Consider the following 144,179-nt stretch of genomic DNA (forward strand, 5'->3'; position numbering starts at 1 on the left):
TAAAGGTCTTTTTCTCTCTGAAGTACATGAAGAGGTCTCTGAGACTTAAGAATTTGTGATATATACGTATAATTTGTGTGTATGTGGCCAGAGACCAAGCTTTAAGTGGAATCTATTAGCTGGAGAGCTGAAGTAACAATAACCTGGAGAATCCCTATCATCAAATGTGGCAGTGCAAACACCTGTTTATATAAATTTACTTATGTACATCTCTTTATATAGATACCAAGTTAAACAAGCTTTTCTCAATTGATTTGATAATGTACACAAGGATAATTTAGGGAATTTTCTGACAAATTAATAGTCCTGTGCTTGAAATGGAATAGGAAATAATGTACTAATATACAGAGATGTATTAAGTTGGACAGACATAAGGAGCTGTCTCTAGTTCCTAGCTGTGTGATTTGTAGTGAATTGCAAGCACTGTACTAGATGTGGCTACCTACTTAAAGTGATTTTTCTATTTTGTGGATATCACTAGAAGTGTCTCAGCGAATGAGTGTTCAGATGTTGACATTTGAAATGAGAAAAATATGTTTGACTTAGTCTACATATTTCCATGCTGAATTATTCTGCTTCTACATGTCTGCATGTAGTCTAACTTAACACATCTCCATCAATAAAGTTTTTGCCACCTCTGCTTTGAAGACTATTCCATGCAGTACATAGTCAGGAAATATTTACTTTAATCATCTTCTCATTTCTCTGGTTTTGTGCCTTTAGTAACTGATATGACTGCAGTACATTACCTCTTGACCTTCTCCAGGTCCCCCTGAAAACAATGTACATCATAACCCTTTGCATTTTAAATGTAGGATTTTCCATTACTTATAAACATGAGAGGTTTTAACCTATGGTGATGAAATGTTTCAGGGGGTTGTGTATGGTTTAGGTTGCACAGTTTCCAAGTTTAATTACACAGGGGTGAAACTTTTTTATGATTCAAGCAAGGGGAAAAAAACCAAAAACAAAACCAGAAGTTGTCCCATTTTGCCTGGAGTCTTCATTTACAGAAGGGGCACAAGTAAGTGTCACGTGGCTCCACTGGTGGCAGCTGCTTTGTGGTCTTACATGGTCATCTTACTACTCCTGGTTTCATTCTGTTAATGTGTCATGAGTGACATATGTAGGTTTTCTCTGTCACCCTGACATTCATAACTCAGGCTATGACTGAACAAGGCACTTCAGCATTAACTTGAAATCCTGTGGGAGTTAACCCTGGCCTACAGACAGCAGAGGTGTAGATTTACATCATGCAGGTGGGCCAATATTACCACGCCCACGACCCTAAGGGAAAGATGGGCAACCTCTTACTCCATGTTAATGGTTTTGCAGGGGTTGTCTGGCTTCAGTGAAACTAGTGAAACTTTGTTATTCAAACAAAAAATTAACCCAGTTTTAAGACTGGACATAGCCTTACACTCTCAGTGATGAGACAGCTGTCCTTCAAAATCGAGCACAGGTTGAAGTGTAGTACTGAGCTGGAACTCAGTAGTAAAGGTAGTCATGCCCAACTATATGTTTTTTTTCTGGGATTATTCCTTAAGACATCCCAAAACAAATTGGATTGGGGAAGGTTTTGGTTTTTTAAATCTGTGAAAAATGACACACTGAAAACTTGGCCTCAGTCACACAGTTTACTGCAAACCTTCACAGAAACATGATGCAACATCATAAGCAATTTTGTTGTATTCAAGCAGTTGATCAAAATATAAGCTTAATCTTTGCTCACTGCCTGTTATGTTTTATCTTTAACCAGAATATATGAATTGGTATTTGAAGATATTATTGTCCCTGAAGGAAAAAAAACCAACAACAGCCATGACTGATAATGACATATTTAATGTCAATATAAATGTAAGGATACTCACATCTTTAAAATTAGGTTAGATTAAGCATTTCAAGAAGCACATTTAGACCTGTATTCCATTTTTTGTGATGTTGTATAGGTGATACAAAGGAGCTAACTATAAGGAGAACTTTAGTTCAGAATTCTTATTAATCTCTTAATTTAACACAAAAGATTTAGAGAATATGGTGAGATTTCACATATGGAAAAAACAGCACATCACAATGTAATCTGATTGGCCAGGAATAGTATCTGTTTGTAACACAATTTAGAAACACTGGCTAAGATTGAGCATAGAACATCTTTTATTATTTGATATATTTTTGAGATGCTGTGAGACACAAAGCTGACCACCCAAGGGGCTAACAATTATCCCTTGCTCTTCCTCAAACTCAGCAGAGTTTCATTTATTGAATGTTGCAACAATTCAGTTTTGCTTTAAATCCTGACCTTGACTGACTCTGGAAAGTGTAACAGTCAGCAGAAGCAACCCCTTTTTGACAGGCCAACCCAAATTACCCAGAATCAAAGACCTAACATCAAAAAATATACCCTGAAGAATAAAAAGGCTGGGCCATGGAAGGGTGCAATTAATTTCCATGGCTATTGTGGTTACAAAAATAGTGCTTGAGGAGAGCATTTATGTTCCCTGGGTGAGGAAGACACTGAGCCCAAAACCGCGACAGCCTTTTGCAGTCACTCCAGTGCCGTTCCTCTATTTAATGATCTCTGCAGCAGACCTCAGACCATAAACCCAAGAAATATAATTTTATTTTGGCCCACACAGAAGCTGTTTTTCTCATCCTTTCTACTAAGCCAAAATTTAACAACACTAGGAAGCAAAGTAAACTCCTGTAATGATAAGATATTCTAATTTTTCTATATTATCCCCAGGGACATTTGTCAATACTATTTGAAGGATCCATAGTGAACACCAAAATGCATTTGTCAAAATAAATCAATAATTTGGGAATGCCTAAGCCTGTTCTGCCTTTTCTTTATGTTTATTTGTTTCCTCAGTGGGAGCTTAATTTAAGACTTTGAATCACAGGAAGCCTTTTTCTTGACCAAAACTCATTAACCCTCCCTATTCATAAATTTGGAGTACCAAAGAGACCATTAGATCATCCTGTCTGACCTTCTGAACAGCAAAAGCCAAGAGATCATGCACAGCTACTGCTGCACTGAGCCCACAAAAAGTATCTTGAGGCTAACACTTATCCTTCAGAAAACTACAGCAGGTTTGTGGGTAGAAGTAAGGTCTTCAGTTGGATCAACTCTTTCTTAGAGTAAAGAATAAAAAGTTAAACTTTTGCTAAAGGTGAAGAGAGAATCCGTCACTTTCATGTCTGCCTCTTTGAATTTTTAACAACTTAAATGTTAACATTACTGCTTGTATTAACTGATGTATGGACAATGTTTTCCTTGAACGGATGTGGGTTTTCTTCTTAGGTTGTAGTATGGCTTGATGGTCAAAGCATATTCCCTCTGTTTTTAACCAATGTGCTGGTTTTGGCTGGAGTAGAGTTAGTTTTCTTCATAGTAGCTAGCATAGGGCTATGTTTCAGATTTGTGCTGGAATCAGTGTTGATAATTCAGGGATGTTTTGGTTATTGCTGAGCAGTGCTTATACAGAGTAAAAGCTTTTTCTGCTCCTCATACCACTGTGCCAACAAGTAGGCTGGGGGTGCACAAAATGTTGGTAGGAGACATAGTCAGGACAGCTGACCCCCCCCTGACCAAAGGGATATACCATACCACATGATATCATGCTCAGCAATAAACTAGGAGGAAGGTCGGTCAGGGGACCACTGCTCAAGGACTGGCTGGGCATTGCTCATTTGGTGGTGAAAAACTGTTTTCATGTGTATCACCTGTCTTTTTTGGGTTTAATTTATCTCTCTCTGTTATTTTCCTTTTCATCACAATATTATTATTATTATCAATACTACACAATTTAATTTCAATTATTAAACTGTTCTTTTCTCAGTCCATGAGTTTTCTTAACTTTTACCCTTCCAATTCTCTTTCCCCCGTCATGCTGGGGGATTAGTGAGAGTGCATCTTCTGTGGTGCTTAGTCATCAGCTGGTGTTAAACCACTACAACTAATAACTTATCAGTGGCCTGAAAAGAGAGTCTTCAGCCAGAAAACTACTGAATACTTAGTATTTTTTAAAGATTGCTTTTTATCCAAGCCCCTTGGTGATGTGTCCTGACTGTGAGTGCTTCAATCTCAGTGGCTGTTTCTGATGGACAGTGCTGATCTCACCTCTGCAGGCTAAATCTCTTCATACTGTCCCATAAGGGAATGTGGAAATATATTTTATCTTTACTGTCCAGTTATCACATGAGAAATCTTTTTTTTTTCAAGTTCAAAGAATTCTTAAGGGAAAGTAGGAAACATAATTCAGGGAGATAAGGCTGTGAAGCATTATTAATATGCTTGGGGCATTAGAAATTATTGCCTATTAGTTTGGATTAGTCTGGATGTGATGTAAACACAAGTATCATTTGGGGCAGAAACAATTAACTCTCACTTGGTTATGCAATCAACCTAGACCAGGAAATCAGGTTTAGACAAGTGGGAATTTTTTCCACCATTTTTTATTTCACAAGCTACACCACTTCCCAGTCTGCTCCTGGGTACAAGCCACCAACCCACAGTACTGACAGGGTTTCAGGTGCATCAGGCTGTCCTGGAGGCATCATTCACCTCCTGTCCACAGGCGCAGACATCATGAGGACACAAGGGTCCTTGCTGCCTCCGTCCCCAAGCCCACATCTGTGAGCTGCAGCATCAATCCCTATGGAGAATGGTGACCACAGCTCCTTGAATCAGCTACCACCCAGCTCACCACAGATCTCCAGCATTCTGTTCGGTGACTGCAAGCATCTGGAGACTGGGCTGACGCACACTTGTAGGGTGCTGTGCTGGGGCTACAAAATCCTGTTGCTAATAGTAGCACAACAAAAGTCGGAGTCTAGCAGAACATGATTTATTGCTTGACGGTTCCTTCCAAACCCTCACCAGTGTTTTGAAAATATCAGACTCCAGAGAGAATATAATTTGTCAAAAATAATGAAAGCTTTGTTCCTTTCATCATATAATATCTAATGTTTTTTTTCTCCTGTCAAAGTTCCTTTCTGGTCTTGCACTACTTTTTCAGCTTGCAGCAACAAGCATTTGCTAATAATAATCACTGGAGACCATGGAAACTGGTTTCACAAAACGTCCTCAATCTTAGTTTGTGAAGAACGAAAAGATATGCAGAATTAGCCATGTTTTTTCAGTCAGCAAGAATGGCGTGTGCATACTGCTTTCCAGATGGAAAAGCAAAAGCATGATTCCTTGCCTGAACTTTATGCAATATAGATAAAGATGTGTTTTTGTGAAATACATTCGAGATGGCTGTGAGGTAAGTCAAATCTGAAATGACCCACTGGACTACAGTTAGACATGGCATTAGGGTAAAGGCCTATTACATACATGAGGCACCTACTAAATCTCAATATGCTTCTTACTGTTTTGCTGTACAATGCCCTGAGTATCTCAGAAAGCTTGAGTTAACCCTCCTGTGGATGAAGCCAAGCAGTTGTGTTCACAAGGGCCAAACTGCTGTCGTGCAACATGTTAGTGCCTATGGAGCAATACTTAGGAGGGGAATTGTTTTACAAGGCAACAGTGATGCCAGTTATTATGACAAAGTTCAAAGCAGGACTTGGAGTAGGCTTGGAAAGGGAGTTTGGTACGTAGAGCAGGATGTAGCAACATACACTGGAGAGTGCTCAGGAGGGGTGTTTTGAACAGGCAGGAGTGTCATGGCTCTGATGGAAGACTGGTAGCCATCTGAGCGTCTGTGGGGGCCAGGCACTGTGCCCCAGGGCACCTGAAATACACCCAGTTATAGCTCATAGAGTCAGGATCCCACTTCCATCAGCTTTTACTGCTCAGTTGCCTATTCTGCTTGTATCTTTGGCAGCCCTGGTCCAGCCTAGGCTTGAAGGGTGGTGACCTCATTGCCTTGCCTGCAGTGCAGACCCCTTGACAGTCCTGGTCAGCCAGGTTACTCCCTCCAGCAAGCAGTCCCAAACCCCACATGGAGCCCTATCTGGTTTGATAGCGCTCTCTTCCATGCCATGAGCACTGAGGGCTTCTCCCTGGAACCAGATATTTTGGGCTCTGAGCAGCACTCAATGACTGTATGTTGCACATCCCAGCAAGGCTTGGCTGCAACCAGGGGTCTCCAATGGCTGGCTTCATGGTGGGGTTGGATGGCATTGCTCTGGGCGGGAGGAAATGAGAGCTCTTGTGTTTCTGGTCTGCCAGCCCTTCTGCAGAGACCTGATTTACCTGTCTGACTCAGGGTGCGCCCACGTTGGGATCCTGCCTCTGTCCCTGGCTCACAGCAGATGTTTTGAAAGAGAGCACAAGAAATCCTGAAGGTGTCAGCTACAGAATAACCTGCCAACAGAGAAAACTTCCTCCAACTATTACTCAGGGGTTGGCTTTGACCCTGGAGCATTAGACTTTCTATCCTCTGTAAGTGCTGTCTGTGTGTGTTGGCTTTCTGTGTCAAATTATTATGCAAAAGGACCATGGAAAAGGCTGAGACACAGAAAGACTAAGAGTATAGAAGAATGAATGGAGAATACAAAGAAAAAAATAGGAAAGAAATAATCATTATTTTCACTTCTTTATTTTGTAGAAAATTTGCTTTTGTACAGCATTTGAAGTAACCATTTATCAAATAGACAGCCTCAAAGAAATTTACAGCCCTGGAAATGGAAGTCAAACACAAATGGTATATGCTTTGCTCTGACTCTTCTTGGAAGCTACAGATGTTCATTGTTTGAACACACAATGGACAGATTAATGTCTCCAGATGTTCACTATCCATCCTCCCAGAACATTAATGGGCAGACCAGAGAATGAATATTTTTAGCAGAAACTTCAGTTTCCACTGCTGCTTCAGATAAAGTATCTTGTCAGTGTTTATTTTCTGAAGATCACCTGCTCCAAATGTAGGGAGTCATAGAATCATAGAATGTCCAGAGTTGAAAAGGACCCAGAAGGATCATTGAGTCCAACTCCTGTCCCTGCACAGGACAAGCCCACAGTTCACACCATGTGTCTGAGGGCCTTGTCCAGTCTCTTCTTGAACACTGTCAGGCTTGGGGCCGTGACACCTCCCTGGGGAGCCTGTTCCAGTGCTCCAACACCCTCTGGGGGAAGAACCTTTTCCTAATGCAAACCTAAACCTCCCCGACATATCTTCCTGCCATTCCCTTGGGTTCTGTCACTGGTCACAAGAGAGGAGAGGAGAGGAGAGGAGAGGAGAGGAGAGGAGAGGAGAGGAGAGGAGAGGAGAGGAGAGGAGAGGAGAGGAGAGGAGAGGAGAGGAGAGGAGAGGAGAGGAGAGGAGAGGAGAGGAGAGGAGAGGAGAGGAGAGGAGAGGAGGAGAGGAGAGAAGAGGAGAGAAGAGGAGAGAAGAGAAGAGAAGAGAAGAGAAGAGAAGAGAAGAGAAGAGAAGAGAAGAGAAGAGAAGAGAAGAGAAGAGAAGAGAAGAGAAGAGAAGAGAAGAGAAGAGAAGAGAAGAAGAGGAGAACAGCACCTGCCCCTCCTCCCCTTGTGAGGAAGCTGTAGCCGCCATGAGGTCTCCCCTCAGTCTCCTCCAGGCTGAACAAACCAAGTGACTTTAGCTGCTCCTTATACAGCTTCCCCTCTAAACCCTTCACCAACTTTGTGGCCTCCTCTGGACACTCTCCAGCAGCTTTATGTCCTTTTTATCCAGTGTTGCCCAGACCTGCACTCACGGCTCCGGGTGAGGCCGCATCAGTGCAGAGCAGAGCGGGACAATCACCTCCCTGCCCGGCTGGCAATGCTGTGCTGGATGCACCCAGGACACAGTTGGCCCTCTTGGCTGCCAGGGACACTGCTGGATCATCTTCAGCTACAGAGCAATGCCCCTCCATGTCACCACCCAACACTGCACAAAGCCTGCAAACTGTATACACAAGTGCTGGTGAACTGACTTCCAAAGAGAATGAGAAACCAGCGTTCTTTTGACTATTTTACCTGATAGGAATAAGCAAATATTTAAAATTGTAAAAGTATTTAAGTGGTTGAGTGGTTTGGAGAATCAGCACAGGTATATTACTTTTCTTGAGCCACAGACATAATAAGGCAACTCCTATAAGAAATTTGAACTGGAATTTGTCCATAATTATACTTCTTATTCACAGAGGAAAAAAAAGCTTGCATCAATTTAGCATTATCAAATGTGATACAATTAGTTGTCAAACATTTATTTATTCTTGTAGAAAAACTTGTGATGCCATTTTTGGGAAGTCTCTAGATGACAAATGCCCATTTGAATTTAAAGAGAAAAGCTGCTTACCACCAATTCTCAAAGCCATGTTATATAAAAACTTCATGAAACACTGCTGAAAAATAGTAATTCAGCAGAAGCACCCGAGTCCCCCCTGAAAATTATTCAGAAAGTTTTGAAAATACTATATTTAATATTATTGGCACAGTTCCCTCTCATGCCCATTCATGAATTCCCACTGGCAAATAGTAACATTTTGCCGAAGTGAACAGTCTTAATCCGACAAAACAGCATTGTAAGTGAAGGAAGTACACTTGTTGCCTTCAGTGTATGAAACTTTAAGAGAACACAAAACACGATTTTGCCTTCTATTGATATGAAGAGGATGTTAAAGAGATATGTGCTTTTTTCAGCCTCAATAGTTTCAGTGAAATGGGTGATCAGGTGGCAGCTGGGAAGACTTGAGTTTCTCAGCCTGGGCTACAGCTACATTAGAGATGTATGATGTCCAGCTGTGAAGTGTCTCACCCTGAGAAGAAGAGCAATGCTGTGCAAGAGGCCATGCTGTTTCGCTGGTTCTCCTGCTGGTGCTGCTCCGAGTGGCACCAGTTTTCTTGTGGGGTGTTTAGGTCACTTCAACTGGCCTGAATGTGCTCTCAAAATGACTTTGTAATAAACCAACAGAAAGAAAAGATCTGAAAAACTGAAAGTAACGTCCTGGCTCTTCTCCAGTGAAACCATTGAGGAATTTAGCTACTCCTTTCAAGAGAACAAGGAATTCACCCCCCAAAAGATCAATATCCAAATATCTTGCAAAAAAATCTATGCAAGCTATTGTATGCAGCCGTTTTGAAAAGCACTCACTTCTGCCTGTAGGTGCGTAACCCACTTACAAAGAAACCCTCCACATTTTGTGACAGTCAGATGAAAAAGGTAAGAAAGAGATCCTGAATAGGAAAAATAAGATTTAAAAATTAGCATGCCATTAAGACAAGTATAAATACATATTATATTACATTAGCGTACTGTGTTTTCTTTAGTGTATGTGCCATTTTTAATTAATCCATACACTAAGTGCTAAAGTGTTTCCTAATGCCATTAGGTGGTGCTTTCAGTAAGTAATAGAATAAATAGCTATTGTACAGTTCTTTTCTGCATCATGTTCTTATTTTCTTAAGTGAAAGAAAATTTAAACAAAACACCATGAGTGCCTCCTCCTTTTGAAGCCCACCAACCTTGCAAAGGGCTTTGTATCACGTTTCTGAGGCACTCTGGCTCCCTTCGGGTGTGATAAACTGCACTTTGGGCACAATGAGGGATGAATTCGTTCTCCGCATGGAGTTGCTCCTCCTAATTGAGTTGTTTCTCCTCATGGAGTTGCGCTTCCGCAGGGAGTTTTGGTGGGACAGCTCGCTTTTCTGCAGGGTCTGGATGAGAATAGATGGCTTCTCATCAAGCTCTCGAGCGCTGCAACGCGGCGCTGCCACTTTGACAGTGTTGCCAAACTTTGAGTAGTCAACTGAGTACACGCCTTCCTCTTCGGTGACGATGGGCACAAAGCGGTGACCCCACAGGATCTCCTCTGCTATGTAGGAGGTTCTCGCTTGCGTTGTGATGCCAGTCGTTTCTACGACTCCTTCAAGTATCACGATGAGCTCCAGGTCCTGGAGTGCCAGGTCAGCAGCAGAGATATCATAAAGAGGACTCCGCTTGTCTATGATGTGACAAATGATTAAGGGAGCCACAAGGAAAATATTGTTGCTTTCAATGGGGTTATCCACAGGAATGTCTACCTGGTGAATGGGTATGACTTCTCCTTCAGGGGTTGTAGTCTTCCTCACAACCTGGATTCTCACTGAGGCACTAATGATCATGCTCTTTCTCAGGTCTCCCACTCGAAACATGAAGCAAAGTTTACCATTTCGAACTGCAATGACTGCCTGCCGGCTGAAAATCAAGGTCTCAGCCCGCCTGTGAGCTTGCGCTGTTTTCATGAATATGCAGCCCAGCATGACAGCGTTGATAATCAGACCTACAATGTTCTGCAGGATCAAGACCGTTATGGCCAAGGGACATTCCTCTGTCATCATCCTACCCCCAAAACCAATGGTCACCTGAACTTCAATGGAGAAAAGGAAAGCAGAAGTGAAAGACCTGGAAAAGAAGATTGCACAAAGTTAGGTCCAAGGACATCAAACACGAAGTTAGAACCTACTAGCAAACAGTTTCAAGAAACAAACTTAAGGACCTATGTGTACAGTTCTGGTACACTCAAGTCTTCTGTTACACCAGCAAAAACATTGCATGCTCAGTGATCCTGTTTTCATGTAGTGGGTACAGTGTCTGATGGTGGAAGACCTTGGAGCCTGAGCTCCTAAAAGACTGTCTGTAAGACTAGGTGAACCTGAGAAACTCACTAGATCCTCTGCTCATGAACACATACCACCCACTGCGTTAGTTGACAATGCTCTGACACCTGGGCTTTCCACCATCTGCATCTCATGAATCACTTGGCAGACAGTGGTGGTGGTTTTGGGGATGATAGATGAGCAATCAGCTGGCACACTGAGACTCTTCCACCAGCCTAAGCAGTGAAAGGGAAATGGGAAAACTGCAGCACTTCACTCATACTACCCGGCTCTCTGGGTTGTGACCACTTTTAGGAGGATTTCCCAGACGGAAAAGGGATATTCACAGATTCGTGACTCTCCTCAAACCCTTGCTCACCTTGTGACTGAGCCCGCAGGATCGGGCTGTAGAGGGAGGGCAGTGGCCTCCACAGTCCCCTCTGCACATCCTGGCAGGAGGACAATGCTGAGACCCAGGGTCTGGGTTTAGCTCACTGCCATGGTAAGACTAGCTGGAAAATTTCAACACAGGAGTGGGTTAAGTATGGGTTAAGTTAAACATCCTTAATATGCTATTGAGCTGGACATCAGAGGATGCTGTCCACAAACTTTCCAAAATACAGTATTTACAGTACTCCACAATGTAATATCCCCTGTATATACCAGGGTCTTTAATTTCATTTTATAACCAGATACATCTTTCACCAAAGTCTCTTATGTCTAAAATCAGTTAATCCACCAACATTTGAAACATTGACATGCTCAACATGGCTTTACCTATGGAAAATAGGTCCTGCCAATGAAGACAGTTCTATACCATTCATTGGTTTTGGTTTGCTTTTCAATTAATCTGCTTCTAAATAAAATTTTCTAGTTTTCCTAATTTTATTTTTAGCGGTTTATTTTCTGGTTTTCCTAACTTTATTTTCATGACCTGGAGTCATGAGGAAACATTCAAATAGCATAGGGAATATCAGGGATAATTTTCTGTAGAAAGTTCATGTTTCTAAAAAACTGCCAGTCTCTGCAGAGATATCATTGAAATAACTTCATCATCTTGTGTGTTTTTTCTCTTTCCTTTTCTATTTTTTTAATCTTTGGCAGTTTTCCTTGTATTGAGGGGTTTATTTTTGCATTTCACTCTGAAGAAACCAGGGTCTAAGGAGTTAATTAATAGAATTCATGGAATGATTTCTTATGTTCATGAATATTTATTTGCCTGCAGACTGAAGCTTCTGGTTTAAACTTTGAATTAAGTTTAATTCAGCTTAAAGCTCTGTGAAGTAAATATTCTGATTACTGCTTCCTAGCAAAAAAAAAGAGAATCCACCTTTTTACAGCAGAAGTAATTGAAGCAGCGAATCTGTATAGCATTTTGACCATGTGTAAAGGGAGCTAAAAACTCCAAGTCATACTATTCCCAGGTCTTTTCCCTTAGAGCTGTGTAACAGTTTTCCTCTTCGGATAATGCTTGTTTTGCGTGGCAAAGAGCTGCAAGACTTAGAAATTTCTGCAGTATTTTGAAAAATTCAAGTGCTGTGCAAGTTTAGCACTGGCTAAAATGTCCAAAACCAGGTTTGTTGTAAATCTGTATTGGCATATACCCAAGAAAGCTCTCCTGAAACATCTGTGGGCCTAAATCTCATGAAAGTAAGTTAAAAAATGCTTGCCATTATTTTGACATATATATTATTGCAATATTGAATATACTTAACATGCAACAACTCATCATTCTTAAAAATGCCAGCAATCCCATTGCTATGTCATGACTTTGTTCAAAGCAGTAGCCAGATTTAAACAGATGAAGTATTTCCCTATGAAGGGAAGCAACTTTCCATGGCTTGGACATGGACCTTTGAGTGGCTGTTGGCTGAACCACCCCAGGTACTTGCACGAGGGAGCCATGCGTGTTCTTCATCATGGGGTAAACCATAAAGTTACGCTGGTTCATTTGCTCTGCTTTTCCACACCCCTCCAGGCTGTCCTTGCAGCAGAGGTTTGCAGCCATGCTGGAAGAGCTGCCAGCCTGGGCCTGCCACAGCCAGGCCTACAGGGAGGGAGCGAGGGGCAGGGCTGTGACCACAGGTACGCCTTGCCCCAGCGACATGAGGCCCTGGACAGCCAGCTCAGGCTCTGCAGGGTGGTCCAGGAGCCCTGTGGGGAGCCCCATGGCACGGGCCAAGGCAAGCGTGCCACCAATCAAGCGGAGGGATGCCCCCCCGGCTGACCCTGAAGAGCCAGTGGCGTGTAGCTACTTGCTAATTTTGGTTGGACAAATCCCACAAATCCCAGACACATCTGGAGTGACACCCCAGTGGGCACAAGCTGGGTCATAGAATCGTAGGATTGTTTACATTCCAAAAGAGCTTTAAGGTCATCAGATCCAACCGTTAACTTAGCACTGCCAAGTCCACCAGTAAACCATGACCCTAAGCACCACATTTACATGTCTTTTAAACTCTTCCAGCGATGGTGACTCAGTCACTTCCCTGGGCAGCCTGTTCCAATCCCTGACAACCCTTTCTGTGAATAATTTTTTCCTAATATTCAGTCTAAACATCTCCTGGCACAACTTGAGGCCATTTCCCCATGTCCTATCACTTGCTACTTGGAAGAAGAGACCAACACCCTCCATGCTACAGCTTCCTTTCAGATAGGTGTAGAGAGAGATAAGGTGTCCCCTCAGCCTCCAGGCTAAAAAGCCCCAGTTCCAATGCATGACAACCCTTTCAGAGAAGTTTTTCCTAATATTCAATCTAAACCTCCCCTGATGCAACTTGAGGCTGTTTCCTCTTCTCCTATCGCTTGTTACTTTGGAGATGAGATTGACACCCACCTTGCCACAACCTCCTTTCAGAGGTGACTGCTTATGGCCAGTTATTGGAAAAGAAATAAGACAGCAACCTTCCCCTATCCCCTACCCCAACCCCCCCAACTTAATGAACGTCAGCTTGGAAAAATCCCCATTTCCCTTAGCTTGGAAAATCCTCATTTAAAAAAGTATCAAAAGAAAGGGAGCATGAAATCTCCGCTCCTTCATGAGCCAGATACAACGTCCCTTCAGACTCGGTGAGATGCCTCAAACCTGTGCACAGGAGAAAGGAGAAAAGAGAAATGGCTACTCTGATGTCTCAGCAGACCCTGCAGCCCCAGTCCCTCACAGCACCAGAATGTGTAATGGCAGCTGATCTGGGGCAGTATGGCCATACTGAATCAGGATTTTTCTCTTTAAAAACCTAGTGCTATAAAAAGATATGTTACTGATGAGATGGCAAGGTGATTTTATTTCTTACTCCCACCTCCGCTTAACAAACACTCTTCTATTCTGTGTATGTATCTGTAAGTTTATCAGTGCCTTTAAAATTGTCATGGCTTTGGGGACGGAGAGTGAAATACTTCAACGGGTGACATTTAACCTAGTAGTCCCCTAAATTTTCACTGTCTGCCACAGCATGCACACCATGGTAACTGTTCCTCTGCCAAACTGCTGGCCTATGGCTTCACAAAGGTATTTTGAACCACCCCATATTTAGCTGTCTCAGGAGAGTCATCTTGAAAAAGGTCTAGTTTTACCCTAAGTGGCACTTTTCTTGCTAGCCTTACCTGAGACCCATGTCTGGTACCCTGCCTCTCATGAACCACCCCTGTGGTGGCCACTTTTCACCAGTGTGGTGAGCGGCTCACACCACGCTCGGGATGCTCCCACTGCCGTGGACAATGTTACAATACATATAACACATACCCACTCTTGTAGCAGGCTCTTATCTCGACAGGCAAGGTATGTTACCCACAGAGTGTGGAGACACATGAAAAGCAGCAGGTCTCCCTCTCTTTCAGATCCTGTAAGGAACCAAAGAAACCTACAGTACAGTATTTTCCAAGCCTAGAAGGCTTGCTCAATTTATGTAATCTAGAGGAAAACACTGCACTTTTCAACTGTCTCAACCAAATACAACAGTTCATGTAACCCAAAAACTGCAATTTAGGCATTGGCAGGACAGCAGGCAGATCCGTCCCTCCCCTTTCTTCATCCCACCACCTGTACTTTACCTGACACACGTCACGCATGGTGTCCACTTGGTGCTGTTTGTAGTGCTTTCTGTGCTTGGGTCCATGTCGCCGTGGGCAAAAGCCACCAGCCACCACATCATGGCGAAGAGCAGCCAGCTGCACAGGAAGGACATAGTAAAGATGACCAGCGTGTGACGCCACTTCAGGTCCACCAAAGTGGTGAAAATGTCTTGCAGGAATCGCCCCTGCTCGCGGATGTTCTTGTGTGCCAGGTTGCATGCCCCATTCTTGGCGATGAAGCGGGCTTTGCGTGGCCGGTCTCGGATGCGCGGCTTGCGCAGGTTCTCAGCAGCAATTCGTGCCAACACATACTCTTCAGGGATGATACTCTTCCGAGCCAGCATCTTCCTGCCACCATAGTCCGCTCAGCAAGATGCAAAATGGGGGGTGGTCCCTCTACCACGTCTTTGCAGAGCTCACTCTACCCTGCAAAAAGAGAGAACCTGATCAAATCTGTCACTGATGCACCACAGCAAGAAGCCCCAATTAGGTACCCTCACACCAACAACCATTACATTAAATGTCACTGCTTATTAAATGTGACTAGTTATTCCACAGCGCCCTTCCTCTATCAGACCATCATTTTTATATGAGCAATTGGCATCAGCTTGTAACAGAAACAGAAGATGCTACTTTGACACTCCTTGCAGTTAGGGAGGCTGCGGAACAGTCTTGCAAACTTGATGTAAAGTAACATGACATACGACAGGTTGGTTGCTCAGGCTGTTTCTTCAGGAGATAGCCGTGCCAAGGTGGGTACCACAACACGGAGCATCCTGCAGGACTTGAAGGGTCGGACTTCTCTGGTTTGAACAAAGTTTAGTCTGCGGAGAGACGGTGGAGACTCATTTCTCGTGGCTACAGCCGCGCAGCGCAGCCAGGAGCCCCTGTCCGGTCTCCCGAAAGCATCACAAGAAGGAGCTGAGCTGGGGGCGCGGGAGGCAGGGAACGGGACTCCACGGAGCAGGCGGTCGCATTTCCCCTCCGCAGCTTTCCTTCCTTCCCGGGATTAGGCGGGTAAACCCTCCCTTTATTCCCAAACTTTGTCCCCTAGACGTGTGACAGAACAAACCTACGGAAAACCTGTCTCGCCGCAGCTCCCCTCCGCCTGGCCCGTCCCACCGGGGGAGGGCAGGGGCTGCCTGACCCCCCGCCGTTTCCCAGGGACGCCCCCCCGCCCCGGCACGGAACTCAACCCCCTGCCCCGCCGCCTCTTACCACAGCCTGGCGGGGCGGTGCGCGGCCGGGCGGGGAGGGGCGAAGGGGAGCGGGCGGAGCGGCCGGGGGGGCCGAGCCGGTTCGGCTCCGATTCGGCCCCGCAGAGCAGGGCCGGGCCGGGCTGCGGTGGGTCTGAGCGGCGGGCGGCTGAGGGGAAGGGCGGGCAGGGCAGCCCGGCGGGGCTGGTTGCGGTGCGGGGCGCAGATACATTCGTAGGCGCTTTCTGTGCGGGGAGCGGTACCGGCGGCTGGTCGGGTTATGGACGTTTTAGGTTGGGTCCGTACTGGTGGATGAGAGACTGGACATGAGCCGGCAATGTGCACTTGCAGCCCAGAACGCCAGTTGTATCTTGGGCTGCAGCGAAAGGAGCATGGCCAGCAAGTGGAGGGAGGTGATTCTGCCTCTCTGCCTGGCTCTGGTGAGACCCTACCTGGAGTCCTGCACCCAGCTCTGGAGCCCTCAGCACAGGAAAGACATGGACCTGTTGGAGAGGGGCCAGAGGAGGGACACAAGAATGATCAGAGGGCTGGAACAGCTCTGCTGTGAGCACAGGCTGAGTTGGGGTTGTTCAGCCTGGAGAAGAGAAGGCTCCAGGGAGACCTTATTATGGCCTTTCAGTACTTAAAAGGGGCCTATAAGAAATATAGGGGCAGACTTTTTAGCAGAGTCTGTTACGACAGAACAAAGGGTGATGGTCTTAAACTAAAGGATGGGAGATTCAGGCTAGAGATGCAGAAGAAATTTTTTACAATAAGGGTGGTGAAACACTGGCCCAGGTTGCCCAGAGAGGTGGTAGATGCCCCATCCCTGAAGACATTCCAGGCCAGGCTGGACGGGGCTCTGAGCAACCTGATCTAGTTGAAGATGTCCCTGCTCATTGCAGGGGGTTGGACTAGATGACTTTTGAAGGTCCATTCTAACCCAAACTCTTCTATGATCCTGTGAAATTTAAGGGAGAAGCAAGGTGCTTACACTGGCTTGTGCCTTTTCTGTAGGGAGCTGGCTCTGTCTGGGTACATAAAGTCACCCTCTGGCTGCAGCAAGGCAGCAGCACACTTGCTTCCTCTGTTAAGCCCAGAGTTGGGCCTTTTAAATTTTATCTTACCTCAAGTCTTGCTGAGACAGCTTGCAGGCAGAAAGCAAAGCATGTGCATAAGTGTTTGGAGGACCCAAGCCAGAATCTCATGGCCTTTGCTGCTTTTGACAAACTTAATTACCTGTTTCAGTAAGAAAAGGAAAAAGACATTCCTTTTTATGGTTCACAGCTCTTATTGGGCACAGAGTCAGGCCTGTTACAATGTTCAGTTGGTGTAACGGGCATTGGCAGATGGGTATTTGTATATGATCTGGGGCTAGGAGAAATTACACACAATGTCCACAACCAAACAGTGAAATTGCAGAAGTTGGTTCTTTTTCCCACAGGTCGAGGTTTACAGTTTTGGCTCTTGTGTTTAATGGAAACTTACATTCTTGGAAATTGCAGCTTTTTTTTCCGAAGTCTTAGGTTTTTTAGTTGGAAGAATAAACAGTACCTCAGCTTCATGAAAATATCTAAATTTAGATTTTAATGAAGCAAAGCGCAGAGATCTTCTTGTGTCAGATTAACTCCCACATGACCAAAGAAAGTGTGTGTGTACAGTAAGGAGGTTTCTAAACTTTTCTGTTTATCACTCAAGCGAACGACCTATATGATATAAAATTTACAGAGAACAAAATACTTTCTCTCTGTAAACTAGAGAAAGAAAGAAACGCCTGACAGGCTTACTGTGATCAGGAAGGTTTTGAGTGTATTCAGGCTCGGAAAAATTGAGAAGGTGTGTTTGATGGGCAGTGTAGCCCTCATCTTGAAGATATCCACACTGTTGAACATATACATGTGCTCCATTTTAAAAAGATGAGTGGTTCCTGGAAATTTTTCTAGCACTATCCTTTTCTAATAACAGATATCCAGTAGTCAGAAAAGAGACAGACTCAAAGCCCCAGTCATGTTAGGCAATTAGCTCAACATTCGTGTATGAAATTAACTTCAGGCAGATGACCAACTCCAGTCTGAATAGTCAAGACCTAAACCAATTACCTTTAGATTCTAACCAGACTCTGAGTAACATACATAAAGTAACTTGGGTGGGTATCTGCAGGATCAGTGTTGTTGGTGCCGACTATGACACTTCATGATCTGGGCTTGGAGAACTCAGGATGTTCTCCTGCTACAAATGGAGTGGCAGAGACTGGTCTTGCAGGGCTGCCTTGTTTGATGTAGCCTCCAAAAGCGCATCTCGCTTGGGTGCCACTATTGGAACTGATTCAATAACTGATTTAATGCACATGCAAAAAAGTTCCAGTTCTTTTTTCCTTCTCCTTGCTCTTATCCTTTTCCTTTTTCTTCACTTTCTCCTCCTTTCTCTCTTTTAGCTCCTATGAAGTATTTATTCCATGCTAGGGCTAGAAACATGATTGATGTTCCTCAGTATGTCTGCTAGCTGCAGTTCAAAAAAATAAAGAAATGTCTGGGAGCTGCATGGAATCCCTCCCGCCTGCTCCCCCTGCTTTTTCATAAGATCTTTGAATTATCTCATTTTGCTTATGACACCAATTTACTCATGTCACATGCTCAATTGCACACTTTCCTCTGAAGTTATTGTTGAAATCCACAGCAGAATATCTTCCTCCTCTCTTAAACTTAAGATCAGCTTCGAGGAAGACTGCTGGGCCATGACCGCTGGGATGTGAAGATCAGGAGCACCAGAACCATTTCCTCTTCCTGATTAAACATTTTGAGACATGATTTCAAGCACAGCATCCAATCCCCTGAGTTACAGTGTATGAACATGCTCTGGAGAGTGATAGCTACTAAAAATGTTCCCCTTTGCCCTTTTAAATACTTGCTTGATTGCCACATACACATTTAAGTCTGATATTTAAGTAATAGCTGGGAAAATCTCCCAAAATATCTTCTAACACTTTTTGTAAAGAACATAGTGTCTGAGTGCTGTGAACACAGCCTTTTCAGGCAAAAAATGATCAGAACAGATAGCAGATTTGGATCTAGTTTTATTATGGCCTGTGATGCATCTCTTTTCTTGCTGTTTTATTTCCCCTTCACCCATAAGACTTACTGATATTATGGTAAATATCACTTTACAATTATGCCTACCTAAAAAATAATTAAGCCATGAATCTGAAATTTCCACATTATAGCTGTGTCCATCTATTCCAGAAAATCCTGCTTTGTAATAAGTTTTGTTTGAAATTCTAATCTTAGTTTAGAGATAGGCTGACTTCGCAGGCGTCCAGAGATGTCATGCACTCAGCACAAGGCTTCCACTAAGACACAAAGCTGATAAGACATATTCAGATAGCATGGATGAACTCTTCCCCAGATCAACTGGCAGCAGATCCATCAAACATGAAAGAGGAGAAACTGCAAACTAAGGGCATCTGTTACCCTGAACCGTCTTTCCCACCCCCTGCCCTGTTCCATGCAAGAGCAGCAGGACAAAAATAGTTTTTATCATCAAAATACATGTAACTAGTGCCTCTATGTTATATGTTACTGAATTGCATAGTGAAGTTTGTAGATATTCTGTGGTTTTGCTGACAGAGGCGTTGTTTCCCATTAGAACTATCTGGTTTGGAAATGATACATCTGCCTTTTTTGACAAAATCTGCTACTCTGGCTTCTCTGTGTGTGTCAGGCTACAGGGTACAGGCTATTGACCCCCTGCAAACTAGCCATAAGTTGGCTGTACTGTAAATCTCTGTTATGCTGTTTCTAGTGCCAACAAACTGGTCTGGTGCATTTGTAACTGGGAGTTCAGTATTTTCCCACTCCCTGCATGTAGTCGCCAGGTAGCACATGGGGTATTATGTTGTGGTTTAGGTTCTGCAGCCCAGTGAGCTGATGTGCTGGCTTGGCTTACACAGCACTGCTGGCCATGGGAAAGGTATCTCCTACCTTTTTATCTGCTCCCTGTGTAGCATGGGGATAAAACAGAGAGCCACACCATCTTGGATGAACTGTCTTAACTAGAAGCAGCTGTATCCCTTTTAACTCCTCAAGCAGGTCTGAGCTTGCTATAGAGCAGGGGTGTCACGCTCACATTCACCAAGGGCCACATCAGCCTTGCAGTTGCCTTTGAAGGGCCGAATGTAATTTTAGTACTGTGTGGCCCCTGGCAAAAATGAGTTTGACACCCCTGCTATAGGTGGAACAGAATTAGGCTGACTTCAGGCTACCTTTGCCTGCATGGGCTTGGTGGTGCTCCAGCCAAACTTGCCCAGAGCTGGGTCTCCCATGCTGCTTGCAAAGCTGCAAACACTCCACTGGCTCATTTGGCCTCTCCTAAGAAGTGTTGTTGTCTTCTGAGGGCAGACTTGACTCTGCACATGGTCAGTGTGTGGGCCACAGCATGTGTTGGTGAGAGGGGGCATGGTCTTAGAGAAACGCATTCCATCCTCTAGTATGAGAGAGCTGGCAAGGAACTCTTTTGGGCTGCAGCTGCAGCCCCTGGTCCTCTGCACAGTCAGCAGTATAGGAAGAGAAGGGAGGAGAGGAGAAGAAAGATTATCACACTGATTACATTATTTCTTAAGTCATCTGATTTACGAAATCCAACATCTTTTAGCCTCTATTTCCCTAACTCCACCTCTGCTCCAGGGACATGCATGAGCCAAGAAAGGGCTAGTTGGAATAAATGCCTTGTGTTCCAGGATATACCTTATACTCAGTCTCTGCCATAAGCCTTAGCTTCATTTCTATCTGGAGACCACCACATCATATTAAATCCTTGTACAAAACCCAGGAAAAAATTATTGCAGGCCCACACTACTTATCAATCTCCATATCTTTGTCTTTAATTTTAGCTGTGTGTTTGTTTCTTCACAGATCTCTTGTTTATAGTGCAGGCTGAAAACCAAAGACTGCACTTTGCTAAGCCTCAGTGCTACAGGAGCTCAGCCTGTCACAACATCTCCGTATCAGGAATGCGGGCACTTCTTTTACCCAGTCCACCTTCTAGGTCTTGATATCCCTGATCAGCAAAGCTAGATAAACCTTTCATTTTTCAGTTCTCAGCAGGTATTAGGTCCCATATACTTCAGGTTTAAGCCTTTAGCTGAAAGTACAGACATACTGCACTGTCACATCTGGGACTTACCCAAGTCCATCTCTGGTACAGGCAGGCATGGCCATAGTCACAGTGGTGCAGTCTTTTTTCCTATTCCTGATGCCCTGAAGTGACTTCTTCACACTACATGCTCTTTTCTGGAATAAAGGTTTCTTCTGCGGCTCTGAAAAGATAGCAGTTTGGGATTTTTTTGTGTGTGTATCTACCTGTCATATAATTTATGGAAAGGCTGTAAATCAATTTCTAGCTAGGTTGAACATGGTTAGAATAAGTCTCTAGCCATGTTGCTAATTAATTAACTGGAGTGTTCTTTCCCTTGGTTGCTTCTCCCCTCTGCCTTACTGGCTATTTGCTTGATGACTTTTTTCCTATGGAAAAACTGGTTGCTGATCCATCTGTTTGTGATGATTCCCATTTCTGAGCTTACAGGCCAGGACAGCCCCTGAAAAGGATGAGCAGAGATGTGAACACTTTGCCTCCTCTAGCTGGTGGAGATGTGGGTGCTTCTCTTCCCACTCTTTGCCAAACTGTTATAATCAGTCATTGCATGGAAAAATCAAATGGCTAAAGTTCATTCACGGGTCAAACCACAGTATAGAAGGACTTCTTACAAGCTCCTAACCTGCTGACCAGTGCCAAAGTGGCTCCCTGCAGCTGTTGGGAAGCTTCAGTGCTGTCCTTATCACCAGTGTATTGAGCAAAGGGCAAATGAAGGTTTGGCCTCCTTAGCACCTTCCTCTTGCACTCCTCCCTTTTTCCCCATAGGTCTACCTGTAGTGGACTACACTGAAAACAGCAGAGCTCTCCAAACAGCTGAGCTGTTTGCAAAGCCAAGAGTCTCAGAGCAATGTCTGCTAACCTGCTCCTCAACAGCCAGGCATACCTCTGTGCTTTCCTTGGCATCGTTGCCCTCTGCTCAGTCTTATCTCAGATTTACAAACAACATTTGGATTTTAAGTCTCATGGGACAGGGATTTCCTCACCAAATGATGGCTCAAAGGGTCTAATACCTGAATTTTTTTTAAACATCTTCCACTGCCATGTTGCTTCTGCAATTCATGTCAGGTGGCACCCTCCCAGCTGGTATCCAGGCACGTCTTGGATGTGAGGTGCCCCAAGCATGATCCAGAGACTGCTCTAAATGCACAGGATGGATGAGACAACTTTGTTTTGGGATAACTGTGGGTTTAGACACACAGATGCTCCCACAGGTGGGCTGTGGCACTTTTCCCATTTCATTTATCAATGTAGGTAGAGCCTAAGAGTTGGCTCTAGAAACAAGTAAGGCTGCCTCAGGAGTCAAAGTGCTGGAGGCAGCAAAAACCCAGAAGCTAAGAGAGGGTATGTACTCCAGCTGCTGGGACAAACAATAGCTGTTGTTTCTCTCCTCCTTTTCCTCTGGTGGCATCTGGAACAACAAAGCCAGGTATCAAGGATTTTTCATTTCATCTCCTTGTCCAAACTGTGCTTATTCCTCTTGTGTAGCAGGAGCCAGAAGGCTTCTGCATGGCTTCAGCCTCAGAGTTGCATAACACCGTTTTGTCTCCTCTTCTGAGAAGCCTGGAGCTGGCTTAGTGTTATCACCAGCTGAAGGAGTTTTTTCTTCAGATTTGTGAAATGGAATCTTTATGAATTTCCATCTTTGTGTTTCTGGGTCCTCTTGCCTACAAGTGACTGATATATCAGCTATCTCCACTGGCTGCAGAGTGAGGGTTAAATTAAGATTATGCCATTGGTGGAAGATAGATGCCATCTCTCATTTTAAGATCATATCACAGAATAACTGGTGACTCCAATCTCTCTGCTCTTGGATGCTGTGGTGGGACCTGGAGAAGTAGGTGGCCCCAAACCCAGATGATTCAGCCACGAAAATCTGCAGTACACAGAGCCTCTTAGAACCTCAGGTTCCTGCCTTTGATAGAGAGCTCTAAAGGTCATAGTTGGTATTGCTGAAAGAGTAAGGGCCTAATCTAGCTAGTATGATAAAAACACATATAATCATTGAACATGAATCTGTAACTTTCTGCTTTTCAAAGAATATGCTGCTTTGGGGCATCTGTAACTGTGATACTGAAGGGTGGTGGTTCTGGACCATGTCATTTACACTAAGCTGCATTAGTTCCTTAGTTACATGGTTAAATATTTTACTGGATGTTTAAGTGATATTTATGGATGTAAGCTGGTACAGCCAGAAAACCCTGAAGTAAATTAAAGGGACAGTTAAGAAATGAGACATTCTTATGGGCAGTGCTAGCTGGCACTGTTCATGACTTATTTACACTTTTCATCAAAAGGATCTATAACCATGTGATATATTTATATTAAAAAAGTGACTAATATAAATACATGGGAATGAATGCATTGGGCAGTGAAATGTGCAGCATGGTAATGTGAGCTGAATGCTGCATTTTTATATAGTAATTCATAGGACGAAAATATCTATGTTCAATGAAAATGAAAAAATGCGTCTTGGACATGATAAATGTCAATACAGCAAACAGAAGCTAATTGTTATTAATAGCTCTATTTTTAATGACTTCTTGTTTATATTATCTTCAGAATGGGGCTTATTATATTAGAGAAATAAACAGTTCCTGCCAGGAATGTCTGTTATGTTTGCATGGGCAGTGTCTAGCAGCAGACAGATGCTATCAACAGTGAATAATTAATAATAATTATGTAGTAAATAGATAAAGACTTTTCTAAAAATCTCTCTTCTCTTGAAGAATTACGTTTGGAGACTTCTCTGAACTCCACGGCTTTGTACAAGCCAATATTCTAACCTGTCCTGCCAAAACAGCATCATCACATTGCTAATTTGTAAGGGTCCAAGAACTACTTTCTTATAGCATTTTTTTTAGTAATTAAAAAACTGTTAATCTTTCCCCATAATTCCACACAGAGGTCAGTTCTGGTGGAGAAAAACCAGAGCAGTAAAAAACTAATGTGGAAATGATTTGGATGTTTGCATGGCAGTGAGGAATTTGATTTACAGTTTTGTTTTCAGACTTTTTTTAGTACTCTCTTGGTTTTGCCTTTGAAAGGATTTATTTCCAAAGGAACTAAAGGGCTCTTTACATGCCGTCATCGAATTAATATCAGAGAATTTACATAACATATTTTGGTTCTAAATTCATCTTTCGAAAGATACTACTTGAGGATATAAAATAGTGAATGAGCTGAATTAGTTTTTGCTTTTAAATACATTTTGTGGGAGAGTCATTACTCCAGAGATATTTTAACAAGTAGCAGTGTGATTTCACTAGATATTTTATAACATATTTTTATTGGCAATATCACAGTGGGGACGCTAGGCCATAGTGCTTGCAAGGGAAACACACTCCAACTTTTGCCACTAGATAAAGGAAACATAATGAAAACATGGCCCTTGTCCACATCTTTCTAATAAAGGTAGCTCTTTGCCTCAAATACATTATATCTCCATTTGTGATAAAATATGTAAAATGTATGTGTGGTCTTTCCTTCAGCTTCTCATGGCATGTTAGCAGAATGGTATGTGAATGTATTGGTGTCTTTGCACAACAAAGCATGAGAGCCCATTGCTTTAGGAAGCAAAAAGAACACAATTAATTATATCAAACAACTTATGTATAAGCAGTTTAAAGAGACCTACTTGACCACACTACAAAATTGATCTCATGTGTATTAAGGAAACATAATTCAATACAACTGCTTTTTGCTGACAGAGGTTTTACATATTATGAGATGCCAAATCCTTTGGGCCATATTCATATTGGTATTAATTGAATTCAGTGAAGGTGCATTAATTTAGAGCAGAGGTGTTCTGCTAGTTTACTCTAATCTAAAAGGGGCTCATCTAAGTGCATGAGAAGCTTTTGATAATATATTCTTTCAGCTGAATGATACAGTTGGGAAAAGCAGGCATGCTCTTGCAAATAAAGTGCTTTTTCAGGTGTGCAATGAAACTGGAGCTTGCAAACACTTGAGATACTTCTTTTGCCTATCAGTTTGCCTAACAAAGCAATGGTTTCTCCCTGCAGACTTTGCCTTGCTTATGCTCCTGGCTTGTCAGAGCCATCCCAAATTTCTATAGGGAAGTTCCCTGGAGTGCCAGAATTGTCAATTGGTTAGTACACCCTCCTCGGTTTATATGTGACTAAAAATCCCACTGGTTGTCTATCTCTACCTCTCCGAGGCTCCCTGAGGCTATGAAGTTAGCAATCAAAAAGGCAAACATCTAGTTCAAGCTCATTGCCTGGAGTCCTGCAGATATGGGTGAGAAACAGGCACCTTCAGCAGGCAAATCATCCCATTGAGTGATGCGATGTGGGTCTTTGCCTGGTATTCAAAAAAGTATACTTTTGTTCTTAGAAAGCTTTCTTCTGAATAGAAAGGAAATGAACCTTGAGTTGCTTACAGCATACACTTCTTTAGAATAAAATATCACATGTAGGTTTTTGTGTGGAAGCAAACACATATAGGCAACGTACCGTATATCAAATAGAAAACTTATCCTGGTGGTTTTAAGAGGTCTTTTTAACAAATAAATGGGACTGTGAAGAGTTAGTTATGAGAATTTTTGAAATAATGTGCAATATTAATCTAAAACAAGTCTGAAGTTAAAAAAATCAGCAACAAACTCAGCTCAGAATTAGGAGGCCTCACAGCCACTGACTTGATTTATTTCCTAAAAAAAAAAAAAAAAAAAGGTGACTTTCTCATTTGCTAACTGTATTGTTTGAAATGTCAAGTCCAAATTAATTCTCATGCTCCCAAAATCCCTGAAGCAGAACACAAATGGTTCAGGCAAAGTTATTCTTGAGGAGATTCTCATCATCTTTCAATCTATGATTGTGTGGAAAACATCATCAAAATAATTCACCTTATATGAATCCCAGGATCCACTGTACTGATGCAGGTCCCTAGCAAAGTGAATAGGTGGAGAGATCTGCATTAAGCACTTGATCTTGAGCAGGAAAAACTTCCCCTTGCTACCCGTCAACAGTGTCACTTATGGCAGAGGCTTGTGGACCTGCCTCAAGATGTACTTAAAACCCCTACAGTGTGTTTCCCAGCACGATTAAGTTTTAGCTTAGTAATAAACACAAAGGTTGTATGGGATATTTCTAGTTTAGAAGAAGCAGTAATGAGCAGCTAGCTGTTAGGAGTTTAATGAAAGGCCACATACATCAAGAGAGCAGTTTCATCCATACCAGCCATTAGGTCTAGCTCAAGGGGTGGCAAAGATAACCCACTGGTTGCAAGCCAAAGGTTGAGAAGCACTGTTGTGGCTTCACAAGCAGTTTCAGTTACTTAAAGGGGGCCTACAGGAAAGATGGGGAGGGACTCTTCATCAGGGAGTGGAGTGATACTGCGAGGGGTAACAGTTTTAGACCAAAGGGGGTAGATTTACATTAGATATCATTATAGCAAGAAATTCTTTGAGCAACCTGGTCTAGTGGAAGGTGCCCCTGCCCATGGCAGGGGGGGTGGAACTGGATGATCTTTAAGGTCCTTTCCAACCCAAACCATTCTGTGATTCTAGGTTTCTATGACTGGCAACAAGGGATATTACTCCTATTTTGCTGCTTCTGTCACAGAAACAATTCACAGCAAAAGAAATGCAGATGAGATGAGAAAAATAATTTAAGATCTCTCATACAGATTATTTTGCACTGTCCAGAGTTAAAAGAAATGTACACAAGGTCAGTGTTAGCATTCAAAGCTCCTTTGTAAAAGGAGGAACCTAATAGTTCTAGAGCATAATATCACAAAAAAAAATGAAAGCTTGCTTAGTTTAATGCTTGGGGGAAAAAAAAAAAAAAGCCAACCCCAAACATGATGATATTAGACTAAGTGTCCCACAAAGAGAAAGGATGTTACGACAGAAAGATAGAGAAAGCCAGGGGCAAAGGAGAGTGAGTGCAGAGCTGTGTCAGAGAGGAAATGGAGCAGAGGGTATGGAGCTAAATCAGGAAAGAGTGGGAGGCCACAGGGAGAATAAGGAGTGTTCAGGGATACGAGCAGGAGACTCAAAGAGGGAATGATACAAGGAGGTGGTGAAGGAAAAAAAAAAGCAAAGAGGCTGTGGCAAGAGAATATGGACCAACTGGCAGAAGAGGCAGTGGAACAAGAGTTGAAGAAGCAAAATCTCCAGACTGATGTTTCCTTTACCATGTTTCAGCCACAGCCTAAAGAGACTGCTCCCAAAGGGGACATATTTATATTAAATTAAGGTAAATTTGTTTCAAAGACTTCTCACCTTTCTTAGTAACAAAACAGCTGTGTGATTGTTGGGAACAGCCTCCTCCATTAGAGGAAAACACAAAAAAGGAAAGCTCAGCTTAAGCCCTGGGTGAGTACATCATACCGTCATATGCAGAGTGTCTGTGATGTGGGGAGATCTGGTACATCTGCAGCAGTTGGTTTATGTATGCTGTCTCTCTTGGGATTTGTGTATGTTGAATAGGATTGTTTCAGGACTCAAATTATGCTTCTAAACCTGCTAGACAGCTGTGGGATATGCTATAACAATCATCAAGCACTTTGACCAAGCAATTTTGACGTAATACTAAGGCAAATATTCCTGCACACCAACACAGAAATGAATGAAACATTTTTTCTCAGTTGTTTTCTCAGCCCCTGAGGTATTTTCTTTTCTACTTGTTTCAACAGCAGTGCTAAGTTCTACAGCTCTGGAAGGATGGTGGAGCAAAGAAGGTGCTTCTTACTTCTGTAAGGGACAAATAGAAGAGAAAGGAGGTCCTAATTATTGGCCTCTCTTAAGTATTACAAGATACCTGACACAATCCCAGGCCTACAGAAGCCATTTATTGTAGTGGGAACAAGGATCTTGCCAAACTAGTTGGCACCACTTAAAATAAATCAGGATTGCATCATCATAAAAGATATGCAGATAAAGAAAGTTATTATTCATACTTCATACTGACTGAGTCTAAAAGCAATAAATCCAGTTTCACTAAAGACAAGGAAATTAAATCAAGAGTGATGTTGGCCTTTTAGCTCCGATATCTGTGTGACAACATGTGCTTCCGCTGTAAACATCTGCTTTATTTTTTTATTTTCTTTGTATGACAAAGTTCAACACAAGGAATTAATCCAGAAAAGAGCAAAAACTTTTCACAGCAGTAGACAGGGAAATCACAGAAGTACTTCCCTCCATAAAATGTTAAAGACTGAGTTTTTTGTTTAGTTGTGTTACAAAGCTTTTATTTCCAATCATTGAAGTGGAAAAAAAAAATAAAAAGAGAAAGAAAAAGAAAATATAAACCACTGTCCTACAGCTTCCCCCAGATTCATGGCTTTTTTTTTGCCAAGTACTGTCACTTATGTTCTTTTCATTATACTAGAAATAGGCTTAAGTGCACATCATGTTCTTCCAAAACCTTAGAACAACAAATGCATAATAATCACATTGAACACTACTAGTGAATCTGATGTCTCTAGCTCTGCCTTTGAAAATATGCCCATTAAACTCTTTCTGGAGGTTTACTGCCCATTGTGCAGTTGTCACGGTTCAGAGTCTAGTCATATCCATTAGTCAAGCACAGGTAAACTTTTCAAAGCTCTAGGACGTAAATATGTATCTAAATTCACCTAAATTCTTGAAGATAGAGAAATAATATGAAAATAATAACTTCTTGGACTAAATCTGATTTAGTACTCTAGAAATGTGTAAAGGAAACAAAAGATTGTACCAGGGTAAAAAAATTATGTGAAGGACTAAAGACATACAAGACAATTAGTGGTTGGCTAAGTACATGCCGGTTTAAGTAGTATATTTTAGTGGACATGTTTAAAAGATTGGCTAATATCATGTCTATAAATTGAGATTATTTTTAATACAAAGTCTTCAGGTGCTGTACAAAATTCCTCTATACGCTTATCAAAGTATGCATAATTATAGGACGATTTGCATCTTTGAAGAAAGTCGGCAGAACACATACGGATTTAGGAACTGACTGTAGGTATCAGACATCATTGCACTGAAAAATAGTACTGGGACAACTATCGTGTGCGAAGTGAAGGACAGGAAGAATTTCCTCATATCTGATGAAATTCTTTTCCCTCATTCACTGCTCCTCCACTATAACTTGAAGAGCAAAGTTTGTGCCTTTGGAATGCAGTGGATTGCCCCAAGTGTTACAGGATTGGATTCTTTTTCTTCCCCTCCTCTGGGGACACAATACTTCTGGGGATCTCTCATTTCCTTGACAAACTGCACGGTTTGACTGCTGGGTCCAGTACAGCATATGCAGTTTATAAGAGCAGTGCATTCTTTTGCTCTCTATAAAAGAAAATAAAGTCACTAAAAGTCTAAGGAAAATGCCAAATTCCCAGGAAATAAAAACTTCTGCTGCCTCTGTGTGCATGTGGGTGTGTGTGAAGTTTAATAGCTTTTGAATGAAGTGACATTTTTATTGCTTTGAGGCATACATGTATTGCAATACTCTTTATTATTTTGGAAGATGGACGTGTGAAGAAAGAAGCTCTTATAAAAAGATAGAAGTGATGTTACATTGAATAGAAAATATTTGCATTTCATTTGTTTAAAAATAAGCTATTAAAATGCATCATGTGATTCTTCACATGTCAGCCCGGACAAAAGAAGCAAAGATGCCATCTTCTTGAGAAAGCAGATTCTCAGGCGTATCATATTCTAAAATGTTCCCTCGCTTCATGACGATGACCAGGTCTGCAGTTAGGATGGTGTGAACCCGATGCTGCCATGAAGAAAAGCACACAGAAGTTTTCATTACAATAATTTTCACTGCAGTTCATTAATGGGACTAATCCAAGGCATACCAATATGGTGAAAGGCTATCCTTGTTTACAGTGGTATTTGGAGTAGTTCCTTGTACTAGATCTTTAATCCGAAGAGATCTCCAATTACTTTACAGCTCCTGGCATTAAGCCTGAAAGTACTTCAGCATGTACTTCACTTTCAGTCCGCTAATTGCCATTATGGGCAGCACAGCTGTTTGAATAAAACCTGTGGCACCACTGAAATGTATCTTCCTCTTTAGGAAGTGTCCTGGTTTTGTTAAAAACAAGTTTCTCTTTTAGTGAATTTGCCTGTCAGCTAAAGCCTTCTTATTAGCTGCATTTTCCTGGAGAACCAGATACATGTTTTGGTAAACATAGCAATGGAATGTGAAGTTATTGATAACGAATTGATGCACCTCTCAGGAGAGGGGCAAGGAGAAACAGGTGACCAAGAAACTGACCAACAGAGCATGACATCCCATTCGCATGAATACTTCATATAAAAGTGGGAGATCATGAGGATCTCGTCCCTTTTTCCTTATGGCTGACATTAGGAGAGGACCTTGCGAGTCGTCCCTGCGAACGGAGGTCTAGTGACAGACTGAATCCAGCTCCGGTTGGCTGCAGAGTCCAATCCAGGACTTTGGTTGCCAGCCCTGCAGTTGCTGAGACTTTCAAGATTGGTTTTGTATATTTTGTATTATTTTCTCTATTCTTATTAGTAGCATTAGTAAAACATTTTACTTTTTCCAGCTCTCTTCTCTCTGTCCTTCTTTTCCTCCTGATCACCTGTCTTTAGTGGGAAGGGGGGAGAGGGAGGGGCTGAAAGGGGAAGCTGGGGAGAGGGGGTTAACAATACATCTGCCATGGTTTTATTGTCACCCCGCAATCTAAACCCTCGACAGGAAGTATGGGAGAGAAACATCTTGGGTATGCGTTGGCTGTCAGGTGGCTTAGTGTCCTGCTCCGCTCCTTGGTCCTTCTACCCTGAGTGTGTATTCTGAATGCATTTGGGCTGTCTCCTCCTGTAAATCAATTAGCTCCCTCTGAGATTAAAATTGTGTGTGCTACAGGGAATAGCTTAGCCCCACAGGCAACAGGAATGAAACGAGGCTGAGTTCGATTTCAATGCTGTATGAATACAGCCAGTCAGCTATAGATAGGATGAACTCTAAGTGTGGTATTTCACTATATAGGCTGAAGGTCAGGCATTACTTTATGGGGTGGATTCCTCTAACATGATAGTTTCAGTGTTAGCTGCTGGTCTGAGCTTTAGTTAAATACGATTAGCAAACACAGGAAGCACACAAAACACCTTCTTGCACTGTCATCTCAGAAGTTGTGTAGTGGAAAGGAAACAGAGAGAAAGGAAACTAAAGAAGTGAAAATAACTACCAAAGAGCCAGAAGTCTCATGAACAGTGTGGACTGAGAGAGTCTACTTGTGAGTCTTCACCAAAGTGGTGAACAGGCCATCCTCTTTGAGGAGTAAGTTTGAGGCAGTGTCACATTCAACTAGAGAGCCCTCAGAAAGGACTAGGACAATATTGGCGTCCAAGATGTGAGATACCCGATGCTGGAAAAAAAAGAAAAGAAAAACAGGTGGGTGAAAGAAGGATCAGCCACGAATGAAGACAGGAAGGAAATGAAGCCAACTCTGCGAGAAAAGCTAAATATTAGCATGTGCCATTTTGCTTGAGACACCAACTTTGGAAAGGCAAAGCAAAAGAAAAGTGAGATTCCAGTCAGAAGGAAAACACTGAAAATTTGAACAGCATGTAACTGAAAGAGAATATGCTTACTGCTAGAATCTTCAGCATTTACACATCCAAGAACCTCAGAGCCATTTGTAAAAGAGTTAGGTTAAGCAGTTTGCCTGACACAACTGAGTCACTGACAGACTTGAAACCAGAGTCCAGGAGGCATAACTCTAATCTCTATACCGCAGGACTGGATTCCAGACACAGCAAATGAAACAGCTGTTGAAACACGTATTTATCTCGTGGATAAAACATCTGATTGTTGAGTAAGTCTGCTGTCACAAGGTGGAACTATTCTTAACAGTATCTACCGTATGTGTGTGCATGCCTACGTATGTATGGGTATGCACATAGATGTGCATACCTGCACAGATATATGGAACTTTTGGGCACGTTCTGTGTCACTAGAAATGGTAGGAAAACAGGAAAAATTATCATAAACATTCAGTTGAATTTTTGAGCAATTCCTGTAGGTTCCTATTTTTATAACCTTTATCATAAACCAAACTTTTTATTCTGAAAGAGAGAACAGATAACCCAACTTGAGAAACCACACACAAAAGATTTAGAAATACCATCTTCTTTTATAAATTTGTGCCATGATTGCAGACACTATCCACACCTAGACTTAAGAGGCAAAATTCAAATACAGATTTTGATGCAACTTTCAATAATGGCTTAGCCCATGGGCTCAGTTTCAATCATCTAGTGAGAATGACTTCAGATTTTCTTGGAGACAGTGTAAGTGCTGAAGTTCCTTGTAAATTCCTTCTTAAGACTGAAGTGTTTAAGTTTGGTCCACTTGCAAGATATCATCTACTGCAAAATTTCATATTGATATAACAGTGTCTTGACTTGTTCAAGTATCTGAGAATATTCTGACCTTGTGTTTTAGTTTTGGTTTTTGATCTTTTCAGTTTCATATAGCGATGTTTAACTAGCGAGAGGCAAGATTAACTGCCTCAGGAATGAGGAAAGAGAGCATTTGCTGGCATCACTACTTACTGCTATTGTTACAACTGTGCGGTCTGCAAAGGCAGTCATCACAACCTTCTGCAAAATGTTTTCCTGTGGAAAGAAAAGGCTTACTTCAGTTACTTCATTCTTTTACATTTTAATTCATGTGTCTTCAAGCACACAAGAGAGAGGACCATGTTCCATACTATCTCTGATCTGTGCACCAGATTCTCAGTAATGAAATGCCAAATAGGGGATTTTCTGAAACATTTCATTTTGTCTTTTTTCCCCTCACCTTAGGCATCAGTCCCCAAAACACATCAATAGCAACAGCTGAAACCAAACACAAGAGAAAGGCAAAAAAGCTGTCAGTTTTTTCTGCTAAAGAGATCCCATGGCTGACATTTAGGGAAGACGATGCCTCCTCTCCTAGTGGATCCATGCATCAATGGTGCTAATCGCTATACTCACTGTGGCCATGTCAATAGATGCTGTGGCTTCATCCATGATGAGAATGCTACTCTTGCGGACAAAGGCTCGGGCCAGACAGAACAGCTGCCTTTGCCCTACGCTGAAGTTTTCTCCTCCTTCTGTTACCATTGCATCTGTAATAAAATCAGCTAGTTTGAATGTCACACCACTGAAATGCTGCATGGTCGTACAGTCAGAACCCAGTGATTTTGAGTGGGCATTGCAAATCTGGTAGGCTACAGGATAATATCATGGTAATATGAAATCCACTAAATATGAAAGGAAATGTGTGAGTTTCCTTCATCAACCAGATCTGAAATGATATGGAAAATGCTCTATCAATGTTCTAGACAAGAGCTACAGCTCTGCTATAAGAGCCAGATTCTGCTGAATGAGTGGAGGTAAAGCTGCTCTGTTTTATTTCTCTGCTGATAGTCACCCCGCTACAATGCTGAAGTGCTGCAGGATTTTTCTGCAATGAGTGGAAAACCAGACAACTCTTCAGGTTTTTAGTAAGAATAATCTCTCTAGGATAGAGACAGAATATTCATTAGGTGCCTGTCAACATCTGCATGATGGTTCAGAGTGTAAGATCCCATGTATCTGTTTATATGCGTGCATGCTTATGCATGCATAATTTCATTATTGGCCTATGTTCCCAGAGAGTTGATTCAGACATACCAAGGCCTCCTGGCAATGACTTGACCATGTTCTTCAACTGAGCAATCTCCAAAGCTTCCCAGAGTCTATCATCGGTGCACTTGCATTCTGGATCCAAATTAAAGCTGCAAAGAAAACCATAAGAGGAGTCTTCCTACTGCAATTACTGTCCATTCGAGTCTTCTGCAAATGAACATTTTGGCATTGTGTATGTCACTTGACTTCCATTGGACAGGCCGTGTCGACAGATTGGACCGATCTAGGAAGGTTCTTTCCCTCTTACATCCCTTCCAGTTCCACAGCACCCATCACAAACATGTCATGCAATGCTGCTTGTCACCCCCTGATGGCATACACCTACCGGATGGAGCCACTGAACAGTATTGGATCCTGGAGAATTATGGAGAGTCGGGAACGGAGAGTATGAAGAGGCAATTTGCTGATGTCTATTCCATCAATCACTATCCTCCCTGTTTAAAATAACATGCAGAAGACATGTGAAGGAACTGCACAAAGCATGTGACATGCAGGTAGCAGACAGAAAGGGACAACAGCTGGTTTGGGCTGGACTCCAGCTGATGAGGCAGCATGCCTCTGTGACCTCTTGGCAGTGTTATTTAAACATGGGGAAGGTGAATGCATGTAGTCACGCAAGCCAGAGAGAACCCAGCCTATTAGTGATGCTGTTTCTTTGCTCTCTTTCTTTTTTTTTTCCCCTCCAAACCTTCCCTTAAAGGAAATGTGTGGCTTCCATGCTATGTGACTGATGACAGAAGCAGAAGGCTAGTTTATTATGGGGCAACCTGAGCTTTACAGCCAAACAGAGCAAAACCAAGAGCAATGTATGGAATTAGCCACATCCTGCGCCTTTCTCTGTTCCCCTTGACTTGAACAGTTGCAGAAGATATTTATTTTGAGATTCTGCACAATTTCTTCTGCATAAAATAGGTATATATCTGCAATCTATACATAAGAAGCCAAAACAATCCTTCACACCCTAGAAGAAATGGGGTGGCATTAACTTTTTAACAAGAGGTAGATCAGAAAAACAAAAAGGATGTCCTTCTCCAAGGCATTTTAATACCATTCATGCTGGATCCTATAGCTCATTTTCCTTGGAGTATTTGGTTGTGAATTAGCCACATACTGTTCTGCTAGCAGACGATTACTGGAAGCAGTCACATTAATCACTCCTTAACCTAGTAGTTCATTCCCTGACAAGAAGCTGCCGCAACAGCTGGGATACTTGGTAAAGTAAGAGGATTTTTCCTTTTCTAGTCACTACTTCAGGTCAATGAGCATATGGATCTCATATGAAAATGTGATTTATGATGTGCTGAGTGTTGCAACTGCTGATATTCAGGCAAGGGAGGTGGGACAAACATACAAGACAAACTGGTTTGCTGCCCTGTAAGTAGAATAGGGTGAGAAGGGCAGAAGAAATCTCATTCCTTGAATCCTCGAACAAAATCTGGGAACTACTGATCCCACTGTCTTCCCCTGGACACAGAAACTTCCTCCAGGTTATGAGGAAGGGATGGGCCAGGGCAAACAGAACGAGGATATGGTAGGGGGTATTTTTAATAGGCTCATTTCTGCAGTTTCCCTGTGCATTACTTCACTGGGCAGCTGTGCTCCTCCTTGGGAAGTAGCTAACATTAAGTTCACTAGTTCTCTCTCCCAACAGTGAGGACCTAACCATGAACTGGCAAATACATGGATATCCAAAGCTGTGCACAAATGCCTACTCTGCCATTCCCAATTGTCATGATACTGCATTTTGTAGATTACTCTGTGTGGCCCTGTTCCAGTGAATGACACAATACCCACCTAGCTGGATTACCAATAGTTTTTTGCTTTTATTAGATTGTCAGGGGAACCAAGACTTCATCTGTAGCATGCAAAGTCCAATTGTTTTCAGACTTTCAGAAAGTCTGAATCTGGTTGTAAGACTTCAGCATGAGACATCAGTGACTGCATAAACTTAAGCAATTCCTTTTCGTCACAAATGAGGACATGAGAGAGGGTTAGCAGAAGATGAGGGGGACTAATGAGAATACAATTAATACGGCATGTCTTGGGAATAGGGGAATGCATTTTTGGTAGAAGTCAGGGTGCTCAAGGAAAAGAAAAGAGCAGTTGAAGAGACTCAAGGAAAAAAGTAAATTAGAAAGGAGTTGGGAAACCAGGAAGCTAATGAGGGATGGCCAAGAAAGAGAGAAGAGAAATAAGAGGTAGTTTGAATAGAGAGTAAGAAAAAGGAAACACTAAAGTACAAAGAAATAAGCAAATAGAACACATACAAATGTAAAGAAATAACAGAGACATAAGGGACCAAGGTGGACAACATGAAGGAAATCTTGGCTCTAGTAAAGTCAGCTGAAATCTCATTATGTAACTTATATTAGAGCCACAACCCCACCCAAAAGTGGACCAGTACAGAGGCCAATATTTGGTCTAGCTGAGAGAGAGAGGGATGTGCACAAAGGAGCACAATTAGAAAAGCTCAATTAGAGCTCAATTAGAAAAGGCTTAGGCATTCCCATTGGGAAAAAAACTGTGAGACAGAAGCAACAGACAACAAAAAGATACAGAAAGAAGATTAAAGTAGAAGGAAACTTAGAGCTGGCTATGAAAATAATTATTATTTGTTTGCACTATTCATATATCCAGGAATCCTGGTCATGAATTAGAAACGTATTACCATAGATAAATATAGACACAGAACCACAAAAAAAGCAAGTATTAGCTGCAACATATTTACTCGTCTTCTCACATCCTAATGGGGTTTCCCTAGCAAATGTTCTGCTAAATTAGAAACATGGAAATCTTTGAAACAAAAAGATGACTTTCCAGTAGGTTTCCATATTCCTCTAACAGTACACATATGTATTATAAATGCCAGGGTGCATATTGCTGCATACCAATTCATGCCCATTAGCTGCCAGAGTGAAGTGCTGCAGGAGTGAAAACATAGCGAAATCTTTCCAAAACTTTTAGTCAATTTCAGCTGTAGTTGTGGGAAACCACAATAAAATAAAAGATAAATATCAAGGGAATGGACTTGTTGAGTTCTAGTTTATATTCTCCTAATATTTTGACAGCTATCATAAATTAATTCAGTTACTCTTTAGAGAGAAATTTAGAGGCTCCAGAGAGTTGCATGTTCTTTTCTCCTATCTCAAAGAATGCCATATAGTTTTGTCAGAGCATCCAAAGACCCCCCCAAAAAACAAACAAAAACCCACAAACAAACAAACAAACCCGTGTGTAACATTTCCTGAAAGAAGCAAGAGCTACTCACAATTGGACCCTTTGTACTTTGAAGGATCAGGCATAACAAGCCCCATTTTAATCATGTACCTTCAGAGCCAAAGAGCCAGGATATAAACTACCAAAAAGTCTCCTTGCTTCTTCTCAAGAAATAAGGGGGGAGCAGATCAGGAGTGACAACATACTGCAGTGAAAACTAACCATCAAATATGTCCACCATTCTGAAGAACGCCAAAGACAGGGATGACTTGCCACTGCCAGTACGACCACAGATCCCAACCTGCAAAAGAAAGCAAGATGTTGTTACTTACAAAGGGAAGCTGAAAATCAGACTTGCAGTCCTTTGGGGAAAGCTGGACTGGATTGTCCTGCTGGTGAGTGGAAAGGTCCTTCCCAATGGCCAATGAGAAAAAAACGAAAGAGCATGGTAAGCACACTGCTCCTTTCTACCTCTCAGCATTGTAAGGTCTTGTCTCAGGAACATTTTTAAAACTTCAGCATTTTCTCATGGGCTGCAGTGACACTATATGCTGAAATTGTGAGACATTCTTGCATTTTTACTCAGTTGCAGTCTGGTGTTCATCTAATCTCATCTGGCCATATAGGCTCACTCAATGTGAGGGAGATGGACTTGGAAAGAAGTAGGACTCTCAGAAGTAAAACTGATCCCATCCAAGAATGAAATGACATCAGTGTCATTATTTGAACCACGCCCAGGGACCTCAGAGAGGACCATCAGTGTATATAGATGTCACACACCTTGCTCTTCTGCCACCTTAGGAAACACAATAAAGAAGGATCTACTGCAGAATGAGAACAACAGGCAACTGCTTGACACGGTACCTTTTGCCCTGGTTTGATATACGCCTTAACGTGCTTAAGAACAGGCTTCAGGTTGTTTTCATATCGAACGCACAAATTTTCAATCTTGATCTCCCCCTCCTGGGGCCAGTCTTTAGGGACTTGAGAGGGATCTGAAACAGTTACAGAAAATCAAACCAAAACAAATACTGTCAGAGGGTCACCCTTTATGACAGTCCCCTTTCCCCCTCTTTCCTGCCTGAGCACCTTCCTTAGGCCACTTGAGAAATGGAGTCCCACTTCCATGCTAAAAGGGAGCTTGGAACTGCCTGGTGGGAATGCCAGCACTTCACTTCCAGATCTTGGCACGTAAGGAGAGAGGGCAGATGCTAAAGTCGCTCTTGGCAATGAAACAGGGAGAAGCCAAACAAGCAGAGAAGAATGTAGTGTCAGTGCAGCGTTAACATGTTCTTTGGTCAGTAACTGGCACAGGAAGGGCAGTGCAAGGAAGGATGTTGTTACTGCCATACAACATGAGCTGTTGACATTATCACAGCTCATATTTCATCCTGGTCTGCAAATACACAGCCAGGTTTTTTCTCTAGACTAAGGAGGCTTGGCTTTCCATGGAAACTTGCTGACCTGTGAGCATTTTGGCTTTGCACTTCAAGGAAAAAATACCAATCAAAGCCAATTTGAAATATGGTGATTATGAACAACAACATGCAGATCAGAGAAGAGTTGCTGAGGTCTGATTGCCAATGTGGTCCTGTCCTGTAGACCCCAGTTGCTGCAAAGCCTGTGACTGATAGTGCTTTTCTGATTTTATCCATATTTTTGTTTTCTGAATAGCTACTTGGATGTTTCAGTCATCCCTCATCTGTAACTATACCCTTGTACTTTCTGATGGTATTACAGGGCTATGCTGTCTCCCTGGCATTTTGTAGGGGTTTTTTTATATAGAGTGGCACGGGCTACATATCTCATAGCTGCTTCTGTCTGTCTTTGTCATTCAGATTAGTGGGAGTTCCTACATGTCAATGAGAACAGGTTTGGGTGAAAGGGTTTTATACATTTTGCATGACCAAGTCTATTGTGATTTCACATTACCACATTAAAACCCAAAAAGATTAGAGTGCAATACCCAAGTAGCCATCATAGTTCTCCGACTCCATGTTCAGGAAGCTGTGTACTTTTTTTACTGCACCCATTTGCACCTCCAGATCAGCCAGATTCCTCACCACCCAGTTCAAGTAGTTGGTTATCTACATGACAAAATGAAAACAAGGAGAGGGTTCAGCCTTCTGTCTGTTCATCTACCTGTTTGCGAGTAAAGGTTGGATAAGTTTGGAAAAGTCTTTGGCCTGACTCGGCACAGTGGGTCTCTTATTGATGTTACAACAGCTCAAGACTAAGTGCAGCAGCATCAAAAATGTAATAAGCTGGTTGTACTCTAACAGAAATTACTCTGACGTAATAATTTAGTGCTCAGTATTCTCATCCTTGGTTTTTGAAGGAGAAATATGGAAAAGCTGTAGCTAGAGTTTGAAGATGTGACTGACTAAGGGAATCTCTTGTTCTTGGCATCTAGTAATCAGAACTGAAAGTCATCATCTTTAAACACGAAGTGATCAAAATTGGAAGTGCTGTTTGGAAATAACTGCATTTTCTAATATTTCAAAGACTACAACTAAAGATTAAGCAAGTTTGCTATTTGCAAATATATTGAAGAGATTTGATGGGCATTTCACTTCTGTTTTCTTCTGTGCATATTTAGATAATTCATTTCTCTCTGTGGAAAATTTGAGGGGTTTTAGCATAGAAATATATGATAAAAATGTAATATAAGCTAAATAGTATTTACTTATTGGTTTTTATTCCTATTTGTAATCAAAAGGATTTGATGAATAGTAAAAGTAATACTTGTAGTAGGTCATAGTTGATAATTTGCTGTCTAACAATACCCGGTAGCTTAGAGAAAGTGATCTCTGGTCAAGACTGACTATTTAAAGGCTGAAAACCATAAATTGATTTCCGAAATATTCCTAAGTCTCTATTTAAGTGTTCATATATAAAAAAACCAAACAACTGATTTTATTAGAAACAGTTTGTTGCCAAGAACCTTTGAAAACTGAAATACTTTACATGCCTGAATAAAGGTTTGGAAACTCATCTTACACAGTAAAAACATTCTATATACAAACACATTCAGAGAAAGGTTTTGTCATTGTGGGAGATTGCTGCATCTGCCAAATAAGTTTATTATGAATATATCACACTGTTATTATGAATAAAAGAAGCCCTGCTTCTTTTCCACTAACCTAACACTGATGCAATAGGTCTACCATAAATAATTTTCACTGAGATTCAGCAATAACATTTCTTGTCAATTTAGAGGATTTAATTGCTTGCTTTATCCTTAAGACAGAGTTATTCTAGGGGGTATTGTTGTCTTTGTTGTTCAGAAACCCGCTCATTCAGTGTGCAGTTTTTCAGTCAGGAAGTTACAGAAATGGGCACGTTTGCATGTAAGCTAAACACTCGGCAGAACTGCTGCTTGCAGAGAAGCGGGCTGCAATCATAGAGCTGGCAGGTTTGATAACAGAGCCTGGCATCCCATTATTTCAACCTTCATCACAGTTGTGCAAGAGAGTTGGCAGTGTTTATACAAGGGGAGAGAATAAGCTTATGGATGTCTACTGTAAACATAAGGCTGGTACAAAGAGTTTACTCTTATCCAGGTCCAAACAACAGGCCTTTCTTAGCTCCAAAGAGAAATTATATAAAAACCTGTCAAGGGACACAGCTGATGATACAGCTGCATTCAAAGCTTCATCAGTGTTATTGCGGGGCACCACAGAGACAGGTAATCACTTGGTGATTAAGCATTTCTTCCTCTGCTATGCCAGACTTCAGCAAATGGCTAATTTGCTCTAATTATCTGATTAAATACAAAGTAGCCAAAGATGATGCAGACATCTTCCAGATCTCTGCTAATGGTGCAGGATAACCAGGAATGTTTTCAGAGTGAAGTTGAAGCACTGGGATTGATTCTCAGTTGCTGGCAGATTCTCGCAGTGCTGCAACACTGGCACAAAGGGGATTTAAGGCCACCCTAAGGCAGCTGCGGAGAACTTTCTGTTGCAACCATGGGCTTGCCAGCATTTATGTGCAAAACCAAACCTCAGTGTTAGATTCGTACCTGTACCTCTCCCTCATACCAGTTCCATAAAGCAGCCAGTTCTTTGCCATGCCAACCATTATTTCAAAAATTCTTCCTGCCATTATCCTTATCCTACTTTTGTCCCCTCTCTCATGGTTAATTCAGTCATATTTCTCCTCGCTATGGTGCTTTGTACTCTATGCTCATGATGCACTGCTTTCTTTCTGCTACCTGTCATGATGAACCGTGCCTACCAGCCTGAAAGGTCCCAATTCCCAGATCCATTCAGAATTCCATGAACAATATTGGGCATTTGAGTAGTTTCCTTCCAAAGGTAGGACTGGCATTTCTGGTTCTTCAGCAATTATTTTATTTGGTCTCTGGTTAAACATTACCCAGGCTATGACAGTCTGTGGAATAGTATTTTTTGGCTGTTTTTTCCATGTACACGTGGAACCAACACCGCATTGTGCAAAACAGAGTGCACAGCAGGTCCTCTTATGCATTTTTAATTTTCCTGCTCTGTTTGGGAGCACGCAGGGCCTGGGAATGGTTGTGTTTTTTTAATTGGCTCATAAAACATGAAGCAAGTCCAAGTTGCCCTGAACTCTCTCAACTTTGGCTTGAATCCACTATTTGCAGGACTGTTTTTTTCAAGATTAAGAAAGCTGGAAAATAACCGTGTATAAGCATCTAAAGAAATATCATAAAGTTAATATATTGGTCTGAAAGTTCTTATGCTTTGCCTTGGTACATACCGTCAGAGCGTACAGGAGACCTAGCCCCACAAACCCCGAGGTAGGCCCTTCTGTGATGGAAGTGACAGCTGCAGTCAGAACTATACAAGCACCGAGGTAATCCTGGAATGAGAGAGAGGAGGAGAAAGATTCTAGACAACATTAAAATGCTGCAATAAGACAATTTCTTCAGATACAGAGCACTTTTTTTTTTTTTCCTGGAAAAGGTCAGGCGTTTTGATGGCCAACCTGAAACACTCTCATGGAACTTGATGAACACAAGTGAAACAGGCCAGTGTATTCTGCAAATCCAGTTGGGCTTGGGTATCTTGCTGTGGCCACCCCAAAAAGAGCAGGTATCAAAAAAATCTAATGAGCACATTAAAAAACCCCCATAAAAATAGCATAATACTGACACCCCTGATTCCTACCACTATAACAGATCAATTCTACTCTTTCCACTCTTCATCAGGTCTTCTCAAACATGGGTTTGCCTTCTCAAAAAGGACAAGTGACTTCACAAAATCCATGAAGACTTTTGGTAGAATTTATACAGGTAATGCTTGTGCTTTATGGACACAAGTGGGCAGACTGACATGAAGTGTCTACATGGTGCAAAGGGACACTGTGCATGGTGAAGGCATCCCCAAGCCTGCTGTACACTCACAGCCTGCAGTGAAATACTATGTGGGTACTGGCAGTGTGGACTCTGAAAGCAGTACAGCTGTGTAATTGGGGTGCTGCAAATGATCTACTAAGACTTACTCCTGTCACAGCACTTTGAGTTTTGGAGTTGACTCCATGGTAGATACCTGAAGGATCTCAGCTCTGTTGTGTGGTGATGACTTGCTTTATAGAAATTTCTGCATAGGCTAATGTATTAGAACTATCTGACTTCTCACAAGCTCTGCAGGAGCTTGAACCCGTCTTCTTGATGTGTACCACAGTTGTGAAGTGAATGCCACATGTGATCTCATGTAGTTGTCAAGGTGCCTGATTAATGAGACTGTTGGTATTCCCACTCTCTCACTGCTCCCTGAATCATATTTACTTTGGATTACAGGGTTAGCATTTTCCATCCATTTTTTTCCTTCTGTCTGATAAAATTCTGTCTGGAATCTTTCCCTCTGAGATGTGAAATGAAGGCTGCCTAGTTCACCTGTCTGTAAAAAAGTGTTGATGAGCAGATGACAGATTCAAACATAACATCTGCTGAGGGGTAAATGGACAATGGTTTCAAGTCTCCACCAGCAGTTGGAACAGGACTTCACAGCTGTTATTAAACCCTACAAAGTTTTGAGTGATATAAGTACCACTGTGCCTTTAGGCAGAGCTAAATAAACTATTCCTTGGCACAACCACATTATTTCTAATGCTACGATGAAACGATATGTATTCTTGGATCAAATTAATTCTGGATGTAAGCAAGTCCAAGACTGTGAGGCATTAGCAGGCACTGCCACAGTTTATTCCAGGATTGGTTATTGCTGTGTTATTTATCTGTCTTTGATTTGGAAGCAAGGTCAGCTTGATCTTGGATACTGCAAGAAACTGAAAGCTTCATGCACGAAGGAAAGCTGTGCCATCATAAGAAATGGAGCACAACCTTGTTGCTCTGCCAGTGTACCAGGAAATGAAGGTAAGAATACAGCCTTTGGAGTAAGGATTAATCATGTCTATTATTATTTGTGTAAAGCAGAATCAGGTCACTGCTCTGTTTATTCAATGCTTTCTTAGTCTCAGATGAAGAAGAAAATCACAGTGATTTTGCTTGCCTCTTCTTGCCTTGCAAATCAGGAAACCTTCTCATATGCTGTCCCTGAAGAGCCCCCATAAAAGCTAGGAGCCTGTCTCACTGGCATTGCCTGTGTTGTGCCACGTTGTCATTTGTTTTTCAGTTGGACACTAGTTCTGCCATCTTTCTTGATATTGCACAGTACTGCAAATGGCAGAGTATGGGCTCACAGCTGCAGTAAGGGCATTGCAAATGAGGGCTCTGAATTACACCTGGGGGATAAAATCTGTTGCTGGAGAGATACCTCAGGACCTGGAAGCTCAATGGTGCCTAAAACAGCCCCGGTAGAATGATGGCACAGTTCACAATACTTAAAAACCCTGCTCTTCTTTAAAAGTAGTTCCTGCTGCTGCAGGTCTGCAGATGCTGCACAGTAGTAGAGAAGGCTTTATTTCAAGTTATGTAAATGTTTGTTCTTGTGCTCTCCTCAGACGCTAGACATCACAACAGCAAAATATGAGAGAGACTTGTATTTTCTTACTCCTGGCCAAGAAAGCTGAAAAAACTCCATGGGTTTAACGTAGATCTATTTTAAGGAACAGTGTGTATAATCTCATTGTGAGATTAATTCTCGTTATTATCTTCTCTGCATCAGACAAAGTCTCTGTTTGCTTCCAAGGTTTCAAAACCATGGCTAGGACTAAACTGAACGTACCGTCCTGACCTCCAGCCATCTGTTGGCAGCCGATAGAAATAAGTAGGCAATGTTGTTCGTGTCCGTTAGCTCTAGCATACGTTGTTTAAATCTGGCTTCATGCCTGCCAAGAACAAAGTTGTTATATTACAACACATTACACACTTGTACACAAGAGGATGAAGCATTAAACTCGTCTCTCCCTTCCCTCCCTCCAGTCCCAAACTATTGCCCGTCTGCCTTTGCCAAAGTTTGGGAAAAAAACTCTTCCCTAAGGACCTGTACCTGCTGCCAGGACTTTTCATAATCAGATAGCACTACATGTATAGCGGGGCAGAATTTGTTCAACAAGCCGTTATATTGGACTAGACTTTGGATCGGAGCCTGTCCCCTCAAAGAGACTTCAATGCCAGGGTGCTAGGGACAGGATTTACTTCCCAGAGCGTATCTGCTTTTACAGCTGCAGACTGTGGCTGCTGCTGCCATCCAGTCCTCTCACAGGCAAGTGCTGCCATGGCCCATAGCTTCTTCTTCACAAGCCACTAGCAAGAGAAGAGCAGAGGGTTCACCTGTGAGCTTAAAATCGGATTTCAGAAGTCACCTGTCCAGCCGCAGGATCTTCAACAGCAGACATCGCTAAGGTTTTGAGTAACGCAGACTGTAGATTGATCAGTAGATCAATACCTTTCAACTACTCAGCTCAGCTGTTTTCTCAGCTGGTCACACATTGCCTGAGCAACTTGGAAAAATACAATGAGGGAGAGCTGTACACCATTTCCGAATTACAAAAATGAGTGGTGCTACCTCCACTGTCACTTGTTTCTCTCTCCCTCACCTACTGCCTGTTATGTTTATAAAACAGTGCAAGGATGACAGGGTGCCTAAAAGCAGAAGTACAGCTGGGGAGGGAGGGGGAAATCTCTGTCGGTCTAAGTGTACTAAATTCATGGCATCTTGCACTACTTTAGGTATGACCTGCAGTCAGATGGAAACTATTTTGTTGTTTCATATTCTACAGTTTGTTAAATACCCTCACTTGAATAAACTAGTTGGGCCTCATTCAGCAGCTTTATCATCTGTTTTGTCATGGCAAGCTCTACTGTTTCAAAGTCTCAAGGCCCTGCTGTGAAGCACCTGTAACCCCTGTTCTGCCAAAAATCTTCCTTTTTTGCCTTTTCCCACTGATGCTTTATTTCCCTCTGCGCAGCTTGTAAACATGGCAAGCAACCTCCCCAAAACAACTGGTAACAGTGATGACGTGGGGAGGACCAAAGATGCACTGACTATTCTGCTCATCTGCCTTTCTGGCAGTGAAACTCCCATTTTCCTAATGGAAAATCTGACATGCTTAATCTGTATCTTTTCATCCACGTCCAGCTCATCTTCTGTGTAGTTTTAGACTTTTATCCTGTCAGATGACAAACAGCAAAGGTCACTGAAACTGCTTTCTGATCCAACTGTGCTACTTTGTGGTAAGTTATGTGAGGAGCTACTCTATTTAATTCTGGAACATACTGAACTCAAACTGCAGAGAATGACTAACAAGACTATCAGCAAATATGAGCTTAGTAACAAAAAGTACTGGAGACTTCAGGTTTGTTTGACAGTGGAGCACAGTCAGGGAAATTAAATGGCTTTGATTAGCACCAGAGATCCTGGAAAACTGAAGTGACAGTTATGATGCCAAATCCTGCCCTAGGGCTGCCCTTTGGTGTCTGCTATCCAAGCCCACATTGCCATTTTGTAAGGCAAAGAAGAGTTGAACAACTCCTAAGAAGTACTAAGCTCCTTCATCTTTCTCAGGAGATAATGTGATAAAAGGCCACTCTGGACCTCTCAGGAAGCACTCACCATACATCAGCATTGGCTCTTAATCATGACTTACTCTTTCAATACATCTTTCTGGTTGATAAAGCTTGTTAGAACATTTCTTGTTGACCACTGGTTCACATCTCTTCAACACAGTAACATTTTTGCTTGTCCTGCCACAGTCCTTACCACAGCACTCTGAACTAATAGCCTAGGCCCTAAACCTAGCTTGAAGTGATGAAGCATTCTTAAGCTGATCAAATAGGTGTGTAAATAGCATTGCAGTGAGATCTGCACTGGTTTGAAATCCTACAGTGTACAGAATGAGTGCAAGTTACACTTATGGGGGAGCAACACCAAGCTAGCACCTTGACGGACTCGTGCTGGCTACAATGTAGTGAATATACAAGGAAAATTTAGCCTATATTTCATGCAGTAAGTGGAGAATAAAATATATATTCATGGAATGTTGGAAAACTGAGCTGAACCTTCCGGAATTTATTTTTTGGTTTTGATTTGCAAGGCTAGGTTTTACAATGTTAAGATGAAGTTCTGTTCTGCCGTAGTTTTCTTGGAAAGTCTTTCTAGTTGCATGAGTACTTTCAGCTGGAGAGTACCATAGTGATGTTTCCCTGCCTGAGGAGTGGGTTAAATACAGAAATGCTTCAGGGGCGCTTGGATAGCACAACTTGTAGGATATAGCAAGGGAGGGGTCTGAAAGAACGGTGCTTGTGCCTGCCTGGCAAAGGAGAACTCTCTGCTCTCCAAGTAAGGCATGGTTAAACTAAACACCTTAAAAGTTTCAATACTGTACCCTAAAAAAGTCATCAGCTTTAATTCAGCAGAAAATCGATACAGGTAAATTAAATGTGCACAAGTGTTGAGAGGCACGGCAAAGCAACACGAAAACAAAAATGTCTTCCTTTTTTTGAGATGACTTAATTGACGTCCACCAAATCCAATAATTTGCCCTCAGACATACTCCAACAAGCTGCACAGGCCAGAGCAGAACTCAAACCTCTCTCCAATCATTTGTTTTACAGACCTGAATGCTCTGATGGTGGTAAGGCCTTCAGCTGTCTCAGAGAAGTGACAGAGCAAAGGTAGCTGGGTGCTGTCATCAAGTTCCTGGAGGTCCCTGGGAGCACAAAAAGCAACAGGCAGCCAGTACAATGTCAACATCTCTGTCTGTAGAAATTTTACTGCATAACAGACAAGAACAGAAATTTTATCTATTGCACATATTATTTTCAGGATCACACAAACCAGTATTTTCTATAGTCTAGAAAGTCCCTGACATGGGAATATCACGTGTCTCTTTTGGCAGAGGAGCTTCTGAATCACCTCCCAGCCACCTCCACATATCTAGCTCTTGGTCACAGCTAAGCTTTTCTTTGTCTCACAGCAATAATGACATTATCACATCTGTCCTGGATAAAAACCTGCTGTTAATTTTTATCTGGCCTAACAAAAAGGGTGCCTTTCCATATAAACCTTGCCTCCTTTTGAGTATCTGTAAGTATCATAACATGCTGAACATAAAATATAACAGACTATAGCATACTTTCTATTTATAGTGTTTCAACATTGGTTGAAACGGAGAAACAACTGACAGAGAAATAATCTGAATGAGAAATTTCCTCAATTATTGAGAAATGGTCTTTTCAAGACCTGCATGGAGCAATGACATTTACGTCTAAAAAGTTCCAGTCTTCTGAAACAGAAATGGTTTCCAAACCGTGGAGACAAATACATCTTTCTGCAACACTCTGCCAGTTGTATAAACAGAAGAGAGGTTGGATCATTAGATATTTAAACTATATATTAAAATCTTACGATGTTCGCACACTGTAGTTAATAGACCAAGAGAAATCACTGCTCCACGATGCTGAATGTTACAGTGTACAGAACTGGATTTATTGCTTATGTTTTGATTACAAATATGCTCTCTTTCAAATTTATGATGGAAAGTACACAGAAGTTTTTGAGAGATGTAATGGAAAATACAACAAGGAATCAAAGAACTGCAATAAATACTGTAAATATTTGCATTTCTAAAAATTAGTGAAGCTTATAAGCCTGGAAACTACTGCATGCAAGTAAGTTATAAATACTTGCTGAAGCTATTCCTTCATCCTACATTTCCCAAGACGATTTTTTCTAGAAACAAATTAGATTTATTATTTTCTATTGTAGATTGAAAGAACACAAGTCAACCCTGGATTTTTCACAAGTGATTTAAAAGAGTTTAATTTAAACAGATTAAAAAAAAAAAAAGCGCACTTGCTGATACAGATTTTCCTAGAAAACTGTAGGGGAATAAAATTAATTAGGTAAATATGGATATCCATAAGATCAGCGACTGCAGAGCCAATGCATGCACGTGTCTGTGTGTGCTGACCTGCTGACCTATAGGGTTGATCAACTTATCACTAGCCTGCATAGTATGGCTATCAGTACAGCATGTGGGAAAACCAGGTTTGGACACAGATGGAGACTTTATCATCAAATATAAAATCACAGAGAGAAACTGTTTCCCTGTGGTCTAATATGTCAGATTTTGCCTGCTCTTGTGTATTTTAAGAAGTTCAAATAGTGTGCACTGCTATGTGTAGCAGGACAGGGTGACACTCAGAAGACCATAATGCATTTAAGAATGAAAACCAAGGCTCCTGATTCCTTAGCCTCCTTGAGAACTAGTGTACTGCCATGTAGAGCATTAGTTTGGAAACTTGGTGGGGAAAGAATAAGGTTTCTATAAAAACTCAAAGAATTTAAGCAAATTATTTCAGAATTAAACATTCTCATTTTGTGAATTCTGATTATAGAGTTTTCTTATTAATAAATCTCCTTGGGAATTCTGAGTGAAGCTGATGAAAAGTAGGTTATAGCCAACCTAAATCATTGATATATCGCTCTGTGCCCCTCCTGCTCTGTTGATTTAAGGCTCAGGCTACCTGAATAAGAGTGCTGTCCATGAAGCCAACTGTACTGGAACGCTCAGTTGAAAATCACTGTGCCTCTTAAGTGGATGCTACCAAAGAGCTGTTGATGTGTTACCACGTGCATACTGCAAAGACAGGGCCAAAAGTCACAGTTGCTAATGATGGTAGGCTATTTTGGCCTCCTAGCAGGTTAGCAGGCACCTTGACAGGTGGTTTTAAGTATCAGAAAGTGAAGTAAATCCAGCTAGAAATCTGGCTGATAAAAAAAAGAAACAGCATGACTGAATTTAAGAAAAAACTTGGAATGGATTGCTTAAGATATTCTACTAAATTACATAATGGATTTAGCACTAGAAGCATGACCCTAAGAAACCATGACACACTTCTTTGCTGAAAAAAAAATGTACTCTTTACAGCCAGCAAACCATTCTGAATATGAAATGTTCTGTACAGTAGAAATTACTTCCTGTAGAGTTTTTTCCCAATGTGAAGAAAAAGCCATGACTGAAGTTAATCCAGGAAGCTATTTTACATTCTCTACTAACCCTCAAAAGGTCAAAGAGGAGCTTTGAGCAGATGTGGGCTGGCTCAGTTGATTAACAAACTTCATGCTCCTCTGACTCTATAGCCAACCATGTACAAAAGTGATGCAACTAGTGTTACTTTCCCAAATAGCCCATTTGTAGTCAGGTCAGCTGGAAACATCCTCTGATATATGTCTCAGACTCAGGATCAAAAGCAGGATGCTATGGCTATTTTCCCCTAATAGTAGCTCCTATAACATCACATACCATCACAATTCTTACGTACAAATTTTTTAGAATAAATTTTTAGGTAGGTTTTTAAACACGTACTTGGAAGCAACTCTGAAATATTTCTGGATGAAATAAAATGCTACTCCAAGAGGCACGAGGGCAACAAGGAACCATGGTGTGGCATAGGAGATCATTCCAATGGCTGACAGGCATAGTAAGGTGGACCGGCTAAGAGACTCCAGGGTAGGAGGAATGTGCTGGAGCGAAACAAATAACAAACGTAAGGCAAAAGTCACCAGTAGTACCATGATACCATTCTATGATTCTACAATTCTATGAGTCCATGATTCTATGACATGCCTTTTTCTATACAGAACCACAGGGAAACTGGAATTATACTGCTGTGCACTTCATTAATATTATCCTTATATCAAGAGACTTTACATTTTTTGGGGGTCTGATATTCAAACGTGCAGAGGTTAAAAAATGAGTCACCTTTATTTCTAAAGGTGAGTGTTTCAAAGACCATGGAGAAATAGGAGCCATTTCCACTGCAGGCAAGAAATAGAAAATTGTTCTCTATATCTCAAATATTTAGAGAAACAGCATGCTCTTTCTCAGAGCCTCTTCATTTTCCTTCCGTGTTCCCATCACCCTTACATTCAGGATTACTGCTCATCCAAACATTTTAATTCACAGCAATGGTGAAAGCATCCCTTCTTCTCCCTGAATGCTCTAAATTCACATGTGCTGCAGCCAGAATGGAACATCTACTTGTCCCATATAGTTCAAGTTACTGTATTTTACCCTGTTTCCTGTTTTAAGTCTAAAATACGGTGTTTTGTTAACCCAGGTCTCCCACTAGAAATAACTAGTCTGCATAGGCAAAAAATTAAGAGCCACCATCTCATGCCATGCTTATTGTAATAGTTACCTGCCTTCATTGCTACAAACGTGTGTGTACTTTCTATTTTGAATTTTTCTAGTGTCATTCCCAGAGCCTGTTTTTGATATCTTTCTCAACTGAATATTTGAATGCATCACCTTATTCAGTAGATAAGTGAAAATTTACAAAGCCAAGATGTAATAAAACAGAATATGTTGATATGTCTACCTGATCAATTATATTTGTATCAGCAGAGAAGCGATTCAGAATTAGTCCCAATGGGGTTGTATCGAAGAACCTGTTGAGGAAATTAAAACCAAAAAGTTACCTGAAAGCGAATTCCAGTTTTGGATAAAAAGTCTGATCAGAGAGAACACAGAGCTGTGTCCTGCCATTTTGTAAACCCAAGCAGTAAATATGAATAAAATGAGATCATAATGCCTGCATCCTATCTAAATGCTTCTCTTGATATTTCTACCCTCAAAACTTTTAAGTCTCCTCTTCAAAAAACCTACCATCTTGCCCTCTGCTTTTTCATCCACACTTCCTCAAGATTTAAGATCCCATCCAAAGAACACAGCCTGTCCTTGGCTGCTACTCAACCTCCTGCTTGGTACTGTACACCAGCACTCTGTTTCTTTAAAGCATCATGATAACTGTATTTGTTGTCACAGAATCACAGACTGGTTGGAGTTGGAAGGGACCTCTGGAGGCCATCTAGTCCAACCCACCTGCTAAAGCAGGTTCATCCAGAGCAGATCGCACAGGAATGTGTACAGATGGGTTTGAATGTCTTCAGAGAAGGAGACTCCACAACCTCTCTTGGCAGCCTGTTCCAGTGCTCTGGCACCCTCAGAGTAAAGAAGTTTCTCCTCATATTCAGATGGAACCTCCTGTACTTCAGTCCATGCCTGTTGCCCCTCATCTTGTTGTTGGGCAGCACTAAAAGGAGTCTGGTCTCATCCTCTTGACACCCACTCTTGAGATATTTATAAACAATGATAAGATCCCCTCTCAATCTTCTCCAGGCTAAACAGACCCAGCTCTCTCAGTCTTTCCTCATAACAAAGGTGCTCCAGACTCCTAATCATATTTGTAGCCTTCCACTAGACTGTCTTCAGTAGTTCCTTGTCTTTCTTGAATTGGGGAGCACAGAACTGGATGCAGTACTCCAGATGGAGCCTCACCAGGTCAAAGTAGAGGGGGAGGAATGGAACATCTATTTGTCACATGTACTCTCAGTACTCTCTTGATCCACTGGTCACACTTTTCCTAATGCACCCAAGATGCCATTGGCCTTCTTGGCCACAAGGGCACATTGCTGCCTCATGGTCAACCTGTTGTCCACTAGGACTCCCAGGTCCTTCTCCACAATGCTGCTTTCCAGCAGGTTCGCCCCTAACCTAAACTGGTGCCTGAGGTTATTCCTCTCCAGGAATATTCCTCCCCTACACTTGCCCTTGTTGAAGTTCACCAGGTCCCTCTCCACCCAACCCTCCAGCTTGTCCAGGTGTCACTGGATGGCAGCACAGCTTTTAGGTGCACCAGCCACTCCTCCTAGTTTTGTATCATCAGCAAACTTGCTGATGCAAGCATTGTTTTGGCCACCCTGCAGCCTGTGAGGGACTGTGGTTATTGTGCACAGACCCTGTCCCCAGCCATCAGAAGCAGCCTGGTGTCCACATAGGTTGACACCATGCCTGTTGTTCGGAGTTAGAGCTGGGTGTCCTGGAGCTAGAATCACACTCAAATCCATCCTTGACACTCCAGCTTGGAAGGGGGTATGAGGTGTCTCTCACATTTCAATCAGATAAAAAAGGGGGAAGAACTTCACATGTTCTCACATGGAATTTTTTTTCTCTTATTACCTCACTAGTTATTTTCATGTTTTGGGGCCTTGAAGAAACAAGGCAAATATAGGAGCTTTTCACAGGGGTACTCTCCCTATTACAAAGAGGACACGATTTGACCATGTAGCTTTTCGGGAGGAATATTATTTTTGTCGTACCTGATTGGGCCAAGGATGATCTTGTTGAGGAGATTATGATGTAGGTTCTTGGCTGCTGTGAGGCCCATCCACTCCACAGTCAGAGATGTGATGAGGCAAAGGACAATCCCTGCTCCAGAGAGGATGCTGAAGACAGCTACATGATAAGTCTAATAAAAGAACAAATACATCAGTCCTAGAAATAAACACATATTTCTCTTTTCTACTTGGAAGTTCCCAAGGTAACTGGTAGCAATCAGCTAGCATGTCCCATCACATATATTACATAGTTATATTAATATAATCTTCTGGAAATAAAAAAGCTATGGTGGAACTGCAATTCATTAGGTTCACATAATCAGAAGTTCTGGCAGCTCTAAGATCCTTCAGTCTACTGATGAGTACCCTTCAAGACCTTGAAGTGATAGTACTTAGAACTGTGAAGATAAACTAACTGGATAAATACAAAAGTATGTAAACTGTTAGCCAAGAAACTCAGACAACCAAAGTAGAACCTCTCAAGAACTAAGGCATTTGAAAGATGTTGGAAAGTTCCACTTTGTTAAGTTAAAGCACCACTAAAATTACCAGAGCAAATCCTAAACTAATCTGCCAGGGCTATAACACAAGTAAGCCTTCTGAAAGTTTACTAAGTGAATTCCAGTGAGATATTTGTATATGAGTCAAATTTACAGCTATAAGCAGATCATCTTTAAGTCATGCGCTTGAAGAGGTTTTTTTTTTCTTCTTTCTTTTTTTTTTTTTTTCTGCAGGACATGACAGGACAACCAGTACCTGGGAAAATGGGGCTACTGACTTAGGTGTTAAAAAGTCCACATGGAAGAGTTTAGTATGAGGCTTCTTCCTTCGAAAAGCCAATCATTTTTCTAACCTCAAATATGCTTCTGTTTCACTTTTGCATGTTTGAAAGGACCGATAAAATTTGAATTATCATATGTGTTAGCATAAACAATTCATCCATCCTATACAAAGGCCAGTCTTATGGTATTTATCTGTCTTTCCAATCTAGTTGGCTTATAGATGAACAGCAAATAATTATTTTAGAACATTTTTCCCCTGTCAAGCTCCAAGATATGGCTCACCTTATCTGTGCTCTTATCAACGTCCTTGACTTCATTTTTATTGTCCATGGATGTCCATGTAGCAAGCGAATAATCTATGGCCACTATAACTGAGTGTTTCAACAACTTTGAGAAAATCATCAGAAAGAGCAAGAAAAATCCTCCAGAGGTTAGATATCTCCAGCAGGTTTTCCACGGCATCTTTGTCCTGAGTCTCAAGACAGTTGACATATTATCATCTTCATCTTCTTCCTCTTCTTCCTCTGTGACTCAGAAATTTGATCAAGTTAGCTTGGATGCAGCACTAAGGATTATACCTGTTTTTACCGGATTTGGTTGGCTTTTTAATTTGAATTCTAGTTTTAATGTCGAAAATAAATTTGCCACTCAAAACCAGCAAACATTTCAGACATATCTTCATAAGACTTCCCCTGTCCTGACAAATTTTTGTAAGTCAGGTATTCAGTACTATTTATAGTAGAGACTAGGCCTTTCCCAACCTGTTCAGCTGCTTTTATTATACAGCCAGCATAGCATTTTGGGTCACATGGAAGATTCTAGAAAGCTCTCCAAAGCTTTACATTCAGAGACTCTGTCACCTGTTGCATAAAAGTACTCAATTTTTACTTTATTCCTGAGTACCAAAATCTTGTCTATATAAAAGAGCACAGCTGTGGGATTAACATTTCTTCTACTCTGATCTTTGACTATATGATAATTGTTCACATTATACCGAAATAGAATTGGTGGAAGACTTCTGCTATGGGAAATACATATTTCATAGGTGCATGAACATTGCACTTATATTTTTTTTCCAGGTAATAAGAATATACATCTGACAGCCTTGCAGGCCACACTTGGGGAAGAGAAATGGTCACCTGCTCTTGACAGCCCTGAACTGACAGTATTTCCATCCATTTCTGATTTTGAACTTTAAAAATGAATTAGTAAGTGATTTCTTGAAAGTTGAAATTCTACACTATTTGGAATACAGAGACTTTGTGTACTTTTCCTAGGTCACATAGAATGCAATGTCAGATTATATTTCTGTCGTGAAGTTACCGATATGTGTTTTTTGATCTGAATGAACTTAATTTGCTGCACCCTTATCCCTGCACAATTTTTACAGAAATCTACGGAGAATCCCTTGAACAAGTCATGTTCTAAACAGATAAAAGTATGTGACTTTTCACTGTTATTACCAAGTGTCCCCAAAATCTTCACACTTCATTGCTAAGAATTGCCATCTTGGTAATAGAGTAAACAAAGTGAAATGTTAAAACCTACCTTCATCTTCATCTTCCAGTTGTGATTTGGATTCTCTGGGGTACATGGCCCTCCTAAGGGTTTTTCTCTCAAGAGTAGTCTGGTCAGCTTCCATATCCTGTAATAAGGAAATGTATTTATTAATTTGAGAGCTTAGCTCTCTGCTACTGTTGTAGCACCAACAGTAACCTCAGAAAGACTTTATTTGGACCACTTAGCTCACAAAATGCAAAAGCACGGTATTTTATGATTTATCTTTCAGAAAATCCTTCCCTCGCGCTTTCTTCCATTCTTTCATTCCCTCGCTTCTGGAATGATAAAAACTTCAAAAATAGTATTGAGAGAATCCCAAATGCTCATAGCAATAACACAATAAAGGGCTAAGAGATACTTGAGGAAGTCCCTCAGTCTGTCCCTTGCCACAGCAGAGGATCAGTAGTGCACAGCATTCCAAAAGGATGTTTGTCTAATGTGTCCTTCAAACCACTCATTACAGGGGTACTACACACTTCCTAGGCAATCTATTTGAGTCCTTCAAGTTCCTTACAGCTCATGTGGTTCTTTTCCCTAAAGACTACTTTAAAATTTGTGTCCTGACATTGGTTATTTTTCAGAAATCAACTGAGAAATACTTCCTTTCAGAAAGGTCATCCTTGCCCAAATGCTCCTGTTTACCTTTTCCAATTCTTGATCTTGGCGGTTCATCAAAGTTTTCCAGTGTTCATATAGCTCAATATCCTTGTTTTGGATATCCTTTAGTGTCCCTTCTCTAAGCACCATTCCATCCTTCATTGCTATGATCTAGGGCAGAAAGCATTCAAGAGGTCTACTTAGCAACATATACACCATAAGCACTGATATGGATTCTACAACACATCTTGGTATTTGTGATATTACCGTTACGGAAATTTCTGTGTTCACTGTGTCCACTATTTTGCTAATTACTTTTAAAGTTTGTTGACACACCTCATGAACTGAAATTTCTATAAGCCATGCTTACCCATACTTGTAAAAAGCATGGACAAGACATAATAAGTAACAGTCATATTTGCTATTAAGTCACAATTATTCAGTGGCTTTCAATAAAAAAAAAACTACAGAGATAATGTAAAAATAAAATTGTTCATTCTACTATAAAGCCTGTATTGTGTAAAGCTGCAGTTAATTGCATGACATACGGAATTAAGGAGAGACTCTTACAGAGAAAAGTAGTGCTCTACGTTATTAAATGTTATCGTGCTAACATCAAGTGTATGTTCACCATTAGCAAATCTGCATCATGGTATCTCTTCTCTTACCCAGTCAGCATGTGGTAGATATTGTAACTTATGTGTCACCAGAACAAGAGTCCTCTTGTCTTCTTGGAGAAACTTCAAAATCCCTTCCTGCATTAAATGATCACTTAAATGAATGTCCAGTGCAGAGAATGGGTCATCCTGCAATCGAATAGAATAAAATTTAAAAAAATTAGAACACAATATTAAAACTAGGTTTTTTTTCTTTCAAGAGTTTTTTAAAAATAGAAAATGTGCCATTACTACTGTTTCATCTCTCTCTGATGACAAAGACCTAGTCATAGGGCTGCATCATGAAAGAGTGAGATAGAATCCATCATTCTTCAAATCATAGCAATAGATTAAGTTATTTTTTTTTGTGTCTAGATGTGTGCAATGCTGCTGTCACACTGACAGCATGGAGTAAATCTGATCAGGAACACGAGAACTGGAATTTCCTGCCCAAATTTGAAAATGCCAGGATCCAGAGCCAAGCTTGGGCCTAATTTTAATGGGAAACTGGCACAGGTAAGATAAAGCAGAGTCAGGAACTATTCTAATTTCCTGTAAACTAAAGTGTAGGTGTCCTTGGTTTTCACTTTCGGTGCATGTGGCTAGCAACAAGACAATATTAAGATAAGGATATTATAGGATATTATATGCAAACACTTCTCTGAGAACAGAAGTCCTTGTTTAATTCTGAAGAGCCCCTCATGAGCAGTAGGCTCCTGAAATTCCTGACATGCCTTGAATTTAGTAACAGAGGAGAGGAAGTTTGTCCAAATCCACAGCAGTCTGCAGGAGAGAGCTGAACCCCAATCTGTTCATTGCTCACAAGTAGTTGCATTATGGTGCTTTTCCTTAGAAGTTCTGCTGGTTTCAGTGGAACTATGTTGACAGCAGTTCACCACCGAGAGCAAGCAGAAGTTAGACAATATGTTCTGCTGTTCCGGTGTAGGAAATCCCACCTTCATCAGTCTCCCAGTATGTTTTGATGCTGCCTCTGGTGGATGTTTATTTCCTATCTCTGTAATTTGGATTTGGAGTTGAATACGAGGCCCTATAGTTTTCTAAATCTAACATAAATTTTCCTAAAGCTAAATATTAGGAATGACAGTTTTATTACTGACTTACCATGCTCCATGTGAAAAAGAAAAATCTTACCAAGAAGACAATGTTGGTGTTCTGATAGAGTGCTCGAGCTACACAGATTCTCTGTCGTTGGCCGCCACTTAAATTAATCCCCTAATGAATATAATACATCAGAAATATGTATCTTTGAATAAACATTATGATAGGACTTTGGAAATGTGATTTTTTACAATTACACAGAGTTCCAATAAAAATGAAAAGCCTCATTAATATGTTAATCCTGTTGATAAACAAGCATAATCCTCATATAATATCAGAAGAAAAATTATTATTTAGCAAGTAATCATGGGTAAGTGTAAATTATTAAGAGCTTCTCTAAGAACAGTGAGCTTCTTAGATTTGAAAATGTAACCAATACCAGCATCAAATTCTGCAAGCAAAATATAGGAGACTTTCATAAAACATCCCATTTGAGAAACAGCTGAGGACAGAAAAGAGTTTTTAATTTTTTTGCACAAATCCCCAGTGAATCACAACTATTTACCAGGCTGGTAGCCCAATACAGACTAGATCTGTCTGAGTGACATCAAAGAGTGCCTTCTTAATACATAGGTTAAGCAGATATAAAAGCATTCATATTATTTACCCTTTCTCCAATTTCTGTCTGATCACCAAACGGTAGTAAGTCGATGTCAGGCTGCAGAGAGCATGCATCTGTAACAGCTTTGTACCTGTAAAAATATGGTCATTGCAATTATTTAAGCAGTCACTTACTTTGCCAACACAAAAATCTCCAGCTCAAATTCACTGCTAAGTTATTATGGCTCTTTGATAGCTGGATAATTGGAAAAATAGGTAGGGCAAAAAGATCATTCAGCAGCTAATCATGGAGTGTTGTAAACTAAGCATTGTAAAAAATGGCATATTTATTAGAGATCTTTATTGGTAAGCCTACTTTTTAAAGATTCGATTACGTAAATTATTGAGTACATTCCTCCCTATTACAGAGCTGTTTTGCTGGACTCTGGATCATTTGAAGCCATTTTCCAATGAATTATTATTCTTCCCCGTTTAGGTGCCTCTTCACTTACTTCAGTGTGATATTACAGGACAAAGGATCTTTACAGTGCTTCTGATCTTTCCATAATCAGGAAACCACTTGCACAAACTTGAAATTTGCTGTGAGATTTCCAGGTTTGTGGATATATTGTAGATGATCTGCTAATAAGCAGCTGGGATCAGACTGAGTGGCGTAATTCAGACTTGCCCCTTTGGTATGAGTGAAGTTTCGCTGATGGATGCAGTAGCTGAAGAATCTGATCACTGAAATTCTAAACGCTTATCTGGATTTTGAGATATCTGGTAGTTGCTAAGTTCTATTAAGTGAGAATGGAGTTATACATCTTAGCAAAGCACACACCAAGAGGAATGGGATGCATTTTTAACAATTTAAAAAAAAAAAGAAAGTGTTGTCTTTGAAAACATCAGCAATTTGTTTTCCTTCAGTCAAGTCACTTTTTCCACTGTATTTGTTAGCTGATCTTTTAGAAGGACACAAGAAGCAAGTGGCACAACAGAAGCTGTGCACCTTCACTTTCACACTCACTTCTCCTGAATTTCTGAAGAAAGAATTAAGATTATTTCCTTGAGGCACCCCATCTTCATACATGCAGTGTTTTTGTAAAGTGGCTGCTCCCGTAACTTGATCACAGCAGGATTAGCACATAAACTCAGTGCAAACATGCCTAGAATTCTGATTTCCAGAGTCCTCTGGCAACCTCAGGTTCCATTAAACAAAACAAAAATATGTCAGTAATCTCCAAAGATGGGATTCATCTCACCTAACTTTAGCTGCTTGAAAAATACACACATGGCTTCCACTGTATTCCACAGAGAGCCACTGCCACTGTGTGATTTCTCACAAACATCTTAGATATGCATGCTGGTTAGCGGGGGAGCCTTGAAAGACTAAGTTTAAACAGAAACCTTCCTTTGAGATGGCTAAAGTCAGGTTAGCTAACACCAGTCGAGGGTTAATGTGCATTGATATTTTTCAAAACCTACAAACTCTCTCCAGAAGAAGCCAAAAACCCTTTTTTTAAAAAAAAAGCTGCCAGGTGTTCTTGCAAGGTGGGTGATATTTACCTCTGTTTATTAAATGGGCTCCCAAAGATAATGTTCTCCTCCACAGTTGCATTCAGCAGCCATGGCTTCTGAGCTGCGTAAGCCACGGAGTATCTGTTTCTACTGTAGACAGATAAGAGCATTAGTAAAAAGCAAAGTGCCGACATTATGAAATGCCCAAGAATCAGTTTTCAAAAATTAATTTGATGAATGTGCACTCATAAAAATACAGAGAAACACATAGACAAAGCAACTGTTACAAAAGTAAAAGGAAGAATTTTAAATTAGATGCTTTTGTTAGAACAGCACCCACTCTCTCCCCTGATGGCAAAATCTACACTCTGGGTTGTATTCCATTCTCCTGGTACATACCTCAGTTTAGTAACTGCAATTTCAATCCAAAAGCAAATTATAAATAATCAAAATTATTAAATCCTAACAAGCATAGTTATTTGTTTGGGGTTGGTGTTTTGTTTTGGTTTGGTTTCTTTGGTCTTCTTTTTTGTTTGATTGTTTTTTCTCCAGTATTAAAACAAGTAGTGAAAAGGCACTTTTCAAATGGCATCAGGACATTTGACTTGCTGGTTTTGGAAGTTTTATATTATTTTACATGGCATGCACATGAAACATTTTTTTTTCTGAGTTAACGCATTTTTCCTTTAGGTTTATTAGATCCTCACTGGACAGACATGATATTGGAAAAGAGGGCAGTTTAATACTGATTTGGAAGGAATCACTACAGTCTCCCAAGTATTTATTAGACATACTTTAACTGTGTCTAAATACCTAATGAAATGTGTACAACAGGGGTGTGAATGTTTTTTACTTCTGCTTCTTTTGCCTATGTATGTCAAAAAAGGTCATGTATTTTCAGACATGTTTCTGAGAAGCCCAAGATGTGTGAGGAAGGAGGTGTGAACTGGTACTGGCTAACGGACCTGAACACTTTATCTTCCTTCTCAGTCTCTTTGATGATACTGCTTCAAACCACACATTTGATATAGTTCTGTGTGCAAGCATCTAGGATTTACTATTGAGAGAGAGGGTGCTAGGGTATGAGAAATAGCTGGTTAGAAGCAGTCAGTAGTATCCCCCAAAACTGAAGGAATTTTAGAAGTTCAGTATGCACTAGTATGAAATATGATCTCAGGATTATCAAGTAGTAAATCATGGTATGGCTCCCAACCACAGCTATGTGTGCCACTACTTCTCTATCATTTACGATGTGTTTTTAGTTTAGCTTGTCCTTTCTTTTAAACCTGCAGCCCTTGTCAGTGAAGCCAGGGGTGGAGTCACTGCTTGATTTCGGCTGGACCTTAGCTGGCTTCCTTCGCACGCTCTGTGCCCTGCTCCGTCACATAGTTGTTAAGCTGGGTTTACAAGCAAAAGTAAACCCAGTGCTGATTAGAAAATACACAAACACGTGGGAGGGTACATGTAATGATGTTTCACATCTGGAGGCCCTGTCTTGCAAGGTATGGAGCACACTAAACTCCCAGTGATGTCAAACGGGAGCTGGAAGCACTGAACATCTTTCAGACAGGACTGAGGTAGTGGTACAATGGCTGGAGAAGATTGGGATCCACTGGATTTAACACATTCTGTCAGTTCATCCTACAGTAAATGATTACCCACATGGTAAGAAAACACAGAGATGGTTTAAGGGTACAAAGATGAATGTTTGAGGAAATTCTGAAGAAATGAATGAGTGTATTATGATACACCAAAAACAGAAATAATACCTTCTGGATGCTTCAAAAGAAGGCTCAGTTTCATTTACACTGTAAGTTATGGTAAATGACATTTAGTAAACAGGAAATATAGAGAATAACACTTTGTGCAAGTATTACATACATACACACATACTGTAGTTCAGTACATATCTTAAGAACTCAACATCAGTTTGCGGGTTTTTTTGTTCTTAAAGGGAAAATAAATAAGATCTATTTAAAAGCATATAACTTTTCTAAATACACAGTGTCATATCTATAGCATATGATGGCTAAACAGGTAAGTTATGTTGTTAGAAAATGTATTAAAAATTTAAAGTGTATTATAAAACGTATTCAAAAGGAAATTGTCATTATGGCCTAGGCATATAAAAGACTGACAAGTAGTAAGTTAGCTTTACCACATGTTACACCAATTACCTGCAAAAGTTGGTAACTAACATCAAATTTCCTCTGGAGTGAAGATAAGCTTTTGAGTGAAGATACACTTTTGAAACAGAACAGATTTTGAACCTGTTACTAGCAGTAAGGCTGCATCAACCCATGCATGGCACTATGACACCTAGGCTTTCCTTGTCAACCTCCATGCCTTGAGCATCACGTCCATGAAATACATTTTGAATAGCATGCAATGGCAGCAATGGCATGAATTATTTTGCAGCTCCCTCTGTTTATTAATTGACTTATTAACACTGTTGAGGGTGTGGAATGGCAGCCAAAGCAGTTCTGGACCAGTGATGGTGCTTATGTCCAGGCATGACAACACATCACTGCAAAGTGCAAAACCTGAAACAGTAAGTTTATGCCAGGTAAATGAAAACAGGCATCAGAAGGGACTAGAAAACTGATATTAATGTGGTATTTGCCTGACCTGACAAACAAACAAACACAACCCAACAACAAACAAACAAATCTTCCCCTCCCTGGCCTACAAATCCTCCAGATGAAACATTTTACTGCTGAGACAGACATGTCTGCTTGCCTGCTGGGATACCAGTAATTGCAGATGCACTCATAAGCAGAGGATCCAAGTCTGGCAAAGGGCATAAAAACTCTAATAGCAGAGCCCTCATAATTCCAGACTCACATATTAAGCATCTTCCCAAAATGCCAGAACTGAGAAATGTTACTTTCTGTGCTGGTAATTCATGCCTCCTAAAGTACACAATCAGTGTGTTTCCTTTGTGTGCCAATCACCAGAGAAGATATTACATCTGAGGTGAATAAGCCACGTTGGTTATCTCAGAAGGGTCAGAGAACCATAAATTGAGGCCCCAAACAGACATTGCTTCAGCAGAGCGGATCCTTTATTCAGCAGAAGCTTCCAGTCTTCTCTATAATGGAAAAAAGTTACAAGAAAGCAAAAGATAGAGTCTAATGAGAGATTAAAAAAACATTGGAAATTAGCTCAAGACAAACAAAAAGGAAGAAAACCTAGATTTCCTCTATTAAAAACACCAAACTTTTATCAGCAGAGCATTGCAATGGCAGAGAAAGGAATAATGCTTTCATGTATATGTTTGGGAATGCCCTCTGAAGTGCAATTTAATGAAAACTGGGCACAAGCCTTGCAAGACCACTTTCAATTCCATACTAGATTTAATACACAATACAATTTAATACATACAGATTTAATCCACAATCAAGTGGATTATCTGAAAGAGAAAGGACTAATTCTAGGTTCTCAGGTTTTTTTAAACTCTTCTTCCTTGACTAGAAATTTGATTCCATGCTTGGCTTGATAAATACACTTGTTTATGAGTGAGATTTCTGTGAGAACCCATGTCCATCAGTCATCTCATGAATAAACACACGAGGCCTTTGCTGAGCTGGGGCCTTCACAAATAAGGGGACGAAGTATTTGGTCTTGTACTTTATTACCTTACTGAATCTGAAAGATTGATGTGATTGCAGGGTATGAGAGTGAGCTGAAACTGAAGCTCCTGAGAATTCTAAAAAGAGCATTTTATTTATCTGCTGCGTTTTGTAATCTTTGCTCTAATTTATTAATTTATTGAAATGTGGCTATTTATACTGATTTTTAGTCTGTACTATACATATTCCCCCAAATGGGGCATGGTAAATTCAAGTATGAAATAGTAGGAAAGACTAAACTAATTAGATTTATTAGCTATTTTTATAAGATTTTGAATATATAAGCTGAAATACTACGGAATTGAATCTAAATCAAGGTTTCAAGGAGAAGTCAAAGAGACCTTGTTGAAGTTTGGACAACTTTTGTGCTAACTCTGGATGTTTCAAAATACATCTCTACCCAGGCCCAGATTCCCTCAGCCTACAAAAGGAAAAGGGAGGACAATAAAGGGATACAAAATCTCTACCATATCACTGTACCAGCAGAATGAACAATTTCCTCTGCTAATATAGGCAAGAATTTTGAGGCAAGACAAGGACTGAGCATTCACACAAATTCTAGCCAGCAGTTTGGAGGAATTTATTCCTGTCTCTGCAACCAGCCTTGACAGCACAGCAATACTAGTAGGTGTGCTGACTTCGGCTACTGACATTTATCTGGATGACTGTTTATCCATCTGTGGATAACACTACTGTGGTTGCAACCTTTTGATAAATAATTGTACTTGCAATTCTTCTGTGGGGAGCACTGGCTTTTCCTAATTTTTCTTGAAGCTTTCCATAGCTTGAGGGCAGAACAGGTCATATAGGAGGATTCTATTCATCGTTCTTGTGTTTCCCGTGATTTTCACTTAGTACACAACAACCCTTTTCCACAGAAAACAGGCCAATATGTAGAAAATGTGCACACACCAACAGGGTGTTCAAGCCCCGTGATGAACTTCCACAAAGATGCACTGCAGGATTAGCCCAGTATAACTGGGGCTGAAATCTTATCCACCATCACTATTACTGTGTTGCTATATCCAAATTTGCTGAGGAATTTGTCTAGTCTGTATTCCATCCCTGTGTCAGTAGCTGTGTTAGTCATGCATGTGGAATCACATGGAAAAGGATTTAAGAGAGTAAATAGGACCTTTAATATGCTTTTGTAAAGTACAGGATCCACTTAATTCAATACCTGAAGTATCCTTCTGTATTCATCTGTCTGCCAGGTAGTCTGAAATTATCAGCAAAATGTAACTGTACTTGCATCAGTTATATCACAGTACCAAATTATAGTTTGCAATGAAAAAAAGTCACTCAGTAAGGCCTGAGATGCTTGCTAAAGTCTGAGTTAGCTGGTTATTTACAGACTGCTAACCAACTGACAATATGACCTTAATTTCTCTTGAACAATTTGAAATCTAAATAGTCTTTCATAAACTTCCTTCAGTATCTTTCTAAGATTTTTCATTTACTCTATTCTTCCTAAGATCCTATTTCTTTCTTTAAGACAATTTTGAGGCTTTCTCAAATATATATTTGAAAACAATTCTGAGAATAATTTCAAGATACACTCTACTCAGTCCTTGTATTTTCTTAAACTACTCAGAAAAAAAATGCCTGATTATGATGTCAGAATCTTTATTCTATGTCTCAAAGAAATTAACTGCGGTAGGTCACATATTCTTCTTCCTTCGAAGCTAAAACTCGCATCTAATGAAACTAACGTTAAGTCTTGCCTTGTCTCCAACTGTACCTGCCACTCCAGTGAGATCATATGTTTAGAATAGCAGACAGTGAAATATGGCTAGAGAACAGAAAATGCCATACATACTAAAACAGGAAAAGCAAAAATATCCAGCTTGTAACATTGCTGTAAGAAGAAGACGACAAAGGAGGTTACTAGTCAAGGGATGGGGCAAAAAAATACTGGTCTCTGTCACAAAATTCACCCTTTTTTAATCAAAAAACTAATAAAGAGGAGTTTGTCTTGGTAGTTTAAGGAAACAGAACTGATCTTTAAAATCAAAGAACAAGGCTTGGGGTTACAGCCCTTCTACAGCCTCTGCCATGTCTGGGCTGGAAGAGTGGTCGCTGCCCCACCTGGTCTTGCACTCACTGGGTCCAAACTTGTGTGGATCCCAAGGCCTGACCCCACAGGCAGTTTCCTCTTCAGCAACAGCTTCTTCAAAGCCTTGACTCTTTACTTATTTGGTGTCCTCAGGCTGCTTTCTGAAGATGTAACTATGAAGAGGAACACGGACTTCCATAGGTGTGGCTTGGGCAGATACCAGGGAAAGAGAAAAGCTCACGTGTTATCCTATCACTTTTTTTTTTTACCTGCTAGCAACAGCATCACTGGGTGAGAAAGCCTTTTCTGTATGCAGGTATCCCACACATATCACTGGACTGAAGAAGCTCAAGCGTGTCATGCTTTCACAGGTGTGTACAGTAGCAGCATAACGATGCTGACCTCAGTTACAGTAAGTACCATAAATCCAGAGCTGACTCCCTCCAGAGAAGACTATTGCATAACAGGAATAGTATGTGCTTTCTGTTCAGGTCATTTGCTAGGGCCAATATATTAGATATTAATCACCAGATTAGTCTCTTTCCCTTCCTGAGACACTCTGCTCTGAACCATGAACAAAACATGAATAAAAATCCATGAAAATCCTGCATAAGTTTCCAGGTGATGCCTTCCAGAGAGGATGTGGGTGATGATAATCATTTAACATGCAGTTCAGAGACATGAAGTCTACATTTCTTGCAGCAAATCCCAACTACCTCCTTCTTAAATGAATGCAGCAGTTAATAGCTATATGAAACATACTTGCTCCAGTGAACTTTTCCCTCCAGCGTCTGCATCTCTCCCAATATGGCAAGGAGAAGTGATGACTTGCCACAGCCAACTTGACCCACAATCATTGTCATCTGACCTATGATAATAATGAGCACATTTTCAAAAAAGAAAAACAAAGAAACAAACAATTGCATTTAAGTCCACAAGGCCCAATTGGATCCAATTCTAGAGCACTTGTAGTAGTTGGTTAAATTAGTTAGCATCCACTAGGTAAAACGGTGGCATTGCTTGTATTAATCTATAGAAATATATATTAATGGACAGTCCAGGTACACACCAGTCTCCAAAGGAATGAGATTGTTACTTTGACAGATGTTATCATACATTGTGTGGGAGTATGTTACTTTATGAAAGTAATTTATGTTATAAAGTGGGGAGTGATTATTCAGTCTGGGGTTCCATGAATATTTGGGCCAACCTAATAAGTGACAACAACTGAAAGAAAATCCATTAATCTTTTCTGCACTCCTTCTTCCCCCCCTGCCCCTCCACTTTCCTATATCAGTCCTACTCTGTAGTGGCAATGTTGCTTCTCAGATCTTCCCATAAGCTAATTGAACTCACTAACTGTGGTAGTGAGCATATTTGCCAGGTAAGCTTCTCACTAGCTGGCGAGTGAATGGTCTCATTCCTTCTAAAGGAGGTAAACTCTTAGACTGGCTTAGCCACCTTGCACACCTATGGCCTTAGATTGTAAACTCTTTGGAGCAAAGAGTTTTTGTTGGTGCTGTAAGACGCATTGGACTAGGATAAAGAAGTGTTCATCCGTGTACAGGACACCTAATGCTACAGTGAAACAAATTATATAGACTTGGGGATTATGTATAGTTCTTTGGAATTACTTAATAACCATGATATCTAAGATATGTCCACCCAAAGTAATAAGGTATTTTAAAACTAAGCACTTGGTAGGATACAGAAATAAAATGCAAGATTATTTAATAACATGAAATACCAACACTGGTAGGAATTTTACAATAATAATAATAATCAGAAGTTGCTACTTTTTGCGCTTGCTATGTAAGTCTTCCAAAACAAGTCAATGTTTTGTAAATCTGTGAAACTCCTAGACAAAAGGCATTGAGGATGTAAGAAGTTACAGGAGATCAGCTGGACAAAGAGACATTAATTGAAAGAAATTCAGAAATTCACCTTCATTTTTTCTCATAGAAATCTAAATGTGTGGTTTTGTGCTTTTCAGCACATCGAGAAACTGAATTAGTAGCAATTTGGTATCACATATTTCATGTTTAAGGTGTGCATTTATCCTACCTGTTGGGATTCTGATGTTTATGTTGGACAATGTAGCTAAACCACTTCCCCATGAAAAGTATCCATTGGTCACCTACAAAAAAATTACATCAGATCTATAAACACATGAGGGGAAAAAACATAATGTCTACTTTGGACTGAAAATATATTACTAAACTAAATCACGATTAATAAATGTGGTGAGGTATACTTATATATGAAAAAAAAAGCAAGTTAGGCTAGTAAAGATTGCCAAACACAGAAAAGTTTGTGAATAAGGAAAGTTATATACACAAATATATATACTGTATGAAATGCAATAAAGGGATGATCTTGAGTTGAACTCTGTTAACCAAATACTTTCACTCTGTCATGTATAAGATTAAAGACTAAGAACAACTATCACAAGACGTCACAAGTGATAATCTAAGCAGCATATCTGATCAAGGAATGAATCCTTCTCAACACTGTGATTCTCAAAGTACAAATTAAATATTCACAAGGTTTATGGCAGACATAAGAAAAATGTTCCCCAGCGGACCCCAGCCTTTTTGTGCCTACTTCCTTTGGAGTTGACAGGGCCACGAAACATTATTTGCACAGAGCACATACGTGGGGAAAAGTTGGCCAACATGATTTAAAATAATGTCATAATAAATGATATGTCATAATAAATGTCAAAAAAACACCACCCAACACTCAACAGTTTTAGTTTTGGTTCTAAGAGTGAAAGAAATTTAATGAAAGGGAAGTCTAAAAATATCTGTATTTCTGCACATCAGATTATCTAGGTTTTGCTACTTTAGACTCATGGTGTCTCTTCGTTTCCTGAGAAGACAGGAAATCACTACAAAGACCTGGTCTGAAGCCAATTCTCACTTCGTTTTTAGTTAAAGTGCTAATTTACTTAATGGCTTGTTCTTGCATTGGACAATTCGCCTTGGGAAGAACAGCAGCCATTAGGCACTATCTAGAAGTGTTGCAGGCGGACCTGCTCCACATAAAGAATGAGATGATGTTTTCAAACCACCTTGATTGCGGTATCATCTATCTCCACAGGACGTGTTTGCTTCCTTGTCGGCTGTTCATAGCTTTCAAGCTGATACCTCAAGGGCTGCCGCCTGTTGATGGCCTTGGTGTGCTACACGGTGAGATGAAGAAAGGAGAAAAGTTGGAATTCTCAACAGAGGACACCATTTGGTTCCCTTATAAAACAAACAATCCATTCCCTTTCCTCCCACCATTCTAGGTCACAAGAAGAAAACAGTGCTTTTCAGTCTGTGTGATAATAAAGACGTACTACTGAGATGCATGTATTGTAAAGTTTTAAAGACCCTTAACTGAAGCACAGGAAATATCTTTCTGATTTTGGTTTCCCATGTATGAAAATCCCAAATTTCTGCTCTAACATCCTCCTCAAACCACGAGGTAAGTGTGCCCTACCGAGGTAGCTCCAGACAAAGCTGTGTCAAAAGCGTAATGACATGCAGTTACCAGTTTGGTTCTTGGAAGTAGAATGGCTGCAGGAGGAAGAAGCATATCAAATTAGCTTGTGCAAAGTACCTCACTGGTGCATTACAGTGACTGTGGAGCTAGCTCATTCAGAGCTACCTGTGGTTTTCTTAAGTGCCACAGTATTCAGCTGAATCTGTGTAATCTTATTGATTCCTTAGAACTGGGCTGTCTACCATGAATGATTTAACCTTTACAGCTATTACTTTTGTTTTTCCCTCTCCCCATCGTCTAGACTTTGTTTCTCTCTGTAGGGCTGGGCAAAAGGTAGACAAGAGAGGTAAAATAAATTGCTGTAACAATTTCATTTTTGTTTCCTGTTAAGCCAGAAAAACAAGGAAAATGTTGTTGGAGGTTCACAAACTAATTCAATTCAGCTCAAAATAAAACTTATTTTGTGCTAATCCTTTCTTTCTCTTGCCATCTTTAAGTTTTCAGTCACATTTCAGATAATAAAATTAGTTTGAAACAGTGGAAAAATCTAGCCTTAGCAAAATGACAAAATGAAAAAATATCTTTTCCCAAATCATAGAATCATCGAATAATAGAAACATTTTGGTTTAAGATCACAGACTCCAATCCTTGGGGTTTTTTCCCCTCAAGTTTCATTCAAATTCACTATAGGTTTAGCACTCCGAAACCAAGTTTTGGAATGAATTCCTATTTCACAAGGTTTGGTGGTTTTTTTCCTACCTCCAATTCAGAATTTCCTAAAGCAGGAATCAGTCCTACCTAAAGATGCACAACATACAAAGGGCTGTACCGGCGAAGTGCAGCACAAACCCTATAACCACAGGAAATGCACCTCAGTAATCCATAGAAACTAAGAAGGCTGAATTTGAGCCCTATGTAAATGTGCTGGTGTGTTATGGGATTTTTATTCCTACTGGCACTTCAGCAATCTTTAAATGTGTTTCTGGATCCTTCATGTTGTAGAAACACGGAGATCCCCACATGGAAGAGGCAAAACTGGTCAATGCAATGCTGGAGTCAGGCTAGAAGCCAAAACTCCCAAGCCCTATCAGGTAGTCCATTGGTATTGTATAGGGCTATATGGCCTCTCTGTTTTGAAATTCAGTGTCATAAAACAGAACTTACAAGTCCTGTGTGCTTCTTACAGGATTCATAAGCTACAGAGCTATCCCCACCTCTCCAGCTGTCATCTCCAATTTCATCGCTCAGGAGAAACTCATTCAGCTTCTGTACACTTGAAAGGAAACAGGACAGTGAGTTAAATAAACCCAGGTTTCCATGAGTACATTTTCATTTTGGTGCAGCCCAGCCAGCAGGATGTATCAGAACTGTTCCAAAAGAAGTTCATGGGATACTTTTGGCTTCCTATTGGATGGTCTACCACCCTGATGGCAAGTGAAAAAATGTTTACACGGAAGAAGAACAGATTAAAATAATTAAATATTGTATTGGTAGCCGGGAATGAAGAGGAGAGCTAGTAATGTGAGTGCCACTAGAGCTATGTGGGAATGGTTTCCATCCAGGCAGGCTTATCTCTTCTGTGCATTTCTCTTGCCTATGTACAGACAGTATGCATAAATTGGTCATTCACCCACCTACACTCTCTGAAAACGTCAACGGTGCCTGCTGAACCCAGCTTTTGCATACACTGCATGCAAACAAGCCTGACTACTGCACAAATCAGCACAGCCATGGCCAGCCTTGGAGAAATACAGCAAGAGCTCTCTTTGCTTGCTTCTTAAAACTGTCCCCTCAGAAATACAGTGCATGGGTTCAATCCATTCTTTGTCACAGAACGATCTGATCTGCTTTCTGCCTCACTTCTTTTCAGAGTGCTGTCATCTTAATTGTTCTGGGGAAGGAATGAACAAAAGCACCCACAGGGCATGGTGAAGCTATCTTTTCAAAAAATAAAATCAAGGTGCATAGAGCCAGAGACCGAGAAAACAAGAACATATGACTTCAGATCAGTGATTTGAATATTAATCTGCAAATGAGAAAGCAGTCCTGTTTCAAGGCTTATGTGACCATTTCGTATGAAATTATCGATAAATGTTCAAGCTACAGAGATACTATTAGCAAGACAGCACTATTATTTTCATTATTTCCTCCTAGCAGTATACTTGCTCCTATCTCCCCTTTTGAAAGGAAAACGTACATGTTTAATGCCCATACCAGAATGTCAGGCTTACACAAGTGCATCAAGTGGGAATTTATCATCTTGTAGAAGATAAGAGGTCTCGTTCTGATCATCTGCCTAAGCAGACATCAACCATTACTTTGCATTTGAATGAGGACAGGTACTCTCAAAAGCTTTCATGGTACTAGAACTACTCCTTACATTAAAATGGAGATTCTAACCAAAGTATAAGCACTTAATCATAACACGAATGAGTGCATACTCATATACATGTATTTGACTGATGACAGAGCCATAGAGTGGCCAAGAACACATTCTTAATTCTTTACTTGGGGGACATGATGTTCATGGGAGAAAGATGTTAGGAAATAAGTCTGCCAAAGGGTAGAGTTTGTTTTGGCAAATATGGTCTTTAAATACTGTCCTGAAGGATGGCCAGTAGTGCTAAGGAAAATGTAGATACCATTTTGATATTAGGCCTATGCTAAACTTAGTGCAGAGATGTAGAGGCTGGGATGCTTTATAAAGGAGACTTGAGATTTTCCACTAGTCAGGAATAATTTTCAACCTAGGGAAAATCATCTAGCCCTGCTGGTGCTTTGATAAAAACAAACCCTATTTAATTATTATTTTTTTCAGTCAATGTGGTTTCTCAAGTCCCCTTGACTGCTCTTTGTTATTATTCTTACCCACCAAAAGGAGGCAATGGCAGCAGCAATGCAATACCTTGCCAATGTGCCTCAGTCTTGGCAAGAAGAAACTATATTTCTGGGTGGTAAGTTAGTTTGGTCTTCATATCCTGCCAGTGCTTGGCATCTAACACTTTACTGCCAGCCAGGTGTCAGGTTGTGCCTCTTGGGACATCCTGGCAGTGTGGATGTGTACGTAACTGCTCCGTGACCATGCGTCTTTCCATGCAGACCACTGAAGCAACAGCCAAAAGTCTGGAATTTGACTTACTACCAATGAGCACCCTTGAGATTAAGTGCTCCATAGCCTAGCACAAAGGAATTTGTTTTGTCAGGCTATTTGCAGAAAGAAATGCCTGGAACATATAAGTTTCTGATGAAGCAACACATTTTATGAGATCATTTTCCTTTCTTTTTTTTTTTTAATCTTTTTCACTTTGTGCCCACTTCCTTGCTGTCCTGTCATGCATATGCTTAACCCTCAAAAACTAAACTACCAAATGTCTGTCTTGCCATGGTTCCTCTCCTGTGTCTTTAGTGTCATTCAGGGCAACAACATTTCCTCTGCAAGAGAAGTCTTTTCAGGCTCAGTATCACCTGAGAAACTATTCCTTCAGTGTCCAATGTTCCTCCATTCACTCTCTTTCCTAAGAGAGCCCATGCTAGTGCTAGTCAATGAGAGGCAGGACAATACCAAACTCTCACTTAAAGCACAATGCACCCTTTGTGGTAGAGTTAAGCCAGTTGCTTTTCCTTGCATCAGCAGGGCCAGTCTTGCTAGGCAGCTTCGGGTCAGTTTCTCATTTACCTCTGTGTGGACAAAAGCCCAGAAAAGTACTGGGTGAGAATGAGGGTGGGTGGCCACACCGTGAGAAGAGGAGCACTACTCAAGGAAGGACAGTCCAGCTCTGAATCTGGACTGCCAAACTTGGTGAAATTATAAAACGAGTGGAAAGTTTCTTTGTCCCTGTATCATGCAGTAAAAAGAAAGGATTACTCTGATTTTTCTCACATTTGTGAACATCTGAGTCCCACCTCTTACTCCTCTCCCACGTGAGCAGGTAGAAACAAACTTTTCCTACGGCACGTTCCCTGTTGTGTTGCAGAATGTAGGTGTTCAAGAATTAGAGAAACTAGGAGGCGACTTACCTTATGATAGCCTTGACTGCAAAACGAACCACAGTGGAGAGCAGGAACAGTGGTGTGACCAGGATGTGAAACAAGGACAGTGACGCAAAGGCCTGGGCAGGCTGCAGTGGCTTGACATTGGTATACGCATAAGTCACAAAGGTCTGTCACATTAGGAAAAGAGCATGTCAGGATAAGGACTCTTGAAAAAGATGGGCAAGGACAGCAAGCAAAATATTTTGCCTAACTAAGGCCAATAACTATATACCTCAATTTATTGGGAAACCCAGTAACCTTCTATTAAAATGAAAAACCTTTTTAAAACTTGCCAGTGATTTCAAGAGATTTACACATTTAAGAATGAAAAACTCTTTTATTGTAAAATCAAGGGATTCAGTTTTGTAAAGTTTTGTAATAGACTTCAGGGTTTAGACGAAGCACACAACCGAGAAAAATTCAATAAGAATCTAATAAATATTTTCTTTTCCATAGATGCAGAACTATGGTCATATTTACCCAACTTGGGTACATACTGTGAGCATACTCTGAGTAATGCCCTCAGAATCTGGTCTATGAAGACTCTTTACTGACTGGCATGTCATAGTTCCTCTAGTGCATTAGGCTGAGGTTTAAACCTAGCCGGAAGACAAGCAAAATTTATTTCTCCTTAAACTGCACTTTCTTGAATACTGAAATGGTGTCATATATTGCACTTTGAAACAGCAATGATTTTTGCTGCTAGACAATAAAAAAGCAAAGCCACCAAAGCCCTTTCAAAATGAGAGCTTCTCAAAATGGGTCTTCTTTCAAGCTGCAGTGATTTTCCTCTTTATCACAGGATCAGAGAATGGTTGGGGTTGGAAGGGACCTCTGGAGATAACCTAGTCCAACCCATTTCTTATAGTAAAAATTTTTTGTTTGTTTGTTTTTACCAATCCAAACCACATCTGGTGAAATACCACCTCTGGGAATGGGCACTTCCAGTGTCATGCTATCCTGCAGTTAGCAGGGACACATTAACTCATCTGCTGGTTTTATGAGGAATATGTCATACAATAACAATGGTGTCCTTTCTTCCAACTTCCCCCCCGCCCCACTGCCCTATTTTTCTCTCCTTTTTTATAAGGAAAAGCAAAAAAACCCATATCTTACTGCAAGAACAGCTGCTATTGGTATGGCTGCATTCATAAAAACTGAAAGGGAAATAAAACGGGCATCAGAGTATATGAAATAAGAAAAAACAGCTTTACAATTAGTTGTATGGCACTAGAAGAATCCAGTTATTTCCAATTCAAGTAATTAAAACTCACAAAGGAAAAATGCTCTGCAGGAACGAATTTCCTTCCATGACAGAGCAAGATCTTAAACTTATAAACAAATAAACCAAGGAATTATCTCATCTGTATATTTTAGTGAACTAGGATAAAAAGTTTCATGTGCACAATTATTATGCAACACAACTAAAACATTACCCTCCTAGCTCTTCTGCATTACAGAAAATACAACTTATTTCAGACACTAATTTGTCTCTTGCTACAATCAGAGCTGCTAATATTACCTGAAGCCTTCTAACCGTAAAGCAACTCATAATCGTGATGTCATAATGAAGGTGACAGAAAACTTGCTACAGAAAAAAATCAAAAAGACATGCTCTATATTTTCAAGTTTCTGTGTTATATATTTGTCATGTCATTTTATGTTAATCACATTCCACACACGCACACAAAAGTGTCACAGGCACAGCTGCATCTCACTTTAGTTGAAGTTAGGAGGAATGCTGACATGAAGAACAAGATCCATTTCTGAGCACTAAAAACAGTTACTTACTGGAAAGAGATGTATGAAGAGCAAAGGTTTTGAGACTAGTGAGTTCCTTCATTCTTGTTTCTTCCACACTAGTACAAAATATGTGCTCCCAGGCATATAGCTTTAATAACTTAATGCCTTTTAGTATCTCATTGGTTTTCTTTAATCTCTCAGTAGAATAGTCCTTCATTTCAAAAGAAAACAAGGATAAGAAATTGATAATGGTTTGTAGTTTTAATGAGAATGCTCTTTTCCCTTCACTTCTGTTGTAAAATCCATTGGAAATTCATAATTTTGTTTGTTTGTGATTTTGCACAGGTTCTTAGTTGTCACACTGAGTAAAACAATATAAAATTCCATGTTCTCTCGTGATACTAACATGCTTACAATCACGGGGGGAAATTAAATGACCCTGTTCTGAAAAGAAAAATAAACCGAAACATCCAAATCCTTTGGATTAATAGGTCAGTGATGTCTGTAACAATAGACAGAAGACTACATGGATGTAATTGCTGATAGAAGATTCCTTCCATGATTCATACAGACTAGTCATGAAAATAAGTGAGATGTTTATTGATATATGTAGGTAATTGCCTCTCACCAGAAAACAGTAATCCTAAATTTTGTTAAAATCATAATACAAAAGATATCATGCATCAGAGGAACTCAGAAAACAGAAAAAATAAAAATTCAGACTATTTCTGAAATTTTGCAAAAATAAATCCTCTGTCAGTATAAATTGGCACAACTCAACGGGATTGAAGTGTGCTGAGCATTAGATCCATGTACGTATACCTTGCTCACTGAATATTAAGATAACAAGGATCTTTAAATATTTGATGGCTCAAATATCAAAGGTTGATTTAAAAAGTTCAAAGACCATGAGAATAAAGTTAAAAATTAGACAAAGTATCAGAAAACATTTCTAATTGGTGAACTAAATTAGACAGCAATATAAGCTATACACTGAAGAACGTACAATATATTTTAATTAAGCAGTGCCAGATGATGGTTAGAGAATACCAAAGCTTGGAGTGACAGCATAAAGTTTCTAGCCATTTTGAGGGGGCTTATACACATTCTTTAATACTGTGCTCCTCTAATTTATCAGTCATTTGTACTGTTTGCTAACATCCCATGAAATACAACATCTGAATGTTGAAATAACACCCTTTCATGGAACTGATTTAAGATGAAACTGTACTAGCTGGGTGAAAAATACTCTCTGCAGAGAAGGCAGGTCAAGGACCACATACTAATTTCAAATTCTTGTCTGACAAATGTTAGGAAGTAAGGGATTCTTAACCACAGAAAAAACAGAAAGGGAGGGACAATAGAATTAAGGGGTAGTTTTCCCAAACTTCCACAATGAATGTTTACTAACAAGAAGAACAGAAGCCAGAACCCCTGGTTCCCTGTTCCCATTTCTAGATCACAAATGTCACTGAAATAATTTACTTACGAGAGTGCTCTTCTGAGCCTCAGCCAACTTCGTAGCTATGAAGTACTGTATAGGAGCTAACAGTACAATGACAGCAGCACCAACCAAGGCACTCATGCCGAGTAAATTATAGAGGAGGATCACACCCATTATTATCTATGAAGAAAAAGGCAACATAGGAAAAAAAGTAGATTTTAATGTGCCAGAATGATAGCAAGAAAAAAAACGTTTTTCTAAAAAACAGTTAAATGGTTCGTCTGAATCAACTGAGCCTGTACCCTAAGTGTGGGAAATGAACCCAAGAAGCCTTTATTTTTGACATTAACTGCATAGTTTGCATTACTGCCTGGTAGTCCTAATTCTAGATGAAGGTTTCCAAAGAGCTAAAGAAGCACTAAATTATGGTATTTGCCCCAAGGCATTTTACAGCATCACTGGCCTCAAGTCTTATTTACACTAGAGCTCCTTACATCACTCTGGAAGTATTCAAAGGTCTTAGGACTGTCACGCATTCTGCCACAGCGCTCCTCTGTCAGCTGCAGACAGAGGCACGACTAAGACAGGCACTGAAGCATGATGCCGATGTGCTGAGAGCAGCACAAACCCGAGCCTGTGTGTGCATCAATGACATGTAGTTCCGTAGGACAATACCAAGATGCTACCTTAGCCCTGCATAGAGTTTGGGAACACTTCCCACACAGGTTTACTTGGGAATGGGTCTGATGCGACTACCACAATTCTGGTTCCTGTGTTAATACAAGCTCTACTATATAAGTGTTTTTATAAAAAGCTGTACATTGTGGTACAGAGATGTCCGCAGTAACAGGGCATACAGAAGTAGATTCCTACATTCTATTTTTGCTATCTCTTCAATGAGTCAGTTTTGCCTTTAAATCTGCCTTCTTATTATACAGTACCAGAAATTAGAATCAGTGGAGTTCAACAATTTCAAAGCATTATTTAGCTTTTCAGCCTTCTGTAATGCAAATTAGCATACCTACATGCCATTTTCTTAGTAGAATAATACAAGTTACAGGTAGCAATTACTACTTGGGGTAAACTGGAGCCCTTAGTGGGGACCTGATCCTGCAATGAATTTTTGTTCTTGATAGCAGGCCATAATTGGTGGATACACAGTACATTTTCTAAGAATCACAGCAATCTTCAGCAGGCTATAGCTGCATTGTTTCACACTGGAAAGACAGAAATTCAGCATTTGCTACTGCTCGTGGAGGGGGCAGTCTTAACAACTGATGGGTTTTGGAACATCCCTTGGATCTCAAGTCCTGACTGCCTGAAGGTAAAATCAACAGAAGCTTCCTACAACCATCTTTTTACAGTAGTGGTGAGGAAGGTCATTACATTTCTACAGTGGCTGACACAGAGACTTTATTAAAGAGACAAACAAGTGGTGACTTAGGCTACATATAATAATGCACTAGCAACGGGAATCAGACCACCTGTTAATTTAATAAAAAAGTATTATCAGCAATACTTCCAAATAAACCTGAATATAAAACAGTGACTAAAAATGAAACCCTCTGTATTATTACTGACTTCAGTTATCATGCAAACTTTTTGTCTTTTTCTCCATAAATCCTACCCAACCCTAAAATAGACACACAAAACCTGTATTTTTTTTTCTATTAGTAGTAGTAATATTGCTGACTATTATAATCTGATAGAGTTCCAGAAATTTCAGCAAAACAAATCTAGTATAAGAGTGGCTTCTATCCCCTTTTAAATTTGTTTAATGCTGGCAGGGTCACCTATAGGTAAGAACCATGTCAATCCCACCACAAGCTAAAATTTGAACATGCTACAGCAGTCCACACTTCATGGAAAATCAGTATGGCTTAGGACATTAAGTCATTTAGCACTTTTGAAGAATTCTTTCAGGTTAATAATTTTTATCTTTCCTTCCTACAGATTTTCCTACAGATCTTTCCCAGCCTTGGTAAGAACTAGATGCTTACAGTATCTAGCTTATTTAGATGAAAGCTCCTCTGAGCATTTCACGCAGCGCACTGTTGGTGCTGCTGTCAGTCACTTTGAGCAGGATTCAATTGTTTTTTGCTCCTGCCACAAAAACACAGCTACAAGTGGACACTGTAAATGCAATACTTGGTGCTGGTCAGGTGCCTGTGCTGCTGCCATGTGGCACAAATAAAAGCAATGACTTGTGTCAGTAGTGGGAGAAATATGAGCAGAGTAAGGATGGCAGATCAAAGTCACAGACAACATTCACGACATTGAAATCCTGCTCAAAAAAAGCCTCTCTAGTTATTTGCCCTCAGAGGAGATGATGAGCCACGTTTCTGCTTGTTAGTCTTCCTGGCAAACAAGTGTGAAATTCAGGTTCCTCTCTGGATTTTGTAGTAGTGTCACAGACATATACTCTTTTCAACCAGGTTGGAGGATCTCTGAAATCAGGCCCTTACTTCGATGCTCTACCTGAACAGGCATTGCCCACAGATTGGGGCACAGGAACAAGAACCACATTAATTGATTTGTTTCTATAGCAACCAAGTTATTGATTTGTCCCAGCGTCATCTCTCCCATGGACAAGTTGGATGTAGAAAGCCTCAGGATCTTATTATATATCATTGCCTGTAGGAAAGGAATAAAATGGAAGATATGAAAATGATTATAATTATAACACAACAGTAGCTGCAGGAGATTTCAAGCTGCTGTATCAGTCTTTACCTAAGACAGCCCCTCTCCCGGTCTCTCACATGAGACAGAGAGAGGGAAACAGAGAGAGAGAAAGCACAAGAGAGGGAACTGACTTTAAAAAACTCCATTTCCTCTTAAAAGTTTTGTTGCCTAATGCAGACCTAAAATAGAACAAAACGACAACAAAACATCAAAATTGAGGAGGCTGGGCAAAGCTCATTTTTTAATAAACATTTGGCGAGTCTGTTTTTCTCTGACACTGTCTGTCAGAGAGCTCCTTGTTTCTGATAAGATAGTTAAACTCACGCTATGAAGTTTTGATCGGGGTTGGTATGTGTTGCTTTGGGTGTCTCTCCTTTACCTGGTCATCTATTTCTATAAAATTTGCAGGAGCTTAACAGGGTTTAAAATTAATCAGGGCTTCTATCTACCAGAATTTTAAAGATAAATATTGTGAATCCAGTTCCGAATGAATATCAAACATTGCAGCTTCAAGGAAGATTTTAAAATAATTTGTGCTCTTTGCCCTGTGTTTTCCATGAGAAAGGTAGATCCTGTAAAATTAATCAGAAATGCCTACAGAACCATGGTAAATTACATCAGCTTCATATTAGCCTAAGAGTCCACATTTTGTCAAGAGCGAGTCACAAAATCACAAGAAAATACTCAGGTAGTCTTTCTTCACCAAGTCTGTACCATCTGTCCTGGTAGAAGGCAGAAAATGTTTGAAACAGTGTGCACAAAAAGAAAAAAAAAAGGAGCTTCCACAATGAGACAGTATTTCTGTGGGTAGTTACACCTGGCAAGACATCAGTTCCAGCTTCTGTTTTGCACAGGGTGCTGCGGGTGCCTGTGGAGGTTGGTCTGTGAAGATCCCTGCTGCAGCCCACCCACGTGCGGAGCTGGAGCTGCTGGCTCCAGTCCATAAACACAACTTTCACAGACAGTTAATGGATGCTGGGTTTAGAGACAAGGTTTTGGAAATGAATCACTCCTGTCCCATCCCACACGGCTCTGTGCAAAAGATACATGGACAATACTACTGTAAAACATAGCTTGGCCAAAGATACTCTGCAGATGACTCTGTTCACAGTCAGCAGAAGTAACCTCATCAGCGAATGAACAAAGCAGATGCAGAGCCAAAACAACACTGGTTATTTTCATATACCTAACACCATCTGCAAAGATATGTTGTTATACATACAGAGTGAGTGTTCAACTTCTACATGTTAGTATGATGGGTTTCGTTTTTAGCAAAAGCAATTGCTGCCATTGGTTTGGTTACGTCAGTGATACTACTTTTTCCAGTTTTCTACATAAAAACACCGTACATACCTTCTCTTAAACAATTGTTAACTGAGTCTTCAGATAAAGAACAAGACAAATTAAAGTACAAAGCTGGAGCTATTATTAGTGAATTTCTTGGTAGATCATGTGAACATCTTTGCTCACCAGCAAAGCACCTCGTAGGTTGATGCCAGTTTCTGTAGTTACATAGTAGGATGCCTGCAGGAATGTCCTCTGCAAGATAAGGGCCAGGAAGAGAAGAACTGCCAAAACATAAACATTCCTGAGAAATTCCTCTGAGGAAAGATAGGAATTTGATGGATCCTTTACCTGAAAAGAAAGGGAAAAAAACAATGGAAGTGGCATATGAGGGGTTGTACCTCTTGAGACGCTGGAAACAAGGAAATACAGTCATTTGATTAGAATAAAAACTATTGATGATGTTATGGGAAAGTTATAGGAAACAGATTTCTCGCTGTCCAATGTATCAAAATCACTTGCACACAAATTAAATACTCTGCTCCTGTTCCAAAGACAGGATCTTAACTTTTAGCAGTTCTATAATGAATTGGTTTTAATTGGAAAGGGACAATGAGATCACCATGTCTGCCTTATCTTTAGTTGCTCCACCAAATTCTGATGATTTGTAGGACAGAAACGCTACTCAGTAGAAAAAAAAATTCTCTTTCTACCTGCACCACAAAGAAGTCGCAAGAAAATATTTTTCATTAGATGGTACTAGTTACTTATGTTGAATTTTCATATTATGGAAACAATTCCTTCCTGAAATATAGTCTATGATACCTGTGAATTCTGAATAAAATAAGAATATATTTGCCAGTGTTTCCCACAAAATGAAGTTTAGATGTCTCAATGGGGAAAAAGAAATGATCTTATTTAAATCACTTCTTTTTTTTTTTTTTAATTTTCTAGCTTTTATGTTCACTGTGCTGGTCTTGTTTCAGGCAGAAAAAGGAAACAAATGTACCAAAATACTACAAGGAAGGCTGTTCCTCTGGTATTTCCGAGCCAGCTGGAAGCAGGACGTACTGGAATTCTTAGGGAAGAATAAACAAACCAAACCAAACCACCTGTTCTACTGATTCTGAGATGAAAGGCAGGAGGAGAGAGGTGCTCCGAGCCACCCAGGCACATCTCCCTGCAGTGGCACAGCCTCTCCACACCACAAACCCCTCCCTCTGCCACAGGCAGCTGACACCCAAGAGGTGTCTTTAAGCACCTAACAGGGTTTCACAGGTGTCTTTAAGCACCTAACACGTCCAGTTTCTCTAAGACAACTAAATCCCATTGAAATAATAGGACTCAGTCGCTCAACCAGCCCAATACTCTTTGAAACAAGGATTGCTTAAGTGAATAATTGATTAGATAAATATATTTGAAAACTCTTTTCTCAACGTTCCGGTGCATCTGACTTCCCCATGTTCGCATAGTCAGGATATCAATAATAAAATAACATTTGTAGAGACCTTTAACAATGTACATAGGGTTCTCAGGAATTAAGGGGCAACAAGCATAAAATTCAATGAATTCACATTAATTGAGAAAAGAGACAATTTAAAGGAGAAACACATAATAGCAAGAACAACCAAAAGAGAGTTTATCAAAATTCATAAATTAAAAAGAAAATGTTTTCTGAAATGTATCCAAGAGAAACAGTGACTGCCAACAAGCCAGACTCTCAGAGTTTTTTCAAGTTCTCCAATGATTTTAACCTTCCCTTTAGCCAGTGTTAATTAAAACTTAAAAAAATCCCACAACTAAAACCACTACACCGAAGAGTACAAAGGATAAAGGAATCGGAAAATGTATAGATTCCTAAATTTACAATCTAGAAATTATAATTTTCAACCTAAAATATATTGTTTGTTCAACATGAAAAAAAATTGAGACAAAATACACATGTTGCCTTTTAATACTGTGGCTCAAATCCAACATGTGGAGGTTCAAGGCTGATAAAGAGATTTATTTGATAAGCTACACAATTAAAGTCTCATTCTTCAACGCAATGGCTGAATGAGAGGCTAAAGCCAAATTCAGACCATCAGTCAAGAAAATTAATGTTAGGAGCAAGCAGCCAAGGAGATGATGTTTGGATAGCGATGACAGTCAAATGTGTTATCTGGAGAGGAAAATGTTATTCCATTACATACCCGTCTGCTCATTCAAATACAAGATACTCACTGCCTAAAGTGTATGGGGATGATTCCATATCAGAAAAAAGAAGTAGGAAAATTTCTTCATCACTTCTTCTCTGCTATCAGCTAGTAAAGTAATTTCACCTGTGTCTTTTCACTAGTTACATAAGAAAATGCTTTTTTCTTATGATAGAAAATATTCTGTATCAGAGGCTTGCTCAGTGCTTAGTGATGGTGTCTGACAGTTCAATCTCAGTGCAACTTGAAATGAGGTCTGAACGAGCATCTTTTGTGCAACTCTAGTATCAGGAATGCCAATGCTTTTCACCTTCCTACATGCACCAATGCATTTAATCACAGCAACAGCCAGTGTAATTAGTCACAAACAGGGATTGACTACTACTTCCCAGTGGAAAACAGAATTCAGAGAGCTCAAACTTCTCAATGAACTACAAATGGACAGATGGACAGAAATTAAGCAAAATTCGCAGACCCATCCTTGCTGGATGCATCACTGAGGCACCACCAGCAGGTGTCCTGCCTGAAACCAGCAGGCACAGTTGAAGAGGATTAGAAAAGCTGTTTCTTCTCCCCAGAACTGCAGGGATGACTCCACCAAGAGGCAGAGAGCTGGTCAACTGGGGGAAGCCTGCACTAACTGTATTGCATTTACACCAAAGACTTCCACTAAACTGTCTCTAACAAAAAAACCACTCGGTTTCCTTGAAAGAAACAAAGAAATAACACAATGGTGATCACGGACACAAAAAAGCATGCAGCCAGATGTATTAAATATCTGATATAAAACCAGAACTACTACCAACAAAGTCTTTCAATCCATGTTGTCAGGTTACCTTTTCTGTCGTATTTGTATTATTGGTTGTATTCTGGAAGCCCTGGACAATGCCAGAAATGCATAAGGGCCCAGCAAAACCCAGCAAGTCAGCCAAGTAACGGAACGTGCTGCTGAGAAGAATTGGTCGTCCAAAAGCACTGTACATGGCTAACCATATGGAGGGACTCCGATTGGGCTGGTCTGCTACCTTTTTCTAGAAAACAGAGAAACAGGTATCAGTGCAGAAAGACGAGACTCCCCCTGGCTCTACACAGCAACTTCCATTTCACTCCTGTCTGGATGCCCAAATGGTTCCTGAAGGGTGTTTTGGAGAAGACGAGGTAGCAAACAAGCTGTAGATATCAACAGGTTCCAGCCATTCTTCACAGCAAATTCAAATTCTGCCTCTTCTTCGTAACTGTGGTTCCTTACCTCTAAACCCTAACACTTTTCTGAACCTGCGAACACGGGAATGCAAACACAGATTAATTGCACTGGCATGTAGCCATTGCTCCTTGTCACATGTGCATTCAGGAAAAGGTCTGACCTTTCAAGCCCTCACTCATATGGGTTATCTTGACTTTCACAGTAGCTGTGAAACCACTTGATCCAGGGAAGGCTTCTGATGTGAGAATGAGATTGAAGGAAAAAACATGGACAGACATCTACAAGAATACAGTTTAATTTAATTTATCTGTATTTTTTTTCTATCTCTTGGATGCCTTCTAGGAAGATACACTTCAGCCAGTCACTAATCACTGGGCTCAAAAAGGTGAAAGTAACAGGCTATGTTGAGAGGTAAGATTAAACCAACCAACAGTCCTTTCTAGCCTTCAGTTCTGTGAATTTATGCATTATCACAACTCTTGCCCTAAAATACCAACCAGTGGATATCTCTGTATCTATTCGGTGGAGTTCTGATATTTCTGAGGCCCTTTCAATATAAAAAGGGAAGAATTTTACTTAGCAGACCCATGGTCTGCAGAGTGCTTCCTTGCACTTCAGGAAGCAGCTTTTGGCACTTGAAAAAAGCATCTGTCATTTTTCAAGTAGCACAGATGCCTGCAAGTTGCAAGCCAAGCCAAGCCCTCTTGAGTGTTCACAGAGACATTTCATATATAGCCCAGTAATAGCAGCCCCCAGCCCCAGCAAATTAATGAAAGAAAAGCAAGTATGCCTGTACACTGCCTGGCTGCCTCGAGTCTTTTGCCCTCTTTTCTCAATTTTTCCTTGTATGCCACTTCAAGAGTGAAACAGAACATGTGCATGATGTCAAAAATGTATAAGTGTACCGGAGGGCCAGATAGTTGCTTATGGGCTTCTAGAGATTAGACCAGACTGGTCATAACCAATGCCAAGAAGGCTAGTGCAGAGAAACAAGCAGCATGGGGACAAATTAGAGCTAACATTTCAGAAGGTGGTGAGAATGAAAATGCTTCTTCTGACAAGGGAAAGAGCACAAGGGCCTCACATGAGTTTCCCAGAGAAAAAGCTCTGAATTTGTTGCCTAATGGATTTTGAGCCAGAGTGCACTACAGGGGCTGCTGTCATCCTCCTCAGATAAACAGTCTGCACTTTAACAGCTTGATAGGAGCTAAGCGAACTTATTAAGAAAACACATCTGCCGTCTTTTGGAAAAAATTGCACATACTATTCTGGGCATTCATTTAACAGTAAATTTGGTAAATGGCAATGGCAAATCCTTATTTCTTTAATGAGATTTTACTATTTCAATAGCCATTTTCACTACTACTACTACAATTCACATAATTGTCATCAGTACTGGAAATCTATTTGGTTTTCACTGGAAAAATACTAATTAAGTTAAATTAAATTACATTAAATTAAATTATCTAGTAATCTCTATTGCTAAACACTGATGTTTCTTCTTTTTTAATCAGGACTTAAATTAGTTGAAATATCTCATGGGAAGAAAGAAGAGTGGATTTTTCTTCTAATCTTAAGATCTTGTCCACAATGGCTCTTGAGGCCCAGTGTTATGGGCTTGCAGTATAGTATGTTGCATTTGCCAAGCCTATCCTGTATTTAGGTGCTGAAGGATGATCTGTCAATCACCACTCATTACAGCTCTCTGACTACTGCTAGCATGTTTCAGTAAATCCAAAATTGAAAGTTTGGCCAATGTTATAGGAGTTAAATCAAAAGCTCTGTCTGGCCTTTCTGCATGAGCAAAATGCTATGACCACAATGATTATTTTCTGCATTTTCTCAGTCCCTTTAAGTCACTGTGGCTTGGGATGCCAATTGAAGTCAAGAACTTCTCCTTATGGTCACAGGAGGCTGGAAGGACATACTTTACTTTTGGAAGGTGAGAAAAAGGATCTTAAGACATAATGTTAATAATGATCCAGCTACAGAAACGGAGTTGTACTTCAGACAGAAAAGAGTTGCAGCAACACAAATTTGAATTTAAACTGTTTACACAGCTGTGCATATCGGTGTTTGTTTTAATTCGCAAGAATTATTTTTGTTAGAATGGTCATTATCATTTGTTGTTCTGTTAATTAACCTGGCTGGACTGCTACTGTCACCTGTGGCACTTGCTTGGGTTTTCCTTGTCTTTGTCACCCCCCCTTTAAATCACTGTAATGTTCTCTACCTTGGGCACTGAAGGGTTGAATTAATGGCAGTGAGATGGCACCAACTGGTAAACTAAGCCACCTGTAAGGTCAACCTCAATCAGTATGGAAATCTGACTGTTCCCTTAGTGCTGGAGCTGACAGTGTCAGCTGAAGGGCTGACCTGAAGGGCAATGCTCTGTCCCTGTGATGTCTAACAAATTTTCTTTCCTCCTCTTTTTGACATAATGGGTGAAATCCACAGTGGCACATGAATAGCAGGTATAGGACACTAACAGTCCTTGGCTTAAAAAATTGTTTTTTCTATTACACCATTCCAAAAGAAAAAAATTGTCGACCATTAGGGCAAATTACAGGGGATTTGTGTTGATGGGGTAAACCAAATGTAATATCAATGTGCTAAACCTATTTTGGGATATATGATGTATGATGCAGTAGTATGTGGTTTGACTTTTATAGAAACCAAAACAAAAAGCCAAGCAACAACAGAAACAGGATCAAATTTTGAGGGGGGAAATTATGTGGCAAGGACTACCCACATACAGTACATTGGTCCTAAAATTTGCCTGTGAGAGTTTCATTATATCATTAAGGATTTCCTTATCTTCTTAATCTTATTAATGAGTTCTTTATCTTCAGCTAAAATGTTTATTAATATAATAAGAACTGTGAATGTGTATTAAAGATAATATATGATTTCAAGGTCATTGGTCTAACTTTATATATATGGTGTGCATCTCTGCTAATTCTGCAGAAGCAACTTTCCTATATACAGTTATAATTTCTCCAGGAGTCTTATAAAGGTATGATAAAAATACTGTAGGATTAAGTATTCTTGATTCTATAGGAGACTTTCCAGAAAAGCAAAAAAATATAGCATGTCCGTCTTCTAGCATATTTACTGATGGTGGGAAATAATGGGACAAGGAAAGCCAATTTCAATGTGTTTTTTTGGCAATAATTCATTCAGGTAAAATCTCAAACAGCATATTTAAGTAAGCTTAATTATCAAAAGAGCTTGTTTTAACTGTAGTTTTATAATATCTTCTAATTTGAATGAACATATGCTATGTTCTTTTCTTACAATATGCTGTGTTATGCTATGTTGCCAAACACAAACTAACTATAAAACAAATTACCTACATCTTACTATAAGGGTTGGAATGCCTTTTGCAATAGTGCCTACCAGACTATTAGTTAATTAGAATGTCCATGACCAGTTATTTAGCCTTGCGTTGTGTTGTTTTATATTACTTAATATTGTAATTAAATTACTGATAAGAGGCTTTAACATTCTATAAAATTCAGAAGAAAATGATATTAGAATTAAATGACTTGATGCTTTGAAAAAAATTACAACTAAAGAATTTTAAGTAGTGAATATATTCATAATGCTAAGCACTGCTTGATGAAAAATTCAAAATGTAAAAAAACCCTAGAAGAGAATAGCAAATTCAGGTTTGTCACTCAGAAGTGTTAGCTTAGGTCTCATGTCAGTGGACAAAACTTCATATGGCAGGACCCAGAGGAAATCTGTGTGAATAGCTGAATATGCATTTCAGGAGTCGTTCACTGACATCAAAGAAAATAAAGCAAAGGTTGAATCCAGTGTTCATAGACTTCATGGTTATGCAAGTGGCAATATGCTATTTTAGTAGAATAGAGCAGTCATAAAAAGTTAGCTCAGACCATCTATCTAATGCTCCTATATGCTTGGAGCACAGATTTGGAAAACAGTGATTTTGAGAAAATGGTCATCAAAATTTAACCTGACTCATTTCCCTTGTTCTCTTATTTGGTAGAGAGCCTTGTCTGCTTTCAATAGCATGCAGAGGAGATAGCAAGACAGCATCATATGAGCTATCTCAAAGGCATTTTACAATACAGAATAACCATGGTCAAATTCAGCATCTTTCATCAAGGTGTGATAATAAGGGTTTGGAAAGGAATGGGAGTACAACAGAGATGAGCTGTCTCCAGGCACAGACAGGGCAACCCCACTTAATCCAGAGGATGCTGGGGGGCTCCCCTTGACAGCTGGAGAAGATTAGTGAAAAATACACCTTGGCAACAGAGACAGTGACATACAATCTCTTCCAGATTGCAGACCACACTTCAATGTGAAGAATTTTCTTAATTCTTTGGCTGTTTTCTGGCCCAAGCATGCACAAACCAACACATTTCTCCATGGGAGTGAACTGTAGAAACTTCCACTGCCTGGCTCTTTGGACTGGTTTCAGCTCTTTGGTTTACTTTAACTTTATCTATGAAGTATCAGTTTACTTTAGGGTTACAGCCTGATTTTGAATATAAGCACAAACGTGTTAGAGGCTGTCGTAATCTCAAGACTTTAAGCAATTATGGAAACAAAAAAAAATCTGTTGTAAGCCAGCTTTATAAATGTAGGTGCATGCAACTGCATGGGTACATTTGTGAAAGTCTTCGTATGTGCATGACGCACGATGAGGAAAGATACACACTGAATGTTTGGGTTTGTGGACATAAGCAATAGCACACTTGCCTCTTGGCATCTGAGTTGCCTATTTGTGCAGGCACATGCAGCATCTGCAGATGTCAATGAGCTACAAGACAAATGCTTGCAGTCAGTCATCATGCCTGACATTAAGAATGCCACAAAGACTCAGTTTCTTGGGGCATGTAGGTGTGTGCAGGATTTATATGCTTTTGTCCTACGTGCTACATTTTCCAAACTGGCCTCTGAATGCCTGTATTCTCTCTGTTTATGCTTGAGAATTGGTATGCATGTACAAATCAGAGAGTCAGACTCCTGAATCCTCCCTCCTTTCTGCAAAACTACTCCTTTCTCCTGCCCTACCCAGTGAGTTTGCCCAGCCATGGTTTTTGTACTGAGCCTGGTTGGGATGGAGTTAATTTTCTTCATGGCAGCCCATATGGTGCTGTCTTTTGGATTGGTGACTAAAACACTGTTGACAGGACACCAGTGTTTTGGCTATTCTCAATGTGTGGTTTTGGCTACTCATCTTTCTGAAGAAAAAAGTGAGGATGAGTGTTTCCAGCTGAAACTATGGACAGAATGTCTTCTACTTTAAGGTGCTGTCATAAGTAGCTAAGATTTAAACAAAGCCTTCACTTTTAAAATGAAATCTAGCAAGTGATCAGTCTCTTATGGTTTTAGTTTCCAGTTGCTCTCAATCTGGCAACTCTCCCCTGCAGTAAATTCACTTAAAACCAAACAGTAACCATTGAATTGGAGCTTCCTAAGCCAAGTTTCACCTTGGAACAAACAGTCCTAAGTTAAAAATTCCTAAAACTAAGGTTTCATAGAAGCACAAAAATTTCCAAGTGACATTACAGTTTCTAAGGCCAAGCAGTGACACGAACATCTTTGGTTACCTTTTGTTCCTCATATGCTTCTTTGAGACGAACATAATTTGTCAGTGCTCTCATTGCAATTGGAAGCTTTCCGATTGCCTTCAGGTCCACAGGTTTCTTGTGAGCAGATATAATAAGAGTGTTCATCCACCAATAAGTCGCCTTTGAGAGCAAATTAACAAATGGCTGCAGAAACCTCACCCCCAAGTCCTGCAGATCCTCTGGTGGCTTTACTTTCTGAGGATTCATGGAAAACACATACCTCTGGAGAGGAGAAAATAGACAGCATGTGCTCAGGGATTATCTTATATACAGCAATTTTTCGTAAAAAAATACGTATAGTACAACTACAGTGTCAAATTTGCGTTTAAATGTAATTAAACATTGAATTTAAATGTAAATTTGCATGTAAATAGGAGCATTTCCATTTTCACAGCATAACTGGCAAGCAATTGAGCAAGGTGGGTTGTGGACACAGCTCTGTAGCCTACCAGTACTACCTATCTCTATCTGAACAACAACAAAAAAGAACTCTTGGGATATAATTATATTTTAAATTATCATGTGTAAGAATGTATTTTAACTTGCACATTCACTACATATGTAGTTTAACTGTCTTAGCATAGCATATACCGTATAGATTACACACACACACAAACCCTTACATGCACTAATACATACAAATATGTATTAACTCTCTGTGTGTATACATATACACAGGCACACATACATACCAAGTCCAGAGGACACACTGAGGACATACATTCTAAAGAGATGCCAGGTCCCATTTGATCTCTATACAATTAACCAGATAATTTACAGATAAATAAAAGTTGGGCCTAAACTTGACGAAAGCCAGAGTTACTGGAACTAAAGACCCATCTTCATCCTCAGGATACCATCGGTATCTTTCAGATCCTGATAAAGAAAACATACCCTCACTCGAATGACGTTGATTTCCACAGCCATCAGCAGCCCATAGAGAATGACCATAATTCCAGTGATGCAGAAACGCAGCTGAGAAAAAGGCACACCGTCCTGGCAGTATCTGACAAGCTTGATTGTTTTGGTGACAAAGGCCATTATCCAGTAAAGAAAGAGAGCTGTAAAACCAGTGCACATGCATAATTAAAAAAAAAAAAAATAGCTATACCAGTGCTGCAGAAATTTTAGCTCTCTCAAACAGAAATATTCCCTGGCTTAATTCAATGCAATCATGGTGATCCTCTATATCACCAGCCTGCAGGCTGGCACATTATGATTACAGAAAATTGGGTTTGAGATATTTGCTTTGTACTTTCTTTTCCCAGGTCACTATATTCTTTCCTGGGCCACCACCTTTCACATAGATTCACACCGGTGGGTCTTCACACAATTATTATACAAAGGTCCATTGAAGATAATCTGAAGGGGAACTTTGTTATTGAAATGAAGTAAAAGTCACTTAACTTGACAAAAGCACAGTTCATTGCAGGTAGGCTCATTTTGAAAGAGAGTTTATATGATCTAATTACATCCTGCAGCCTGCTTTGTATCTGTCAATGGCCAGTTCAGGTTGTTGAGTTATAGGTAATTGGGACCATATACTTCTATGAAACATTATCCTGCAATATCTAGTCAAATTCTTCTAACCATCTCCTTCCTGTCTGAGATAAATACCATAAATACGAGGTAGTAGCTTCTCAAAGATAAACCTTCTTCTCCTCACTTTGGCAAAAGTGAGGGCTGGTATCCTTCATTAGACTGGGTAATCTCAGGATCAGCTGCAATGGATGCTGAGAAATAAGTGGCCCTTGAAACAATCCTCTTGAATGAAATCAAGATTTTGCCTCAAAATAATGAGCAGTGTTAAAAAATACCTAAAAGCTTAAGGTAGAAATACAATAAGCATACTATGCTTTCCCTTTTGTTATCATTTTTAAAAACAGTTTTCAATGTGTACTTTATAAAACATGCAAATACTCCTACAATACTACTAGTTCAAAGAGCAGAGAATTATCTCTAGCTCTTTTAATATTCTCATGCATTTCACCATTATCTGCAATTTATGCAAGTTGACTTTGGCTAAACTACTAGGTTTTGTAAGACTACATAAATATCAGACTTAGACTTACCCAACAGTAACTTTGGAAAGTTAGAGGTTTCAATATTATGGTAATAGACTATGGATACAGTGGCAGCCACAAATCCCATTATGGCTGGTAGAAAGAGATGTAGATGGCGAGAGTTCATTTGTCTGAAAATAAATAAGGTATAAATTAATGAATTTGATGTCTTTTTTTTTCACCATTGTTGTATTTCCAGGTGTTCTTTAATCTATTTAACAAGGCAAATATGACTTCCCCAGACACAAAAAGATTTTTTCCATGTGAATGCTTTAACTTCTGTCAATATTCACTTGCTGCTCTAGCTTGAGAGGAAAATAACAATGTGCCAAGAACAGGCATTTCACCTTCATCCCATTAAAATCTAGACAGTTCATGAAATGATGCCCCATCTTTTTTTTTGGGAAAACCTCCTTATGGCTTACTAGCCAGTCTCTCACACATTAACACTACCCATTGATGAATGCAATTAGCTTGGCTATCCACCAAACACCTTCACTTACGTATCTGAAACTATGCCCTCTGCTATTTCACACACATGTACGAACAGGAGGGTGAATGTCAGGATCCACCGTAGGTTGTGCCCAGGGAAGTGCAGCCAGGTGTTGTGGTGAATCTGGACTTTGGAGCTCTGGCTTCCCCAGCCTGGGAAATAACAGTAATGAAAAAGGAAAGTTATCACACAGCCAATTCCCTATTCTAATGCATAGGCCACAATAGTTTATAATCAACCTAAAACCCTTATAAGACGATGGGGGTTGTTGTTACTAATAACATGACCCAGGAGTGTTTGAATTGCCATGTGGCCTCCATAATTTTTATCTGATGCTCTAGACAATGTGACAACAGACTTCCCACAATCATAATCAAATGGAAGAAGTCCCTGGCCAAGAACAAAGATGAGACAACCAAAAGAAACATCTCAGAGTCTCACCCTCGCACAACAAGGACTGACAGATCTTAAGTGATGGCGTCATCATGTCTTTCCCAGCCACAGACAAGAGTTGGCAAAGTTTCCAACTGATATAAAAGTTGCATCCTCCAATAAGGCCTCAAAGAGATATATTTAGTTCAAACAAATAATATTTATTATCTCTGTCTCAGGCCTGGTTGGGAGTGCTGTCTCAAGGGATGCTGAGCGGAGATTTCCCAGTCTCCGCTCCTCAGGCACAGCCCAGCCTCCCTGCCCCGTGCATTCCTGGCATAAAAAAGCTCCCAGCACAGCACCAGGACTCAGTTGATTTAACCAACAAATTAATGCCAAAGCCCATTTTCACATCGCCGCCTCAGATGGCACCTATTCTTTTTGAGCTGAAGCCAGTAACCTGGCAAGAAGTGGGACACCAAGCAGCTGGTGGGGGTGCAGTGCTGGGGGGAGCTGAGGACTGGTCAGAGGTTAGCCTCTCATGATGGCAAGTATCGTCCTGCATGTTTCTTTGTCCTCTGTCCCTTCCCATCCTGGTACAGGGCTGTCCTGAATCAGTCAGCCCAAATGGCTGTACATGGCCCTCTTACTGTAAGCAGCTCCTGGAGTTCATTAACAGGCTTCCTGAAGCCTGAAGAGAATCGCAAGATCAGCACGTTTTGGGGAAGTAAGGACACAAAACAAAAGAAACCAAAAACAAAGCCGAAGCTGTTGAACTAGGGCAGTGAGCATTGCACCTGTTTCTTTCAGTAACTGCAGAACTGAGTTAAAAATCCAGGATATGCTTTTGATATGCAAGGATGCAGCATCTCATCATGGCTAGAGGGTTATCAGGTGACATATAAACCAGAGCCTAGGTTTATTCATTCTTGGAAACTGTCAAGATTTCACCATTTTGACCTTGTTTAATATGCAAAGTACTGCAGGAACAATATATTCTCTCTTCTCCATACTTATCTCACTAATTTTCTATAATATCCTGATATTTTCCTAATCTAGGGTGGCATTCTTTGGCCTTGTTCCTGTCTTTGTCTCTTCAAAGCTTCTTTTCATTTTAATTTCCTCTTTGCCCATACATATGCAAAAACACGGTTCATCATCAATTTTTGATTTTGGAGTCAGTCAATACCGTGGACTCCAGTTGGGTTTTATTGCTCTTTTCAACATCTTTTTGTCCTGATAATCAAGGTACAAAACAGAAAACAAAGAATTACATACTTACAAATATACCATACAACTTAAGCTATTATGTTTTTTTCATAAGATTGTTAAAAAATAGAGGGAATTTTCAGTGGCTGCAATGCTATTTCAAAATTAATTGGCTAATACCTGTAAAAATATTAAAGCAGCCTGCTACCACTTCATGCATAACACAGAATGTTGTAAAAGATAAACTCTGCCATCAGACTTTGCCTTGAGTTTCCATCAAGCACTTCTGCAGAAAGCCCTGTAATTCAAGGATGACTTGCATCTCATCTTGAAGAAAGAACCAGCACTGACATAAAGATCTAGCACTGTCGGATATAGTTCTCCATAACCCTTGAGTTTTTCCCAGTCTTTAGTTATTCTTTTGTTAGAACCTGTTTGGTATTCTCTTTCTTAATTGTTTAATTAGTTTTCAGTCACTGGATCTTTTTATACCTTTGATTGATAGGTACTGAGTGTCATAGCCCACAGGTTCCTGTAGCCTATAATTAAATCACTTCAGACTCTTCTGGCATAATGGAAATCCTTAAATCTCTAGTTCAACTAACATCCCAAATTCAAATCATCATCACGGAAGAGATGTACCACTGTGTATACATGCAACACCAGGAAGGTAACATGGAAGAGTTGACATGCCATTTCTCATGCAGTTGTTGAAAGAATATTTATTTTTATGAATACTTATTGCCTTTTGACAGCTATTCAAGTGTATCTTCTATGATCAGTTAGAATGCCACGGTTTGACACCTCTGAAAAAGTATTAAAATGTATTTATTTCATCACTTCAAATAACTGGGATAAAGAGACAACTACAGAGAAAAATTATCATTACAGTACTAGTTTACACATGACTTTTTGCAAGAATGTGTGAGTTAGAGCCACTCCACTATCCTAAATTCTTCAAGATAAAATTATCATTTCTTATTTTCATTCCTGTAGAAGAAAGATGATCGCTTTTACTCTACTTTTGGTTACAAATGTTACCAAAATAAGTTATTATTCTGTTTTAAAAGTGTCTTACACTTCTTCTAGGCTTAGATCCAAGCTGCACATTTTGGATATTCTCTGAAATTCAGATAACTTGAAGGGAATTCAGACACATCGCCCTAAGTCTTCTAATATCTAATAATAGCAAAGGTTGCAAGTTGCTAACTTCAAATCTGAAGAAAATTTCTCCAGAGAGCAGTTTCAAAGCATTTGAATCTGATTTCTTTGGTTCTGGTACATTTTTTCATGCTGCTTATTTCAGATTTATATCTATAATTCCCAGCATTTCAAGTGGGTCGGCACCGCATCCTCTGGGTGAAAACATTCTGTATCTTCTTTTTTAAAATTAATAAATACAAAGCATCTAATGGTTTGCACCACAGGCCTCTAAGCACATATAAGCATGACTGAGTATAAATACATGCTCAAATGTTCATAGGATTGCACAACTCCATTGAATAACTCACCAATGAACAAAATTGGGAAGGTGATAAATAGCAAGAAGACATGGGGGACCAAGTTCAGGGCATCCACAAAGCAGACGTTTCTTAAGACACCAGCACTGATGTTATAGGCTGAAGCATTGTCGTTACCACAAAACGCGAGCCTCATCGCTTCCAGAAGGTCTGACAACTACAAAAAAGAGAGATCAGCTGACTACCAAGACTGCTAGCATCCCCTTTAGCTAAACACAAAATAAATAAAACAGATACAGAAGACAGACACTGAATAACACAGAGAATAATTCAGTTGTATTTTGAAAACCCTTTCGGGGTCTGTCAAGTATAAGCATATTACAATGAAGGCTGTGTTTATATTGAATTAATATTATTCATATTTAGTTAATATTGTTTATATTTCTTTATATTTACTATTTATTATATGTACTATTTTTTAAAACACTATGCTACGCCTTCTAGCATTTTCTGCATGCACAAACGTTATGCTTCAAATGCTCTACGAGAATACAGAGAAAGAATAAGAAAGTTTTGAAAAAAAATTATTTCAATTTCTCATAAAAAACCTCAAATGCACATAAGCTGATGACTGTGTGTTACTGCTTCTTTGATGAACCGACACTCTCTGTGCAGCATCTCCTTTCATATGACTTGTTGTACTACATCCTCAGTGCAAGCTCTGAACCTTTGATAATTTTTATTTGGCAGCTTTGTGTTCACTGGTATTGTATTTCTTCATTGTCCCATAGAATAATGGTCACATACACGAGTCATTACAGATAACTGCCCAACTATTAATCAAAGTAGGTTCTGTTGAAGATTGCATAGGCAGTAAATCAGCATTTAAGCTTGATCCTGCAAATCCTTATGTATGTGCTTAGCCTTATCAAGACAGTTCTCTGATTTCCATGATTTCTTATGAGATTATCTTTGTACACCAAGATAAGCTCATGTGTTCGTGCTTGCTGAGTATGGGCCATGGTATGACACAGAGTTATGGCCAGCCTCTGGCTTTTGTCAACCTGTGCATGGTTTATCTATTCATTTGTTCTTCTTTATAAGATGAAAGAAGAATGCAACCAAAACGTTTCCTTGATGATTTCTTTGCCTGAGACTTCTACACAGCGACATAATGCTGTAGAATAGACTGTAAATTCATTTGTTCCCTTCTTTTTTTTCCATACTATAATTGAAAGAATATCTTTAATTCAGAAAAGTATACGTATATTTTGGTGAATGCATTTTTCTGCAAGAACACTGTCACTAATGAGTTTTGTGGAACAATATAGACATGCAAAACTACGTGAACACAGTTTAAAAAAAGTTAGCTGAATAGGGAGAAAAGGGCTTTCCTTCTTTCCTCGAATATTTTGGATTAATTCTGTGAGCCTCGTGGTTTAAATAAGGTAAGCACAAACTACTCAAGTACTCCCTTAGAGATATAGATCTTCAAAAGAATAGAAAGTTCAAAGAGGCACTTTGAACCTCTGCTAAAACCCCCTTTTGCTTTTAACTAACTTTAGCTGGATCTGAAAAGCATAATCCATACTGAAATACATCAGTGAAATTTGTAAAAGTGTTTCATTGAAAAGAATGTGATAAACGCAGTCCCTTCTCTGAACATATCAGCAATTTATGGTCCGAGATTTGCCAGAAGTTAAGCATAACTCAGAGTCATATGGTGGACAACATACTGCAAAAACGCATGCATATACTTACTGTGGTGCAAAAGCTGATGAGCAACCCACTCAGCCTTCAGTAGAACACAATTTGATGGAGAGTTTGACCATTTGTCTATAATGGATAGAGTGATATGACCACTATCATTCTATCATGTTATTTTTATATAAAAAAATATTCATTAATGTATATGACTAATAACACAAAACCCCCCACATTATGTTAATATGAATTCTGTCTAATAGACTGAGGAGTTATTAGCAAAGCAAATACGGAACTTCAAAAAAAATACACAGAGATAGCTTGGTTTTAATTTTTAAAAGCTTGACATGTCTCCTTTAAGAGAAACGTGATGGTAATGATAATCTCTCGAAAATCAGAAGTGTTGTTTCCTCATATTTATCAAAGGTCAGAAGTCAAAGGGAGTTCTGCTGGGAATTTTCCTCCCTTTCCCACAAAGAGAACTCTTTTCTGAGACAGCATAAGACACTATTGTGGTCTAGTGCTTGGATTGGTACCGAAAGGCAGGAAGATCCTGGGTTCATATGAGCACTGAATCATTGACTTCCAGTGTAGCTTTTGGCTTCTAATCAAAAATAAATCTGGGAGAAAGGACTAAAACCATGTCCAAGAGAAATAAAGGAATTGTTGGGGTTTTTTTTCCATTTTTTTGGAAGGGAGATGGAATATAAGCATTAGATGTTCCTACAGAAGAAAGTACTACTAACTGCATGAAGAGTGCTATCTGCTATCTGGGACCTACCATCAGTTTGTAGAGGTTTCATATCGCACCTCAAACAATGGTCCCTAAAAATTCTCGAGAAAGATGCATCTTTCAAGAATCACATCTGAGTCTTCACAAGAATCTGTGCTGCGCCTGATTTTGTGATAGCATCCTCTTAACACCAACTGTCTTTTTCACACTGGCAGGGCTGAGGAAAGAATCTGGTCCTATTGTTTATACTGATGTATAGAGACAGTGCCAATCATACTGATGATAGCTTTCAACAGCAGGTATAAGCAGTCTATTCGCAATGCTTTTGTTACAGGTTCATTTCAAAAAAGAGGTAGAATTTGATTGTCTTCTTATAAATGAGAAACAAAATCAAAGTGCCTAGGTTCACTAGCTTGTTAAAAAAAAAAAAAAAAAGAAGAGGAAAAACAAAAACCAAAACCCATAGAAAATCAAAAAGATTGCATTACCATTTAAATGAGATAGGGTAATTGACAATAATTTCCCAAGTTTCTAGATCATAAAACACTTTGTAATTAATCAGCATATTCTGCTTAGTGCCATGATGGTGTGTTGACCCAATGCAGCTTATTATTTGGCCTCATACAACAGTCACCAGGTACAACTTCCCCAATTTCCCCTTTCAGCAGCACCCACTTCAGGACACACATCTAGTACAGTATGATGCTAATAGGGAGCAGAGGAGATAAGAACTGTAGAAGCATTAATAGTCCAGTGATCCTTCCTTGCTCCCTTCCTTCCTTTCTTCCACCCATTTGTCCATTACAACTCTGCTAGAAATGAACCGTGACTGGAAGTGGGGGGCTCTTGTTGTGCATCTGTTAATGGATACCAACTTCCATAGGTGTTTTCTGGCATTTACACAAACAGGCTGCTAGTAGTTCTCCGTATCTTCAAGAGTGGTGTATGAAAATAGGGTGTAACATTGGAGCTCTAAGAAATAATTTTATCTCCCATGTGCCTCACAGGCAGCCAGAAACCACTTCGTCATTCCCTTCCCATCCATTTCTGATGCAGAAGGCAGACCTGATATACCCTCCACAGCTTTGCCCATGTGACTCAAACCACTGGACCTTGCTCTGATCATCGGAAAACCTGCATGCACGGTGGGCTCTGGAGTTGCACTAATGCACAGGCCCATCATCCTAGGCATAAAGCATGTCATGCAGTTTCTACTTCTGTGCTCAAGTTTCACAGATAGTAGAAATACATTGGATGAAGTTTTACTGGCATGTAAGGGAGGATACTTAGGATACTTTGCATCTACAGTCAACACGAGTGAGATTCCCATTTGGTTTGAAGCAGAAATTAGCCACTACTTTCTGTTGCGTCAGGGCATGCCTCCAGAAGCTCATTTTCATTGGCCTCAAGGTTTAAGAAGCTGTTTTGAAAGAAGGACAGAAAGAAAAGCCCCTAAGGCAGAAGAACAAGTCCTTGATTTCTCTAGACAGCTCTAGAGAACTGGTCTTGTTTTTAACAAAACCAGAACGATGACACTTTTGCAGCTTCACCAAAGTTAACAGGAGTCAGACCATGACAGGTTTCCAGATGCAATTCCTCATCCAAGGAAACAGCGTAACCTTCAGATTTCTTCGGAGGAAAAACTGAAAAATAACAGCTATTTTTTTTTGTGTCCACACTTAGATCTGATGTTTGCAAAGTTCAGCATAGCTACAAAGGTACACATTCTTAGGGCTGCAAACAGTGCAAGTAGCATGTTCAGAAGATTCAGATTAATTTGAGAGTTCGAGTTGCATTTTCAAACAATATTTCAGTACTGGGAGTTAATGTTAAAGATATCTTTCATAATTCTAAAAATTGTAAAGAGTTTTAAAAGGTTTCAGCTATAGTGACTTTTAATGAGTCCCAGTTTTGAAAATTTTCACTCAAAAATCTGAGCATGGAAATGAAGACAGTTTGGAAGACCTTGACTGTCGATAATCAATGAAAGGCGGAGTGAAAAGGTACTATTTACTCCTCTTCTGTAATAGTATAAGATTTCATTTCATGAAACAAAAATGTGAAATGGAAGAACACCAAATATAGAAAAAAAATGAAGAACTGCAGTTGTGGCTACTCCTGTAACTCTCCAAAAACTGCAGCTGGATTTAGAAAGGAAGATTGAACACTTTTTTGACCAATCACTGATGAAATCTGGATCCCTTAATAGTAATTAAACTATTCTTCCATTTGCTTTAACTCTTCTAGTAAGGCAATGCTGGGCTTCCATCAGAACTAGATGTGCAAAGGTGCATAGAGACATCTTGCCTGTGTGAGGAAGTGCTGTTTGTTTCACGCAGTGCTGAGCATTGTGCTAGTACGTAATTAAATACACTAAAGACTTTTTATATCTTTCCAAAGCACTGATTATTGATCATTGCCAAAGACAAAATATTGACCAGACAGGACAACAGTCTAACCCTGTAATGAATAGTCAGGATGAATATCTTTGCAGTAATGATAAGCAATTCAGAGTACAGAGCTGACTCAAGGTTTCCTGCAGTGCAGCCAAAGGTGATTTTCTCTTTGCCAAAGATGAGGAGACAGATTTTTTATACCACAGTAAACACACAGGGAGGGATCAAAGAGGAAAAACTGTGCTGCAGAGCCATGCAAGTAGAACTGAATGGAAGAGATAAAAGCAGTGAATGCTGCAACTCAGGAGGTTATCGCAATCCGTAGAAGCGGTTGCCGTCTTACACCTGCCAACACGCCTTCTTCGGCAACACTGGCAGCAGCACAAAGCTGGGTTTCCTGGATTAATTCACGTGGGTGAATTAAACAGCAAAGACAGGCGCTTTTATCATCCCAGCAGTCTGCTGCTCTAGGCAGCTGCCTGCCTCACTGTAGGCTACAGAGTCTACTGGAGAGCCACATAAATACTAGTTTCAGCCTCAGAATTAATGGTCGTATTTCACCATGGGTGCAGTTCCCACAAGACCTGCTCACAGCACGTGTGAGGTTGGGGCTGAGCAGCTGCCATAATTCAATTGCAAAGTTAGCTCATTCAGGACTAGCTCAAGGACCCATGAGCCATAGGAAATAACAGCAAATAAGTGCTCACTAGTTTCTTAGCAAATCTTTATCTATTTGGAAGGGATATTCACTGGAAAGCAAAGGCCTCTTCTTCACATACAGATTGCCAAGACTGTTTCTCTATACTCATATTCAGTTTGGAATCTTTGGAGCCGAAGGCTTCTTTGCAGGCAGGTGTCTTTGTCTGGCGAAGAGCAATGTCTGCAAAACCGGGAACAGCCCAACTGCCATACTAAAATGATAAGATGCATAACCCAAACATGAATATTCAAGAGTGAACAGATGAAAGAGTAGCAAATTGTTTGGAAATTCATTGGTCATCTGAAATTAGTGAACACTATTTCTCATCAGGTAGTAGCAGCCTTTCAGAATAACTCTTGAGATCTTTATATACTCATTTAAGATGACAACATTATTCACAGTAGTTACACAAAATGGCTTTCCCAGAGATAATTTGCCTTTCTGTTGAGTATAGTAGGTCACCAAATTATGCTGGGATGATTACACCATGGTGAGTACAGCATCATATATTTGCTTTGCTACTAATTTGCTAACTTACTGTTATGCTTTATAATAATGTTGACAAACATACTAGGTGTAACCTATCAGAGGAAATTCAGTCAGAGGAAATGCAGTGATGTGGTAAGATCTTCCAATAACAAGCACATGCTATCTGAGGGTACCAGCTACATTCAGCACCCCTATACCAAATACCATGCAATTTTTCATTTTAACACTTGCAGGCAGGAAGGCCTTTGTCCTTCAAAGTTATTGACAAATCACTCACTTTAATTTCAGTCTTTACAAACTCTAGAACTGCTCAGAAATTTTCAGACATTTTTTCTTTACCCTTTTGAAAATGGACCTTGCTGAGTAGTCAGCTACAAGCTAAAGCCACAAGGAAAACTCCAGAGAGGAGGGGAATGGAAAGAACAGTCAGGAGGATGGGCCCATGATGGTGCCACTGGAAGGCAAGTTTCAGCTCCCCTTTACATCATTTGGGAATGTGATTCCCTGTTGGTTTACTTTAATGAGCATGTGAACTATCTGAAAAGCAGTTCATCTTGTAATGAAATAGCTAAAAAACCTTATGTCCTTTAAGCATTTAAATTTTCATCCTAAAATCCCCAGCGCTGGCAAAGCTGAGACTTTCTGGTTTTGTGTTAAAGTGTACTGACATTGTCATCATATAATAAACAGAAATCAATATGATGCAGCATTGAACCTAAACACTTACAAACCTCATTTTAACAAGCATAAAGGGGGATTCTCAGGGCACCAAGCCAGTTCCTGAGATATAGTTTCCATAAACAATTGTGATGAAGACAATGGGAAAATAGTAGATAATTTAGATTTCCATTAAAATGATGAGAACATACTCACCAAGTGCAAAACTCTAACGATTCTAGTTAAAGACATTTTAATTACTTTAGGGTCTTTCAAAGTGGATTTTAAAGTCTTCATATTCAAGACCTTTATCTTACCTGGATTATCATTCTGTTCAGCATGTTCTGCAAGATACTTATGACTACAAAGAAATGAGTATAAATACACTCCTCAGGTGGACTTTGTTTGGGTGAAATAATATTCTGAAAAACATTTATTTCAGTAGTACTATTGCCTATATGAAAGAAAAAAAAAATCAATAGCTACACTTCCTAATTAAAATATATCAGTTTCCAAAGCATACTTGGGTCTTGGATCAGATTTTTTTTGTCTTACATATAATGTGCATTATATGCCCACATCTGCATATATACATGTATATACACACATTTATAGATGTGTATATGCATACAGATGCAGGATGGAGAAAATAGTCAGCATTTTACAAAAGCAATTAGTTCTTATCTTCTGAATAATTAAACCATTACAAAAGCAAGAATTTGTCTTTCCTTCTTGAATTTCACAGTGAAAAAATTTAACTAAGGACAATTTATTAACTTATAGGTTTGGATAAGCACAATGGAAGGCCTAACTCTGAGTTTTGCCACAGATTTCAGGTTAGCGTTCCGAATCTTTTTCCTTCCTAGGTATAAACCACTAGTTTGTTCTTACATTCTTAAAAGCACTGGACCTAACACAACATATATGATCTATAGTCCATGCTACTTGCAAAGAGTTCTGCTAAGGTAATGGCAAAAAGTGCTGCCCCTTTAAAGCCTATTTTATCAAAAATGATCCTGCACAAAATATAATTTTCCTTTTTACTCCTATTTCAGCTGTGACCATCTATCCTAGGTAGACTCTGCTTTCCCACTAAGCACTGTCTCAGTTACCTTGGGCCTCTAGATGATGAATTACCTCTGATACTTGTCAGTGTTCACATCACTCTCTGGCATATACCAGCAGCCTGATCCAAACACTACTGAAATCAATGCAAAGAATCTCATTGACTTGGGTAGGTTTTCAGATCATGCTCCAAAGACAGAGAAAAATCACAACAGCAGATGTGCTAAAGAAGCTACTAGCACTGAAAAGCATTTCACACAAACATCTGCACTGGTCTCGCACACATCTAACACACCGCCTCTCGCTGTTTTGGTAAGCTTCTTAACACAATGCAATTCCCAATGTCAGCGTGCAATGCTGCCTGCTGTAAAACCTTTGACTTCACATGCCAGTGCAGGACAGTTTAAAAAAAGAAACGTAACCCTGTGAACGGCAGCAAAGAAAACATCAGCAGAAGGGGACGGTAAAGGCTGAGAATGCCTGCGAATGGAAAAGGAAAAGAGATTGGGGTTGTAATCCCAGGAAAGAGCAAGGAGCAGCCCTGTCCCACAGATATAAAGGGAAGGAGGAGGAGGTGGTTAGTGGGAGATAATGGGGGAGGGTCATCGCATGCTCCGTTTGGTTGCTGAATGTTAGATCAAACTCCGTAGCTTACCTTTGTAAACACAAAAACAAAATACCAACCCAAACTGTCACTCGGTTGTGCTATGTGATCAATATCATCCCGATGGCAGGATTTTCCTCCACTTAGTGAAGCTGCTCCAAGCCCTGGAGTGGATTATTTTTAGGCTGGTGATGGGAAGATCAGCTGCTGCCTCCTATCGAGTTTCCAAAGTGCACAAACTCTTCTTGTCTTCCTCGTATGCTGAAGGGGGCAGGAAACTGGGAAGAGACAGGCAAGCAAAAAACACCAATTTTTTGCCTCCTGAAGCTACAGTCCCCTAGGATTTCTTTTGCTTGCTTTTATTTTCATTTTTCCCTCACTGGAGTAGTAAGATTCCAAGAGGCTGTGTTACAGCACACAGACTATTATCAGATGTTTTTTCTGAAGTAATTGATTTAGACAAGGTAGTCTAACTTTTGGCAGGCTTGGGGAGCTTCAGCTTTTGAATTCTTTTGAATTAATCTTGGATAATTTTGCACATCTTCCATCATCTTCAGCAGAAAAGACAAGTGCACTCAGATATTTTACTTTACCTTAGATCCCTTCAGACTCCTCTGCTTAAAATACAGAACAAATCCCACTTTTTGATCACACAGATATGTTTATTTTGAAACAGATTTTTTTAAACTTGAAATAAAATTCAAAATGAATTTGATATTCATACCAGGAATATTATTTTCAGTACAATAGCCCTTATTTAACAGTTAACATATTTTTTGCCTGCAAAATACATTGCATATGTTTATTTAGAATGAAGTCCCGAGAGAGTCTACATGCAGTTGGCTGGGTTGTTTGCTAATTTTCTTTCAGTGCTATTGGATAGATATACAAGGGTTCAAATTTTCCATCATGATAGTTTCACTTGAGCCCTCCAATTCAAGGCCACAAATAGCAAGTATCCAGAACTTGGTGGTGCGTCACAGGACACATGGTAGCGCAGGGTGCTTTTGAGAATGGCTGTTCAGTCATTAGGTACCTGAGCTGGAGGCCCTTGGGACAGAATTTGCTCAGACCTTGCAGAATCCAGGGGTTGCATCTTGATCACTAGAGAGCAAATGGTTTCCAATGGATTGCAGTCAAAATTGCTTTCATGCTCTGAAAGGGATTACAGTGAGCTGAGAATGTATAATATGGGGATGGCTAAGGCCAAACACTAGCCGGATTCATCAAAATCTTGGCAAACCCAGCTTGTTCCTTTTTCTCTGATGTTTCTTACCTTATGACTGTGGTGAGTTAAGAGTCCTCCAGAGCACTTAAAATGTTTTACTTGCATTTAACTTTTTTGCCTTTTTCCCTTTCCTTTCACATATTAAAGTATGATGCTTGCAAAAGAAAAAAAAATATTGTGGACTGAAAGCTTCTGAGTTCTGCTACATGTCTATGTTTCATTAAAGAAGATAAACTCTTTAACTCACCTAATCATCACCTAAAATAGCACTTTCATGTGGTGTTTCTGAAAATATCTATAATTTCAGAAATGAGTAGTATTAATATTTATGGTCAGCATTTTCTTTACCAAAACATGAAAATTTGGTTCATTGTTATTCAGCTCTCTAATTTCTACCAAATTGTCTAACAGGAAGGGAAAAAAAAAAAAAAGGTAAACAAATATGGAAACAACCAGCATGCTTCATTGTGCCGTTTCTGAAGGAAGCGCTTTCATTCCTCTACATGACAAGCGGAAATGTTTTGAAATGCAGGTTTAAAAGGATTAAGAAAAAAAAATGAAACACTCTAAAACGTCAGAACACGTCCTACTCTGATATGATTGATTTTTTGGTTGTTGTTAATCTGGGCTTTTCAATTTACCAAGGGAGTACAGAAAAATGAAAGGAAAGGAAAGGAAAGGAAAGGAAAGGAAAGGAAAGGAAAGGAAAGGAAAGGAAAGGAAAGGAAAGGAAAGGAAAGGAAAGGAAAGGAAAGGAAAGGAAAGGAAAGGAAAGGAACAAGGGAATGGTTCAGGGTATGTTTGGACCTGTAAGACAATGCAACAACTCACAGCCCGACTATTCTCAGGTATCCCCAGGTACTACATATCATCAATTTTCCCAGGTCAGCCTCCAGCAGACAAGCGCTCTGTTACCCCCATCTCCCGCAGCCGCGGCTATTGGGGTGTATTGGGGTGCACGCCGAGGTGTCAGCGCTGCGGAACCAAACTGGGCCCGTTCCCGCGGGCCAGGCGGTGGCCGGAGCCAGCTGCAGTGGCGCCATGCTCGGCGGCCGGCGCAGCCACACGGCCCCGGGCAGCGGGGAGGGACGCGCCACCTCCTGCCCAGCGGCGCGGCCCCGGTACCCGCCCCAGCCGCCCCTCTCCCCGGCCCCGCGGAGCGCACACGGCAGCGCGGGGCTGTCTCCCGTGGTTCGGGGCAACCCCTGCCTGCCCTCGGGGATGGGGGAGCGGGTGTAGGTGAGCACGGCGGATATGCAGCTTAAAGACAGAAGCTGCTTTAGCTCATGGCTGCGGGGGCGGGGGTTGGGGGGAGGAGTGCAAAAAATTCTAAGCGGATCTTAACGAAACCGCTTCTCGGTCCGAAGCAGGTGGAACCCGCGGCCCGCTGTGGGTGGGCTTCCATCTGTGAGGCCGTCTTAAACCCAAAGGAACCGAACTGGTGGAGGAATAACGGGAGTGGAAAAAATGTTTTAATAAAATAGGACTCACCAATGTGAGGAAGATGTCCCGGCAGCTGCTGTGGGGATGGATTAACTTGCCATAGCTCCCAGCTGAGCACTCTCCACTTGAATTGCCTTGGTTTATTTAACTCACTAAACAGGAAAGGAAGGGTATCTGTACTCTGGGCAGTGTTCACATAACAAACTTATTCTGGTTTCAGCTGACAGCAGTTTGCCCTGCCATTTTCCATATTGCACACCAGTCCATAGGTCTCCCTCTATGTGTACTTTATGATACACCAACACTAGCAATCAAGTCACTGGACCATAACAAGCTACCACTCATTAGCCAAACTGAGGTTGCTGCATGTAGGCTCCTTGTCTCTCCAATTTCTTAAGTGATGAGCTGCAATCACCATCATTTCACCCATATGTGCAGCTCATTTTTTTTTAACTGTAGTAGCTGTTTTGGAGAAAGCCTCTCATGGATATTACACTGAGCAAGTGGTGATAAATTCCTTGACTTATTTTAAACCTACATATAGCATTTATACCAGAGCCTTATGCTAATATAGAAACATATATAAAAAGTTCAGAGTAAATGATATGTTACAGTCTATCAAGTCTTTATTTCTAAATTTGTCACAGTGACAGAATCCCCATAGTGCTGTGTCAGCACTTGTGCCATCATTTAAAAGATCAGCTTGACACAGCTTCAAGATAAATTTTATTTAAGCTTACAACCCTGTTTAATAAAAAGAAAGGTTTGGTGCACTTATTTTAATTACATATTGCTCATTTTATCTAAAAAATATGGATCTACCAAGGAAATGTTAATAAAGTAGCAAAGACTCAATTTTCTATTTTAATTTTTCTTAATGTAATGGAAAATGCAGCCTGGTCTTTGAATAACTCATCTGTCCCTTTTAAATATTTACTGTGATTAAGCTTGGAGGGGGAAGCAGTAGAAGCTTTGTATTATTTGAAATATTTTCCATAGCTTTTTTGAAAGTAATTATTCCTGGTTTCTATGGGGAAAACTGTTGTGGAAAATATATACAGCAGAAGTTTAACACAGCAACCTCAGTAGAGAAGAATTCTATATGTAGAGCTACAAGAAAATCCCAGACCTCAGAGTTTATAACTGTGAAAGACGTATAAGGCAACAGGACTTGAACACAGATTTACAAACCTTCTGATCTTTGATGGACAACGGCACATAAGCACAGCAGTGGCGTCAGAGGCACCAAATGCAATGCTGCAGATTGTCTTGGTAGCTCTTAATCTTGGCCGAATCTCCCTGTAGAGTTGCAGCTTAGATGCTGTGCACAATATAGCTTTTCAGATCTCCAGTTTTATTGGTTCTGTTTAAGAAAGGTTTACTGTTTTGTTGTTTGTTTGTTTGTTTTTAAATCAGTCACAATGGCAACAAAATACATATGGTTTGGATTACACTCCTTTTTAGTTTCAAAAACCCCACAAAACCTGAGAGCTGTTTTTAATATTGGAGGGCTTTTTGAGGCTGTCAAGAACAACGTAAGATTTGCACATCCTCTAAGCATACGGGAGTTTGATCCTAAATATCATCAAGTAGACTTTTTACACTATAATTTAAATACTATCAAACCCTTAGACCCACTTGTAGTATAAATGAAAATTATTTTGTGGATTTGGCATGTGTGTCTGTGTGTATGGAGCTGGAAGAAAGGGTTGTCTTTTTGGTTTTATCTGTATTGTATTGAATTTGTGTCCCCCAGGCTGATATTGGACAATTCAGACTATTCTTGTGTGTTGCCCAGAAAATCTTCACTTACTTCTAAACTAGCAAACCTACTAGTCAGATTTTAGCCCCTCTGCAAACAAGACAGGACTAAACGAGGAACAGGTTATTTTTCTCCCATTGAACTCAACGTGGCAGCTACATTGACTGGTCCCATTTTCAAATTTTGGCTTTTATATACATAGTAGTTAGAAACAAAAAGATGTTTAGTGGTCTAATTTCAGTGTGAATGCCTGAAATGGGAGTTAGATACTGAACACAGAACTTGCCTCACCCAGGATAAGATGACAGATATTTGATTGCTTACATCTCTGCTAGTTGCCTAGACTGCCTGTATAGCATTTGGAGAGAAAAATACATTTTCAGTTGATAAATCTTTTCATTCTAAACCAGGAATATAAGGTAGTGAGACCTCTTTCCCCTCTGGATATGACTGTCTCATCCCATGGAGAAGGAGAGAGTCTATATGATTGTTACAGGCTTCAGTAATTCTCAAACGGGTAAGAATTAGTTAAGTAGACTCCTACTGCTATGCAGCCTATGCTGCATTTGGAAATGAACCTAAATCACTGGAGCATTTTTGAAAATTTTACCCTACATCTTTTCTTTTTCTTTGAGGTATCAAATTTTCAGCCTGAGGTATTTTTGCATGTATCTACTTCACATTATTGTGTACAGCAAGAGAATATGATAAAAGGGTACCAATCATGACAAGCATCTTGTTGAAGTCATCCCCACCATTTTATTAGACCTGGTAGAACCCATACAATGCTTCTCTCACATGCCTTACTGTCTCTGACTGTAATTCCAGAAGTTGTCATACTTGAGCATTGCTATGTTCAATGTTGGGATAAATGTATAGCATAAGCAAAGATGAATCATCAAAACTATAAGAAATCTCTTTTATAGGAAAAGATGAAATTCATTTGTCTATACTAACCTTGAAATCTGACATCGATGTATCTAAAATGCAGCATTTTTTGGTCATTATATGCATGATATATAATACATTCTTCAAAGAGCCACTACCATAAGGGGATGCATTTGATCCTTAAGAAGACTCATATCTTCTTTTTCAGGCAAGATACGTAGAGCAATCACCTTGCTTTTCAAAAAAATTCAACTGTAAAGGGTCCCACATCTGCCTTTTATCTAAATTCTCATACTCCAGGTTCTGAAGTTGCATGTCACAAAGCTAGAAGCTTTTTAACAAAGTCTGTGTTCAGGTTTCTGGGAACAAAAAAGACCAGACCTTCTATTAAAATTCACTTTCATAGAAAAGGCAAACCCCAAATATATTTAAAATCATTGTGACCACGCTTTATGTTGTATTTCAGTTAATAATATATGTCACCTGGGTAATTCAACTGCTGCAGTAGTAAGTGTAGTAATTGAGGCTTTAATATGCACTGCCCTGTTCTTTGTGTTATTAACTACCCCTGTAGTTAGTGGGTACTAAAATTTCTGGATCTCTGATCTTTTCTTAATCTCTCTTGTTGATGTCGTCTGCAACCCTTGCTGGAAATCAGGAAATGGTAAACCTAAAGTCTGTCTTAAAGCACACAGAACTTTATTAAATCCCATGCTTATATGGATTAAAATCTGGAATAGAAGTTAGTCAAAAGGATTAAGATTAATTTAAAATAACTCTACTATCTACAGCAGGACATGTCAATGGCACAGCAGTGGAAGGTAATGTCTTAGGAGCAGACACTAAAGCTCATTAATAAAAACAAATAAAAACATCCTAAATGATCCAGCAAACTGCAGAATCATTATGTTACAAGGAATGGTGCCCCATAGACTCTCCTAAAACACTTTCTGAAGGTCCTTGGCAGGATATATCTAAGGTACTTCTGTAATACTTCATCATGAGTCTGTATCAGTGGTCTGATAGCATGGTCAAAGGGTACAAAGGAAAAAAATGGGATAAATTGTTACAACACAACTTCGTCTAGCTCAACACCAGCAACAAGATAATACCATATGGTACAAAATGATAGAAAATGTGGGTGAAAATAGCAGTTCCTGTAGAACAGTAGTAGAAAAACACCACTGTAAAGTGTATTTTGCTTCAAGGCAGACTCTTGGCAGACAATATAAGATTTGTTAATACGACTTCAGGGAGATCTACATTACATTTGCTGTAATAAAGCAAATATTGTGAGAAATGTAAAAAGTAATTAAATGGGCCTCATCAGTGTACGTTCTCTGTTTTCCATCTTGTCCCTGTAGCAGTCATGGGTTTGATAGGGAGCACTATCTCATTTCAAGTGGACAAACGGATTCTTTTACAACTTTGCCTATGAAATACTGACATGCTGAGGCAATCTGGAGATCATCGAACAAATGCGACCAGAATCACTCCAGCCAAATTTCCAGTTTGTGAATTGGTTTGTAAATTGACTGCACATGATTCTGCATTTAGCTGTTCTGATGAACTAATTTAACTTTCCTCCCAGTTATCTCAGGGATGAAGAAGAAGCTATTATATGCGCGAGCATGTGGGTTATGTGTTAAGTAATGTATTGCTTATCATTCTAACTGCAATTAAACATGAGCCCATCCATACAACACAGATCCAAATCTGGTCTGCAAGATGTATCATCATCCAGCAGATGTTTCAAACTAAAGGGTGGGTTTTTATCTACTGTGAGACAGATTCTGTGCACCACCTTGCAGCAACTATCTGCTAGAAGTGGCTAAGGCATGTCTGAGAGAAGTAAAATTTGACTGGTTTTAGATTTGAAATATAAGGTGACAGCCACTAGTGATAAGTATCATATACATACGACATGCTATGTCTGAACAGAGGAAATGATATCTTCAGGAGGCAGAACTCCCATTTCCCTCTTCAGAAAAATCCTAGATGGAAGTATGAGTTCATGACACTGGAATGCAATATGTCCGATACACATTTCATACATTGTATTGTGTCCCAAGGAGCTGATGTGTATGTGAACTCTTATTTAGACTAAATAAAATCCAAGCTCACTTTATCTGTTGCTATAGCAATATTACGTTGGTGGAAAAAGTAGCTAATGATATTCTGATTTGTTTTGCTCCACAGAGCAGAGAAAGAAACTGTGAGAAAAAGAGAAGGGAAGAGAAAGGAGAGATGCTATAGAGGATTTCTCCAGGAACATTTGTGTCTTTGAAGAAAAATACAGCTGAACATCCTTCTTACCTTCATTAAGCAGACCCTCTTGTAAGACAAGGTGGCTTCATTTGAGCTGAGTATTTGGCTAAAGTAACTCAAAAGTTGAGATCCAAGGAAAAAAGAGAGAAGAATCTGGTCACTTTCAGGGATTACGAAGACAAGTGGGTCCATTGTGGAGCAGCCATGTTTTGAAGTTTCTCAGATTTGTATGCTGCTTAATCCTTACCATTCAGCCTAGGTAACTAGTGTTTAGTTGAAGTGGTTCAATACCAGCTGATAGGAATTTTGCTTTGAGAAGCTTTTGTCTAACTCATTCCAAAAAAAAAAAAAAAAAAAAAAAAAGTTCAAAGTATTTTTGTAATGTTTTTACTCTTGACTTATGAAAAATACAGCCTTTTTCTCATTTCTGTCTTTTCCTCCCTCTTTTCAGTAGCAAAACACAGAGGGAGAAGCTGGAAAACCTTTTTTTTTTCCCCAGGCATTTTAAGAGTCCTTAGTATCTCATATTTGTTGAGATGAAAACCATGATAAAATTGTGAAAAGTCTTATGCATGACAAATTTATCTTTCTGATTCCTGTGACATTTGTTTCAGCCTTTTCAAAACACAAAACGCTAACTTTAGGCCCCATATTTTGAAAATCTTAATTTACTTCCTTAAGAACCAGTGCTAATGCTGTTAAGTACATTTCCACTGAAGATGGGAGGAGATGAAGTTTCCTGACACCACATAGGATCAAATTTTCTGAGAAAATTTCCAGAGCTAAAAAGAGAGAGATTAATTGAAGTAAAAGAAGATGGGGAATGTATGGGATGATGTAGTTACTTAATATAATAACAGATTTTATTATGTCTGGAGGAACCAGATAATAGATAATAGATAATATTCCCATGACATTTACCACAGTTGCTGGACATGCTTTGAGCAGTAGAAAACAACTTTCTTGTTGAGAAAGCTTTCTCTCCTGCAAATATGCATTTCCATTTTTCCCATGGAAATTTACAAAGCTTCTAACACTGGCAGAATAGTTCCTTTAACAAAACATTATGTGTTTCATTATCAGGTATCACCAATAGAAGCATCCATCACGTTATGTAGATATCTACAACATTGTCCTCTAGTCCTTTTGAACCGAGTACTGAGGTTGGTGGATTCTCAGAACTGAAACATTATGTTCTTTCAATAAATAAAATACAAAAGCATTAGCAGTCTCAAATTTAAAAACTTTATCTTGCTCAGACAGGAGCTGATGAAGTCTTCCAAGGCAAGTTAGTCTGCCTACTGCAGCTGCACCTTCCTGTAAGTTCTTGGTGTGTAACTGTTAATAATGATCCTGCTATCATTTTAAAACAACTGCTTTTCATACATATTTTGAAGCATTCAACACTGGTACCAAAATAAAATGTACCAGTACTCAGGCATCTTCCATCTTTGTATGGTGCTGTGGAAGAGAGTGATACAGGGGAATGTTCCTCCTCCCTATCAACAGTGCTTGCTATCAGAGCAATAAGTGTCATTCCTTCTGAGCTCTAAGAAACCCACCAAGGAAGACAAGAAGTTCTTGGCTTGAGCTAACAGAGTAGCTGGTTAGGGAAAATGAGAAGACAGACAGCAGGAAAATTAGCCTGCATTAACATGGGCAATTTAACCTGAAAACAAAAATGGCTGGTGGAATAGCTAGTGGATGCTAGTTCTTGTGGTCTGCATGGCCATGGTCAGCACCAGGAGGAGCTCTGGCTCCAGAACAGCATCCCCTTGCAGCTGTCTTCACACTTTCTGCCTGAGCACAATTAATCCAGCCTCAGAAAAATGCTTCTTTTCATATCAAAAATCTATATTTTCACAGTTAGTGACAACTAAAGGAGATGTAATGAACTTCAAATACCATAACGGGTAAATGATTTAATTGGCACCATTCACTGGGTAGGTCCTTGCAAGTGCTGTATTGTCAATAGTTACTAATGTTTTCCAGGAGTCCTTTCCTTAGAGACAAGGTACAGAATGATGTCTGACTTGCCTTGGACTTCCCAGGAAAGCTCCATCTTGTGTTTGAACACAGATCTTTGCTTCAGATCACTTAGAACAAGCTATAGTGAATCTCCTAATTTGTTTTAAGACATGGTATATAACAGATGCCATACAACACATGACAATTGTAGCCCAAATAGTTGAAAGCAGACCACTGTGTAGTACTGAAGGGTAGAACATTTCAAAGAGCAGCTCTAGACCACACCTGGACTGGGTCTGGGAATATGATTTGAGGTTACATGGTTGAACTGACTGAGGGATTTGTCCCACGATACCAGAACCTCCTGTTTGTTTGGTTTTTATCTATAAAATCATTTCATATTACAGATATTTTGAATGTTCTGTGTCTTCATTAATAGAATAAAATAATTCTTTACTCCATTATGAGCATGGCACTACTTTTGGGGAGGATTAATAAAAGATCAGAATTTATCACAAATGCTATATGGCTATATATGTCTATAAATACGTATTCAATGACTCGCCTTCCTAGCAGCAACTACGAGTGAAATGTATCTCATGCACTGGTATGGGTAGTCCAAAATGACTACTTGCTAACTCAGAGTGTGAGAAACATATTTCAAAAATTTCCATTGTAGTGAAACAGGAAGATTGTACGTGCAGACCTGAGCTCTGTAATATTCTCAGCAGCTGTGTTGAGGCAAGTGACCCTAAGGAAATGTGACACAAAATATCTTTGGGTCTGAGAAGACAGTCAGCTAAACACGGGGGCACGAGAGCAACAAGAACTTTCTGACTACTGGCCGTTGCGCAAGCAATGGAGAGTGGGAAGTAGATTTCCTAATAGCGTGAACGACAAAGGTGGTATCAGGACACCCTGATCTCTGCCTGATCTTTTGTACAGTCTTGTGTGATTCACATGCTCACAGAGAAATTATTAAGAGGACTATTTATCTGACCTCGAAAAATTATGTTCAAGCTGCGCATGTGCTTTCTATCTAGGGCTTGCTCTGCGGGTCATCAGCCAGCAGTGAGACTGGAAATAGGAACTGGTCCAAACAACAACACTTTACTGTACTTGTTTCCCATCCATCTTGAGGCCTAAACAGAGGGAGGGTTTTTACACTGAAAGGAAGATGAGCAACATGCGTGCGCAAGGGATTAACTTCACATAAAGTGAAACTATTGTCTGCTCTGTACCTGTAAGTCTTGCTCTGCAAGGAACAGGAATTCCAATTCAACACAACTGTAAAAGAAGTAAAAAATACAGTGATTAGAAACTGCAAGCAGTAATAGCATAATTAAGAGTGTTATGAACTCAATATGAACGGAAACATATGTGTGTGAAAGCACCAGAAGAGACAGCAGAACAAGGGGTAAAAGAATAACCTGTACTTATAATGAAGAACACTATTCCCTTGACACTGTTCCCAGAACATTGTTCTCAGCAGTAAAACTGAGTAATATGATCTTTAGGTCAAGCCCCAAAGGCCTGCACTCAAGCTCACAAGGCCGCACTGAGACGACAGGACAAGATGACTTGTCAGCAGAAGATGCTGTATCCTCACAACAGGAGGATGGCAGCAAGGCTGCAGCATATGACATACAGCATTTCTTTTCCCCTTGGCCTGCTGGAAAAACAGACATACATTTCAAACAAACAAGAAAGCCCCGCAACTTTGCCTAAGATTTATGAAGGCTGAAGTATGTAAGAGCCCAAAACAAAGGACTGCCCTATAACAAACATAGGTTCCTAAAGGGCATCAAAGATCTGTCAAAAAACAGGTTCATTGTTGTCAATCAAGAAGAACTCCAGAGAAATTATGAACATGTGACTGATAGTGTCCTTTACTACCTATGTTGCACAGAAGTGATATTTGCCAGGGAAACACATGTAGGTGCTTGGAACTGTGATTTGAGACTGTGAGTGAAATATTCAAAGAAATGGTGGAGCACACCATCAACTTACCTAGAGATTTTGTAAATAGATAAAAAGTTCTCTAAGATCTAGCACCAGGTTTTGTTATGATGAATTTTCCTTTTTTAAAAAAATTATATTCCTATATCCCTTGACTCCTTCTCCTCTTTTAACTCTTCTCTATTGTAATCTTCTCTGAGACCCGTGTATGATAGTGGGTTTGGGGTTCTTCTCTCTCTGTTTTCTTTGTTAAATTGTCTTCCTTGCAAATCATAATTTTCATAAAATATAACAAACCCAAAGGGAGATGGAAGGGATTTAAAGAGATTCTTTAGGTCACTCAATATACCTAGAACAAATCCTAACAACCTTGTCAGTGTTGGCTGCCTACTGGGGAGGTAACCTCCCTAAGCAATGCAGGGGTAATCGCCCTTCCAGTTACCACTTCTAATAGCTCATCTGAATATCCTATGATGTAACTCTAGCTTGTAACTTCTTGTCATAGGCAAACTGACATGACAAAATTTTTTTTTGCTTTTTTGTTTTTTTTCCCCCAGCAATATTTTACTTGTGTGACAATTACTATCATGTCCCCTTTCAGCTTCTCATTCTTTGATTAAAGAGCTCTGTTTCCCTCAACATTTCTTCACGGTTTCAGCCTAAGAATCAAAACTTGGCAGAATTTTTTGGCCCTTTCCTTTATCAGCTGGCAACAACTATCTCATATTTTTGGGGTTCGCTTAGCCTCTCATAGGCTAGTTGATGTAAGGAAGATGTAAGAAAAATAGTCTAGAAAAAATCACTTGGTCATGAGTGTGATAGAGAGTTAGTCCAAAAATCACAAAATGCTGAACTGTGAAATTTCCTGACAGTGTAACAAGACATAGAAGTTGCAATAAAAAGAGTGAAAAGCCACCAACCACAGAAGAAAATATAATTCACGTACTATGTCCCTTAAGTAGGAAGGAACTTTTGAGGAAGGTTTTATGGAGGATCACAACTAAATCGCACTACAGAAGAAAATTTTTAAAACAACTATCAAGGTAACAAAGGTCTTTGCAAATCTGAACTAGGGGAAAATTTCTGTCTGCTTCCACATCTGGCTAAAAGCTTAACCTTGCCCATGGAATCAGGACACACTAACCTGGCAGCTGAGTATCATGGGATAACCAGCACTGCTAAAACTCACTTTCCAGCTGGGGAAAACTCCTGTCGTACCCTCTTTAAAGGCAATGCAAAGTTTAGGTGCCTTTAACTGTTCTCTAAAGGTACCTTCTGAAGGATACTTGAACTATATACTTTGGCTATACAAAGAACCTGAGGTATTCAGACTTTCAGCTTATTGCCTCATTTAGATGCCTGGATTTTGGTAGGATGAATCTAAATCATGGTATCAAAAATTATGTATCAGTGTAAACATCTGCAACATTGACTTGATTTACAAAGTTGTTTAGATTCTTTTATAGTAAAGATTAAATATAAATCAGTGTTGTTATTACAAGAATTAATAATTATTTTCTAGCCAGACAGGTAATGTCAACACCATTTGTCAAATCATATCATAGTCTTGGTAATAAAGACTTCAGCAGTTTGAAATTACTCTTAAATATACATATTTCAATTCTCTCTGATTTCTTCTATGTACATGAGATGGCCAAGGGGAAAACAATCCATTCATCAGGCATTCAGTTAACCACAGTGCATTTCAATACGGTGCAGCAAAGTAGTTGTCCCATTTCATTTCTAAGCTCTAAGTAATCATATTCCTTCCTGCCTGCTTTTAAGAAATCTCAGACCCTTGAATACTTCCTTCTCCTTTTTTATCAACATGTTAACCTTTATTCACCTAATTCTCATGTATGAACAGATTATATTAACTCAAGATTTGCAGGAAGCTTCCAATAGCAGGAATGGGTAATTTGCCAGACTTTCTCAAGCCCATTCCTTATTTCCTTTACAATGGTTTGACTCCAGCATCACTCCAGGGATTTCACTGGAGCTACCCATGGTTCAAGGCCAGGAAAGGAGATCTGGACCCCTGAACTGTCCCGTTGCTGCAGAGAGAGGCCTAGAAATAGTAGCTCCCAGTTTACCCAGATGTAGCAACTCTCTGAAGCTTCCACTACATGCTTCCATTGAGTCTTTCTTATCTGTTTGTGTAGTGTTCATTAATTTAGGTATGTCCTGGAAAAAGACAACTGGACCCACCTGCACCATTACTTGTGGAGCCCTACTCATGTAAACCAAATCGGATATCATACATACATTATCATACATACATTAAATTCTGGCCACAGTTAGGTCAACAGGAGTTTTAACCTTGGTTTTTAAGGTGTCGGGCTTTCACCAACACACCACAAGGCCCACGGAGTCCAACGTGAGCTTCAAAGAATCACTATCACATACTTTTCCCATCTTAAAGCCTAAGAACAGTGTTGTGACCAGTGTGAATGTCAGAAAGGGCAGGGCCAATCTCAAGACTGGCAACTCAGGAGATGAAAGGGCAGGGCAGACCTCATGACTGGCAATCCAGAGTGTGTTAGTTTGAAAGCAGACCCCAGCTGTCATTACTAATGAGGTTTCTTGTTCAGCTATGGCTGATACACATTAATAACAGTTACACACTGCATAACAAAATATTTCCCTAATTAATAGATTAAGTTCCACGATGAGCTCCTTATTAATAGATTATAGCATTCAAACAGTGATCACAGTAACACCTCAGTACAGACCTATTTGATGCCTCCAGTTTTGTTCATTTTTCTCCCTGCTTTTGCTCAGAGACTTGAATAAATGAACTTTTTTTTCTTGAGAGAAACTACAATGTGATACTGTATAGCAACTGAACAGTGACCAGAAAGGAAATGCACAGATTTTATTATACCCAATGGAATTGTATGGCATGGAACATGTTTTTAAAATAGATTTATTCCCACTAATTTTGCTAGTATATCAATCTTTCCTTGAAATGAGCCAGTTTGGCCTTACTTCTTCAGGGGCAGTCAGGCATGACAGGACCAGGAGCAGGCAGGCTGGAAAGTCACAAGACATTGACTGCGTTATGTGATGTGGGAATGTGTGCTGTACCAGCTTGCTGTGACAGGAGAGCTGAAACCCTTTCCTCCACGCTGAGAAACATGTGCCTGCAGGCCACTTCATGATTATGTAAATGTTCCAAAGAAGCAGAAAGCATTATATTTTTTGTTTTGTTCTCTGCTACATTATTATTAGAGGAGCGATTGTTCTTATCTCACTGAGTGCTGTTACCCACACAGTCCCTTCAGGAGCAAGATATCAGTACAAATATGGAAGAAAAGAGTCAGAATGTATTTAGGTGAGTAATATGTACTCAAACAAGCTCAGAGCTGAGTTCCATCCTTGGATACTGAAGCAGCTGGCTGACGAAATCTCAGACCCAGGTAGAGTTATCGAGACTGGAAAGCACAAAATGTCCCCTATGTCGAAAATGGGAGGAAAGGAAGAGCCTGAGAACTATCTACTATGTCTGCTTTAGCAAGTAGTGTGACACAGTAAGAGTTTACATGCTTTGAGACTCAGTTCAGAAGTGCACTCTTGATCTGAACTAAAATTTTGATACAGATGCATTTAGACCATTAGTCATACACTCAACCCTGGGAAAAAAAAACCACACTGGAATAAATAATAAACAAAGTTTGGAAAGCACATAAAAGAAATCAAAGGAACTAACAGCAGTCCTGCACCTGGGTTGTGGAAACCCCCATTGTCAATAGAGGCTGAGGGATGAAGGGATTGAGAGCAGCCCTGCCGAGAAGAATTTGGGGATGTTGTTGGATGAGAAGCTTGACATAACCTGGCAATGTGTACTCACACCCCAGAAAGCCAACCCCATCCTGGCCTGTAGCAAAAGACACGTGAGGGAAGTGATTCTGCCCCTATACTCTGCTCTGGTGAGACCCCACCTGGAGTCCTGCATCCATCTCTGGAGCCCTCAGCACAGGAAAGACATGGACCCGTTGGAGAGGGGCCAGAGGAGGCCACCAAGATGATCAGAGGTCTGAAACACCTCTCCTGTGAGGACAAGCTGGAAGAGTTGGAGTTGTTCAGCCTGGAGAAGGCTTCAGGGAGACCTTATTGTGGCCTTTCAGTACTTAAGAGGGGTCTATAGAAAAGATGAGGACAGACTTTTTAGCAGGGCCTGTTACGACAGGACAAGGGGTAATGAGGTAACAAGGGGTAACTAGAAGAGGGGAGATTCAGCTTAGACATTAGGAAGAAATTTTTTACAATGATGGTGGTGAAACACTGGCCCACATGGCCCAGAGAGGTGGTAGATGCCCCATTCCTGGAGACATTCAAGGCCAGGCTGAACGGGCCTGATCTAGTTGAAGATGTTCCTGGTCATTGCAGGGGGGATGGACTAGATGACCTTTACAGGTCCCTTCTAACACAAACTATTCTATGATTCTATGATTAGCAGTCAATAATAACTTACCTAGAACAAGTCAAATCAGTATAGTTTCAATCTACAAACCCAGGCCTGTGGCTAGAGGAAGATAGAGCAGTTAACTTAAGCTAGTAAAACTCTTGACAGTGTCTCACATGGCTTTCACATAAATAAACTAGGGGAATGCGGTTTACATGAAAATATTTTAAGGTGGTGACAGATCTGTTGCTGTAGGAATAAATGCAAGATACTGCATTTGGGCAGATATAGCCAGATGTGAAGACAAAGGCTGGTAGTACCTGGTGGCCACGCAACAGCTCTTGCAGAAACAAATCTTAGGTCATAGTGAAGCACTGGCTGAATTACGTTAGTATTGTGCAAGAAAAGGTAATTACGTAGAGGTGTATAAATATTATTATTGATAAATCATCCAATTTTCACAATGTGATGGAATAAAATACACATATTTTTAACACATTGCTACTTGCAAGGTAGGTATTTTGAATATTTTAACAAATCTAAGAAACTCTGAAAGAGTTTTAATACAGTTTTAAGAATATGATTTCTCATTCTTCATTTGTTAAGGTCTTGTATATTTTTTTTGTAACATAATACATTATACAGGTGCCATCTCTGGCTACTTGAGAGGAATTTCTCAGAGAGCTGCACAAAATCATATGACTCAAAGTCAGTCCACAAAACTGACTTTAAAAGGACTTCTATCTTTCTTCTCAATACAAAGAACGTTAGTTTGGAGGAGAAGTGCACCCTGTAGCTGTTACATTTGTTCGGAAGTTTGGCAGGCATTTGCTATTCCTTTTTGTTATATCTGTGTCTAAAAGACTTGACAGGTAAAGTCTAGCATAGTTGTGGCAGGTTACAAAGTTAGCACTGATAGCACTTTCTTTAGACCCTCCTGGAGATTCCTGCCTGTACAGCAGAGCTGGCAGCTCTCAGCAAGACCAGACAACTTTACACTGCAGTCAGTCTTGTTCAGTTACACATTTTGTTGAACTTTGTCATGGGCACAGCAACCTCTGACAGACATGTAGTGCTAAAAAGGTAGGAACTTAGATATGATAAAGGCTTGAAACTCTTAAGTTAAAAGAAAAAAAAGGAAAATCAGAATTAAGTGCATGGAAAGTCGCCTGCATGAATTATGATACTTAGCAGTTTATGGCTACTAGTTTCATCTAAAAACCGAATCAAAACAAAACAGGCCTGAAAGGTGCTGACTTGATCTCCATAGCAGAAGAGCAAGCTGTCTGCCTCTGCTGGGTATCTTTGAACAGATGATGACTTCAGAAAGAAAAAACAATCCCTCAAATGATTATTCTTCTTAAATGTCTGCCTACAGCTGAATATAACTGGGAACGTTTCCTTCAGCAGTGGTAGATGAGGTCCTTCTCTGCAACACACCTTGAATAACCCGTGAACTGCATGTGATACATTTCCATCCCAACCGCATGTGGGAATAGTGCAAGAATGGCAGGAAGAATTGTAACTATGCTCAAGCAACTGCAACTGGCATGTAGAAAAACACATAAATCACAAGTAGAACCTCTGCGTTTAGATTTTCACAGGCCTGTGAAAAAAAGTTGTAAAGGCACCTTATGATACATACTTGAGATTCCTGTAGGCAAAGATGAAAGCAGTGTGGTAAAAAGCTATGGACAGGCTGAAATGAGCAGGCTCGTGGATCTTCACCAAGGGCTGAATTCTGCAGCACCTGTGTTGCTGCTTGTGTGACCTCTGCCCAGGAGCTTAAGCGCTGTTTTGGAGATCGCCTATTTAGAGAGGTCACAAAAATAAAATTGCGTTACATCTGTGGCCTCTGGCTATTCCTGCAACCTATCTGCATTGGCTAACGCAGACTGAGACCCCGCCGCTCCACGAGTGACTTTACGATGCTGTTCAACGGCCTCTACTTTCCATTTTCCAAATTACACTAAGAAGCAAATTCCCGTGCAGCCTTATATTGGCAGCGTGTTACTTTATTCATCCAGTTTCTATAGGTAAATTGGACTTAACTCACCACCCAACTTACCCGCTGGACTTAACACCGGCTATTTTAACGCACTTCTGCAGGAGGTGGAGGAGCGAGGGCAGGTTTTCCACTCCATGTTAAAAAGGCTCCGGTGTGACTGCGCTGCCCCCTGCCGGGGCTCCGCACGCAGCACAGAATCACAGAATGTTAAGAATTGGAAGGTAACTCAAAACATCACTTAGTTCAATCCCCCTGCCGGAGCAGGAACACCTAGATGAGGTTGCACAGGAAGGTGTCCAGGCGGGTTTTGAATGTCTACAGAGTAGGAGACTCCACAACCTCCCTGGGCAGCCTGTTCCAGTGCTCTGTCACCCTCACTGAGAAGAAGTTTCTTCTCATATTTAAGTGGAACCTCCTGTGTTCTAGTTTGTACCCACTGCCCCTTATCCTATCATTGGTTGTCACCGAGAAGAGCCTGGCTCCATCCTCGTGATACTCACCCTTTATATATTTATAAACATTGAGGTCACCCCTCAGCCTTCTCCAAGCTAAAGAGCCCCAGCTCCCTCAGCCTTTCCTCATAAGGGAGGTGCTCCACTCCCTTCATCATCTTTGTTGCCCTGCGCTGAACTCTCCCCAGCAGTTCCCTGTCCCTCTTGAACTGAGGGGCCCAGAACTGGACACAATATTCCAGATGTGGTCTCACCACGGCAGAGCAGAAGGGGAGAAGAACCCCTCTCGACCTACTTAGAAACGCCGTGACGCTGGGGAGCGGCTGAGGTTTCACACTGGTGGCTGACGAGCAGAACCTGCCGCCTCCGGTCGCCTGGTGCTTGCGCAGCTCCCAACGCACAGGCTGCTGCGGCCGCTCAGCTCCCACCCGCCAGAAGTTTCTAGTTCCCGGGCTGACCACCTTAAAGTCACCTCGTATGTGCCGGCAGGAAGCGGAGCCACGCCTTTGGCTAGCACTTTTTTTTTCCTAAAGTACTAAATATAGATTCCCGACCACACGCATACCGCGGGGCATTAGGGACTCGCCCTCCCTTCTTGAAAGCGTCACCTGAGAACACACAGAGCTGCCCCCACCCCCTGGCCCGGGTTTTGCGGGGTCCCCGCGCCAAGATGGCGCCCTGCCTTCACCGGCAAAGAAAGGCGCCTCGCCTCGAATTTCCCCGAACCCGGGGTGTCCCTCGGTGCCAGACTCCCACGTCCTCGCATCCCCCAGTGCCCGCGACACCCTCGCAGCGTCCCCAAGTTCCCCCGCCCCGAGCTCTCGCAGCACGCAGGCGCGGCAGCGCCGGCGCCCCGCCTCGCGGGAGGACTACACTTCCCAGCACGCACGTTCGGTGCGGGGAAGGGCGGCGTGGCAGGGAGTGCCCCGCGGGCAGGCAGGAAGGCGGGCAGGCAGGGGATTCGGGTGCTCGGAGCAGCACCCCGGCGCGGAGCGGGGCGCCATGGAGGCGGCGGCGGGCGCGGGGGGCTCGGGAGAGGGGCGGCCGCGCGCCCACCTGGCCGCGCTGGTGCTGGCGCGCGGCGGCAGCAAGGGGATCCCGCTGAAGAACATCAAGCTGCTGGCGGGGGTGCCGCTCATCGGCTGGGTGCTGCGCGCCGCCTGCGACGCTGGGGTCTTCCACAGGTGCGCATGCGCCGCGCTGCGTGTTCCCCCCCCCCTCGCCCCCACGGCCCCCCGGGGTGGCGGGAGCGGAGGTGGAGAGCGCGGGGATTCCGGCCCGGGACGGGGGTGCTGAGGGGAGCGGCCCTTAGCCGCAGCGGGCTCTTGGGGAAGCCCTCTCTGCCCGGCTGGGTTGTTCCTGGCGGGCTCCGAGCCTTGGCGCCGGAGTCCTAGCTGAACTGCTGGCAGCAGGCCGTTGTGGGATCAGAGTAGTTCGGGTTGGAAGGGACCTTCAAAGCTCCAACCTTCTGCAGTGAGCAGGGGCATCTTCAACTAGATCTGGTTGCTCAGAGCCCCGTCCAGCTTGGCCTGGAATGTGTCCAGGGATCCATCAACCATCTCTCTGGGCAACCTGGGCCCGTGTTTCACCACCCTCACTGTAATAATTTCTTCCTAATGTCTAAGATGAATCTCCCCTCTTCTATTTTGAAACCATTACCCCTTGTACTATTGCAACTATTGCAACAGGCCCTGCTGAAAAGTCCAACCCCATCTTTCTTATAGGCCTGTTTTAGGTACTGAAAGGCTGCAGTAAGGTATCTTCAGAGCCTTCTCTTCTCCAGGCTGAACAACCCCAACTCTCACAGCAGAGCTGTTCCATCCTTCTGATTATTTTTTGTGTCCCTCCTCTGGCCCCTCTCCAACAGGTCCATATCTTTCCTATACTGAGGGCTCGAGAGCTGGACACAGGACTCCAGGTGGGGTCTCACCAGAGCAGAGGGACAGAATCACCTTCCTTGGCCTGCTGGCCACACTCCTGCTGATGCAGCCCAGGATACAATTGGCCTTCTGGGCTGCAAAAGAACATTGCTGGCTCATGTCATTTCTCATCCACCAGTACCCCAATTCCTTCAAGTTATAGTTGTGGGCTGGTCTCCCCTGGGCTGTATTTAGCCTCCTTGAAACCGCTCCTTCAGGTGCAGTTAATGTGGCACCAGCTGAAGGATGAGGTAGGGCAGGATGTGGTGCAGGGTGAGCAGGTGTCACCCTGCCATGAACTCTGCTGTCCCTTCCTGCTGAGGGTGAACTGCAAAGGAATGAAGGAATCAAAGTCTTAAAACACAGTAATTTGAAGTTAAAGTTGTTCTGATTTGTGGTTGAGAGCCACTAGTTAATGGTGTGGTGCATGAGGAAGAGTGTGACCAGCAGGTCGAGGGGGGTTCTCGTCCCCCTCCACTCTTCCCTGGTGAGGCTCCATCTGGAGTGCTGTGTCCAGTTCTGGGTTCCCCAGTTGAAGAAGGACAAGGAATTACTAGAGAGAGTCCAATGGAGAGCTATGAAGATGATCAGGGGCCCAGAACACCTTTCTTAGGAAGACTGAGAGAGCTGGGTGTGTTCAGGCTGGAAAAGTCTGAGACATGATCTTGTCAGTGTTTATAAATATCTCAAGGGTGGGTGTCAAGGGGAACCAGACTCTTTTCAGTGGTGCTGAACAATAGGATGAGGGGGAACAGGCACAGACTGAAACACAGGAGGTTCCATCTAAATATGAGGAGAAACTTCTTTACTTTGAGGGTGCCAGAGCACTGGAACAGGCTGCCCAGAGAGGATGTGGAGTCTCCTCTGGAGATGTTCAAACCCACCGGGACACATTCCTGTGCGATCTGTTCTATGTGTGCCTGCTTTAGCAGGTGGGTTGGACTAGATGATCTCCAGAGGTCCCTTCCAACCCCAACCATTCTGTGATTCTGTGAACATACTTGTTTCTATCTAGCTCTAATTATTGCTACCAAAGTTTTGTGTACTTTGCCACAAACTGAGCTTCTGTTCCGTGTCACATGGGCAGATATGATTACTCCCTTCCACTCGATAGGCAGGTAAACCTAGAACAGGTCACACAGGAATGTGTCTGGGTGGGTTTTGAATGTCTCCAGAAAAGGACACTCCACAACCTCTCTGGGCAGCCTGCTCCAGTGCTCTGGCACCCTCAGAGTAAAGAAGTTTCTCCTCATATTCAGATGAAACCTCTTGTGCTGTTAGTGTTAAGAATATGGGCATTATAATTTTCTTTTATTCTACCAGAACAAAACTGAGAATTTTCTATACCTGTACCGATAAATTTAACTAAAACTAGTGCATGGTTAGGATGCACTTGGTAGGTAGCTGGTAGGTGCAGGTTCCCAGTGCAAACCTGTTACGTTATGTTCAGAGTAGGGACTCGATGTGGTCAAGTAGAAATGAAGCCCAGCTAGATTGAGAGCTATACCATTATGTATTCTGAAAAATGTTTTTTTACTGTATCTGAAAAGTAGAGGAAGCATCACTGACTTGGTTTTAATTAAGAAGCAGTCACAAATGTTTCTGACTTAGTTTACTGATAGTTATTTAGTACATGTGAATCCATATTGCTTAATGACCTATGGTGGATATGGTGGTTTGAGCTACCTCCTCATTTTATGTTTGGCACCTGAATTTGCCCAACAGGAAGCCAATTAGGGTTATGTAGCCTAACTTTGAGGCCTAACAGGTGCATTAGAGGTAAGTGCTCTGTGTTTTCTAGTCACCTTTGTAACAGCTGTGCTGCTAGTTACACAACAAACCTCTGTTAGTTGAATGGGGAGTGTGTATTTAAACTAACCAGCCTGAAGCAGTTTATGGAAAATACCTCTTCTTCATTTGTTCACATGGGTGTGACTTAACGTTGCTGTCACTGTCATACATATTTTTTTATACTGGTAATCCCATGTTGCCTTTGGATGAAAAAACTTAACTAAAGCACCATTTGCTGTGTACAGTGCATTGAGAATGCCAGTGTTGCTGGGAGAGGAAGGGTTATTTTTCATAGTTTTGTTTTTATATCTCACATGCCTTTTTGTCACAATGATGGCAGCAGTGGCCTTACAGTACTCAGCCAGTGTTTATCGTCACATCATATTCAGACTTAGCCCTTCCTTTTGTAAACGTTTATTATCCCTGAACAATCACGATCTTGCTTTACCAGCATTGAAGGTTTTCTGTGCCAAAACATGTGTGATTGTAACTTGAACAGCTCTTTCTCTGGGATTGTGTGGAGCCTAATTAACACATTTTAAAACACTTGCAGAATAAGCTGATCTTCTGTGTGGTAGTTTTACTTGTTGTCAGCCTTATTTCTGAACTCTTAAGTGATTTTGAATGCCTCATTCAACGCATTCACAATTCATCGATCTGTTAGCATGTCTAATAAATTGCGGTGTGCTGACACTGGATTTTTCTGGTAACACTTCTGAATTTTATGTTGCCTAAGCTTCCTACATGGAAGGTAGATCGACCACCCTACAGTACTAAACTGAAATATGACTCAGGCTTGAGATTTTACAATCTAGTGAACGTGTGTGTTTTATCCCTGATGCTAAAAGCTGCATGTTGGACTGTAAGGGATAATTTTACCAACACAAATATATAAGAACTAGTTCCTTTCACTGCAAGGTATAGTACAGGGTGCAGTTCAGATTAGATTATGGCAGGCAAGTCAACAATGCTGGGATTTATTCTTTAGATTAACCTCTCTCACTGTCTGCCCACAGTGTATGGGTTTCTACAGACCATGATGAAATTGAGAAGGTTGCAAAGCAGTTTGGTGCTCAAGTTCATCGCAGAAGCCCTGAAGTTTCTCAAGACTCCTCAACGTCTCTAGAAGCTATCAGAGAGTTTCTTAATCAGCATCCTGGTAAATGAGTAACGAAATACGTTGAGCTTTTATGTTGTTGTCACAGAGGGATGATGTGCTTACTACTTAGAAAGAATAAGTAAAGCCTTCCTTCAGTAAATACAAGCTAGAAAGATTCTTTTGTGGCATCCACTCATACCATGCTTTGTAGTTGTGTGTATTAAAAATGTTAATTGTTTCATCAATGTTTCTTTGTTTTTCTTTAGAGGTTGATATTGTAGGAAATATTCAAGCAACATCTCCCTGTTTACATCCTAGTGATCTTATAAAAGTGGCAGATCTGCTCCAGAAGGAGGGATTTGATTCTGTCTTCTCTGTTGTGAGACGGCACCAATTTAGATGGAGTGAGGTAAAAAAAGGAGGTAATATTTAACTGTTTCTGGTTACAGTTATACTTCTTTTTTTTCAAATGGTTTATTTTCATAGCTGTGGCATTTACAGAAGGAAGTGGTATCAGAGGCAGGGGCTCTGACAGTGTTTGTTCTTACTATGCTAATGAACGACAAATATTGTGAGGTAAAGTTTTAGTGAATAGGAGGTGGCAACCTCTTAGGCTGGAGAGTTCGGCTTTGTTTCAGCCTAGTAGTTTGGCTGCCAGCTTAATGTCAAATTGGACACTGTCTCTGAGTCACGAGGACTGAACTCATTTTAATCAGCTCCTACAGAAGAATATGACTGTTTTTCCTAGAGAAAATATGCCTCTCAGCTACAGTTGCTGAAGACTGAACTCTTTACGTACAGATAAAGATTGTACCTTGTTGTAGCTATAGAAGTACCTCTTGTCCTTGTTCAAAGAACTATTCCATACATTATCTATGTTGATTTTGTTTCTGTGATTAGAGCAGAAATGTTTTCTTCTTTTTCTAAAAATGGCTAGTTCAGACACTGTCACATGGTTATTTTTACTTTTTTTTTAAAAAAGGGATGTGTTGCTCAGACATTACACTTATTCTGTTGAGATCTAAATTGCTTCGGATGAAAATTTTTTTAAGTTTATAAAGCATCATGCTCTAAAAGAGCATGCAGAAGAAACAAAGATTTGTTTTAAGAGATAAGTTGGAATAGAAGTTGTTTAGAAGAAGCAGATAGCTTGAGCATTCTCATTGTTCCTCATAAGAGGAGAAATAATATGACACAGTTCGTTCATAAAGTGTAAGAGGAATATCAAAATCTTGGATGGCAGTTCAGGATTCTGTGGGTTGCACTTTAGGCAACCAAGTAAAAGTCCACTTCACAGCTTGAGATGCTGGAATGGACATCTATGAAAGACTAAATCTCATTTGGATGTACCATGTGACTTTCTGAAGTGATTATGTGTCACCAAGGTAGATTACTAAAATAAAAAAGCCTCAAGGCCTATCTAAACCAACAAATAATTCTTTAGTATAAAATGACATCTAGAGTCTTTTAATGTGGCAAGGGATAAAGAATCATTCAGTTGCAAGGAGTATATGTGAGGAGAACAAGGAACACTTTGTGCAAACCTTAGCAGCTTAAGGGTAAAAGCAAATGGCCTTTCAGGAGTGTGGTGTGTCAGGTGATTTGCAGAAGCATTATACAGTTTAGTATTATTTTTATTTTTCTCCCTTTTTTCTTTTTTTTTTTTCTTTTTTCCAGATCACTTTATGTTAAAAGAATTTTATATCTTTTCCTGTGTATTTCTGTTGTTCCTTCTGCATTAAGGTTTAATATTGATGTACCCTGAAAGAGAAAGGTGTCTCTCTCTGACTGGAAGTGTTTACTTCATTGAGCACAAAGCTCTAGTGTATTTATGAAATACAAGGTGTGTATATATACTAAAGTCTCAGGATGTTTGGGGTGTTTGAGAATACCCTCTAACTGTTTTCTCATTAATATATCATGAGACCTGTTGAATTTTAGCTCCTTTGTGCATGTGAATTTGGGTGATGCAAGGATAGAAGTCTTTGGTCACTGGTTCAGTTTCTGCTGCTTGCCCTACTGGCATTGATAATAATATGGGATCTTTTGGGATCACTTTTGTTCAAATGAGCTTGTTTCTTTATTTATGGACACGGATTAAAACACTAATAAAAAAGTTAACATAATGTATATCCTTAAATAGGAGATATTTAGGTGAAGTGCCAAGATGTTTTCATAAGCAAAATTACTTGTCATATGCACTTTTTTCATCTTCCAGATTGGTCCTCTCAGTTTTCAGAGTTCATTCAGGGCATTCTTCATTTTAAGTCTAGGTAGCTGATTTCTTTTTTTTTTTTTTTTTTTCGTTTACCCTCACTGAGAGTTAAACCCCTTCCTATCATGCACTTGAAAGTAGAGTATGGAAAGAGTGTAGTATTTCACATTGGCAAGGACAGTCACAAAGAATACATCTCCCTACTCATTTAGTAAATGGTTTTGGAGCTGGTGGCCTCTTTTCTTCTTTCTTTTTTTTTTTTTTTTTTTTTTGTAAGTTGGAATGAAAAATTCTTTTTTTTTTTTCTGCTAGAAATACAGGACAGTCTTCTAATTTGTCATCCACTGTTCAAGGAAGATAAGCAATTCAGTGATCTTTATAAGCAACAAGAGGCAATAATGAAAGAAGTTGGTGACTGAATTGTTTGCTTAATTTTTCAACAGAAAGCTATTTAAAGAAAGTTAAGTGACTCTGAGCAGGGATTCTAGCAAACTTATTTTGCCATTTTTCTCTGTTAATAGAAAACAAAATGACGGAGCCCCAAAATCTGAATCCAGCAAAACGATACCGAAGGCAAGATTGGCCTGGGGAGTTGTATGAAAATGGCTCATTTTATTTTGCCAAGAGGCATTTGATTGAGAAAGGCTACTTGCAGGTTAGTGCTTCTGTTTTTCATGCTCTTTAGAATAACGCATCTTTTATTCTTTTTATAGAAGGTTCTGAATACAATTATGTATTTCTATTTCTGATGCAGTGTGAAGTATCAGCACTTTGACCTTCAGACAGTTTGCTTATTGCTTGTAACTTAACAGGGCTAGCTGTAACTAGGACAGTTCCAGTAACAGCATCTTTCACAGTAAACAAATCTGTACAAATAACATTGAGCATTTTATAGCTATAAGCCTAAAATAATACAATATGGAATTTCATGTCAGTTTGCCAGGATATAAGTGCATATCTTATAGTTCATTTTAGTCTAAGGGTGTGAAACTGACCTTCTTGCAGTGTCGTAGGCTTGTCATATAGTCTATAAACTTGTATTCTTGGCCAATTTAGTCTTATGCCAATTTTGTACTTAAACAGTCTTTTTCCCTTTCCTGATGGTTACATCTCAGTATAGTAATACAGAACAAATATATTTACTTCAGCTTTCATTTTATTTGTCTACAACTATAGTCTCTTAGTTTTCTTATGCAAGACAAGATATGATCTTACAGATCATATCCAGTATTTTTTAGCAGAACTGAAAAAAAAACTAGTGTAGATATTTCTATATTTCTAATGGGAATACGTTGCTAAGTATGTCAAGAATACCAGGTTTATTCTTCTCTCTTTTCCAGATACCTCACTAACACAGAGATAATAACTGTAGGTCTCTGTCTGCACAGACCCACACAGTGCCAGCTAATGCTGTGTGGACTTGCAAGTATTGATCTGGATAGTACCATTTTGTTGAATTCTACATTTTATCGAGTTTGGGCCACATAACTCTCTGAGTATCAGGGCTTTTAGTTCTTTAATTAGATTGGGGTGTGCTGGATATTTTTCCAATTGAAATTAAGTCATGTAGATAAAAAATTAAGTCATGTAGATAACAAACAAACAAGCATACTTTTATGAAGCAAATGCTGAAGGTATTACTATTTTACTGTATTAAAAGACCTAGTGAACTCAATGTGACCTCATGGCTATAATGCATAAGGTTTTTCTTGCATTCTTTCTCTAGTTGTAAAACGAAAATGCTTATTAACTCTTGCCATTGAAAGTTGTTTCAAATGCTTGGTTCTGTGTCACTGGTAAAAACATCATTATTGATCGTTCACTTATATATATGCAGTTGTAACTACTCTGTAACCAGATACTTAGTTTTCATTACATTGTACCAAATTGTACATTTTTGTTTTAACCCAAGCAGAAATTTTTAATGAGTTCTATTCTATTTAGGGTGGTAAAATGGCCTACTATGAAATGCGTGCAGAGCACAGTGTGGATATTGATATAGACATTGATTGGCCTATTGCAGAACAGAGAGTATTGCGGTAAAAGCACTTTTTATTCCTTCATTTATTTGATATCACTCATTGTTTCAAAGTATGGTCCTATGAATTCATAATGTATGTAGTGTATGTAATCATGGTCAAAGATAATTGGATAGCTTCATTATTCTATATAATTTTATTTTTTCCTACCTATGAAATCATCTGAGTTACTTTTGTTATATGTTTGTGGGTTTATTTTGTTTGTGGTGGGGTTTTTTTGTTGGTGGTGGTTTGTTTGTTTGTTTTTTTGAAAGTTCAACTTGGGGAAAAGCATAAGCCCCACTGTACCGCAGTAATGTGTTAGCATCATCTCTGGCTTTTCCAGTTCAGTTGTCCTAGTCTTCCAAGATCTGGACCCCATTTATTGATGCACATCACTGAGAGTGTTCGTGTAGAAGGCATAAGCTGATTACATCTTGCCAGCTGCCTTTTCTTTGCAGCTACTCTACATCTCTCTAAGGAAATAATGACTAGGAATGGAATATGTTTTCTGTGCGTTTTTCATCCTTTACCTTTTTTGGTTATGACCCAAGTAGAAAATATAGAACCTAACCTCTTATGCTAAGGAAATAAATATCATCCTAATTTTTGAATGGACAACATAACTGAGCTGTCTTTTGGATCATTCTGTTCTCTTTGAAGAGGGACAACATAATTGGAAAGTGATGATGATCAGAAAAGACATTAGAAAAAAAGAATTTCAAAGCTGATTCTTCTATCTGACGGTCACAGTTGTATCTGAAATATTTGGTTTTGGAGTGTGCAAAAACTTGCATCCTAAAAAGATAACTTGTTTGTTTAGCTTTGGATATTTTGGCAGAGAGCCATTAAAAGAGGTGAAGCTATTGGTTTGCAGTATTGATGGATGCCTGACAAATGGTCGCATTTATGTGACAGAAGATCAGAAGCAAATGGTCTCCTACGATTATAGAGATATTGTTGGTATTGATCTATTAAAGAAAAGAGGAATCCAGGTAAGTAGTGTTCTAAAATGTGAGGCTTTGTGTTTAGTGTAACCTGAGCATTAAAAGATTCTTAAAACCCTGCAACATGCAAGTTGAAGTTTCTCAGAGTAATTGTGATCAAGTAGCATAATGCCTTAGTTCGGGATTGGGACAAAGGTTTTACTTTGATCCCTTAGAAAAAAATAAAAGTGTTTGGAGAAAGTTCTCCGTCTCACAGTAGCTATAGCATCTTTCTCTTTTTGCTGTGGAAAAATGTGGGAAGAATTTTTTATGGTGTTTTGCTTGCACCAATGATATTCTGTGTAGTCTAGATACTCATTAATTAGAAGTCAGCTTTACCAAGCAGGGTTATGTTGTAACCTCTTGGCCACAGAAGAGGAAGAAATACCCAGGCAAATTAGTTGGTTCATTCTAGATTGCCCATGATTGTTGCAAAGAGGGGAAATCAAACCCCAAACATTTCTGTCTGCATAATTGTTTTAACCATAGATTATGTGCTTTGAAATTGTAAGAGTTCAGTGTAAATGAAACACTGAAACAACACAGATTGTAACATGGCTACTTTAATTATTATTTTTGGTTTATATTACTGCTACTAAATTCTGCTGATCTGAATCTTTGCTTGCATTTATGTAAAATTAGCCTTCTGGCTATTTTCTGTCTGTGCTGCTGCCTTTGATGTAGCTAGAAGAATTTTTGGAGGAAAAGAGCTAAGCACAGATTTAGACTGCCTTCAAAGAGCCTTAACTCAGTTCTGTTGCACATAGAGATAGATATGGATATGACAAAGGTAGCTATACCTCAAGTAGACTTCTCCAGATACATTTTTGGAGTCTTTGCTGTAGGATTTTTTTTGTAACAGGTTAGACGAGACGTTCGTGACATACTTTGGTGCAGCTGTTGCTGCTTTGGGGCAATGAAATGGAGTAGATGGTTTTTCAAAACTCCATCAGTCTTATTTTCTGTGAGGCAAAAGGGGAGGAAGCTTATAATAGTTTTTTTTTGTTGCCTGTGGGAGCCCATTTCCATACTTAGTGTGACTTGCAATATTTCCTTAAAACCCTCCTGGTCTTTGTGCTGCACTTCATGTATTTCTAGTATATGTTGCCAATACATTTTTGCTTTGTGCACTGCTCCTCTTCATTCTGTACTTAAAATCAGTGCCAAGTATTTGTTAGTATTTAAAAGCAACTAGGGACAATAAACTTTTCTACAGCTTGGAGAGAAAATTTGGATGGGTTGTGTCTCAGATTTTTTTTTAAATCCTACTTCAGTAATCTTCTAGATCTAGCTTACCTTGTACATCATTTCTGAAATTTCAGATTTGGAATGAACTTCTGGAGATTAATGCGCTGTGCTGCTTCAGTCTGTTTAGTGTTCTGTTGATGCTCTGATGTCCTACTGTGAAGAAAATGGTGTTGTTAGGTAGAGGAGTCATGGAAAGTACTTCCTAATATTCTACTTTTACCAATATTACAGAAATTTCATTGGGAGTTCTCTTATTCCAAACTGTGGCTTAATTAGATTATATTGCAGTAGATAGTATGGCCCCGTACTGTTACATCCAGTATTTTATTTGGTACATGTTGCGTTTTAAAATGTAAACTTATTTTTTTGAACCTCAGGCAAGTCTATGGAATGGTGTTTCACTTTCCCAAAGCAAATTCAAGTCTGTAGTGTGGCTTTGGATGCTGATAACTTCTGCTCTGAGGTTTGACTGAAGAAAGTAGTTATTCAATGCTTTTCTGATATCTGAGAGAGCTATGAGCAAAACTTCTACTGTTCTGTTTTTTGGGGTTGTTTTTTTTTTTGTTTGTTTTTAATGCGTCAACTTAACTATCTTATTTCTTTGTATGTAGAATTCATTTTAACTTGACTTTCTTTTAATAGGTTCGACTTATCTCTGAAAGAGATTGTTCAAAAACACTGTCAGCCATGCAGCTGGGATGTGTAGCAAAGACTAGTGCAACAAATAAATTACAAGTCCTGGAAGATTGGCAAAAAGACATGGGTCTGAGCTGGAAAGAAGTCGCTTACCTAGGTCAGTTCTGTCTCTCTTTCTCTTTGTCTCTTTCTTTTTTTTTTTTTTTTTAAACTAAAATTTCATATAGCATACACAAATACAAACTTTGTAGTGCTGCTCAGTTTCAAATACTTTGCTTTCTGTTAGTACACTTAACTTACTGGGATTGATATGCAAATTACAGCACACAATCAGCAAAAGCAGGTACCTATTTGAGGCTTGCTAGGGTACAATATAATGTTAATCTAATATTAAAGACATTGGTGAATTTGTGTCTAATTTGTTAAGGGAAGTCTCAGTTGTTTTTATAGTGAGATTTAGGAAAGCTTTTGATATTACACAAGCATACAGTTACAGTTCACAATTTTGAACTGATTCTCGTTCATTTCAGGTGGATATTGTATGGATTATATTCTGAAATGGAAACAAAAGGACAGAATTAAAACTGAAAACCCTAGGATTCTGTACAAAACTGTATTTCAGTGACAGCTTAAGTGTACAGTCCTGCAAATACTTATTCAGTTGCTCAAATAATTTTACTGCTCTTAAAACTACCATTCTCTCACCTGAAGATTTTGTGAAGTATGTTCAGCGTTTACATGTCTCACAAAGATTTTTCTGAGAACTGAGTCACACGTGCAAAGTGCTGTTGAGCTGCTAAGATGAAAAATTGTGGCAAGAACATAAATTTTAAAAATCAAATTAGTATGTGCACAGAAAAATATTGAGTCTGCTCAGTTTTTTCCCTGCTGTGATATTTTGGCTTTTCTGTCATCTTTCTCAATAGGAAATGAAGAGTCTGATGTGGAATGCCTGAGGAAAGCTGGCATGAGCGGTGTGCCTGCTGATGCTTGTGTCGTTGCTCAGAAGGCTGCTGATTATATTTGTAAAAGCAATGGTGGCTGTGGAGCTGTCCGGGAGTTTGCAGAACACATATTCCTGTTGTTAGAAAAGGTGACCTCTGCAAGGAAGCAACTGGAAGAAATAAATTCAGCAGTAAAGGAAACGAGGAAATGAGATCAGCAGGAGGGGAAATAAGGATCTAATGAAAACAGAGTAACACGGTTGGCCAGTCCTGATTTTCTTTTCTTCTCTCAGTAGGTCTGCATCTCAAAGGACGGCTCATCTTTCAAGTTTAACATTGCAGTAGAGTTAAAAAGATATTTCCCTCTAATTTATGGTCCCACTTTGACTAAGCACTGATATTCACGATTATATGCTGATAATCATGATCATATTCATGATTATTTTAAAAGCCATTTAAGTGCAGTGGGAGGAATGTTATGAAAGTTAGTGTCCTGTACATCCACCCTTAATCATTACATGTGTCCTACAGGAATGATTTGTTTTTATTTCCTAATCCGAATGTTTTCAGGGATCAATGATTTTGCGTGACTTGACGATTTGTAATTCAGACTTTAAAAAAAATATTCTGTCAGTGTTGCTCATTTGGTTTTAATTTCCTCTGTCAAATGTCAACATGATATTGCAGCTATGTGGTTGCTTTTTACGGGATTCATCCCTAGTTAGTAAGAATTCTAGCATATGCTGGAGAGGTCAGGTATAAACTAACTATGAAAATTTATCCTATATTTTTAAAAGACAAATCAGTTACTGTAAGACCAGTTAGTATTAGTTAAGAAAAGCACCTAAGCACTTGTTCAGTTTTAAGCTCATAAATAATTGAATGGCATTTGGAATCGTGCCTCTTATCTTTGAATCTCTTTATACTGGGTTTTATTGAAGTGCTTAAATTAACATACCCAAATGCTTTGCCAAATCTGGAGTTAAATCTCCCATTGACTTTGAGATGTCTCCTTTGCAGAAACTCAGTTTCTTTCTGTGAAGGCTTTACTACAACCATAAATGAGTGAAAAAAAAATCTTTAATGTTTATTGTATGGAAAAGTTACTACTGTTTAAGGAAAAAACAAACAAACAAAATGTAGTTGTTGATTGTAGGTTTATATAAAATATATATTCAGACTATTTTTAGCATGTTAATTTAAAGTTGATGTTTATGTGTATTTGTATTTATGGAAAATACAATTTTTACCATGTTTTGTTTTAAATAACTCTATATCCATAAAAATTGGTAGAACTGACACTAAAAATATGCATCAGTTTTCAATCATAGTATTTATAAGTGAGTCAAGTTCTGCCTTGGGTTATGCTAAAAAATAAAAAATCCTCATGGTACACAGGCAATTATTACTGAGGTAAATAATAATGACTTGTCATTTTATTTTGTTTCTCTGCTAAATAGACATTCTGAATACAATATCACCTGATATTTTGCCCTCTGATTGACATTGTGTTTACTTTCTTTTATGAAGCAAAATTTTAAATTGAAATTCTTTTACTGCCCATCTACAGTAGCAAGGTTAAGAGGGAATTAGTTTACTAATTAGCCCTACATTATCATTTAAGTATTTCCTTTCAATGAAGTTGTAGGGTTCTACACTGGATAAATCCCATGGAGTGTGATAACAAGAGAGCCACATTTTGGACAGTACTACAAACTTCAGTATAGATAGATTAATTATTTTAGTTGTATGGACTGTAGTAAAGCTTTGGCAGTCTGGACTGGATGAGCAATTCGGGTTTGATAATGTTGTGTAGAACTGACCAAGCTGTTGGTTACTTTACCTTGTCATCATCAAGTAACTTGCTGACTTTAATTTCAATAACATTTTCCTGTAAATAAATAGCTTTAAACAAGGTGACTATGATGAACTTGATTCCCCTTCCTTTTATGTTAGAGAAAGCAAAAATATGCTTAAGTGCAATTGTAATAGGAATGAGTTGGCAGTACTATTTGCAGGTTACTGTTTCAATCAAGAACTCTTTTGATGTTTCAGCTGCTTGTGGAATGTGCTGTGTATACATTGGGTCTCTACCTTAAATTTATACATGTATCAAAAATAGACAGAGAAGCACTTTTGTGTGAGTGTTGATAATGAGCAGAAAGACATGGTAGCTGATACATAAGTGTTTTCTCTTCTACAAATTCGTGTTTAGAAGAATGAGTTACAATCTTATATTAGAAGAATATGAAGAATAAAAGAGCTCTAGAGACTATTTACAAAATAAAGCCTGTTTGAAGATAAGGGAGATGCATGATCCACTGCCTGAAAGGTTCAGATTTGTATTGCCCACATTGCAAGGGCAAGCCTAACTGTAAACTACAGTATAATGAAGGATGTCTTAATTACTATTCTTGATTTTTATAGAAGACTCTCAATCATATGAAGGATTTAGTGGTTACAAGGGGCAGAGATAGTGAGGATAACTCTAACAGTCACCTTCACAGGGAATTCCTGGGTAACGGGCAAGCTTCAAAATGTAGTGCCTTTTGCTGACACTTGCTGTTTCAATACATATCCTGACACCGTGATTGCCTTTTATTAGAGTATGCGGTCCACTCAGACTAGATTTCAGTGGTCACTTCTCTTAAGGTGAGATAAGTTTGGAATAATCTCTTTTGCTCATGTGAGCACTTTTTTTTCTTTTTTTTACTTTAAATTACCTTGTGTATTCCAAAAAATATCTTAGATAATGTGGGCTGTTTTATCATAATTTTGTGAAACTAAAAGAAGTAAACTATGTAATAAGCTATTATGAAAAAGTATCTGATTACCTGAAATTTGAAATAAACAATTTCCTGTAGGCTTTTGAGTAGAGAATGGTGATGGGGTGATTTATGATTAATTTGTATACTGTAAATCATACACTTCCAAGTTCATGTACCATATCGATGGATTATACCTGATGAAGTTGGACAAATTTTATTCCCAAATTAATGAAGGTGGACAAATATGTTCCGACACGCACACACAGTAAGTTACTAAAGATCTTCATCTTGATCTGATCTTGGAGTGTTTTGTGTATGTGGTTATACCCTGTTAAATAAATTCCTTCACTTGCCTGTGTTCCATGTTTTCAGATAGCTGGTTTCACAGTACTGTGTGCTTTGTGAACAGGATTCATCTCTGTTTTCTGAGCTGTCAAAGACAGCCCAGTATTCCTATAGAAGGATAATCTTGCAAATTGAGTAGAATGTATTGAGTATTTCACAGGATGTTGTGCTGGTTTGACTGAAAGCAAGTTAATTTTCTTCATGCAGTTAGAAATCTTTTTTTCTCATAGCTAGCACAGTCAATGTTTGTATTTAGTTTGAGAACAAGAAATAACACACCAGAACAGAGTAAATGTTTTTAATTGCTCTGGTCTGAGAGCCAAGGACATTCTGAGTGCTCTGCCCACAGGTGTGAGGCAGTAGGGAAGGGGGACATGGATGGGGCAGAGCTTGGCTGATATCCTTCTGATCAGTGAGGGTATTCCATCCCATTTGCATCATGCTTCATATGTAAGTAGGGTTGGGATCTTTGAGCTAGGAGTTGAGATGGAGTCGGGACAGACAGGAACCGGGACCTTCTTCTGGTTCTGCTCCGTTTCGGGGCAGTTTTGTTCAGGAGTCTCTTTAGTTTGGCCTTTTGCCATCCTGCTGTTTGGGCCTTTCTGCCTTTTTCTCTCTTCTCTCTCTGGGATCAGCTTTTCAGGACCAGTTGCTGGTTCCTGGGACTGGCTGCTCAGTGCAGACAGAGTTTGTGAGGATTTGCATTGAGTATCTTGATTTTATATTCTATTTCCATTTTATATATATTGTTGTTAGTAGCAGCATGTTAGTGATATTTTATTGTTTTATTTAACTGTGTTTATCCCAACCTACAAGTTTCTCCCTTCCCTTTTGATTCTCTCCCCTATCTGGGGCTGGAGAGGAGCAGGGAGTAGGCGAGCGACCATCGTGGTTATATTGCTGGCTCATGTTAAACCAGAACAGATGTTCTCAGAGAGAATTTCCATTTTGGTTAGACCTCAAGGTCTCTGCTGATTTTGGTGGTCTGGTAGCTCTTGCCAGGAGAGTTGAGGAGAGGGGAGAAGGATGAAAAATAACATAATGTCATTACACTTGCTAACTTTGGCACCAGGAGCAGGGTTAGTCCTTCACCTGCTTCTGGCACCATTAATTTGGTTTGATCTGATCTTTGTCCTATTCAATATACGTTTCTCTGCAGTTCTCTGCTATTTCCTGTAGGTTGATCCAACGTGTTCTGACCTTAGTTCATTTGAAATCAATATGAATCATATTTGAGGTCAGAGAGATTATATAATACTTGTGATTTCAGGTTCTTAATACTTTTAAACCTTGATTACATATTAATTAACTAGATTTTCCAGAGCCCAAGAGAGAAGTGCTTTTCAAAAATTATGTTTTCTGTTAGTATTCTCTTAAAACACTATTTCCTGTTTCCAGAAATAACTCCAAATTAGTGTCATCACACCCAGCAGGACTAATTATCCTAAATGTCTAACGTTTTAAGAGCAATAATAAGGTATGTCCAGTGGAAGAAAAATATTATGCATGAACCTGTTGCATAAATGAGTTAGAAAAACTTGTCACTAATGCACTTGTCTGAAAAATCCTTTGCTGACAGGTTTGTTTCTTGTTCTTGGCCAGATTTATCTTATTCCCATTTCTGATCCTAGATAAATTAATGTGTGTGGCTCTGGTTTAGTAGAGCTTTCCCACTGCTAGAGATAGTTCAGGAGAAACATTTGGGAAGAATCCCATTCTATAGCTGTCTCCCCCACCTCTTTAGCATAGCAGACCACTTCCCCTGCAAGGGTTGCCATTATATTTTTTGCTAGATAGAAGGATTTTTCAGTTGTTCATGAGGAGCGTGTTGAAGAGAATGAGCAGTGAGTAATGTGGAGGCAATGATTCTAAATTATTCAGATTAGTAAAAGAGCAGGGCTGATGAAACTGAGTAGAAATATATCATCAGATGAGTGTAACAGAAAAACAGTCCTAATGTCATATGTAAAAAACGTTTCTACCGAGCACTTATAATCCAGAAGAATATGTATTGGCTTGAGGTGTGTACTAGCAGTTAAAAAGGCAAACTGAATTTTAGGAATTATTAGGAAAAGTATGCAGAGCAAAAAGGATGAAAGTAATTATTCCCCTGTGTAGTGATTTGCATGTATCTTGAATACTGTGTGTTTTGTTTCTTGCATGTTGAAAAGGTTATAGCACTAAAAAGGTTTGTGGGAGGATAAAGGAATGAGGAAAGGAATGAATCAGGTTCAGTGTGAGCAAGAGCCAAGTGAGAATTCTTCATTGTGGAACAGGACAGCTGAAGGGAGTTCTGTTACATATGTGTAAAACTAAGAGGAACTGGGAGCTAGAGAATGACCACTGAAGAAAATAAGTGACCAAAAGCAGTTGCCTGAGGAATATAAACTTGCCATGTTGTATCTGGCAGTGCTTTCTGGTTTTCCTGTGACCTCAAAACATTTGCAGCTCATGGATTTCCAAGGCTGAACATGGTTTACAGGTGTTTAATAAACCTCGGCACACCTAAACCAGCCTTTGGCTGTGTGTTACATGCGTCTGACAACTGATACAGTTCCTCAGATTTTAAGCCTTGGGTTCTTCCTCCTGTTTCTTGTATAGGAAATACCCAAGTGCTTTTTTTATCCTTACTTCACAAAATCAGTGCTTCATTCTAAAATGTCAATGTGTAGCTGACACAGTGAGGAGCAGGAGATGGCATTACTATTACCAATGGGAATTAATAATCTAATCTTAAAACCTCATTGAAAATAGGGCAAAAGTGCACACAGAACTGCGTAAGAGTATGATGGCATCAGCTGAATCAGCATACATCAGTCATACATACTAACAGTAAATTGCTTAGGAAGTTCTTGGACAGAATGTAATTGGAGGTTGGGAGAATAGTACTGGAAAATATCATGTGCTTATCCTGTTTGTTCACATACTCTTGCAGACAAGTTTCTGGGCTGAATTGACCCATGTCTGAGTTAGTATGGCCACTCTTGTATGAAAGTTAAATGTGGAGTTTGTCTCTCCAAGGATGCAGCTTGTAACTAAGGCTGTAGTTGCACAACTTTTTATTGCCTGTGTAGTCCATGTAGGAGTTTGACTATTTTTATTCTGTCACCTTTTTTTCCTGGTTACATCTTGTCCACAGCAACAGAGTCTTAATTTGGAAGGGGATGTGTCACCAGTCACTGATCCTGCTGATCAGTGATGCTCAGCTGGAGTGTTGTGATTGATTAGAGGAAGCCTGGTCTAAAAAGCTTGAGAATGGGATGAAATAATCTCATCTAAACAAATATAAACCCTCCCCATTCATTTGACTGAACAAAGGTAAAGATTTCTTAAAAACGTTTATCGTGACCTGCCTTTGGATTCATTAAATTCTATGAATACTGTCATGTGCTCTCTTAAAGGTGCTGGAGCTACGCTTGCACCAGACTGTAGTATAAATGGGTTTTATGGGCAGTAGTTCTGATGGCTCACAAGCAAGCCCTAGTCCTGACTCGCCACATCCTTGTGTCTTGATGTACTCCCATTGTAAAAAAGAAAACAACCTGTGGGCTGTCTGCAAGCCATGCTGCTTTTCACTTCTTGTTCTGGTATGCTTCATGCACTGCCAGGTTTTCACCATTGTGTCATTGAGCACCTTGCAGCTTATAAGAGTGAGTCTCCTCGGGTTTCTTGTTTGTTTGAAGAAAGCACACATTTGATTTGTAATGAAAGCAAAGAGATTTTAGGCATTTTCAAGGTAAAGTTGCAGGCAGCATGTGGCAATGTAGAGAGCAACAGCTGAGTGGATCTGTGCCTTGCAGTGCATCTATAGTGACGCCCCTGCGGAGAAGCTGGGGAATTCACCTCTGGACAGCTTCAATTAAGCTGCTGCCAATGGTGTCTGAGCCTGGATAGCACAGAGATATATGAGCAAGCTTTATATTGTATTTCATTCACCTGACAATGAAGTCCTGCCATACCTTTTTTTTTTTTTTCTTAATTGTAATGTAGGTAGATCCTTAATTTAGCTGTAGGCAATGCTGTAGACTGATTAATTACTCATCCCTCTTAAGTAGCTAGGCAACTAATTCAGTTTGAGCAGCACACCTACCTGGCTGTTGGATTATGTCTCAGTAGTTTACTAAGGTCACAAATGACAGAGAACAATGAACGACAGTCATCCTTTGTTTTAGTGAAAGGCGTTGCTGGCAGAAAAGGAAAATCTGCTTTTATGACTCCTAAGCATCAGTATTTGCTTACATGTGAATGCTGTCATCTGCCCCATCATCCTATCTCTACTCTGACTGCTAGTGGATTCTCAGTGGTATGGATTGATCATTCCTGGGTACATCCTGGCAGGCACAGGCAGTCAAATGAAAGACTTCATAAGCAGGCTGTGCATTGGGGCTGTCCCTAGGTACCCAGAGACAGACCTGCTCCCCTCAAACCTGTGTCTGGTTGCCTTCAGAATCTCCTGCTTTTGAGCACTGCAGCATCCTGCGAAAATGAGTGCCTAATTCTTGTGCAGAGCTTTGTGGTTAAAACACTGCAGTCAATAGATGTCAGTGAAGAACAAACATTTCCATTCCTTTCTGAGGCAGTGCTGCTTCCCTTTTTACTGGCAGAGAGCCTGGGTGGCTGCAGAGCCTGTGCCAGGGTGGACATGTCTCTGGTGCCATAGGGTTCACAGAATCACAGAGTGGTTGGGCTTGGAAGTCACCTCTGGAGATCATCTAGTTCAACCCACCTGCTAAAGCAGGTTCACCCAGAGCAAATTGTACAGGAATGTGTCTCTGTGGGTTTAGAATGTCTCCAGAGAAGGAGACTCCACAACCTCTCTGGGCAGCCTGTTCCAGGGCTCTGGCACCCTCAGCGTAAAGAAGTTTCTCTTCGTATTCAGATGGAACCTCCTGTGCTTCTGTCTGTTCATTGCCCCTCATCCTATCACTAAGCACCACGGAAGAGTCTGGTTCCATCCTCTTGACACCCACCCCTGAAACATTTATAAGCATTGGTAAGATCCCCTCTCAGCCTTCTCCAGCTCTCTGTCTCTCCTCATAAGAAAGATGCTCCAGACCTCTAATCATCTTTGTAGTCCTCCACTGGACTCTCTCCAGTAATTCCTTGTCCTTTTTAAACTGGGGAGCTCAGAACTGGACACAGTGCTCCAGATGTGGCTTCACCAGGGCAGAGCGGGATGAGAACCTCCCTCGACCTGCTGCTAACACTTCTGCAGTCACTCCCAAGGCGACTATTTCTCCACTTAGCATTAGCCTGCGGGACCAGCATGGAAAGAGGCTGAAAGGAGGTACAGCAATGTAATTTGTGATTTCTTGCTTTTCTCTCACTGGTTTTTAGCTCAAGCAGCTGTTGGGTGCTCCTGCTTGCTCCCTGCTGGGGCCTTGAGGTGCTGCTGCTCCTCTCTGCTTGGCCAAGGTGCCCAGGAAGGGTGATGTCTCACCAAGCACACCCACCGTCTTTCCTACAGTTTATCCTCTGCAGTACACGTGACAGGTGAACAGATTCAGGGAAAGAGGAGGACTATCTCCTGTCAAAGTTAATAGACAAGTTGCTGCAGAATTGTCTCTCATTGCTGGTCCCTTGAAAGAAGGAACATTGTGGTCATTTGTGAGGCTGGAACAGGTGGAAGAGCGATACAGCCGCTCAGTCCTTTTCTTCCTTTCTGAATGTGGTGTTTCTGTGATCACCTTCAGCCCACACTCAGCTCTTTCTGTCAGGCTTCATTCCTCCTGTCCTGTCCCCACTAGGTCTTTACAATAGGGGTGCCCTTCACTCTCTGTGGTCCGTGATTGTCTTTCTTATTGGCTGGTCATGAAGCAAGTCCTATGCAAATTCTTTCTTGTTCTCCAGGTTTACTTTTTCAGCTGACAGATGGTTACAAGTAAACCCTTGTCTTGATCCGCTCAGCATCTTTTTATCTACTTAGACCCAGAGCACAAACCTACTGGTTGATTTCCTTCCCTGAGTCTTCTCTATTTTCCTACGACTTCTGGCTTCAAAGATTACCAGAACTAGCTCAGATTCCTTCCTCTGCCTGTTGTTCAGCCCTCACTTCTCCAGACTCACTTGAATCTTCTACAAGGTGATTCCTGAAGCTATTCGGAGAGATTTTTTCCTCCAAGAAACTGCTTTAGGCATCAAACTCATTGTATCAGAACTAAGGCCAAGTGCCAGGTGCTGCACTTTGGTCACAACAACCCCCTGCAGTGCTACAGGCTGGGTGCAGAGTGGCTGGAGAGCAGTCAGGCAGAAAGGGACCTGGGGGTACTAATTGACAGGAAGCTCAACATGAGCCAACAGTGTGCCCAGGTGGCCAAGAAGGCCAATGGTATCCTGTCCTGTATCAAAAATAGTGTGGTCAGCAGGACAAGGGCAGTGATCCTTCCCCTGTACTCTGCATTGGTGAGGCCACACCTGGAGTATTGTGTTCAGTTCTGGGCTCCTCAGTTCAGGAAAGACACTGAAGTGCTGGAGAAAGGCTGAGGGAGCTGGGGTTGTTTAGTCTGGAGAAGAGGAGGCTTAGAGGTGACCTCATCACTCTCTATAACTACCTGAAGGGAAGTTATAGCCAGGTGGGGATTGGTCTCTTCTCCCAGACAGTCAGCAATAGGACAAGGGGGCATGGGCTTAAACTCTGCCAGGGGAAATTTAGGCTGGATATTAGAAAGAAATTCTTTACAGAGAGAGTGGTCAGGCATTGGAACGGCCTGCCCAGGGAGGTGGTGGACTCGCCGTCCCTGGAGGTTTTTAAAGTGAGGTTGGACATGGCACTTAGTGCCATGATCTAGTAAACAGACTAGAGTTGGACCAAGGGTGGGACTCGATGATCTCTGAGGTCTTTTCCAACCCAATCGATTCTGTGATTCTGTGTAATGTTAAAGTCAGGTTGCCAGGATGTTTTACCTGAGCACCTCCTTTTCTTCTCTGAGAGCTACTTTAGAAGATAGTTGTGTGCTGTTTTCAGGGAAAAGGTTCTTGAGGCAAGGCCTGGAATTCATATGTTTCTCTCAGAAGAGTTCTGGCCCTCCAAATGTTCTTGCTCTCTTGTTCATCTGCCCCAAAGGCCAGTTAAGTCTGGGTAGCAAGCAAAGCACAAATGTTTAATGCTCTAATTAAATCAATCTTGAGAAGAACCTGTTCTCAGGAAGATGGAATATATTACCTGAATAGGAAAGCAGTATTTTAACCATTCACATGTACTAGAGATTGCACAGGGCTTTGTTTCTTCCAAACCTAGCATGGCTGTGGTCTAGGCACATTTTGGACCACTATTTTTATATTTTGTAGGGCCAAAATTTATCTTTCTCCAAAAGTTTTAATTACTGTAAAAAAAACCCAAAACAAAACAAAACCAACACC

The 144,179-nt window shown here is 40.2% G+C and overlaps 3 protein-coding genes across 3 annotated transcripts; 1 reads left to right on the forward strand and 2 right to left on the reverse strand.

Annotated features, from left to right (window-relative positions):
* Positions 1 to 9,433: 9,433 nt before the first annotated feature.
* On the reverse strand, positions 9,434 to 14,943 carry KCNJ8 (potassium inwardly rectifying channel subfamily J member 8; the record flags this gene model as incomplete). Its single annotated transcript, XM_080359489.1, has 2 exons — positions 9,434 to 10,334; positions 14,579 to 14,943. The coding sequence occupies 2 exons, from the start codon at positions 14,941 to 14,943 to the stop codon at positions 9,434 to 9,436; spliced, it is 1,266 nt and encodes a 421-aa protein (XP_080215615.1).
* A 14,588-nt stretch (positions 14,944 to 29,531) lies between these two features.
* On the reverse strand, positions 29,532 to 94,318 carry ABCC9 (ATP binding cassette subfamily C member 9; the record flags this gene model as incomplete). Its single annotated transcript, XM_080364112.1, has 38 exons — positions 29,532 to 29,669; positions 32,477 to 32,539; positions 32,900 to 33,033; positions 33,581 to 33,684; positions 33,921 to 34,029; positions 37,034 to 37,112; positions 37,676 to 37,806; positions 38,778 to 38,898; positions 41,555 to 41,656; positions 43,984 to 44,086; positions 46,817 to 46,909; positions 49,571 to 49,728; positions 50,586 to 50,655; positions 52,366 to 52,514; positions 53,448 to 53,689; positions 54,714 to 54,810; positions 55,368 to 55,493; positions 55,991 to 56,128; positions 57,131 to 57,211; positions 57,705 to 57,789; positions 59,204 to 59,305; positions 60,925 to 60,963; positions 65,606 to 65,711; positions 66,908 to 66,980; positions 67,917 to 68,027; positions 69,497 to 69,605; positions 72,350 to 72,492; positions 73,481 to 73,521; positions 74,156 to 74,318; positions 75,597 to 75,731; positions 78,030 to 78,185; positions 79,704 to 79,868; positions 82,549 to 82,743; positions 88,505 to 88,747; positions 89,420 to 89,586; positions 90,598 to 90,719; positions 91,092 to 91,233; positions 94,174 to 94,318. 38 exons carry the CDS (start codon positions 94,316 to 94,318, stop codon positions 29,532 to 29,534), a joined length of 4,680 nt encoding a protein of 1,559 aa, XP_080220238.1.
* A 10,165-nt stretch (positions 94,319 to 104,483) lies between these two features.
* CMAS (cytidine monophosphate N-acetylneuraminic acid synthetase) lies at positions 104,484 to 134,325 on the forward strand (the record flags this gene model as incomplete). Its single annotated transcript, XM_080343154.1, has 9 exons — positions 104,484 to 104,937; positions 121,474 to 122,035; positions 125,578 to 125,720; positions 125,927 to 126,082; positions 128,397 to 128,530; positions 129,820 to 129,914; positions 130,717 to 130,888; positions 132,770 to 132,920; positions 133,690 to 134,325. The coding sequence occupies 9 exons, from the start codon at positions 104,484 to 104,486 to the stop codon at positions 133,917 to 133,919; spliced, it is 2,097 nt and encodes a 698-aa protein (XP_080199280.1). The 3' UTR covers positions 133,920 to 134,325.
* Between the last annotated feature and the right edge of the window lie 9,854 nt (positions 134,326 to 144,179).

Source organism: Nesoenas mayeri (genome assembly GCF_963082525.1).
Source record: "Nesoenas mayeri genome assembly, chromosome: 1".
NCBI lineage: Eukaryota > Metazoa > Chordata > Aves > Columbiformes > Columbidae > Nesoenas > Nesoenas mayeri.